The 104,129-nt window shown below is 47.3% G+C and overlaps 2 protein-coding genes across 2 annotated transcripts; one reads left to right on the plus strand and one right to left on the minus strand.

The window, feature by feature from the left end:
• Nucleotides 1-591: 591 nt before the first annotated feature.
• kdm2bb (lysine (K)-specific demethylase 2Bb) lies at nucleotides 592-30,430 on the plus strand. Its single transcript, XM_084442674.1, is given in 22 exon segments — nucleotides 592-728; nucleotides 1,334-1,478; nucleotides 1,567-1,645; nucleotides 1,762-1,808; nucleotides 2,393-2,571; nucleotides 2,733-2,839; nucleotides 7,837-7,930; nucleotides 8,264-8,417; nucleotides 8,778-8,893; nucleotides 10,601-10,727; nucleotides 11,285-11,411; nucleotides 11,413-11,713; nucleotides 11,806-11,892; nucleotides 21,698-21,943; nucleotides 23,102-23,245; nucleotides 23,570-23,656; nucleotides 23,864-24,193; nucleotides 24,317-25,389; nucleotides 25,954-26,117; nucleotides 26,912-27,073; nucleotides 27,595-27,813; nucleotides 28,555-30,430. Coding segments are annotated over 22 exon segments (4,203 nt in total). The 5' UTR covers nucleotides 592-695; the 3' UTR covers nucleotides 28,737-30,430.
• A 3,114-nt stretch (nucleotides 30,431-33,544) lies between these two features.
• rnf34b (ring finger protein 34b) lies at nucleotides 33,545-53,083 on the minus strand (the record flags this gene model as incomplete). Its single annotated transcript, XM_084442675.1, has 8 exons — nucleotides 52,850-53,083; nucleotides 49,161-49,412; nucleotides 48,789-48,998; nucleotides 35,392-35,454; nucleotides 35,030-35,231; nucleotides 34,889-34,918; nucleotides 34,528-34,587; nucleotides 33,545-33,729 (listed from the first exon to the last, which is right to left on the minus strand). The coding sequence occupies exons 1-8, from the start codon at nucleotides 53,069-53,071 to the stop codon at nucleotides 33,545-33,547; spliced, it is 1,224 nt and encodes a 407-aa protein (XP_084298801.1). The 5' UTR covers nucleotides 53,072-53,083.
• Between the last annotated feature and the right edge of the window lie 51,046 nt (nucleotides 53,084-104,129).

Raw genomic sequence — 104,129 nt, forward strand, 5'->3', positions numbered from 1 at the left:
ACATTCTCTTTGGTAATCATGGGTACCAGATGTAGTCCTAGACCTGCCATCTTTGTGTCCTCCACAGGTGTATCAAGTGGTCTAATTGGCTCTAGTGCATAGAATCCTATGCAATCAGACAAATTGACACACCTGTGTAGGGCACAAATATGTCAGATCTTGGACTACATTTGCTGCTGCCCACTGAGGTTCTGACCGATCACTACATGGGTGCAGCAAACATGTCCATGGTAACAGCGAGCTCCACCAATCAGATACGTTGCTGTTACACTTTAGGAGTGTGGGTAGTGTAGTATTTTTCTTTGACATTGCAAACAAAACATGTTTTTCTTAAAACAAGGTTGATATAATACGTAGTTGTGGTTTCTACAGGAGCATATACCACCGTTTCACAAATGGAGCGCTCGTGGTAACTCTAGATGGTTACAACACGATCAAAATCCTCGATTCAGAACATGAATGGGATTTTCACTTCCAGAACCTCACTGCTGGTTGGTTGCGCTCTATTTCTAGCGTTGAAAATGACGCATGACGTTGTTCAACAATGTTTTGATTCTCTGGTGGTGACGTAATTCAGCAAATGGTTCCTACTTTGTTTTGACTCGGAGCTGAAAGTGATAGCTAGCGAGTTCATCCGAATTTGATCTACTCACAACATGAAGGGCTAAAAGGATACGCCAGGCGAGGCTCAGATCATGGAAGCGAGTGCTGAACCTGGGCGCAGGCTGGTGTGTAGCATCGTGATCCTCTGTTCTTCCAACGCCTGGGCCAGAGAACGGCTTAGCTATAGCCCGCATTTCACTGTTCCACTCAGAAAGTGTGCTGTTAGCTAGTGGCTAAATTATCTATTTACACATGATTCAGTTACATTCATGGCATATCCTGTGTGCTTACATGGAACCAAGGGAGGCCACATTTAGCTAACATTAGCTACGTTTCCAGCTGGAACATGCCCACGTTATTGTTGAGTCTATTATGAGATAGCTACATTCGCTATAATAATAATTATGATTATTATTTTAACCCATTTGCTTACTAACAAGTTAAGCCTACGTGCATATGATCAGTGCTGATCACTAATTAATAAATTAATTTACATGCTGATATCAGAAGATCTAGTAGGAGCCAGCTTACTCTTGTGCGCAGGTTAGTGCTAGCTAGCTTTAGCCATGTGTAGCACATGCGTCTCTGTTTTGCCTTCTCTCCTTTTTTGAGAAGCTGCATTCACGTTAGAATAAGAAGTAGCCTAATTCAATGACATTCTTTTGTTTTTGTTATTTTGAAGTATTGAAAAGCTAATCAAACATGCAAACGTTTGTTTTGAATTCCTTAGCGCCCCATTTGCCGGATGATGTATGATGAAGATGAGGATTTGTCTGACGTGGAGGAAATTGCCAATATCAGGGGCTTCAGTGTGGAGGACAAACTCGTTAGTGATGTATACAATGCAAATTTCGTCCACTTGATGGACGGCAAAGGTAGGCCTGCATCTACTTCCAGAAGGGTTTGCAAATTATGAATAATCTTTGCAGAAGTAAATACATTTTCATCATCTTTGCCTTACAGATTTCACTTATGAGTATGTTCAGAGAGAGGCACTAAAGGTCCCCCTAATTTTCAAAATCAAAGATGGCCTGGGGATCAGGTGAGAGTAATGCTTGTTGTTTAAGCAGTATGCTTTCATGCCTGAATCTTGAGTGATGTTTATTGGATGGTGTTCAGTACATTTTCCATTTCTGAATTGTATTTTCAAAAATGTAGAATGCCAGATCCAGAGTTCACCGTCAGTGAGATTAAAGGTCTGGTTGGTAAGTATGGTGAACACTTTTATTCCTTAGTTTTGTGTGCAGTGCTGTGAGTGAGAGTGAAGAAGTGTGGGTGCAGAGGGGAACTTTAAAGCCTTTCATGTTTGGTTTTTTTTTCTAGTCTGGGTCCAGACCTTCAAATCCGCCCACTCCACCAGAGTTGACTGATTCTTGATCTCAACAGTGTAATGAGTTGACAGTTCTGCCTGATATCAAAGTTTTCTTATGATGGATCAAAGATCAGACGACTAACTTTTATTTTCTTACATTTCGTCGATATTTTAGAGCACACTGTCTTGGCCACTTTCCTGTTTAACCTGGATCAAGTGCGGTGCTACCGTGATAAGTCTACAGATTGTGTGTGTGTGTGTGTGTGTGTGTGTGTGTGTGTGGTGGGTGGGGGGGTTTAGCTACCCCATCTGGTGGTAACAGTGGAGAACAGCCTGTGTTTAGAGAGCTCTCCTGATGGCCAACCCAGTGAGGGGGCACGCTTCTTATTCTTATATGGAGTGTGACCATAACTAATAATGAGGCCATAACTCTTTGTACTCTTGGTCACCGTTTGTCTTCTGCGTGCGTGTTTGCAGGCAGCCGTCGTTCTGTCGACGTGATGGACGTCAGCACTCAGAAAGGCTCTGAAATGAGCATGGCACAGTTTGTGCGGTACTACGAGATGCCTGAAGAGGAACGGGACAAACTTTTCAACGTTATCAGCCTGGAGTTCAGCCACACCAAGCTGGAGAACCTCATCAAGAGACCCACGGTGGTGAGATGACAACACTGCTCTCTGCTGCTGAGGATGATGATGATGAGGAGGAGGAGGAGGAGGGGCAGGGAGGGCAGGTGGTCTGTCAGGTGGGGTAATCACAAAAAAAGGTCCTATGTTCTCTCGCTGGGCTGTGACGTTAACCGTCATCTCTTTCCTAGGTGGATCTGGTGGACTGGGTGGACAACATGTGGCCATCTAATCTGAAACGCAGACAAACGGAGGCAACCAACGTCATCTCAGAGATGAAGTACCCCAAAGTGCAGCGGTATGTCCTCTAATATTTCATGCGTTGAACCTTTTTTCCCGTGCAGTGTCATCATATTTCTTTGGGCTTAGCTGGTGCTAGTTGCTTGAGTGTGAATCACAAACCAAATGTTTCAGCTTTACCAAGAGTAAATATCATTCCTCTTCCTCTTTTTGAAGTATTTCAGCCCTCTGTACCTCCCTCTCTTCCTCTCTCCCTCTCTTCCTCTCTCCCTCTCTTCCTCTCTCTCTCCGCCTCTCCCTCCCTCTCTCCCTCCCTCTCTTCCTCCCTTTCTCTCTCTCCCTCTCTCTCCCTCCCTCTTCCTCTCTCTCTCTCTCTCTCCCTCTCTCTCTCTCTCTCTCTCTCCCTCTCTCTCCCCCCCTCCTCTCTCTCTCTCTCCCTCTCTCTCTCCCTCTCTCTCTTCCTCCCTCTCTCTCTCTCTCTCTCTCTCTCTCTCTCTCTCTCTCCCTCCCCCCCCCCGCTGTGCTGCATACTGCTGCTGTCGTCCACTTCTTAGGATGGCTCCAGGTGGTTGCTAGGCACCGGGGCCTTTTCACAGAGGCACTGACCGCTTAGAACCTCCTCAGCCAATCAGCTGCCAGCATAGAGGAATAGCCAGCACTCTAGAACCAATTGTGTCCTCCCTTTCACCCTCCCTCTCCCTCTGTATCCTCACTCTATCCCTCTCTGTTTCTCTCTGCTCCTCTCTAGTTCACTCTCAGTAACGATAGTGGAATCATCTGTGGTGTGTTCCATAGAGGCAGGGTGGTAAAAGAGACAGTACCAGCACGCTGGTCCCGAGCCAGCCGGTCCTCAGAGAGAGAGAGAGAGAGAGAGGAGTAGCTCTCTCCTAGTGAGCAGCACGCTGGTCCTGAACCAGCCGGTCCTCAGAGAGAGAGAGAGAGAGAGGAGTAGCTCTCTCCTAGTGAGCAACACGCTGGTCCTGAGCCAGCCGGTCCTCAGAGAGAGAGAGAGAGAGGAGTAGCTCTCTCCTAGTGAGCAGCACGCTGGTCCTGAGCCAGCCGGTCCTCAGAGAGAGAGAAAGGAGTAGCTCTCTCCTAGTGAGCAGCACGCTGGTCCTGAGCCAGCCGGTCCTCAGAGAGAGAGAGGAGTAGCTCTCTCCTAGTGAGCAGCACGCTGGTCCTGAGTCAGCCGGTCCTCAGAGAGAGAGAGAGGAGTAGCTCTCTCCTAGTGAGCAGCACGCTGGTCCTGAGTCAGCCGGTCCTCAGAGAGAGAGAGAGAGAGAGGAGTAGCTCTCTCCTAGTGAGCAGCACGCTGGTCCTGAGTCAGCCGGTCCTCAGAGAGAGAGAGAGAGGAGTAGCTCTCTCCTAGTGAGCAGCACGCTGGTCCTGAACCAGCCGGTCCTCAGAGAGAGAGAGAGGAGTAGCTCTCTCCTAGTGAGCAGCACGCTGGTCCTGAGTCAGCCGGTCCTCAGAGAGAGAGAGAGGAGTAGCACTCTCCTAGTGAGCAGCACGCTGGTCCTGAGTCAGCCGGTCCTCAGAGAGAGAGAGAGGAGTAGCTCTCTCCTAGTGAGCAGCACGCTGGTCCCAAGTCAGCCGGTCCTCAGAGAGAGAGAGAGGAGTAGCTCTCTCCTAGTGAGAAGCACGCTGGTCCTGGCCAGCCGGTCCTCAGAGAGAGAGAGGAGTAGCTCTCTCCTAGTGAGCAGCACGCTGGTCCTGAGCCAGCCGGTCCTCAGAGAGAGAGAGAGAGAGAGAGAGGAGTAGCTCTCTCCTAGTGAGCAGCACGCTGGTCCTGAGCCAGCCGGTCCTCAGAGAGAAAGAGGAGTAGCGGTCGGGTTTGTCTCCGTCTCTCACTGACTGAAGCTGCTGGGGTTTAGATGTTGGTGGTGGTGTTAGTGTGAGTGTGAGTTAGTGTGAGTTAGTGTGAGTGTGAGTTAGTGTGAGAGTGAGTTAGTGTGAGGGGTGTTTGCAGGAGGACGCAGGGCTCCTTGCCCAGGGTGTGCTGACCATGTCCAGAGGAAAGCTCCGTAGGTTAAGTGCTATTTATCCGCTAGGAACCAGGGGCCTGGTTTATCACAACCCTCCCTGGGTCTCATCAGGTTCTCATCAGGTTCTCATCAGGTTCTCATCAGGTTCTCATCAGGTTCTCATCAGGTCTCATAAGGTCTCATCAGGTTCTCATCAGGTCTCATCAGGTCTCTCCCAGGATGTGGTTATACTCTCTCTCTGAGTCAGGTCTCTCCCAGGGTGTGGTTATACTCTCTCTCTGAGTAAGGTCTCTCCCAGGGTGTGGTTATACTCTCTCTCTGAGTAAGGTCTCTCCCAGGGTGTGGTTATACTCTCTCTCTCTGAGTCAGGTCTCTCCCAGGGTGTGGTTATACTCTCTCTGAGTCAGGTCTCTCCCAGGGTGTGGTTATACTCTCTCTGAGTCAGGTCTCTCCCAGGGTGTGGTTATACTCTATCTGAGTCAGGTCTCTCCCAGGGTGTGGTTATACAATCTCTGAGTCAGGTCTCTCCCAGGGTGTGGTTATACTCTCTCTCTGAGTCAGGTCTCTCCCAGGGTGTGGTTATACTCTCTCTGAGTCAGGTCTCTCCCAGGGTGTGGTTATACTCTCTCTGAGTCAGGTCTCTCCCAGGGTGTGGTTATACAATCTCTCTGAGTCAGGTCTCTCCCAGGGTGTGGTTATACAATCTCTCTGAGTCAGGTCTCTCCCAGGGTGTGGTTATACTCTCTCTGAGTCAGGTCTCTCCCAGGGTGTGGTTATACTCTCTCTGAGTCAGGTCTCTCCCAGGGTGTGGTTATACTCTCTCTGAGTCAGGTCTCTCCCAGGGTGTGGTTATACTCTCTCTGAGTCAGGTCTCTCCCAGGGTGTGGTTATACTCTCTGAGTCAGGTCTCTCCCAGGGTGTGGTTATACTCTCTCTGAGTCAGGTCTCTCCCAGGGTGTGGTTATACTCTCTCTGAGTGTAAGCATTTCTGCTGTGCTTGCAGTTTCCAGCATTACCTCAGTCAAGGTCATCCTGCGGTCTGGCTGTGGTCAGCCCTCTTTCAGGTTGGTCAGGGTCAGAGGGGGGGAGCAGAGGTCAGCCCTCTCAGGTTGGTCAGAGAGGGGGAGCAGCGGTCAGCCCTCTTTCAGGTTGGTCAGGGTCAGAGGGGGGGAGCAGAGGTCAGCCCTCTCAGGTTGGTCAGAGAGGGGGAGCAGCGGTCAGCCCTCTCTCAGGTTGGTCAGGGTCAGAGAGGGGGAGCAGCGGTCAGCCCTCTCTCAGGTTGGTCAGGGTCAGAGAGGGGGAGCAGCGGTCAGTCCTCTCTCAGGTTGGTCAGGGTCAGAGAGGGGGAGCAGCGGTCAGTCCTCTCTCAGGTTGGTCAGGGTCAGAGAGGGGGAGCAGCGGTCAGTCCTCTCAGGTTGGTCAGAGAAAGGGAGCAGCGGTCAGCCCTCTCTCAGGTTGGTCAGGGTTAGAGAGGGGGAGCAGCGGTCAGCCCTCTCTCAGGTTGGTCAGAGGGGGGGGAGCAGAGGTCAGTCCTCTCTCTCTCAGGTGGGTCAGAGGGGGAGCAGTGGTCAGCCCTCTCTCAGGTTGGTCAGGGTCAGAGGGGGGGAGCAGAGGTCAGCCCTCTCTCGTTGGTTAGAGAGGGAGCAGCGGTCAGCCCTCTCTCAGGTTGGTCAGAGGGGGAGCAGCGGTCAGCCCTCTCTCAGGTTGGTCAGGGTCAGAGGGGGGGAGCAGAGGTCAGCCCTCTCTCGTTGGTTAGAGAGGGAGCAGCGGTCAGCCCTCTCTCAGGTTGGTCAGAGGGGGAGCAGCGGTCAGCCCTCTCTCAGGTTGGTCAGGGTCAGAGGGGGGGAGCAGAGGTCAGCCCTCTCTCAGGTTGGTTAGAGAGGGAGCAGCGGTCAGCCATCTCTCAGGTTGATCAGAGAGGGGGAGCAGCGGTCAGCCCTCTCTCAGGTTGGTCAGGGTAAGAGAGGGGGAGCAGCGGTCAGCCCTCTCTCAGGTTGGTCAGAGGGGGGGAGCAGAGGTCAGCCCTCTCTCTCTCAGGTTGGTCAGAGGGGGAGCAGTGGTCAGCCCTCTCAGGTTGGTCAGAGGGTTAGGGTTAGGGTTAGAGCAGACGGTCCACTGGGGACCAGTACTCTCACTGATTGCTATTCAGCAGCAGCAACTTGAAAACTACAACTTGGCGCCTTGACTTCTGTGACTAGACTGAACTGAAGGCAGTGTGCTAGCCCAGGTTAACTGAAGGCAGTGTGCTAGCCTAGGTTAACTACCTGTACCTGGAACAGACAACCAAGAGAACGGATGGATCTGTGTTCCATATTTCCACTCTGTGGCTTGTAATGATAGTCGGCTCCTTCTCCTCCACTCAGATCTGAGGCTTGCTCACGTTCTCTGAATAGCCTTTAGCTGCTGCTCTTCTCAGTCCACCCATCTATCGGAATTACAGAGGGATTTCTGTCCCACCGAGCCCTCGTCACTCCTCAGTTCATCTCCAGAGGGGAGGTGTGGTGTGTGAGGTATTCTGTGAGGTATTCTGTGGCGTTGTGAGGTATTCTGTCGGCCCATTCTGTGGGAACTACAGTAGAAGAGTGTTGACGGGACATTTCAACCAGATCCTGTAGCTGTTTCAAAAGGGTTGAGTTGCCTTTCTTTGATGAATAGATCACAAGGACATTCCTCTGGAAAATAGCTTCCATATTTAGTCCCAGAGCTGCACAGTAGATGTACTGAAACATCCAGACAGCATTCAGGCTGGGTCAGGACAGGAAGAGGTCGGGGTCAGGACAGGAAGAGGGCGGGGTCAGGACAGGAAGAGGGCGGGGTCAGGACTGGAAGAGGGCGGGGTCAGGACAGGAGGAGCACAGGAAACCACTGACCCAGGCTGGGTCAGGACAGGAGGAGCACAGGAAACCACTGACCCACTTGCATCACTCTCAATAACTCCATGCTTGTTTCTTCCAAATTAGATGTATAATGCGCTTTAGCCGACCATGTCTGCTGTCACAGGGATGACTTGGTCTCTGGCGTCGTTCATAACTACTCGTCTCCTCTGACCACCCCTCTCCCTCCGACCCAGGTACTGTCTGATGAGTGTGAAGGGCTGCTACACTGACTTCCACATTGACTTTGGGGGAACGTCAGTGTGGTACCACGTGTTCAAGGGAGGGAAGGTGAGTTGAGTGCTCTAATCATGGCTCTACTCTTTTCTCCTGAGCCTGGTATCAATGTCAGGCTTCTTTAGATGTGCTTCAGACATGATGGTCCCTTGGTTGTTAGGGGATAGTTGCCGTGTCAGCAGTGATCATAGCATTACTGCCGGGGTGTTCAGGGGTCACATTATTCTAACTTTCACAGGTCAATAAAGAGCATATAGAAACTGATGGAGGAGGATATTTTAGGCCTAAGTGATGAGTGAATCTAATTCATGAATGGTAGGACCCTAGGCTGTTGTTGTAGTAAAGCGAGCCCCTCCGAGCCCCTCTCCATACCTGTGTGCCCCCCAGGTGTTCTGGCTGGTGCCCCCCACCCCTCACAACCTGGCGCTGTACGAGGACTGGGTTCTGTCCGGCAAGCAGAGCGACGTGTTCCTGGGAGACCGAGCTGACGGGTGCCAGAGGGTGGAGCTCAAACAGGGAAACACCTTCTTCATCCCCTCAGGTGAGCGATCATCCCAGCTCCGTTACTGCTGGCTCACTAGCCCTCACCCCCACCCTCACCCATCCTCACCCTCACCCCCACCCCCACCCTCAACCTAACCCCCCCTCACCCACACCTCACCACCCCACACCCTCACCCCCACCCTCACCCTTACCCCCCCCCCCCCCCCCCCCCCCTCAAGCACACCTCACCACCCCACACCCTCACCCTAACCCTACAACCAGGCACATCCACTAGAGCACGTCTTACATGGCCCATTTTTCCTGGGTTGAGCCGGTCCTGTTCTGTTCTGGGTTGAGGCGGTCCTGTTCTGTTCTGGGTTGAGCCGGTCCTGTTCTGTTCTGCTGTGGTCCGTTCCAGGCTGGATCCACGCCGTCTACACCCCCGAGGACACGCTGGTGTTTGGAGGAAACATCCTGCACAGCTTCAACATCCCCATGCAGCTCTCCATCTACGAGATAGAGAACAGGACCAAGGTAGGTCACCCTAACCTAACCTAACCTAACCCCAACCTAACCCCAACCTAACCTTAACCTAACCCTCCATCTACGAGATAGAGAACAGGACCAAGGTAGGTCACCCTAACCCAACCCTAACCTAACCCCAACCTAACCATAACCTAACCCCAACCTAACCATAACCCTAACCCTCCATCTACGAGATAGAGAACAGGACCAAGGTAGGTAACCCTAACCTAACCATACCTCAACCTAAACCCAACTGCCCAAAGCTCTGGCCTGGATCATCTGATGCAACCCTAACACTAACTGAACCCCCCCATTCTCCTCATGGTTGTCTCCCCTCCCTGAAGGATCCAGAGTGGATAATGTTGGTGTTTAGAGAAAGGGTTTAAAGAGCTGAGAGTGCATTTGCAGTCATTTGCATTCACGCGTGGAATTGAGAAACAGACTTTATGCAAATTTGAGAGTGAGGTTTCTGTGAGCCGAAGCGCTGCTTTTATTAAAAAGTCCATCCATATTCGTGTGGAAAGACCAGTTCTAAGCCAGTTTAAATAGAGGCCTTCCTCTACGTGCTACATAACTGGAGTTATGGACGATGTTGTGTGTTTGTCAGACTGAGACTGAACATCGCAGGGAAAGTGACTGAACATCGCAGGGAAAGTGACTGAACATCGCAGGGAAAGTGACTGAACATCGCAGGGAAAGTGACTGAACATCGCAGGGAAAGTGACTGAACATCGCAGGGAAAGTGACTGAACATCGCAGGGAAAGTGACTGAACATCGCAGGGACAGTGACTGAACATCGCAGGGAAAGTGTGTAAAGGCGCCTGCTTTGTTTGTCTCCTCTTTTCACACATGCACCCGGTGTGTGTGTGTGTGTGTGTGTGTGTGTTGTGTGTCTGTGTGTGTGTGTGTGTGAACCTGTGTGACCTCCATGGAGGACAGTGCTGTGTGCGGTCAGTAGGAGAGGGTTAGCTGTGTGTGGTCAGTAGGAGAGGGTTAGCTGTGTGTGGTCAGTAGGAGAGGGTTAGCTGTGTGTGGTCAGTAGGAGAGGGTTAGCTGTGTGTGGTCAGTACGAGAGGGTTAGAGGAGAATAAACCAGTCAGCGGGACGTGATGATTATCCAACATCTGATCTGAGATCAGCTCCTCCTCCTGTCCCTCATGGGAACCCTAACCCTGCTCTGAGAGGAGGTGTGATGGGTAATAATGGCGCCTCAGAGACCAAGTCAGAAGACTGGTGAGCAGGATTTCCCCCGTGTTTTGTCCAGTAACAAGGTCAAGGTAATCATTGTAATGGAATGGATGAGGGTACGACGCTCTCATGTGGGATGAGTAGCCGTACTGCACCATGCTGGCTCCTTCAGAAAGAACGGCTTGACCAGCAGATCTGTGTACTGGGCTCCATGGGGGTGGCTGTGTGTGTGTGCGTGTGCGTGTGCGTGTGCGTGTGCGTGTGCGTGTGCGTGTGCGTGTGCGTGTGCGTGTGCGTGCGTGTGCGTGCGTGCGTGCGTGTGTGCGTGCGTGTGTGCGTGCGTGCGTGTGTGCGTGTGTGCGTGCGGTGTGTGTGTACCTCTAGACAGAAACTATGCTAGAAGCTCCAGAGGAGAGGGTGATCACCCTGAGTGCTGATCTGTGTGAAATCAGAGGGATGAGTATAAATCTAGCCGTGTGTTTCCGGGGGGAGAGAGGCGGTCATCATGCTCCTGTTCGCCGTTTCAGGTTCACTCCAAGTTCCGCTACCCGTTCTACCACGAGATGTGCTGGTACGTCCTGGAGAGCTACGTCCACTGCCTGACCAGACGCTCCCACCTGGCGCCAGAGTTCCGCAGAGAGTCTCCGCTAACGGGTGAGCCAGCACCACGTCATGACCTGTCTAACTGACCCCTCCCTGGTCTAACTGACCCCTGCCTGGTCTAACTGACCCCTCCCTGATCTAACTGACCCCTCCCTGATCTAACTGACCCCTGCCTGGTCTAACTGACCACTCCCTGGTCTAACTGACCCCTGCCTGGTGAGGCCTCTCTAACTGACCCCTGCCTGGTGTGGCCTCTAACTGACCCCTGCCTGGTCTAACTGACCCCTGCCTGGTCTAACTGACCCCTGCCTGGTCTAACTTACCCCTGCCTGGTCTAACTTACCCCTGCCTGGTCTAACTGACCCCTGCCTGGTGTCTTCCTGAGTGCTCCACAGGGAGCCTGGCGCTCGTGTCGTAATTACCGCTCAGACGTCGGCTACAGCTCTAATGTGCTGAGAGTCAATGATGCCTCTGACCTCCATTTAATGAGTAGCTCAGGCGTGCGGTCATGACAGGGCCTGATGGTGATAGAAGGACTGCTAATGTCCCTGAGGGCAGCAGACTTGACCAGCCAGCGTCCCCTCTGTCTCCTGTCCTCCCCGTCTTAGGCCTGGAGACGAAGCTCGGCTCAGGAAGCCCCTCCTCCGACTCCCGGAGTCAGGACATGGACGAGGACTGGTGCCCGGGCGAGACCCAGGCCCGGGGGGGGGGGGGGGTCAGAGACGGGCCCCCCGCCCGGCCAGGATGACCCCGGCTCTCCGGTCAGCAGGAGGTTCAGCCCCCAGCCCCTCAGAGCTGCAGCCCTGTCCCACGACTCCGAGGACAGCTGCGTCCCCTCGTCCACGCGTCCCCCAGACCTCCCCAGGACGCCGCCGGGCTCCCCCGGCTCCGAGGCGCTGAGGACATGGACCCACCTAACCGGGTTTGAGCTGAAGGGCCTCAAGGCCCTGGTGGAGAAGCTGGAGTCCCTTCCTGAGAACAAGAAGTGTGTCCCAGAGGGCATAGAGGACCCCCAGGCCCTGCTGGAGGACATGAAGGTAGGTACCACCACCCCATCTGACCCAACACAGGGTCCCTAACTGGCCTGATCCTGCAGAACCGCTCCTCTCAACTCTCTCTTCCCTTCCAGGTGGTTCTGAAGGAACACGCAGATGATGACCCCAAAATGGCGGTGACCGGTGTGCCCGTGGTGTGCTGGCCCAGGAAACGCGTCAAGGTGAGACCTGGAGGATGATGGACCCACGGCTGCTGGGATCCGTCCAACAGATGGGGCTGGGAAAGAGAGAGACGCCTGAGAGAGAGGATGTTAAATGACTGCAACAGGTCCTATTGTGTATCTCTCTCTTCCTTAGGCAACTGTCTCTCTCTCTCCTCTCTCTCCTCTCTCTCCTCCCTTTCATCTCTTTCCTCTCCTCGTTCTCGTCTATCGCTCAGCTCCCTCCGTCCCTCCACTGGAGCTGCTTGTTTGCATAATTGTGATTTAGCAGACTGCTGCAGCGCCGGCAAATGAGCCAGATGATGAGATTCTCCCCTCTTCCTCTCCTCCGGGTCACAACTGGGGATCCTCCCCTCTTCCTCCTCTCCGGATCGCAGCTGGGGGTCCTCCCCTCTTCTTCCTATCCTCCAGGTCACAGCTGGGGGTCCTTCCCTCTTCTTCCTCTCCTCCGGGTCACAACTAGGGGTCCTCCCCTCTTCCTCCTCTCCTCCGGATCACAGCTGGGGGTCCTCCCCTCTTCTTCCTCTCCTCCAGGTCACAGCTGGGGGTCCTTCCCTCTTCTTCCTCTCCTCCGGGTCACAGCTGGGGGTCCTTCCCTCTTCTTCCTCTCCTCCAGGTCACAGCTGGGGGTCCTTCCCTCTTCTTCCTCTCCTCCGGGTCACAACTAGGGGTCCTCCCCTCTTCCTCCTCTCCTCCGGATCACAGCTGGGGGTCCTCCCCTCTTCTTCCTCTCCTCCAGGTCACAGCTGGGGTCCTTCCCTCTTCTTCCTCTCCTCCGGGTCACAACTGGGGGTCCTCCCCTCTTCCTCCTCTCCTCCGGATCACAGCTGGGGGTCCTCCCCTCTTCTTCCTCTCCTCCGGGTCACAACTGGGGGTCCTCCCCTCTTCCTCCTCTCTCACAGCTGGATGTCCTCCAGTGTGTCAAGATCGTTGGATCGTTAACGTCGAACCGAGCGCTACTGCTCAGTGTCTGCTACTGACCCTTCTAGCAATGAACCTCTTTACCTGGATTATCTCCTCATCAGTTCCCACAAGGCTGCTGTTGTTAATAGTGAAATGTTCAGCCCACTTGAATCCGACCCAGAGAACGGGCTGGTATTGTTTATTTAACATGTCCTGTATTCTGGATGGAGAGGCAGTGGACACTGATACCTCAGGTGGGTCAAGTGGTCATTTTGTAATAATGATACCTCAGGTGGGTCAAGTGGTAATTTTGTAATAATCACGTGTGTGCGTGCGTGTGTGCGTGCGTGCGCGTGTGTGTGTGTTGCCTGAAACACTATACTGGGATGCTCTGATGACCTACAATGCAGCTGGAAGTGCAGCTGAGGGCAGAGCAATGGAAGCCAGAGAAACGCAGTGGATGCTGAGCAAAGGCAGGAAAGCAACAGACCAGAATAATCTCCTGCAGAGCAGCGGCTGAGACAGTAGCAGCGGCGCTCCTTTTGTGTTTGATTTTAGGAGTGGAAATGAGGACTCTTAAACGCCCCCCCCCGCCCAGCTGCCCTCTATGGGGCCCCCCCCCCTGCCCTCTCTGGGCCCCCCCCCTGGGCTCTCTGGGGCCCCTCCATGCCCTCTCTGGGGCCCCGCCCTGCCCTCTCTGGGGCCACTCCCTGCCCTCTCTGGGGCCCCGCCCTGGGCTCTTATTGTGATGAAACGCCATCAGTCCCTCGATTGGCTGTTCCGGCCCCCTGCTCCTCTTCTCATGAATATCCCCGCTCTGTTTTCTGCATTCTTCCTCTCCTCACTGGAGGGAGATAACCCCCCCCCCCCCACTACATATGGTAATACGTGATTAGCATGTTGGCTCCCTATTGGCTCCCTGGCTTCCCTGTGCTGGCCCCTTCCAGAGCTCGCTGGTCCATATTCATGAGGCAGCTGCTCTGCTGTGCTGTGTTGCTTCTGGCTGTAGAGGAGGCAGAGAGCAGGGAGGAGGCAGAGAGCAGGGAGGAGGCAGAGAGCAGGGAGGAGGCAGAGAGCAGGGAGGAGGCAGAGAGCAGGGAGGAGGCAGAGAGCAGGGAGGAGGAGAGAGCAGGGCAGAGCAGGAGGAGGGCAGACAGCAGCAGCAGCGGTGGTAGTAGGAGCAGCAGCAGAAGGGAGGAGGAGGCTGAGGCTGCAGCCATGTCGGTTAGCGGGGAGCTGAGCGTGTGAAGAGCAGCCATGGCCATGTCGCTGAGCGCTGACGATGAGGACTACGACTCGGAGGCTGAGCAGGTTAGAGCAGCACCCCCCCCCAGGCCAGCGGAGGAATGTCGGCGTCAGCCCAGAGAGGCTGGGGAAATGGAACCACCTGGAGAGAACGGCTCTGGGTCTCGTTTTCTCCTTTTTCTCGTTCTCTCCGTTCTGCTCTGTTGTTGTTTTTCTTGTGAGGTGGAGTAGCAGGCTGAGCCTGAGGGCTCTTCACACAGATACACTACCTGCAGGATACTTACTGGTTGTTGCAGAACCAAGGACATGAGAATGAATGACAGGTTATAATAACATGTTATATACTCTATACACAGATAGATAGATAGATAGATAGATATTGATTTATAAATATTGATTTAGACTATGATCTCCACATTTGTCTGCTAGAATGTGTAGAAAGTGTGAATGAGCGGGGCATGTTGGAGGAGGGGGGTTCAGAGGAGGTTGTGTGGCCGGGCTGGCAGAGAGGAACATGTTTGTTTATAAGCGCTGCACGCAGAACCAGACCCCCACCTCTTTAACACACTGGATACAGAGGTGTTATGACAACATTGGACTGCTGATTTCTGCAGAACCAGGCCTGAGACGGGAGACGTTCTCTTCCTCCCTGTTATTGCTGGTGATGTAAATGGTCTCTTTGTTCGTGATGTTCCCGTCTGATAGCAGGGCTGTTTGTTTGCTTACGAGGCTGATATCCCTGCCTGATCACACTGGCCTGGCTACTGGGGTTCACTTCCTGTCTGCTGTGATTGGCTGGTGTTTAGCTGTTCTTGAACCCAGTCAGGGTGCTCTGTTCCACATGTGAACAACTTGTCCTTTATTTGTGTGAAAGGGATATATTTCACACGCTGCTAAATCCCTACCACCATGAATATCAGCTGTATTATATGTGATTTAGCCAGTTCTGTGGTGATAAGTGTTTGTAGTTGGTTCTCTGCTGGGAGGACCTGATGTCTCATCCCTGTCCTTCCAGCACAGCGTATCAGTTGTGTTCTTGTGTATCGTAGTCTTCCTCATCCTCATCACGCTGACCTTCATCACAGCGCAGTGGGGTCTGAGACTGTGTGGATGTGTTGTCCAGTAGGACAGTGTTGTCCAGTAGGACAGTGTTGTCCAGTAGGACAGTGTTGTCCAGTAGGACTGTGTTGTCCAGTAGGACTGTACCTGCTCCCCTTCTACACCCCCCAGAGGAGGCAGCGCTGCTGAGACAAGATGACAGCTGGACTAGTCCTGCTTTAGCACACCTCACCTCCACACTGGACTAGTCCTGCTTTAACACACCTCACCTCCACACTGGACTAGTCCTGCTTTAACACATGGCCTATTTAGTTTGTCACTTCATGGAGATATGTCACTCCAGGGTGATAAATAGAGCGGTCAGTTAAGATTGTGGGACCAGAGTCTCACTTCATCATCCCCACAGGGAGGACCAGAGCGACGCAGAGGGCTGCCCAGAACCTCCTCTCCCTGGCTGGCCCTGTGGTCTCTGAGGTCAGCCTCTGATGGCCACTGAAGGGCCGGCAGCCTGTCATATGAGATACATGGAACCTGTTAACCAGATACGGGGAAATGAGCAGAATGTGTCTGGTTGTTGCTGTTAGTGACATATGGAAGTGTTCCACTGATCACGTAGCAGGACTATTTTTTTTTTTGCTTCGTCTCTGTAGTTGACCCCGCCTGGCTCTGTCCAGACCCCCAGTCTGTAATCCCAAAATAGACCCCCAGAATCCACCTCAGATTAACATGCCCCCAATATCCCTCTAATCCTGTCTGCCGCCTGCATCTCCCATCAGCCCTCTTGTCTCCCCGCCTCATCCATCTCTACAATAACCACACTGCTCTCATCCATAGATAACCACACTGCCCTCTTCCATCTCTACAATAACCACACTGCTCTCATCCATCTATAACCACACTGCCCTCATCCATCTCTACAGTAACCACACTGCTCTCATCCATCTATAACCACACTGCCCTCATCCATCTACATAACCACACTTCCCTCATCCATCTATAACCACACTGCCCTCATCTATCTCTACGATAACCACACTGCTCTCATCCATCTATAACTACACTGCCCTCATCCATCTCTACAGTAACCACACTGCCCTCATCCATCTCTACAATAACCACACTGCCCTCATCCATCTCTACAATAACCACACTGCCCTCATCCATCTATAACCACACTGCCTTCATCCATCTACAATAACCACACTGCCCTCATCCATCTCTACAATAACCACACTTCCCTCATCCATCTATAACCACACTTCCCTCATCCATCTATAACCACACTGCCTTCATCCATCTACAATAACCACACTGTCCTCATCCATCTCTACAGTAACCTCACTGCCCTAATCCATCTCTACAATAACCACACTGCCCTCATCCACTGCCCTCATCCATCTCTGATGGATGAAGGCAGTGTGGTGATTGTAGAGATGGATAAGGACAGTGTGGTTATTGTAGAGATGGATGAGAGCAGTGTGGTTATTGTAGAGATGGATGAGGGCAGTGTGGTTATTGTGGAGATGGATGAAGGCAGTGTGGTTATTGTAGAGATGGATGAGGGCAGTGTGGTTATTGTGGAAATGGATGAGTGCAGTGTGGTTATTGTAGAGATGGATGAGAGCAGTGTGGTTATTGTAGAGATGGATGAGAGCAGTGTGGTTATTCTAGATGGATGAGAGCAGTGTGGTTATTGTAGGTATGGATGAGGGCAGTGTGGTTATTGTGGAGATGGATATTGTGGAGATGGATGAATGCAGTGTGGTGATTGTAGAGATGGCTGAGGGCAGTGTGGTTATTGTAGAGATGGATGAGGGCAGTGTGGTTATTGTAGAGATGGATGAGGGCAGTGTAGTTATTATAGAGATGGATGAGAGCAGTGTGGTTATTGTAGAGATGGATGAGGGCAGTGGATGAGGGCAGTGTGGTTATTGTAGAGGTGGATGAGGGCAGTGGATGAGAGCAGTGTGGTTATTGTAGAGATGGATGAGGGCAGTGTGGTTATAGATGGATGAGGGAAGTGTGGATATTTTGGAGATGGATGAGGGCAGTGTGGTTATTGTAGAGATGGATGAGGGCAGTGTGGTTACTGTAGAGATGGACAAGGGCAGTGTGGTTATAGATGGATGAGAGCAGTGTGGTTATTGTAGGGATGGATGAGAGCAGTGTGGTTATTGTAGGGATGGATGAGGGCAGTGTGGTTATAACCACACTGCCCTCATCCATCCCTACAATAACCACACTGCTCTCATCCATCTATAACCACACTGCCCTTGTCCATCTCTACAGTAACCACACTGCCCTCATCCATCTCTACAATAACCACACTGCCCTCATCCATCTCCAAAATATCCACACTTCCCTCATCCATCTATAACCACACTGCCCTCATCCATCTCTACAATAACCACACTGCCCTTGTCCATCTCTACAATAACCACACTGCCTTCATCCATCTCCACAATATCTTTCTCCACAATAACCACACTGCCCTCATCCATCTATACAATAACCTCACTGCTCTCATCCATCTACAATAACCACACTGCTCTCATCCATCTACAATAACCACACTGCTCTCATCCTCTACAATAACCACACTGCTCTCATCCATACCTACAATAACCACACTGCCCTCATCCATACCTACAATAACCACACTGCCCTCATCCATACCTACATTATTGTAGAGATGGATGATAGCATTGTGGTTATTGTGGAGATGGATGAGGGCAGTGTGGTTAGTGGAGATGGATGAGTGCAGTGTGGTTATTGTAGAGATGGATAAGGGCAGTGTGGTTATTGTAGAGATGGATAAGGGCAGTGTGGTGATTGTAGAGCTGGATGAGGGCAGTGTGGTTATTGTAGAGATGGTTGAGAGCAGTGTGGTTATTGTGGAGATGGATGAGGGCAGTGTGGTTATTGTAGAGATGGATGAGGGCAGTGTAGTTATTATAGAGATGGATGAGAGCAGTGTGGTTATTGTAGAGATGGATGAGGGCAGTGGATGAGGGCAGTGTGGTTATAGTAGAGATGGATGAGGGCAGTGGATGAGAGCAGTACGGTTATTGTAGAGATGGGTGAAAGCAGTGTGGTTATTGTAGAGATGGATGAGGGCAGTGTGGTTATAGATGGATGAGGGAAGTGTGGATATTTTGGAGATGGATGAGGGCAGTGTGGTTATTGTAGAGATGGATGAGGGCAGTGTGGTTACTGTAGAGATGGACAAGGGCAGTGTGGTTATAGATGGATGAGCAGTGTGGTTATTGTAGGGATGGATGAGGGCAGTGTGGTTATTTTGGAGATGGATGAGAGTAGTGTGATTATTGTAGATCCATCTCTACAATAACCACACTGCTCTCACCCATCTCTACCATAACCACACTGCTCTCATCCATCTCTACAATAACCACACTGCTCTCATCCATACCTACAATAACCACACTGCCCTCATCCATACCTACAATAACCACACTGCCCTCATCCATACCTACAATAACCACACTGCCCTCATCCATCTCTAAAATAACCACACTGCCCTCATCCATCTCCAAAATATCCACACTTCCCTCACCATCTATAACCAAACTGCCCTCATCCATCTCTACAATAACCACACTGATTTCACCCATCTCTACAATAACCACACTGCTCTCATCCACTGCCCTCATCCATCTCTACAATAACCACACTGCCCTCATCCATTTCCACAATAACCACACTGCCCTCATCCATCTCTACAATAACCACACTGCTCTCATCCATCTCTACAATAACCACACTGCTCTCATCCATCTACAATAACCACACTGCTCCCATCCATCTCCACTAACCACACTGCCCTCATCCATCTCTACAATAACCACACTGCTCTCATCCATCTCTACCATAACCACACTGCCCTCATCCATCTCTACAATAACCACACTGCCTTCATCCATCTCCACAATATCCATCTCCACAATAACCACACTGCCCTCATCCACTGCCCTCATCCATCTCTACAATAACCACACTGCTCTCATCCATCTCTACAATAACCGCACTGCTCTCATCCATCTCTACAATAACCACACTGCTCTCATCCTCTACAATAACCACACTGCTCTCATCCATACCTACAATAACCCCACTGCCCTCATCCATACCTACAATAACCACACTGCCCTTGTCCATCTCTACAGTAACCACACTGTCCTCATCCATCTCTACAATAACCACACTGCTCTCATCCATCTATAACCACACTTCCCTCAACCATCTATAACCACACTGCCTTCATCCATCTACAATAATCACACTACTCTCATCCATCTCCAAAATAACCACACTGCCCTCATCCATCTCTACAATAACCACACTGCCTTCATCCATCTCTACAATAACCACACTGCCTTCATCCATCTCCACAATAACCACACTGCCCTCATCCACTGCCCTCATCCATCTCTACAATAATCACACTGCTCTCATCCATCTCCAAAATAACTACACTACCCTCATCCATCTATAATAACCACACTGCTCTCATCCATTTCTACAATAACCACACTTCCCTCATCCATCTCCAAAATAACCACACTACCCTCATCCATCTATAATAACCACACTGCCCTCATCCATTTCTACAATAACCACACTGCCCTCATCCATTTCTACAATAACCACACTGTGCCCTCATCCATCTCTAGAATAGCCACACTGCCCTCATCCATCTCTACAATAACCACACTGCCCTCATCCATCTCTACAATAATCACACTGCCCTCATCCATCCCTACAATAACCACACTGCTCTTTTTTCCTACCCAGAGATGTGTTGATCAGATTGATCTCAAGTTCAAGTCGGTTCATTTGTCATATGTACAGGGCACAGTAGAATACATGCTGTCCTCTGGTTTGTGGAACATTAGCCCAGTGTTTTATGTCAGCTCTAATTGGTTCCATGCGTGTGTGTGTGTGTGTGTGCGTGTGCGTGTGCGTGTGCGTGTGCGCGTGCGCGTGTGCGTGTGCGTGTGCGTGTGCGCGTGCGCGCGTGCGTGCGTGTGAGAGAGAGAGGGGAATAGCAGGACTGGGTGCGCTGTTGCTATGCTGATGTTGGAGGAATCTGCTCTGCTGGTGTGGCTGCAGGACTCTGCTGCTCTTCTTTAGGCAGGTTCATAAATTCCTCTGATTTAATGGTGATCACACGTTTTGTAAAATCTCCAAACTGTTTTTCTAACTTGATGGAGAACTTAATGACGTAACCATTCCGTTGAAGGAACACGTTAAGAACCGGTCCTCATCCCGGCCGTTATTGTTGGTTTAGTGGTTCTACCCTAACAGAACCTGTTCCTCCTGTTGGTGCAGATGTGAGCGCGGGGAGAACTGCAGCTCTGTGGACACGGTGCTGCAGGATTCAACGCTGCAACCAGAATGTTGCTTCTCCACGTACAGTAGGACACAACACAGTAGGACACACAACACAGTAGGACACACAACACAGTAGGACACATAACACAGTAGGACACATCACGTACAGTAGGATGCATCTCGTACAGTAGCACGCATCACGTACAGTAGGACACAGCATGAGAGGAAACTCTCTCTCTGTGCTCTGAATAGCAAAGCTGCTCAGCGTCCGTCTGAATCACCACCAGATCGCTGGAATGCAAAACATGACCGGCACAGTGATGCCATGGAAACAACTGGGGAGCGTCACCTCAGTGAAGTACAGCTTGCTACTGTTGAATGCACAGTCCTCTTCAAACACGCACAGAGCTGTCTGCAATCACTGCGCAGAATCCCTTTGATGTAGAATTTGAATTAGGCTGTTATCTGCAGAGATGAGTTTACCTTAGATGACGGTGTGTGTGTTTTCAGAACAGCCCTGCTTTAGCGGCCATGTATAATGTGTATGTTCCTGTTTCTGTACAAGTACAGTGCATCTCGATCAGCTACTGTGTGTGTTTGTGTGTGTTTGGCGCATGACTGCACATGGACATTGTTTCAGCATGTGGCTGTGAGCCAAAAATAACAGAGCTAAATAAACTGTCAGGAGGAAATAGACTCTAATGGAAAGTGCTCAACTTCAAAGAAGTCCCTCCTTCACCATCTCTCACTGCCACTCCAGTTAGATTTTACAGCACATTTCAACTTGTGCCCTTTGTCTACTACATTAAACCATCTAAAGTGGTTAATTTTTGGACATATGCAATACGTGTTGCTAGGGAAACATCACCCTCTCTTCAGCTTTTAGGATGTTTTAAGTGCAAATGATTTGTGTTGGTTCCCACTGGAGGGCAGTTCTGTTCCCGTTTTCAGTTTTGTACTGAGAAGGGGGATGACCTGACCTGGCATTCATGGCTAGTTTGATCTATCTGGGCAGCATTGGTGTGTCGTACGTCACTTCAAAACAATGTCTTCAGCTTGATGTTTTCTATTGTAGACACCAACGTGGCCCTCGAATCGTCAAAACCGATTCATCGGTCGACTGGGGATAACAACAACAAACAGCAGAGCCCTAAGAGGCTGAAGCACCGACTTCCTGTCCACCTGACCTCACTTCCTCCCTGGCCTTACACTACCAGACACCTGACTCCTCCCTGTTTTTCCTCAGCAGCGGCCTCCCAACCGGCCCAAACCCAGGATGGCGGCGTCCCCAGCAGTGGTGGCGGGGGCGGCGGCGGTCAAGCTGTCGGCCAGCCGGAGCACGTCGGGCGCCCGCCGGAGGAGGACGCGCTGCAGGAAGTGCGAAGCATGTCTGCGCACCGAATGCGGCGAGTGTCACTTCTGCAAAGACATGAAGAAGTTTGGAGGACCGGGACGCATGAAGCAGTCCTGCATTATGAGGCAGTGCATCGCGGTAGGTCTCCTGTAAGGAAAAAAGCACAGAACGAATCAGAACCCGACCTCACTGTCAGAACCCGACCTCACTGTCCACTAAACATACTGTAGGCTAGAGGAAGCTACCCTGCACACTGCAGATGTTAAGGGTACGTTGCTCATTTCCCTCCATAAATCACCAGTGTTGCAGTGCAGTGGAAAGCCTTTTCACTCTGAACCCAGAGTTGTGGTGCTGATGTGGATGTGTTGTGATGCTGATGTGGGTGTGTTGTGGTGCTGATGTGGGTGTGTTGTGCAGCTGATGTGGGTGTGTTGTGGTGCTGATGTGGGTGTGTTGTGGTGCTGATGTGGGTGTGTTGTGGTGCTGATGTGGGTGTGTTGTGGAGCTTATGTGGGTGTGTTGTGGGGCTGATGTGGATGTGTTGTGGTGCTGATGTGGGTGTGTTGTGCAGCTGATGTGGGTGTGTTGTGGAGCTGATGTGGGTGTGTTGTGGGGCTGATGTGGGTGTGTTGTGGTGCTGATGTGGGTGGTGTTAAGGAAAAAACCTTGAGTTGGTTTAGTTTAGATTTCAAAGAACACGCTGAGTGGTCGATCAAGCTGGGTTTAAACAAAGGCAATAGTTTTATTCTGTTACGATTCTGCAGAGTCGGACTCTAGCACAGGAAGTGAATCCGGGCAGAGTGAGTCAGATGTGGACGAGGTCGATAGGTTATACAGTGAAAAAGGAAGTGACATAGTTTCAGGATGAAGAGGACAGGGAAGTGATGTCACACAGGAATAATTTGTAGTTTTAACAGACTGATCTATGAGAACGAACTACAAAGTTAGAACAACAGTCAAGTAGGAAAACAACACTTTGGTGAGACTTGAATTTCATTCACAGTGTGTTGTGTGGTGTGTTGTGGAGCTGATGTGGGTGTGTTGTGGAGCTGATGTGGGTGTGTTGTGGTGCTGATGTGGGTGTGTTGTGGAGCTGATGTGGGTGTGTTGTGGAGCTGATGTGGGTGTGTTGTGCAGCTGATGTGGGTGTGTTGTGGAGCTGATGTGGGTGTGTTGTGGTGCTGATATGGGTGTGTTGTGGTGCTGATATGGGTGTGTTGTGGTGCTGATGTGGGTGTGTTTTGGAGCTGATGTGGGTGTTTTGTGGAGCTGATGTGGGTGTGTTGTTGCCCTCAGCCGGTGCTGCCTCACACGGCGGTGTGTCTGGTCTGTGGGGAGGCGGGGAAGGAGGACACCGTGGAGGACGAGGACAACAAGTTCAACCTCATGCTCATGGAGTGCTCCATTTGCAATGAGATCGTCCATCCGGCCTGCCTCAAGGTAAATGTCTTCATACAGAACAGAGGCTGTTCCAGGGCTGCGTCTTTGTCTGGCGCTCTGGCTCTCTGTCCTGCCTCCACACTCTCTCTCTCTCTCTCTCTCTCTTTCTCTCTCTGTCCTGTGTCCTCTGCTCTCTCTCTCTCTGTCCTGCCTCCTCTCTCTCTCTCTCTCTGTCTCTGTCTCTGTCTCTCTCTCTCTCTCTCCCTCTGTCCTGCCTCCTCTGCTCTCTCTCTCGCTCTCTCTCCTGCGTCCTCTGCTCTCTCTCTCTCTTTCTCTCTCTATCCTGTCTCCTCTGCTCTCTCTCACTCCTCTGCTCTCTCTCAGGTGAAAGACTCTGGCGGAGTTGTGAACGACGAGTTGCCGAACTGCTGGGAGTGTCCGAAGTGCAACCATGCAGGGAAAACCGGGAAAGTAAGCATCTACCTGGGTGTCCTTTCACAGAGTAGAACACACTTCATAACAGAGGGTCATGTAAAGCTGGGATATCTGGACTCTGTATTGTCAGAGTTATCAGCGAGCCCATGTAGATGTTTTGAAGGCAGTAGTTTGGAACGATGATGGTGTCCCAAAACCAAAAGGCAAAAGGTATAAAGTTGTCTCTCCTTTTCTCACCTTTTGGCCGTCAAGCAAAAAAGAGGACCAGGGTTCAAATACGCGTCCAACCTCCCGGGGTCTCTGCTCAAGGAACCACGCTTGACCCGGGACATAAAGGAGGAACCAGACCCGCCCAGCGTGCCAACAACAGCAGTTGTGACCACGGCGATGGCTGTGAAGAGGAAGCTAGAACGAGAGGACACCCCCAAAAGGAAGCTGGAGGAGCCTCCAAAGAAACGCCCCCCCATGCTGTCTCTGGATGGTATGGCCCGGCCCAGGCTAGAAGACAACCCCCTGAGGAAGAAGAGGAAGCTGTTTGACATCAACGATGAACCCGTCGCTTTCAAGAAGAAGGTAGGAAATGGGAATCGCAAGCAAGAACCTGTTTCGTCCTTTTATCATCAACATTTAACACATTTGACTGGAATATGAACTTTTCGACCCTGTTATTGAATGTTTTCTATTTTCCCCTCACAGAAGAAACCTTCAAAGCCTGATGATCCCTTAACTCCCAAGCTGCTGCGGTCGATCAAGACCGAGAATGATGAGGAAGAAGAGCAGGAGGACCATGAGGAGGAGGACAGATATCCTCTGAAGAGGGCAGCCGTCAAGGAGAAGCTAGAGGAGGAGGATGAGGAGGAGGAGGAAGAGGAGGAGGAGGATGAGGAAGAGGTACAGCAGGGGAAAGACAGAGGTGTAGAGGATAAAGCCAAGACTGTGCTTAGTCCACTACTGAGGACATCGGCAGCCAGAGAGAGTGACCAATCATCTTCCAGCTCTCCTCGTGCAGGTCCCAGCAGTGAGCCGGGCGACGCCCAGAGCCCCGCCCAGCTGAAGGCCCAGCAGCACCGCCGCCGCCTCCCCAACAAGGAGCTGAGCAAGGAGCTGAGCAAAGAACTCAACCTGGAGATCCAGAAGACAGAGGACTGTCTGGCCAACCAGAACCGCAGACCTAGGACTGAGGACAGCCCGGCCAATCGCAGTCGAAGACCAATGAAGACAGAGGACTCTTCGGCCAATCAGAATCGCAGACCACTGAAAATGGAGGACTCGACCACTAATCACAACCGCAGGTTACTTAAGACTGAGGACGGCTCATCCAATCAAAACCGCCGACCGCTGAAGACAGAGGACAGCCTGGCCAATCAGAACCATAGGCCCGTGAAAGCGGAGCCTGAGAGTGAAGGGGAGGAGCCCAAACCCAGGCGGCCTCTCAACAACGGCAGCAGTGACCTTGGAGACTGGCTCCACCCTCAGGGGCAGGAGGTGAACGGGACGCCCCGAGACCTCTCGCCCCTGGGATGGAACCGGAGCCCCCCCATCGTGCCCCTCTGCGCCCGCCCCCCTCCCTGCAGGTCCCCACCCAAGTGTATCCAGATGGAGCGGCACGTGATCCGGCCCCCCCCCATCAGCCCGCCCCCCGACCGGCTGTCCCTGGACGACGGACAGACCCACGTGATGCGCAGGGAGGTGTGGATGACGGTGTTCAGTCACCTGACGCACAGAGACCTGTGTGTCTGCATGCGCGTCTGCAAGACCTGGAACAGGTGGTGAGTATAAAGCCCCAAACGCACTGGAAGAGTCAGTTGACGCGCTTCATTTGACTCACCTCATTTGACGCTCCTATGGCGCACTGCAGGCGTCAGCTTTGATAGGGAGCTGATTTAATTTAGATTGATTTGTCCCCATTTGACGCTCCAAAATGTAAACAAGTTGGGAGTAGAAGCGTCAAGGCAGTTTGACTCGCCTCAAAACGCTTTTGGTGCGTGATCGGCCATTTAAAACAATTGGTGTACTTCAAAACGCTAGCGTCAGACTCTTCCAGTGCGTCTGGGACTTGACGTGGGCGGTTCTCAGACGTGGGCGGTTCTCATGGGGCCTCTGACGTCATGATGAGTCCTGATAGGATACAGAGTAGCCGTGTGCTCTACTTCTGGTGCTACTAGCCTTGCAGTGAAACTGAAAAACCCTCAGAGCTTTCGTCCTCCTAGTTCCAAGGCTAAAGTTCAAAGGCTATCGGCCTTCCCTCCTGCCACCATTCTGGATTTTATGGCCGTGTGCTGGTGTTGTGGTCGCGCTGTAAGTCTGACCCCTGACCCCTGCCCCTCCCTCAGGTGCTGTGACAAGCGGCTGTGGAAGCGGATCGATCTGAACCGATGCAAGTCCATCACGCCGCTGATGCTGAGCGGGATCATCCGGCGCCAGCCCGTAACGCTGGACATCAGCTGGACCAACGTCTCCAAGAAACAGCTCAGCTGGCTCATCAATAGACTGCCAGGTAGGAACACTGGCCCCGGTCTTGCCCCGGTCTGGCCCCGGTCTGGCCCCGGTCTGGCTCCGGTCTGGCCCCGGTCTGGCACCACGACCTGTCTCAGTCCTCCCATGAGCGGAATAGATGATGGAGGCATGTGCTTTGCACACAACCCATAATCCATAACCCATACCAGCTCTGCCTTCTAAAGATCCAACCCATAATCCATAACCCCTACCAGCACTGCCTTCTAAAGACCCAACCCATAATCCATAACCCATACCAGCTCTGCCTTCTAAAGACCCAACCCATAATCCATAACCCCTCCCAGCATTGCCTTCTAAAGTGTGTCTGTTATGTGTTGGTGTTGATGAGGACATTTATAATAGAGCTGGATCTGGTTATTAGATTTGGTAATTAAATAAAATAAATTGGAATATGTAACTTTGTCATATAGCTGAGCATGTTGATATAGAGCTGGGGACGATTACTAGGGGTTCCCGATGTTTCAGATAATTATCTTAGTTACTGATCCGTCTCCTCCCAGGGTCATGTGGTGACTGTAATTACATTTGCATAGTTAATGTTTTTGTTTGTTTATTTTCCACCCTTGGGTTAACTTATTAACTGTAAAACCGAGTCGGCCCGGCACCAGATGACACTAAGGCAGGTAGTTTTAAAGCTGTTGTAGGCCTGGCCTGCTCAGAGGGCGGAGCCCCAGAGCTGCGGTCCTTGGGTTGGTTGGTTGGTTGGTTGGTCAGCTGGCTGGGTGGAAGGGTCAGCTGGCTGGGTGGAGGGTTTTCAGCGTGTTTTTGCTGCAGGTCTGCGGGTGCTGCTGCTGTCGGGCTGCTCCTGGGTGGCCGTGTCGGCCCTCTGCACCTCCAGCTGCCCTCTGCTCCGCACCCTGGACGTCCAGTGGGTGGAGGGGCTCAAAGACGCCCAGATGAGGGACCTGCTCTCACCGCCCACGGACAACAGACCAGGTACTCAGCCCCGCCCACACGGCCCCGCCCCCCCAGCCCCGCCCACCTGTACTTTTCCTTTTAGTGTTTGTGGATCTCTGGACTAGAATAATTCACTTTATTAGATTAATCAGATCATTTTAATTCACCCTATTTGATCAATCAGATCATTTTAATTCACCCTATTAGATTAATCAGATCATTTTAATTCACCCTATTAGATTAATCAGATCATTTTAATTCACCCTATTAGATCGATCAGATCGTTTTATTTCACCCTATTAGATTAATCTGATTTTAATTCAACCTTTATTGATAAGTCTCATTTAGATAAAAAAAAATCTCTTTTGAAAGGGTGACCTGTCCAAAGCAGCACAGCAGTTCTACAATGAATTTTGACGGAGACAATCATCCACACAACACACAACCCTGTTAACTACAACACACAACCCTGTTAACTACAACACACAACCCTGTTAACTACAACACACAACCCTGTTAACTACAACAGACTCCTAACAAACGTGACGTAATGCCCTCAGGTCAGCTGGACAACAGGAGCAAGCTGCGTAACGTGGTGGACCTGCGTCTGGCGGGCCTGGACATCACCGACGCCTCCCTGCGCCTGCTGATGCGCTACATGCCGCTGTTGTCCAGACTGGACCTCAGCTACTGCAACCACGTCACCGACCAGTCGGTCAACATCCTCACCGCGGCGGGCAGCACCACGCGGGACTCGCTCACAGACGTCAGCCTATCAGGTAGGACGGCGCCGCCCGCCTGCTCACACGCCTCACTTCCCCGTACCTGATGACACCCGCACGTCAGGTGACCGAGCACCGCCAACCACCTCCCTGCCACTTAGTCATTTAAAAAAAATAAAAAAAATAAAAGCCAATCATGCAGCTGTCATTTCCTGCTTCACAGCAGAGCTGTCCACTTCCTGGTCAATGCATCAGCGCACAGAGGGTCAGGGTTTTAATGAATAACAAGCTGTGACCACAGGAAGGTCTGCTTCCCAGGCACTGGTACAGCAGGGCCACAGACGGCTCCACTACAAGGATAATTGTATCTATTTATGTTCCACTGTCGGGGGGAAAATAGAATTTAAAAATAGATTTGACAGTGAATCACCAAGAGTGCAGCTACACAACAGAGTGCATAAATAATGCGCCCTCGTGGTTCTCCTCTCCCAGAGAGCAGTGCTATTAGCGCTGGGATCAATACCAGCCGGGGGCCTGTAATGGAAGATGCTCTATGGCTAGCAGACGGATGAGGCCAGGGCACTCCCCTTGTCATGTCATTCACCTAGCCAGCCAATAGAAGCAGTGCTGAGGGCAGCCATCGCCTAGTGACAAAGCGCATTAAAGGATATATCATATAGTCTGAATGATCGATAAAACCAAGTGTGAAGTGGCTTGCTTGGTGGTGAGTTTCTCTGAGCTGCCGCGTTGGAACCTAACCGTCTCTCTCTTCTTCTGCTCCCTTCCTTCCTTCTGCAGTGTGCAACAGAGTCACAGACCAATCTCTGACCTACTTCAAACGCTGTGGGAGCATCTGTCATATCGACCTGCGCTACTGCAAGCAGGTGACCAAGGAGGGCTGTGAACAGTTCATAGCGGAGATGTCGGTGAGCGTGCAGTTTGGACTGGTGGAGGAGAAACTGCTTCAGAAGATCAGCTAGTTGACAGCAGCGGACTGTGACTCCTGACTCTGTCCAGATATAGAACCACTGAGTGTGGGTTTCACCAGGTGTGGAGATGGTAGATGAAGTGGACACGGTTGACAGGAAGTGGACACGGTTGACAGGAAGTGGACACGGTTGCTGTGAAGCGGTTTGTGTCATCGTGGAACTCACATGCTGCTAAAGTGAGAATTTTTCTCCAAAACAATATTTCTAACCTGTGAGGCTGGGAGGGCTAGCCTGTAAGGCTGGTAGGGTTAACCTGTGAGGCTGGTGGGGCTAGGGCTAGCCTGTGAGGCTAACCTGTGAGGCTGGTCAGGGCTAACCTGTGAGGCTGGCAGGGCACCCGGCTTTACGGGAAATTAGACAAAGCATGTTTCTGTATATTTAAAAAAATATATATTAATCTTTTCATTTTAAGTTATTGATTTTTACTTCTTCAAATGTGCTGTGTATGTACACAGTGCTCATGGTTGTGTTGCTCTACCTGTTCCTTGTTCTAATGCAATGTTTATGTATTATACTGAAGTATTTTTGTATCAGAAAGTGTTTCATACGTTTATGTGCAGCATTGAATGCACTGATGTACAGTCCCCTTTAAATACTCAGTCTGGGTCGCTATTACGCTTCGTACTGTTCAGATGCAAGTGATCTCTGAAGATTTATGCCCACAGGACCAGTAGCTTGTGTACGTAAGCGCATTTCATATTTAATTTATTTGTGGTGATAGATTTGAAGTTTGTATTTGTACACAGGTGCTTACTGCTTTCCATAGGACTATGTACTGTAGAACTCATTCCACTTCAGTTTCTTAAAGGGGACCTATTATGAAAAAAACTTTCAGTGCTCGTGCACATGCATTTGGGTTTCTGAAGGGCCTACTAACACACACTTTGAAAGATAACCCAGTCATTTTTCAGTCACTCTGAAAACAAGTTAACCAGCCATTCCGAAATGCTGTTGTTCTGAGACAGAGTGGGAGGGAGCAGCAGCTCATTTGCATTTAAAGCTACAGAAACGGCCCGTCCAGAACAGGACTGGAACAGAGGCGTATAGAGGCTAGAATGATTCATCTGAGTGGTATGTTCAGCAAAAATATCCAGACATATCGGACCCCAGAGACCTATATTAACTTGTTGAAAAGGTGCATAATAGGGGCCCTTTAATATCCAGAAAATACTATTTGCACAGTTTGACATTAGTAGATATTGTATTTTTCCTACAATGTCCATCATGCCAGAGGAGGAGTTCATATTTCTACAGCATACTGAAATCAGGTCTCGGATGATGTCAGTGTTGTTCAGTTCTTTACAGTAGGATTCTCCTGACTGCATGCAGCAAAGAAAGACTGTGCTTCACATGGTAACTATAGGAATTACATAGTACACACACACACGATAAATGTAGTTAACGACCCGGTTGTTATTATGCCATTATTTCCCAGTGTAATATACAGAAAAAGACATTATGTGACTTGACAGACGGAGTCATAATGTATCAAACATTTAATCTCAGTCACAATGTACTGTTTGAACATGTTAGTTCTAGTGAGTGACTGGTTTCGTTGTATATAGTACTGTACAGTATAAGTTAACTTATGAGGAATAACTAAAACTAACTTTTAGTCTCAATATTAAGCTCTACATTTGGACATTTATTTCCTGGCTAGTTCTTAACTTAAAGTTTTAAGCATTCTGTGCAATATGTAAACAATATGTTCATATGTTGGGATATCTATGATTTTTTTTTTTACTGAAATAAATATGTTGACAGTTATTTAGATGGGTTGCTGTTGATTCTGAATATAAATATGGGTTTCATCAATTACTATGAAACTACGTAGTTCTACATATAGTAGCAACATTTTAGTCACATAACTGTTGTTTAACCACAAGACGAGCATTTGCTCAGTATTCCCATGAATAAGCGATCAATATCAGATGTACAGGTAAGCAACTCGCCACAGACGAGGTGGAAATCCCAGGCGCTTAAAGAGCAGGATTTTGGCCTATTGGTTTAATGCACCGTATTTTATTAAATCTAGTAAATCATTTTCTTTTAATTAAATAAAAAGTTAAACATTCCAAAATACAAAGATCCAGGATTCCACTGAGTGCTCATAAACTCATCCTACTTTGATATAGCTGCTCACAAGTGACATCTTTTAAGAAATAGCAGCATTGTTTGCAGCATTAGCAGCATTTTAGCAGCAGTGTTTGCTACTGTGCGTGATGTATGGATATCTGTTCTGTTTTGATCCATAGCAGGTAAGGACAAGGAATGCTTCAAAGAAAAATTAGGATGCAACTTTAATTGTGAGATGTCACACGATCAGAAAGCTCTCTTTTGATTGGTTGAGACGCATCTGACCAAATTAAGGGCAATTACATTCTGAAATTGCATTTTTGACCTCTAAATTAAATCTTCCGAAGCAAATGGAAAAATATACATTTATCATTATCAATAACTTATGTCAGTAAACAATATTAGCTATATCATATGCAATTATTTACAGCAATAAGCATTTCCTCTAGATTAACAGGCATAATTGGATACTTTGTAAATAGACAATTGAACAAACTGGCTTTCATGAGAGAAAACATTTGTTCTTGAGTTCAACCGATGGAACTTAAAAATGGTTTTGAAAATGTTGTTTCCTTAAAATGTACATATCAAAAGACACATCCCACAACATGATAAAAAGATATGTGAACATTAAAGCTCCAAGCAGAGGAATTAGCACCTGATACCTACATCATAAAAGTGTAACACACAGTGAATGGACAACGCAAGCAGACAGAACCCCTGGGAAAACAATGATATTATATTGCTTGTGTTAAATAGCTGAAACACAACCAGTTCTGACTGATTTCAATAAAAGATCCACAAATACAGATTAAAACCAGAAACGCAGGATTAGACTGTGATGGATGGGCCCCGAGCCAGTCTGGTAGGTTGCCATGGGAGACGGCATGCGGCAGATAAGCCTTGTTTAAGACAAACAAGATCTAAACATGTTTGACGGTCTCTCGCATATCTGACCTCATACAGCAGTGCATGATGGGACAGTTCTCTAGTTCAGGTTTAGTTTATTTCCAGGTCCTTCCTATGGAGTGGGACTGCCTGCTATCCAACCAGTCATTAGGGTTTATGGACATGGTCCATGGATGCTGCTCATATCTGGAATGCTTGCTCTGTCGAGGAGTGGCACACGCCAGCATCTAACTAAATAATGCCACGTCTCTGTATGTCTGTCTCTGGCACGATTATCTTGAGAACCAGGCACTGTATGAAGTTAACATTCAGCAGGTGTTGTGCTCAGGACCCCAGGACATGCAGTGTTTGGCCAGGTAGAAAACACTCCAATCCAGTGCCACGCTCAACCCATAAACCAAGCTGCAGCTGGCATGCTACCGGAACTAGCTACAGATAAATGCTTAAGATGCCTTTAGGATTCTAACTTACTGCAGGAATAAGAAAAGGTCTAAATACCTAACCAACAGAATGTTTGATATGCATAAGAGCCTAATGTGGTAGTTGTTATGCCGTTTGTCCTTCCACTGGATTACAAATGGGGCGTAGGTTTAAGGGGAAGATGGAAGCTAAGATAGCTAGCTCCAGAGCTTGAAGATAGGACTATGCTCTACAGTTAGCAAATGCTACTGAGAAAAAAAAGTATACCACCATCATAGAACCACATGTGATGGCAGGGGCCTTCGGGAATGAACCATTTACAGTTTGGTTTAGTTGACTGTAGGCTATAATACATTGTGGCGCTAGCAATTAGTTCTCATATCTGCCTCAAGTCTCTTAAAGGGGCCATGCCATCAAAAATAAATTTTCATGTACTCCATTACACTTGCAACTCACCCTATTACACTAAGGATTAGCTTAATATATAATTATTTTTTATACTTGCACCTCACCCCATTGCTAAGGATTAGCTTATTAGCGTAAGACAACCTCTCTTCTGCAGAATGTGCACAGCCTTGAATGGGTGCGTGCACTAGTGACAATAATCAGATATTTCTTGCTGCACAAGTTGAACCACATTTTTTAAACGGGACCTCAGTGTTGCTCAGGAATGAAGCATGGCACCTTATACACCCTTCTATCGCGTGTGTGTGTCCAATATTTTTAATAGAACACATGCAAACTGGTAGTTTCCTGGACAGTTAGTTCACCATCACTCACACATAAACATATCTTTATTTTCTTCTAATATTGCATTAAGACCAGAGGGAAATACAGCCTGGAGCGGCGTGAGTGTGTAAACCCGTTGACTCTAACATGGGATATCATCCTCTTACTACTCACAGCTTCTCACCATAAAACATCACGCGCAACCCATGCTCTTCAAGTATCCATAGGACCCCCGCCATGGTTTATAAGAATGCTACAAAGTGAAATGAACATCTGTATTAAAAAAACCAAAGCAGAGAGACAGAATCCCTGTGCCACCAGGTAGGTGAGAGGAGCCGGGGTCAGAGCTGGGGTTAGTTCAGGACAGGTGGGGCAGCTGGGGTTAGTTCAGGACAGGTGGGGCAGCTGGAGTTAGTTCAGGGCAGGTGGGGCAGCTGGGGTTAGTTCAGGACAGGTGGGGCAGCTGGAGTTAGTTCAGGTCATGAGGGGCAGCTTGGTCTGAACTCTGGGACTGGTGGACCAGTAGGGTTAGGGTTAGTCTGCTGCAGCATGAGGACTTGAGGACGTGCACAGCCACAGCCCCCTCATAGTCGCTGCTTCTTCCCAGCATGTGCACGTTTTCCAAAGCTTCAGTCTTCCACGCACGTGCACGCCCTGGGGCAAAGTTAGGACTTGAAAACGTGCACGGCCCGCACAACGTACTGCCTGCAGATCGGGCACTCGCTCATCCTCTTCCCGCATTTGGTACAGGTGACCATGTGACCGCACTCCAGCAGTACGCAGTCGATGACGGCGTCCATGCAGATGCGACACAGGTTGTCGTCCGAGGCCAGCTGAGACCGCACCCCGTCTGGAGAGAAGAGGAAGAGCAGGGTCAAGGCAAGGCAGATTTATTTGTAGAGCATAAAAACTGAACGCTGCTTCTCCATGTTTTGTTTTAACTCTGGGGACAGAAACCAGGCCTGTGCCAGATGACCTGAGGGGTCTGGATGGTTCATAACGTAGCAGCAGATCAGAAATATATTTTGGCCCTAAACCATTCAGTGCTTATAAACCAACAGCAGTATTTAAGTCAATTCTTTGACAGACAGGAAGCCAGTGTAAGGACCTCAGAACTGGAGTGATGTGAAGGAGAGATCTACGGGCGCATTCAGAGAACATCAGTGCATGACGGACGGTAGTACCTACAGCAGCGAGTCGGCTTAACGCAGTTTAGGTCTCTCTCCAGAGCAGCACTTACAGTAGCAGTATTAAGACTGATTCATTCTTTACTGCAGCCCTTTCTATTAGCAAAGGTGTCTCCCAGACTCATGCTAGTAAATGTAATCATATCTGAGGAGGACATAATCCTATCAAAAGAATATGATCGGCCATGAAGAGGGAAAAGCTCTTAGTGACCACATCAGTGACAGGATAAGAGACCATGAGCTGATATTATAGATGAGAGGAACAGACAAGCAATGTGGAAAACATAATGGAGTTAAATGGGGACATGTGATTTGATATGAGAGATCAAGTGGGTAAATGGACTGCAGCTTCATGCATACATGACTCCGAAGACAAGAGTCCTAGTGTAGCCAACGCTGAGCAGTTCATGGATTCTAAGATGGTGGAGGCACACATACCTGTAGACAACAGTCAGTCTTACCTCCAACAACAGTCTTACCTCCAACTCCACCATTGTAGATAGGCGGGGGATACGACACAACTTTATTTACAATAAGGGGCACAAACATCAACAGTGTTATTGAATCAGAACAGTCTGTGTGAAGCCAAACATTCTAGTTCACAAACTGTAACACTTCACATCAACTATAATACAAGATTGAGCTGAGCCAATTCCCCAAGATAGCCCATTTTGACTTAAAGGCTTTTCTCACTTTTCTCAAGGAAATGCACACACAAGGACATGCAGAGACAATTTGCATACAAAAGGAGAAGTCTTGGTATTCATGTTCTTTATCAGGCTATACTTTATGCAAAATGTACCCAAATGTGTTCAGTCCTACCTGCAGTTATGCTGTTGCTGACATTTTCCACTGGAAGAAAAAAGCCACCAAGTCTTTACTGATCAAGCAAAACTTGAGAGCATTGAGCAAGATTTCTTAGAAAGAAGTTAGAAGTTGTGTCATAATATCGGGCTTGCTTACAGGACTTCCTGTTGTGCTCATTCTCCCTGTAGAGCCGGTGGACTCTCTCGATGAGCTCCCACTTCTCACAACAGCCAGAGTAGTTGACAAAGTTCCTGGCCAGGATCTCTTTGAGCTGGCGGACAGACAGGTTCTCAATGTCCCCCTCGTTGTCTAGGTCAGAGAGAGAGGCTCGGATCCTCCTCTGGGTGGCAGGACTGACCTGCAGATGAGACAGCACACAGGAAACACTTCACATGAAGGCGAACAACACTGAGTACCTGAGCACTGAGCACCAAGACAGCTTTGAAGACAGGGAGTAAGGATGCCCTTCAGGAGACACAGGAGCAGGCAGAGAGAGGTCACAGGTCAGGTGTTCTCACCTCAAGGATGTGTTCACTGGGTTCCAGGTTCATAAGGGACACAGATGGAGCCTCTCCGGGTTCCTGAGCACAAGAGGATCACATTGAGCTCAGTTATTTATTCATGGCTAGAATGGATATTCATGTCATCTGGGGAAGTTCATAAATATTATGTTTGCAAAAGCAATACAGACAATCTCCTCTCTACTTCTCCCACTAGAACCCACTGACAATGAGCATTCATTCCCAGAACAAGACGTTCCTGGATCACCATTCCGTTCAACCAATGCTCTGACATCATTAGTGTGGTGCTCCTGTGCTTCTTTAGAAGCTGTTTTACAAACTGCATTTAGCACAGTAAAACTGAACAAAATCCTTAACCGTATGTCTTTAAGTCGTTAACATTTAAGTCTAAGATACCTAGAGCTGTATGAACTACTCCAGGTAGCGAGTTAGCATGCAAACTAGTAGGCTATGTAAGTTTGCCAATAAACTAGAACATTAAGGGTTAAATATGATTATAAGAACCCCTATTTTGCTTTGGTCAGCATAATTCATCATTACAATGAACCAAAGCATTTCTGCCGCTCTCTCCTCTTGCTCTCTCCTCATCCATCTCTTGGAGTTCCAGTGTATTCTGGCTCAAACCTGTGTGATAGTAAAATAACTGATCTAGTCAAAAGGATTTACCAAGATTCGTTCAAAAGGTTAAGTCTGGTTTATTGTGAAAAGCATACGAGCGCAAGGACTTCCTGAAAACGCAACAAGGGTGGTTTAGTCAGCGAAGTGCCCGTTTGGTCTTCTGCTGTGGCTTATATGCAGTCAAAACACAGGTAAGGTCCTTCCAGGATGTGATTGGCTACTGCATTGTACATCATATGAAATGGCAGGCGTGGCCAAGAGTACAGACATGTGACATGAGAAAAAGGGCGGCAATTGGGGACAAAGGATGGTTATTCTATTGTAGACAGATGGCCTTCTGGAAGCCATTTTGTATGTTAGCACAGCTATGTGAATATTTGGGGGAGGTGATGAATTACAAAAGGAGTGAGAGGACAAAGGTTTAAGGTGTTTGGATGTAAATTCCTGAACAATCCCCCATTTGTGCCTGAACAGGTACACAAAAATAAAATATAAAATCCAAACACAAAGTGTAAACATTCAGCTATGCTATACATGTGGAAAGGAAATAATCTCTCCACTAGGTGGAGCAAAAAAAAAAAGATTATTTTCTTTCCACGTGCAAAATCACGCACCAAAACCCCTTGTTTCAGAAATATGACAGGAAAACAAGGTAAAAAAGATGACATGATTATATACTATTTATAGTCTAAAAGTGGACAACCATTCACCAAAAAACCTTGATTTAAAGTTTGAACAAGGCAAAAAGATAAATGGTTACCAGTGTAAGAAGGGCAAAAAACCTCTTGGTCAATTTAGAGGAAAAACCCAAACTTATTTATCAACTCATGTTTCAACCATTGTAACTCTTGTAACCAAATATGATATTTTTTCAAGATAATTTCAAAGTTCATTCACTCTTGTTGTGAATAATCGCATGTAATTTCCTCTGGATCATAGCTTCCATGTTTGCGTCTCTGAATGTTTAATGTAGGTTCCAGTGTGTGCGGTTAGAGGTGCAGTCATTGCTGTTGAGATTGTCCACGTTGTCATACCACAACCACGAGAAGGAGGTGACCGGCAAGGTCAGTCTCCGATTGCTCATCAGAGGAGAGGAGAGTGTGGCGGTGACTGTCAAGGTCACTCTCCGATTGCTCATCAGAGGAGAGGACAGTGTGGCGGTGACTGTCAAGGTCACTCTCCGATTGCTCTCGAGATCTCTGGTTCGGCTGCATGGACCGTCCTCTCAGCTACTTTTGACAGCTATTCCACACAGGCCAGAATGTCCTGGTGCTGATTGTTCCATCTTTGACGGGTAGGTTCATCCCGCAACATCTACTTCTCTTCCATGTTTTCTGGCCTGTTCTCAGGCTGCTCATCTGCTCCTGGTAGTCTGTCTTCCCATTGGGCAGGTCTGCATAGAGCGGTCAGCCAGCGAGCTCTCGGAAGGTGAGGAGGGGGTCCCTGTCCTGGTTCAGCAGGGTGAAGGTGCGCAGCCAGGGCGCCAGCAGCACGTACAGGCTCTTGAACTGAACCCGGTCCACACGGTACTGCTCCACGTAGGGCCGGCCCGGGTCGTGCTGCTGGAGGGCCACCTCGGCGCTCCCGCTCCCCCAGTACAGGCTGATGAAGTGCTCCGTCTGTGGATCCACAGATGAGAGAGACAAACAGAGACAAAACAGAAGAGAAAAAAGGAGAGTCCTCTGGTCTGGTTTCCCTGTTCCCCTTTGAGTCCTCTGGTCTGGTCTCCCTGTTCCCCTCTTTGGTCAGGAACGGTTATCAGCAGTCTGTTGGGAGATACTCAGAAACATGGTTAAGTGCAAGCTCCTGCTTTGGGGAAAAATTGTTATTCAGTCAGGAAAACTTAAACAGGGTGTCTGTTCAAGTGTCATTAGAGCCAGTCGGCTCTAAACTATGTAGTTTGTCAGTGGGGAATCTAGCTTTTGTAATCTTGGATCTAGGCTCTGCAGTAGCCTACAGTGACATCAGGGGCAGTGTAAGAATGACTTTAACACGCCCAGTCCCCAGTCATGATCAAGGCAATTGGATTTGGCTCTAGAATTTCTCTCGCGATTTTATGAAATAAAATAAACACATTCTCGTCTCAACAAAATAACACCCCTTAAGGGTAGAAACAAATTTCCTGAAGTCAGGATAAAACAGAGATGGGGAAAAAAAATGCATTACTCAAATGAAATGACACTAAAATGAACTGGCTTCATTTACAATTAAGAAAAACATCAATTATCAATTAATCAAAAAATCCATCAAAGCTTCATTTGTATAGCTAAAATTTGTATATCTAAAACTTCCCTCTTCTGCATTTGAGGACAGAGTATTTGGGCACCGCCCGCTTCGGACAAAATGGTCTCTTCCCTATGTCATACTTATCTGTCGCTCCCAGTGAGTCGGTGACATGGCGTTGGCTCTGCATCCCACGAACCACAGATCGCCCATCTGTAGGGAAACAGGCCGGTAACCCCCATCTCCACCTCCGGTCCTGTGCCCGTCTCCTGGTTCGGCATTCACCCATCACTGCCGGAACGACAGATGTCTGTAAAAACACTCAGGAAAAACACTCAGGCCCGATGAATGTGCCTCAAACTATAAACATGAGATATTTAACATAAACATTAAAATATATAATTGGGTTAGGAGATGCTGTATTCAGGTTAAGACACTGGCAAACATTATCTATCCCCCCCACTATCATGTACAAACCTTACGTCCTCAGCTACATCTGTCTCGTCCTGTTTATTTACCTTAAAAAAATGGGTCTATATTGGCTAGATAAAATCTACCTTGTGGGTTGTTCAAGGGAACTCCAGCAGGTGGCGCTGGACCCCAGGTCTGAGAATTCTCCATTTCTTTTATCTTGCGGTAGCTGTGACACTGTGCCATCCAGTGACCATACTGACCACAATGGTAACATGAATCGTCTCTGTCTTCACTTCGATTATACCTTTTTCCTCGCCTAACCCTACCAGAACGCTTCCCATTGTTTCTCTGTCGCCCCTCTGGTCGTTGTTGGTTGGGAGCAGACGGAAAAACAGAGTTGGGAGGCGGGGCGGCAGCTACAACAGCGAGTGAACCAGTCATAGTTTGGGAAAGAGGTGTGAGCTCTGAGTGCCGAGTCGGCGTGATAGAGTTCAAAACGGAATGACTAGGAGGGGGGAGGGACTCTGAATATTCATCTCTCTGATTAACTTCCTCAGCTACCTGTCTTTCTGACTTGAAAAAACACTCGTGTGCGACTATTTCCCACTTCCTGAATGCATTCCAATCTATCGCATTTCCAGGCTCCCTTCCTAACCTAGTCATCTCAAACGCCTGTAACTGAGCCCTAACAGTCGCTAACTCACTAATCTTGAGTGTACCGGACAGGGGGAAATCAGAATGTCTCGCCCAGATCAAATACTGTACACAAGCATCATCCCAAAACCTTTGCGCAACAATCTTAGCTGGCCCAGACAGCGAACTAGTATTGGTATTCATAATTAACACAATACCCTACAGCCTATAATTCAAAACTAACAGTGAAAAGAAAAGTATAGTTAAACACAGGCGGGAAATAAACAAAGACAATTTCGAAAGAAACAAAGACACATTAAACCGCTAAATAACTCACCCAGTCAACTGGTCCTTTGTTCTCTGGCTCGATGGCGGATCACCGGGAGAGCGGAGTGGTGTTTTCCTGCGTCTCCCAGACAACCAGCTAGCCTACTGGAAATCTAGCAGTTACGAATTTAACAGTCTAAAAAGTGTACAAAATACTTACAATACTTTACCTGGATCAATGGCGCGCTTAACAAACAATACAAGGCAAGAGCCGAGGCTCAAACAGTAAAACAGCAGACTAACAATCCCGTGCACATACAAGACAGAGCCAAAACTCCAACAGTAAAACAGCAGACTAACACGGGGACGCAAAACAAAGAACAACCAAAGATGACGAAAAGAGGACAAACACACGACTACACGACAAGCATGCCTGGCTGCACCAGCCACTTAGTCAAAGCTAAACTTAGTTTAGGTTTACTAAACCACCCGGGATCAAAGGGACAAACGCTTCTACCAGAAACGCGGGTCGGACTAACATACCAAAACCACTCCCGTAGCTACCTTCGTTGAGAAAACACACAACGGCTCTGCGGTTTTAATTCCACCCGCGACCGGCCAAAGGGAAATACGTTCTGTGCCAACTCTTTGGCGTATTAACTCAAAAACCCGTTCTAAGCTGCAACCGATAAACAACCTGAATTGTACATCAACTACAGGGGTACAAATTCACGAGACCAAAACTCACACTTCTTCTGAACGGCATATACCCTCGTAACGAAACAAGGACGAAATCAAAGGACAATATAATATATAAATATATCTATTGCTGTTCACATCTCCTTGGATAGTTACTTACTTATAAAATACCCACGCCGGGGTTTCTGTTTTCAATAATCTAGACCAACACAATCTGAACCAAAACCATGGCAAATAACAAGCATAAAAGGATTCGTTTTTCAACGTACCGTGAGTCTAGCCGAGTGGAACCAACGGCGGACTTCTCCGAACCAGTGCAATAGCGCAAAGAGAGAAGCTTTCCAGAGCGGCTACCGCTCCGCACGTCTGCGTCCTTTGGTTCCACCCCAGGCGAACCCCACGGCAGTCGATCCCGTCCCGAGTCGCCAACTGTGATAGTAAAATAACTGATCTAGTCAAAAGGATTTACCAAGATTCGTTCAAAAGGTTAAGTCTGGTTTATTGTGAAAAGCATACGAGCGCAAGGACTTCCTGAAAACGCAACAAGGGTGGTTTAGTCAGCGAAGTGCCCGTTTGGTCTTCTGCTGTGGCTTATATGCAGTCAAAACACAGGTAAGGTCCTTCCAGGATGTGATTGGCTACTGCATTGTACATCATATGAAATGGCAGGCATGGCCAAGAGTACAGACATGTGACATGAGAAAAAGGGCGGCAATTGGGGACAAAGGATGGTTATTCTATTGTAGACAGATGGCCTTCTGGAAGCCATTTTGTATGTTAGCACAGCTATGTGAATATTTGAGGGAGGTGATGAATTACAAAAGGAGTGAGAGGACAAAGGTTTAAGGTGTTTGGATGTAAATTCCTGAACACCTGTAGCCAATGCCGTCACTCATCCTCATAATTTCAAAATCCTCATCATCGTCATTATAATAATCCATCATCCACGATCTTTGTGCAAATACTGTAGATGTTTGCTGCAGGTAAACAAACCCAGACTGCTAGCACTATCAAGCGAGCTAATAAATTTGCAGTTTGAAAAGGTATGAGGTAGTGCGGTCGCAAAATAGTTCATGAGGGACAACACATTAAAATAAATGGAATTTCTGTATTTTTTACCACCTCCGACATGTTTGCCTTTTTTGTGGTTACAAACCTACAGCAGTCCAACTCTGCTCCTACTGGCTTTCTTTCTACAGTGTGTATTTATCCCAGCAACAACCTATTACAGCCCAACTTGACGCTCAGCTGAAAGCTAAACAACGGCACAGACATGACATGCTCGTTAGGGAAATAACCTCTATCACTTATCTAATGGGTCAGGGCATAGCATTAGATGGCAACGATCGAAAGAGCACCAATCTGTACAAGTTGCTGGAATTACGAGCGCAGGATTGTCCTGAAATTTACCAGTGGTTAGGAGACAGAAACTACATGAGCCATGACATAATCAATGAACTGATGAACCTAGTTCCTCGTTCTGTACTATCAGAGGTTATTTCACCTATTGGTGGGGAGTTCTATGCAATACTAGCAGACCAGACCAGAGACATTTCAAATAAAGAGCAGCTAGTGGTTCTATTTCGCTGGGTTGATGACAACTATGAACCTCGCAAGGATTTCATTGGTTTGTTGGACTTTCCTCAGGCTGACGCTTCGACCATTCTCACAGCAATAAACAACATTCTCATCCTCTTTGACCAGTATGTGCCGTGGACAGGGATACGACGGGGCTGCTAGTAGGTCTGGTCATTTGAATGGACTTGCAGCAGGCTTTAAACTACACAATCCTGCAGCCATTCATGTGCATTGCTTTGTGCACTGCGGAATTAATTTATGTTTGCAAGACCCTTGGGAAAAAGTGTAAAATAATCAGATGCGTTTGTGAAGAGATGGTACATATTGTGAAGCAGTCCCCCAAACAGAACCACAAGATCCAAGCCCTAAAAGATGAAATGGCCCTGGGCAATAATAATCTACACTCTGTCCCACGAGACGGACGGTGCGCACAGCTGCAGTGAAATCTGTGACAACTATGCTGTACTTTGCTCTTTGATGACTGAAATAAATGAAGAATCACACACAGGCTGGAAGGAAAGCTGGAGGCATTTTGACAGCTCTTGACAAATTCAGCCCATTTTTTGGTCTTCACCTCGCGTTGATGTGTTTTGCTCCTGCCGAGCAGCTGTCTAGGACTCTCCAGACTGTAAACTCCTCATTACAGGATGCGCAGAGAGCCCTGGGTTTTACGCGAAGCTTCATCCAAAAAAAGGTCAGATCACGCATTCAATGAGTTTTACAAGAAAGCGGTTGAAGATTCGCAAGATCTCACAGACCCTCCCGTGTTGCCCAGGCAACAGAAACGCCATGCAATCTGGATGCTGGAGGAGAGCCAGAACACCCAGTTCATAGCCCAGTGGACTAGTACAAGAGAATAGCACTGTTACTGAGTTAGTACAACAGAATAGCACTATTACTGAGTTAGTACAGGAGAATAGCACTATTACTGAGTTAGTACAGGAGAATAGCATTATTACTGAGTTAGTACAGGAGAATAGCACTATTACTGAGTTAGTACAGGAGCATAGCACTATTACTGAGTTAGTACAGGAGAATAGCATTATTACTGAGTTAGTACAGGAGAATAGCACTCTATTACTGAGTTAGTACAGGAGAATAGCACTATTACTGAGATAGTACAGGAGAATAGCATTATTACTGAGTTTCATAATAACGTAGGCCTCTTAGCTGTGGGGGCGCTGTGTGTGCGTGTGTATGTGTGTGTGTGGGGGGGGGGGGGGGGGGGGGGGTGAGGGGGGGTTGAGGGCTTGCATGGGCCCAACCAATCTGCAATGCGTTCCGCGGCCCATGCACGTAAGAAACACATTTTTGAAGAGTTATCAGTTTTATTCTCTGTGATGAAGAGAGGCACATGGAATAAGTACATTTAAGTTTTAAAAACTGTTTTGCCATTCAAAGTGAATTTTGAAAAAGTCAAACTTTCAAACTTTTTGAACAAGTTTAAAAAAATCACTCTCTGCTTTCAACACCATCTTCCTGTCCACACTGGAGTACAAGCTCTCTTAAGACAGTGGAGATGGTTATGGACTTCAGGAAGAAATCCCCCCACCCTCCCCATCACCCTGTATGGCTCTCCGGTCGCCACTGTGGACTTCCTCTTCCTGGGCATCGCCATTCCCGGGGACCTGCCATTGGGAACTAAACACCAGCTCCCTCGTGAAGAAGGCACAGCAGAGGATGTGCTTCCTGAGGCAGCCAAAGAAATTCAGACTACCTAAGACAATCATGATACTCTTCTACACCTCCATCATTGAGTCCATCCTCACCTCCTCCATCACCCTGGTACTCCACCGCTACAGCCAAGGACAGGGCCAGACTGCAGCACGTCATCTGATCCGCTGAGAAGGTGATCGGCTGCAGCCTGCCCTCCCTCCTGGTCCTGCACCAATCCAGGACCCTGAAGCGGGGCAGGAAGATGGCGGCCGACCCCTCCCACCCCGGACATAATCTCTTCATGCCCCTCCCCTCAGGCAGGGGGCTGCGGTCCATCAGGTCCATAAAGTACAGGCTGGATATGCACACAGCCACTTCTCTTTAATGTCTAAGGAGAACATTTGGATTTGTGGCGCATTGCAATGCATTAACTCAGCCCTTTCTGTGAGGAGGAGGAGACATGAAACAGAATGATCACCAGAGAACTCCGGGCCGCCGCACAGAAAGCAATTAGCTAATGGCTGCAGGCAGTGCTTGGCGTGTTACATCACAGGGTCTATATTGCCTGCCTGCATGTTTACAATCCATCCTATTCAACATACCGGGCCAGTCAAACGCAGCCTCCCAGAATGCACCTGTGTTAATAATTGAATAATGCATTAATGGACCTGGTGGTGCTAGCCCTCCCCGCCCTGATGTCACGCTCCATATTCATCTATCTCCATCCATCTCTATCTGCAAATATTTCTATATTAATCTATCTCTAACTTCTATCTCTAACTTCTATCTCCATCCATCTCCAGTTGAAGCTGCCACTAAGGCCACTTAGGGAGTCCTTTACAGACCACAGCTACACAGAGCCTTGAGCTGCTTGTCTGACTCTTAAGTCTTTATGTCACAACAGGAGGCAAATCTTCAAATCTTCCAAAATCACAGTCCCAGGGACAGATCTGAGTGGGCTGTTTCTTCCTTCCACTGGTTACAGGGGTGGGGGGTGGGTGGAGTTATAAACCAACCTGTGTGTGTGTGTGTGTGAGAGAGAGAGAGAGAGTTATATAATGGACTCAGCATAACAGATCTAAAAAAAGGCAAAGAGCTTAAGCCCTGGCTGCTGCTGTCTGCTCCTCGGGCCCCTGGCCCCCCTCTCTCTCTCTCTCACTCTCACTCACACTCACACTCACACTCACACTCACACTCACACTCACACTCACACTCACACTCACACTCACACTCACACACAAACACACACACACACACACACACACACACACACACTGTAAGCGCAGCTGTTTCCTGCCATCACGTGGGCTGTGCAGGGCTCTCTGAAGTCATGTGGACCATAGTGAGGCTGAGCAGAGAGGATCACATCCTGGGAGGAGCTCTTCATTCATCCAGGACCGTTCCCATCACAGCTTCGCTCCAGAGCCCTGGTCTCCTGTCTCACTGGACAACTACAGAGCCCTGGTCTCCTGTCTCACTGGACAACTACAGAGCCCTGGTCCCCTGTCTCACTGGACAACTACAGAGCCCTGGTCTCCTGTCTCACTGGACAACTACAGAGCCCTGGTCCCCTGTCTCACTGGACAACTACAGAGCCCTGGTCCCCTGTCTCACTGGACAACTACAGAGCCCTGGTCCCCTGTCTCACTGGACAACTACAGAGCCCTGGTCCCCTGTCTCACTGGACAACTACAGAGCCCTGGTCTCCTGTCTCACTGGAGATCTACAGAGGGCAGAGCCCTGGTCTCCTGTCTCACTGGAGATCTACAGAGGAAAGAGCCCTGGTCCCCTATCTCACTGGAGAACTACAGAGGACATAGCCCTGGTCCCCTGTCTCACTGGAGATCTACAGAGGACAGAGCCCTGGTCTCCTGTCTCACTGGACAACTACAGAGGACAGAGCCCTGGTCTCCTGTCTCACTGGAGAACTACAGAGGACATAGCCCTGGTCTCCTGTCTCACTGGACAACTACAGAGGACAGAGCGCTGGTCTCCTGTCTCACTGGACAACTACAGAGGACAGAGCCCTGGTCTCCTGTCTCACTGGAGAACTACAGAGGACAGAGCGCTGGTCTCCTGTCTCACTGGACAACTACAGTATAGAACTGCATGTGATCACTAAAATGCTTACGAGTCCTAAAAGATGCATATCTTAGCCTATGTATAGAGAGATAGATGTCTTCTGCATATTATGTAATTAAACATACTAACTCATTTTACGGCCCCTATATTTCTATAAATCCATACACTACTGTGACAGATTTTTTGGATTTTATGTCCAGAAATATCAATCATCTCCCCTTCTTATAATAGATGATAGTATTAATTTACTTTTATAAACGGACTGCACTTATATAGCGCTTGTCCACATTAGCGGCACTCAAAGCACACATTCACACATCAATGGCGGCAGCTGCCATGCAAGGTGCTAACCTGCTCATTGGGAGCAATTTGGGGTTAGGTGTCTTGCTCAAGGACACTTCGACATGTGGACAGTCAGAGCTGGGATTCAAACCGCTGACCCTTCGATCACTGAACGACCCGCTCTACCAACTGAGCTACAGCCGCCCCGGCTACAGCTGTATGTTTGTGTGTGTGTGTGCATGTGTGTGTGTGTGTGCATGTGTGTGTGTGTGTGTGTGTGCATGTGTGTATGTGTGTGTGTGTGCATGTGTGTGTGTGTGCATGTGTGTGTGTGTGTGCATGTTGTAACGGTCTGTTCCTCAAACGTGATTGGTTGGGCGCCAGCCAGGGCAGGGGAACCCTGGCAATATTTATAGTTTGTCTGAGTCCCAGGCTATTACACAGGATGCATGTATGTACTTCACATGAACCCTCAGCAAGCTTATAAAGAATAACACAAACACAATGGCACACGTTTCATACATATATTCGGACCCACACCCGGCAACAACTGAAACACAATCCAACTCCCACCAGCAGGGGCAATGTCCCAGAAGTCCAACAGTGCAAACAATGTCCCAAGATTCCAACAGTGCAAACAATGTCCCAAGATTCCACCAGCAGGTGGCACCACCCCCAAGTCCTTGAATATCGCACCACACGGAAGTCCTTTATCCAGTCCACTCTGGCGTGGTAAACAACAGTAGAATAGTCACAGTTCAAAACAGCGCAATTCGTGGGTCCATCCGTTCACCCACGCACAAACACCCTGAGTATTCCACAGTTGCGGCAGAGATCAATCCCGGCCCAAAACGGCAAATCATACAATCAGAGCCACCGCACAAAGAAAATAAACGGATCAAACTCACTTAAGTTTACGCTGCGGATGACGTCACCCCCCCTTTTTCCCTCGAATGCGGAAGACCGGAGGAGCCGGCAACGGCCCGTGTCTCCCCCCTCGAAATCCACCGAAGGAATAAACAGTGATCCTCCAAAATAGTATTCCACTGAGGTATGTGGAACATAAACCTTCCGTAGGCTTCCTCCCGTTCACGAGGCTACAATCCACCGCGCAATCGACTGGGGTTCCGGGTTAGGACTCTCGCTCGTCAGACGAAGGTAAGGCTCTGTGCACACCCTTTGCGCTACCATACGACTGACTCCATCTTTCAATTTCCCGGCTAGCTATACCTACTTCCCATTGGTAGGAGGCGGACACCGGACTAACAGGTATACATATTCATGAGCCCAAACGGGAACGTGCTCCATGAGTGGGAACGGGCAGAGCGCGTTACAATGTGTGTATGTGTGTGTGTGTGCATGTGTGTGTGGGCGTGTGTGTGTGTGCATGTGTGTGTGTGTGTGTGCAGGTGTGTGTGTGTGTGTGTGGGCGTGTCCATCCCTACCTGGCTGGGGGTTCCTGAGCTGTCGCTCCGGCTGGGCGCGTCTCCCTGAGAGGCGGAGCCTAACGACTGCTCGGAGGCGGAGCGCGTGGCGGAGGGGGGCGAGGCGTGTAGCGAATGGGGGAGCGAGCGAAGACTGTCTGTGTCATCGGCCCCCTCTTCCTACAGAGAGAGAACTACAGAGGACAGAGCCCTGGTCTCCTGTCTCACTGGAGAACTACAGAGGACATAGCCCTGGTCCCCTGTCTCACTGGAGAACTACAGAGGACATAGCCCTGGTCCCCTGTCTCACTGGAGAACTACAGAGGACATAGCCCTGGTCCCCTGTCTCACTGGAGATCTACAGAGGACAGAGCCCTGGTCTCCTGTCTCACTGGACAACTACAGAGGACAGAGCGCTGGTCTCCTGTCTCACTGGAGAACTACAGAGGACATAGCCCTGGTCCCCTGTCTCACTGGAGATCTACAGAGGACAGAGCCCTGGTCCCCTGTCTCACTGGACAACTACAGAGGACAGAGCGCTGGTCTCCTGTCTCACTGGACAACTACAGAGGACAGAGCCCTGGTCTCCTGTCTCACTGGAGAACTACAGAGGACATAGCTCTGGTCTCCTGTCTCACTGGACAACTACAGAGGACAGAGCGCTGGTCTCCTGTCTCACTGGACAACTACAGAGGACAGAGCCCTGGTCTCCTGTCTCACTGGAGAACTACAGAGGACAGAGCGCTGGTCTCCTGTCTCACTGGACAACTACAGAGGACAGAGCCCTGGTCTCCTGTCTCACTGGAGAACTACAGAAGACAGAGCGCTGGTCTCCTGTCTCACTGGACAACTACAGTATAGAACTGCATGTGATCACTAAAAAGCTTACGAGTCCTAAAAGATGCATATCTTAGCCTATGTATAGAGAGATAGATGTCTTCTGCATATTATGTAATTAAACATACTAACTCATTTTACGGCCCCTATATTTCTATAAATCCATACCCTACTGTGACAGATTTTTTGGGATTTTATGTCCAGAAATATCAATCATCTCCCCTTCTTATAATAGATGATAGTATTAATTTGCTTTTATATAAGGAGGACAGATTTCAGAGGAGCAGCGGACATGGTGTTTATGGTAAATGGTAAACGGACTGCACTTATATAGCGCTTGTCCACATTAGCGGCACTCAAAGCACACATTCACACACCAATGGCAGCAGCTGCCATGCAAGGTGCTAACCTGCTCATTGGGAGCAATTTGGGGTTAGGTGTCTTGCTCAAGGACACTTCGACATGTGGACAGTCAGAGCTGGGATTCGAACCGCTGACCCTTCGATCACTGAACGACCCGCTCTACCAACTGAGCTACAGCCGCCCCGGCTACAGCTGTATGTTTGTGTGTGTGTGTGTGCGTGTGTGTGTGTGTGTGCATGTGTGTGTGTGTGTGTGCATGTGTGTGTGGGCGTGTGTGTGTGTGTGCATGTGTGTGTGTGTGGGCGTGTCCATCCCTACCTGGCTGGGGGTTCCTGAGCTGTCGCTCCGGCTGAGCGCGTCTCCCTGAGAGGCGGAGCCTAACGACTGCTCGGAGGCGGAGCGCGTGGCGGAGGGCGGCGAGGCGTGTAGCGAATGGGGGAGCGAGCGAAGACTGTCTGTGTCATCGGCCCCCTCTTCCTCCTCCTGCTCCTCCTCTTCCTCCTCCTCCTCCTCACCCTCCTCCAGCGGTCTGGGGGGGTCCAGGCTGCCCTGGTGAACCGGTCTGGGGGGGTCCAGACTGCCCTGGTGAACTGGTCTGGGGGGGTCCAGGCTGCCCTGGTGAACCGGTCTGGGGGGGTCCAGACTGCCCTGGTGAACTGGTCTGGGGGGGTCCAGACTGCCCTGGTGAACCGGTCTGGGGGGGTCCAGACTGCCCTGGTGAACCAGCACCAGGTCCACCAGGTCGTCCTTCTCCCTGCAGGTGTCCGTGGGGATGTTGCGCAGCAGCAGGTACTGGCGCAGGTCCTTGACCCGCAGCTGCATGAGCTGCGCTCTCTGGAAGGAGGTTCCGCGCAGGAGGTGGCAGGTGGCGCAGCTGCGCAGGTTCTCCTGCAGAACCGAGCACAGGGCGCAGAAACTCTTCTTACAGTCGGAGCAAATGTGCTGTGGGCGAGAGGGGAGAGAGAGACAACGTGTGAGAGAGAGAGAGAGAGAGAGAGAGAGAGAGACAACGTGTGTGAGCGAGAGAGAGAGAGAGAGAGAGGGAGAGAGAGAGGAAGAGAGAGAGAGGGAGAGAAAGGGAGAGGGAGGGAGAGAGAGAGAGAGATAGAGAGAGAGAGAGAAAGAGAGAGAAAAATAGAGAGAGGTAGAATTGTAACTTGCTCTGTGATTGGTTTTTGTGATAGTACTAGTAACAGCAGATGAGACGCTCACGGATGGTTGAAAGGTTGAAACTAACGATGAACACAGCAGAGCAGCTCCTCGTTTGGGTCTGAAGGTGAGTGAAAGGTTGACCCCTAACGATGAACAAACACAGCAGATGCAGCTTCTCGTTTGGGTCTGAAGATAAGTGACCATCATCATGTGTGTGAATGTCAACCCTCACTCTTAAAAGTGTTCATTGATTTACATACAGTTCAAAGGTTACAGGGATGAATCAGGAGTGTATCCACCAGTGTTGGGCAGTAACGCGTTACTAGTAACGCGCTACAGTAATAATATTACTTTTTCCAGTAACGAGGGGTGTAGCGAGTTACTAATCAAATTTCAGTAATAATATTACAGTTACTTGCCCCCAGAAAGCTCGCTACTGCATTACTTTTGTCATAGGCCTGCTCTGTTTATTTATTTTCGTTTTACAAAGGGTGAAATAAAGTTTTGATTTCAGATTGAAGAACGTTCCGCTCATATCACGTCCCGTCACATTATAACCAGGCAAGCAGCGAGCGAGCGGAGCTATTTGAACATGACAACGTTAACATTCCATGGCTGGAAATACGCACACTATTTCGATTTCCTGGAACTGAAAGACAACAAGAATGTTGTCAAGTGTAAACTGTGTGTAAGTTCTACTAAGACTCTTTCTTGTGCCAGAAACACCACCTCAAATCTCCTGAAACATTTGCTACGCCAACACAGCAACATGAAGTTGGTGGAAAGAGAACCGGACCGTGATGAGCACGCTGCAAAAGGTAGTCAATATGGAAAGTAATATATTACATAAGTAACTAGTTACTTTTGGCTGGGAGTAATAAGTAAAGTAACGATATTACTTTTAAAAAGGGTAATGAGTAATAAGTAATATATTACATTTTTTGAGTAACGAGCCCAACACTGGTATCCACTAACAGCTACAGGTGGATCTGCACTTCTCTGGGAAACACGCGGGAAACTCACCTGCTGTCATTCTGATTACAAGGGAAGTTTATGTATTTAAGAATTGAGGCTTCCTGATTTTGTGAACAAATCTCTATGACAAGAGAGATGATCCCATCTCTGATTTTCAGACTGTTTTGTTTATTAATTACAGTAAATAATAGTGATCTATCAGACAAAAGCTTTCCAACACTTGACTCATTACCTGTTAATTAATGGGATCACCTTAAAGGAGTAGTAAAGGGAAAAATCATGTTTAGCCCTGTTTTAAGGTTACTTATGATCATATACAATGGTCAAGATCAAAACGTTGACAAAACTAGCACTTTTGAGAAAGTCTGATAATTGCTCTACCACCGTTTAGGTCATACAATGGATATGGGTGGGCACCTTGAAAAATCATTCAAAAACATGTTAAACTCTCGATTTCAAAGACAAGAAGCTCACCGAGGGGCTAATTGGTGTCCATTGGTGTTCTGACATCAAATTCGCCGCAAAGTATGAATCCTGTAGGGTTTTATTGATCATTTTATGAAATCCATTGACTTGTATTGACGCAACCGTTGTAGATGTGTAGATCAATCCGCAGAGGGGATTCAGGAAGCGGAACTACTTACGGTAGCTATTGTTATTGTTTATGTTGCTAGGCTACCTAGTTTGCGGAAGTTTACACACGTATGTGCTGCGACTAAATAGTTCTATGCTAAATATTTTAAAAAGCCTTTCCAGATTAACTAGAATCTTACTTTATGGCAAATTATATGTCAGAACGCCAACTAACACCTAGGTGAGTTTCTTGTCTTTGAAAGTGAGTGTTTAACATGTTTTTTGAATGATTTTTCAAGGTGCCCACCCACATCCATTTCCATTGTATGACCAAAACGGTGGTAGAGCAATTATCAGACTTTCTCAAAAGTGCTAGTTTTGTCAAGTTTTTGATCTGGACCATTGTATATGATCATAAGTAACCTTAAAACAGGGCTAAACATGATTTTTTCCTTTACTACTCCTTTAAGCATTTCAGTACATGGAGCCCATGTATTGTACATATGATAATACAATGAAAATAAAGATCTTTGAATCCTTGAATCCCGGATCCCATCATAAATGACATTGTGATATTCCAGTCAGAGAGAGTGACAGAGGAAGGCCAGAGGGAACACTGTCCAGTTCCTGGTCATCTCCGGCCCATCTCTGGTCCCTGAGGCAGCGCAGAGGAAGCAGCTGAAAGGGGGCTCTGGACCCGGCAGATCCAGGCAAGTCGGCCATTCTAAGGCATTCATTAGTTTCCCAGCAGGCATTGCTTCCACACACCAGCTTAGATATGCTCCATTAGACGGCCCCTTAGTCTGAGCAGACCCCCTGGGGTGGCCTCAAGAGTATGGAAACAGGTGAGAGACCATACTCAGATAGACAGACAGACGGACGGACGGACGGACGGACGGACGGACGGACAGATAGATAGATAACTCTAAGCCCATGGCGACTGGTCAGGACAGTCCAGGATAGGGACCCCCTTTCATCACCACAAACATTAGACCACTTTGGTTGTCCAATCATCTTGTGTCAATACGTCATTGTCCAAATGGTATATACAGTATGTGTGTTATCCATCATTGCAGGAGTTGACTGAGGTAACCTGGGATGAAGTGTTGTTGGATGGTTTGTCAGGTGAAGGTTAAAGGGCACAGTCATGCTTGTTTCAGTTGATAGTATTTGGATTAAAAACTTAAAGGTAACACTTTACAATAAGGGTACATTAGTAAGCATTAGTTAATGCATTAAGTATTAAGTAACAGTTAACTAATGTTTCTATTAACCATTTACTAATGTTATTTATGTTAACTAAGGTTAACTCACCTAACCCTAACCCTAACCTTAACTAAGGTATTAATTAACATTAGTAACCTAATCTAACCCTAAATAAGCATTAGTTAACAGTTAACTAATGTTTTTTGTGACCCTTATTGTAAAGTGTGACCAACCTAAATGAGTGTGTCGGCGTTTTTAAAATCCCCGTCAGTAGCTGCTTTGCTCAGAAACACGGAACTGCGGAAATCGCATAAAACCCTCAAAGAGCCGTTGACCACTGAACAAGCGTGACTGCCCCTTTAAGAGCGTACCCAATGCTGTCAGTTATCTGATCAAACACTTGACTCTTGTCAATCTTCCTCATCATCATCATCATAATCAACATCATCATCATCCCCATCATCATGGCTTACCTTGCGTCTGAAGACGGAGAAGGCCAGTCCACAGGCTTTGCAGAGCTGCCCGGCGCTGCCGGAGCTGGTGGGGGGGTAGGTGGAGTACCCAGCGCTGGGGGCGAAGCGGAAGGGCCCCGCCCCCGCCCCAAACCCCGCCCCCGCCCCGAACCCCGGTGGCTGGGCGCGCACCCTCCCCGTGCCCATCACCTCGTTCAGCAGGCCGCAGCATGACGCCCACATGGACGACGCCCCCGCCTGCACACACACACACACACACGCATACACACACACACACACACACAAAACAGGGGGGAGGTTTACTGTATGCTGAGTTCGTCACCTTGGTAACTTGGTAAATGGTAAATGGACTGCACTTATATAGTGCTTTTCCACCTTAGCGGCACTCAAAGCGCTTTACAATGGCCTCTCATTCACCCATTCACACACACATTCACACACCAATGGCGGTAGCTGCCATGCAAGGTGTCTTGCTCAAGGGCACTTCGACATATGGACAGTCGGAACTGGGATTCGAACCACTGACCCTTCGATCATTGAACGACCCGCTCTACCAACTGAGCTACAGCCGCCCCTACAACTTTTAGTAGACAGACGAATGAGAGGACGAAAAGCAGACGGACTTGACATGAGCAGAATCATACAGTAGTTAGCAACCACATTATCAGGGACATTGTGTGTCTTGGAAACCAAATTGGAAGCCAAATTAAGATTTTAGACTAAACCAAATGAAGGTGAAAAGACTATGAGACTACACCAAATTAAGGCAAAGACTAAATTAAGAGTTTTCCTGCTGTTGGCAGAGTTCAGTGGCATCTCTGACTTCTCCCTCCATTAGTCCTTCATGACTGAATCCCACAAGGCCTCTGTCAGCCTCTGTGTCGGCCTCTGTGTTAGCCTCTGTGTGTTGGCCTCTGTGTGTTGGCCTCTGTGTGTTGGCCTCTGTGTGTTGGCCTCTGTGTGTTGGCCTCTGTGTGTTGGCCTCTGTGTGTTGGCCTCTGTGTGTTGGCCTCTGCAGTCTCGCTGCCCTGTTAGCTTTGCTTGTGTAGCTCCTCTACCTTCCTCTGAAAGGCCTGGAGTACAAAACCCTCACCAGCACTGGCGATTCCACAAACACACTCACCAGCACTGGCCCTTTCACAAACACACTCACCAGCACTGGCCCTTTCAGAAACACACTCACCAGCACTGGCCCTTTCAGAAACACACTCACCAGCACTGGCCCTTTCAGAAACACACTCACCAGCACTGGCCCTTTCACAAACACACTCACCAGCACTGGCCCTTTCAGAAACACACTCACCAGCACTGGCCCTTTCACAAACATGACGCACAGCACCATTTCTGGTGGGGCTGAATAATTCCCCCTGTGCAACTCAAAAAGGTCCGGTCACTCAACAGATTCTGCACAGTGACACAGAGATGGAGGGCATTGGGAGTACGTTTGACATCAGAGATGTTGCATAAACAAGCATTGATCTGCAGCCTTTAACTCGGTCCAAACAGGATGTTGAGTTTTTCTGCAGATCATCTCATTTAGGAGGAGCACTGCATGGTTGAACGCAGGAAACGGCAGTAAACCAGCTGAAGACATGAAGGCAGAGTGCTGACCGTGCAGAATGCTCCAGAACTCTTTGTTTCTCTGTATGAACTGGTGTTGTGACATCTTGATCCTTTACAAAGAGAGAAGCAGCAGTGGATCAGATCACGCACGGCCCATGACCTGTGACCCATGACCCACGGCCCATGACCTGTTAGACCTGTTAGACCTGTTAGAGCGCGTGACTGACAGATCGTGCGGTCACTAACGAGGAGGGAGGCCACTGTGACGGGCCCGCCGATCCATGTTTGCTGACCGAAAGACTGTCCAGAGCCTGAGAGCAGATATGCCGTGATATCCTTGGAGAATACTGATGAGGGGAGCGGAGACAGGAGGAGGCGGTGAGGAGAATATGTCTTCTGTTCCCGGGTCGGAGGGAATCAATAGGCTGACATGAGCAGACAGTCTGGTCCCTGGGACTCCCTGGCAGCCCGCGCTCAACAAAAGGAGCTCAGTGTGGATTTCACCAGCGCTCTGCTCTCAGTCTCATCTACTACAGTCTTGCCTCTCCTACAAGCTGTGACCTGAGCCTCCGCGGTGACACCAGCCCTGTGATCTCAGACTGAACCCCTTCCCTTGAGTAGGGAAACTACCGCAATATTGTAAGAATTAGCAACCCAGTTTTAAACCGACATTATGCCGTTAGATTTGAAAGCCAGAATTGTTTCTAGGACATTTTGAGCTACAAATTAAGCTACATTGTTATTACCAGCCTTTGGCTGGTTTCATGAGCTCGCGAGATCCGGATGGTCTCACGAGGCACAGTAAGGGATGGTCTCACAGTAAGGGATGGTCTCACGAGGCACAGTAAGGGATGGTCTCACAGTAAGGGGTGGTCTCACGAGGCACAGTAAGGGATGGTCTCACAGTAAGGGATGGTCTCACGAGGCACAGTAAGGGAGCCCATTCCACTAGCTGGTCAGCATAAAATATGCTGGCCAATTGGAAGTAGAGAAAAGCGTGCAGCATTTGTTTTATTGTAATGTTATCAACATCACTTTTCACGTCTCTCAGGTTCCATGTCTCTCAAGTTCCATGTCTCTCAGGTTCTACGTCTCTCAGGTTCTACGTCTCTCAGGTTCCATGTCTCTCAGGTTCCATGTCTCTCAGGTTCCATGTCTCTCAGGTTCTACGTCTCTCAGGTTCTACGTCTCTCAGGTTCCATGTCTCTAAGGTTCCATGTCTCTCAGGTTCTACGTCTCTCAGGTTCCATGTCTCTCAGGTTCTACGTCTCTCAGGTTCCATGTCTCTCCGGTTCTACGTCTCTCAGGTTTTACGTCTCTCAGGTTCCATGTCTCTCAGGTTCCATGTCTCTCAGGTTCTACGTCTCTCCCTCTGTTCTCATCGTCATCTCTCTCCCTCTCCTCATCCTCCTCACTGTCACACCATCATCTGCCCTGCTGCTTCAGAAGGTCCTGTGGTCATCTGCCCTGGTTTGACTTCTGCCCTGGTTTGACTTCTGCCCTGGTTTGACTTCTACCCTGGTTTGAGTTCTGCCCTGGTTTGAGTTCTGCCCTGGTTTGAGTTCTGCCCTGGTTTGAGTTCTGGTTTGAGTTCTGATATTTTGGCAGCATCTGCCTGAAGGGCCTGTTTTTTTCCATTTCTCCTCACCTCCCTTGCGTTTTGACTTATCAATTTAGAAATTTGCAAGGCAAGGCAAGTTTATTTGTACAACACATTTCAGCAAAAGGCAATTCAAAGTGCTTTACATGAGACATTAAAAGCATCAAGACAAAGTGCAAGAAACACATAAAAGGTCATATGAAATGAAATGCAAAAAAAGGACATTTAAAACAAAATGCAGGAAAAATAAAATACAGGAATAAAAGTTACAGTGCAGTGTACGAATGAATAATTATTTGATTTAATAAAAAGCAGCGGCAAGTCTTCAGTCTTGATTTTTAAAAACTGAGAGTTGCAGCAGACCTGCAGTTTTCTGGAAGTTTGTTCCAGATATGTGGAGCATAAAAACTGAACGCTGCTTCTCCATGTTTTGTTTTAATTCTGGGGACAGAAAGCAGGCCTGTGCCAGACGACCTGAGAGGTCTGGATTGCAGACTTCTTAAGGTGACCAGAAGCAGGCCTACCGACTTCAAGCGTTTTAACCATGAATACTTTATTTGGGTTATCGTTATGATTAGTGTTAGGAATTGATAGGGCACTCAATGTGATTGGGCCCAGGGGGAGGGGCTTAAAGATTTGACTGGGCCCAGGGGGAGGGGTTTAAAGATGTGATTGGGCCCAGGGGAAGAGGTTCAAAGATGTGATTGGGCCCAGGGGGAGGGGCTTAAAGATGTGACTGGGCCCAGGGGGAGGGGTTTAAAGATGTGACTGGGCCCAGGGGGAGGGTTTTAAAGATGTGACTGGGCCCAGGGGGAGGGGTTTAAAGATGTGACTGGGCCCAGGGGGAGGGGTTTAAAGATGTGACTGGGCCCAGGGGGAGGGGTTTAAAGATGTGACTGGGCCAGCCCAGTGTCAATGAAACTGTCAATTACAGTATGAACAAAAACAGTGGGCCAGATAAAAAGGCATGTTGGCCCACTGGGAAAGTACCTGGGCTGAGTTTCCCAGAGGCATCGCTACGTTCATCGTAAGCTATGGCGTTCATCATAGCGCTACGATGCCTCTGGGAAACTCAGCCCTGGTCTGTGAGATGGCCAGTAGCCTACAGTAAACCAGTGTTGTCCAGTTACATTTGGACAGTTAGATTCTTATGTTTACTGGTGTATTTGCAATTTTAACTGCAAGTCCAGCCCAGCTCCCTTTCAACACAGACTCCTCCATCCCTGCTCAAACCATGACTCCTCTATCCCTGCTCAAACCATGACTCCTCTATCCCTGCTCAAACCATGACTCCTCCATCCCTGCTCAAACCATGACTCTATCCCTGCTCAAACCATGACTCCTTTATCCCTGCTCAAACCATGACTCCTCTATCCCTGCTCAAACCATGACTCCTCCATCCCTGCTCAAACCATGACTCTATCCCTGCTCAAACCATGACTCCTCTATCCCTGCTCAAACCATGACTCCTCTATCCCTGCTCAAACCATGACTCCTCTATCACTGCTCAAACCATGACTCCTCTATCCCTGCTCAAACCATGACTCCTCTATCCCTGCTCAAACCATGACTCTATCCCTGCTCAAACCATGACTCCTTTATCCCTGCTCAAACCATGACTCCTCCATCCCTGCTCAAACCATGACTCTATCCCTGCTCAAACCATGACTCCTCTATCCCTGCTCAAACCATGACTCCTCTATCCCTGCTCAAACCATGACTCCTCTATCACTGCTCAAACCATGACTCCTCTATCCCTGCTCAAACCATGACTCCTCTATCCCTGCTCAAACCATGACTCTATCCCTGCTCAAACCATGACTCCTCTATCCCTGCTCAAACCAGGACTCCTCTATCCCTGCTCAAACCACGACTCTATCCCTGCTCAAACCATGACTCCTCTGTTCCTGCTCAAACCATGACTCCTCTATCCCTGCTCAAACCATGACTCCTCTATCCCTGCTCAAACCATGACTCCTCTATCACTGCTCAAACCATGACTCCTCTATCCCTGCTCAAACCATGACTCCTCTATCCCTGCTCAAACCAGGACTCCTCTATCCCTGCTCAAACCACGACTCTATCCCTGCTCAAACCATGACTCCTCTGTTCCTGCTCAAACCATGACTCCTCTATCCCTGCTCAAACCATGACTCCTCCATCCCTGCTCAAACCATGACTCTATCCCTGCTCAAACCATGACTCCTCTATCCCTGCTCAAACCATGACTCACGTCACGTGACCTCACGTCCGTAAGGCATCTTCATCTGGAGCAGGAGAGGAGCTGGCCCACTGTGGGGCTTCCTCCTGAGGGCTGATACTCACAGGGATGTTACTCACAGGGATGTTACTCAGAGGGCTGTTACTCACAGGGATGTTACTCAGAGGGCTGTTACTCACAGGGATGTTACTCAGAGGGATGTTACTCGGAGGGATGTTACTCGGAGGGATGTTACTCGGAGGGATGGTACTCGGAGGGATGTTACTCGGAGGGATGTTACTCAGAGGGCTGTTACTCAGAGGGATGTTACTCAGAGGGCTGTTACTCAGAGGGCTGTTACTCAGAGGGCTGTTACTCAGAGGGCTGTTACTCAGAGGGCTGTTACTCAGAGGGCTGTTACTCAGAGAGATGTTACTCGGAGGGCTGTTACTCAGAGGGCTGTTACTCAGAGGGCTGTTACTCAGAGGGATGTTACTCAGAGGGATGTTACTCGGAGGGCTGGTACTCAGAGGGCTGTTACTCAGAGGGATGTTACTCAGAGGGCTGTTACTCAGAGGGCTGTTACTCCTACCTGCTCAACTCTCTCCTGATAGATTCACCAGGGGGAGAAATAGCAGTCAAGCCACGGAATCACTCCTATCTGGCCTGACAAGATCCTGCAAACAAGGGCAGCAGTGAGTGTTCAGAGCAGCTCTGCTTCCCTCCAGGTCCTAATGCATCATCATGAGGCTTCACTCTCACTCTGGTTTGGTCCTTTAAGTTTTTATTCTCACTTTCAGTCTGATCATGCAGGCTGTTGACAATTCCTCCCTGTTCCTCTTCAATCACGGGTGTCTCACTCTTAACTCCACGCTCACAGGTGCTAGCGTTATCTGAGACATCTCAGGACACTCTTAACTCCCAGGACACTCTTAACTCCACGCTCACAGGTGCTAGCGTTATCTCAGACATCTCAGCACACTCTTAACTCCACGCTCACAGGTGCTAGCGTTATCTCAGACATCTCAGGACACTCTTAACTCCACGCTCACAGGTGCTAGCGTTATCTCAGACATCTCAGGACACTCTTAACTCCACGCTCACAGGTGCTAGCGTTATCTCAGACATCTCAGGACACTCTTAACTCCACGCTCACAGGTGCTAGCGTTATCTCAGACATCTCAGGACACTCTTAACTCCACGCTCACAGGTGCTAGCGTTATCTCAGACATCTCAGGACACTCTTAACTCCACGCTCACAGGTGCTAGTGTTATCTCAGACATCTCAGGACACTCTTAACTCCACGCTCACAGGTGCTAGCGTTATCTCAGACATCTCAGGACACTCTTAACTCCACGCTCACAGGTGCTTGCGTTATCTCAGACATCTCAGGACACTCTTAACTCCACGCTCACAGGTGCTAGCGTTATCTCAGACTCAGGGTTCTGTGATTCTGCTGGTGCTCTGGGACCTACTGTAACAGCAGTGTGCTTCCTTCTCCATGTCTCTGAACTCGGACTCTTAACACCCTTGAGGCAGTAAGACCCTTTTGGCTTAACGCCAGTTTGTAGCCTGAACATTGCTGAAGGGAGATGTAGGGTTGAGCTGGATATAGTTCTTCCCTGTTCAACTGGGAGAAAAGCCTTCAATCTAAAATCTGATAGGAGAAATGAAAGTAAGAATAATAAACATTCATGTCTTCAGACATTCATCATTCCCTGTCATAAATCAAAGAGCATGGGACTGTAACAGGTGTTCCGATGGGAAAACATTTCTGGTGTATATGAAGTACTAAACACTCGGCATAAAATACTCTCTACGTCCATTCAACACACATGAATTACATATCCCATAATATTCAATTCTTCAAAATCTTTCTCCCTGCTTTCCCTCCCCTCTCTCTCCTCCTCTCCCTCCCCTCTCTCTCCTCCTTTCCTCCCCCTCTCTCCTCCTTTCCTCCCCCTCTCTCCTCCTCTCCCTCCCCTCTCTCTCCTCCTCTCCCTCCCCTCTCTCTCCTCCTTTTCTTCCCCTCTCTCCTCCTTTCCTCCCCCTCTCTCTCCTCCTCTCCCTCCCCTCTCTCTCCTCCTTTCCTCCCCCTCTCTCTCCTCCTCTCCCTCCCCTCCTCTCCTCCCCCTCTTTCCTCCCCCTCTCTCTCCTCCTCTCCTCCCCCTCTCTCTCCTCCTCTCCCCATCTCTCTCCTGAGCAAAGCTTCCCTGGCGTCCAGCGATGATGTCATTGACTTAGCGAGATGTGCAGTCAGTTGGCTGATGGCACCAGACTTCCTCCCCATTGAGATCAGGAAGTCTGATTGACAGGAAACTCTGTTCCCTGCTCTACCAGGGCTGTTCCTGCTCTACCAGGGCTGTTCCCTGCTCTACCAGGGCTGTTCCTGCTCTACCAGGGCTGTTCTAGCTCTACCAGGGCTGTTCCCTGCTCTACCAGGGCTGTTCCTGCTCTACCAGGGCTGTTCCCTGCTCTACCAGGGCTGTTCCCTGCTCTACCAGGGCTGTTCCTGCTCTACCAGGGCTGTTCCTGCTCTACCAGGGCTGTTCCCTGCTCTACCAGGGCTGTTCCTGCTCTACCAGGGCTGTTCCTGCTCTACCAGGGCTGTTCCCGCAGTAAGACTCTCAGAGCACATCTAGAATCATGAAGAACACAGCGTGCGTTCACTCAGACATGGAATTAATTCACAAAAGATAGCTTTTCACACTTTACTCAGAGGGGTTGGATAAGGACAGACAGCTAATAATAACTTTGTTTTGTGTGTGTGTGTGTGTGTGTGTGTGTGTGTGTGTGTGTGTGTGTGTGTGTGTGTGTGTGTGTGTGTGTGTGTGTGTGTGGCAGCAATAAATCCTAAGCATGTCTGTTGAAGAGATGATCCTGTGTTATTAAAATCTGACTGCCATATTTAATAACACCAGCCACAGGACCGATACAGAACCTTCTATGTTTGTATCACATTTCATACAGTGGCTCCTAATCTTGGATTTCAAAAATCTATTTTTCAATCCTCCAGTACAAACAAAACAAGACAAACAAGCCAACAGCAGCACACACCACTGTGATACAGTTTGATGGAGGTATACCTGCCCCTGAAACTGAAGATACTGTAGCAAACACATCTAAATTAATACATTTGCAGCTGCAAAAAATAACTCAAAGCTAACAAATCTACAGTGGCATGTCCAGTTTTTGGACAGGGCTGGAAGATCATGTCCATTAGCTGAATGTTCTGATGGGGGACACTTGGTATAAGGATGGAGATTCAGATGCACAATGAACTATCTATCTATGGTCAGAGGGTCAGTAATTCTAAGAGATGTTTCTATTTGAGAATCATGTGCATGATTTCTATGGTGATATTCCATTCCTCATGGAATGAAAAGCTGCTTTTCTCTTATTAATCTTAAACCAGATTAATCAATACAATGACAGTAATTTTAGGACACAGGGATGTTTCATCAAATAAACAGATTACTGTGCCTTTAACCCCCACTGGGACTGATATGGGTTTTATGAGCACATTCCTCTTCAAAGACAAGAATTAAGATCCACTCTGGACACTTTTTGCAGGTGACAATAACTCCTAAGCCCAGTTTTAGTTTACTTACATTCCATGGCCTCGTCTGCTGTATCCTCTCAAATGGTGTAAACTAAACCACTTCACTAAAAGGATTAGGTATAAGGAAATGTGGGCAATCATCATCATCGTCATCATCATCTTCACCATTATCATCATCATCTTCATCATCATCCTCATCAGTGCTGTGCAAGTAGGTAAGCATTAATTAACGTGCAGTAATGTAAGGATTAGGTCGTATGGGTACAGGTGGCCTAACTGTCTCGAACCAGACGTACCAAATTATTATCACTCTGACTGCAGCCTGTACTGATTTTATTGGAAGAGATTAGCGTTTCGCGACGAAGGGGCTCTGAACTGTGGTCCAAGCAAGTACATTAAGACCCAGGCATCAAACTGACGGCCACGGGAATGAACACCATACAATTAATAATGTTCATTCATTTACATCTACACCATTATACTAGCGCTAATCCACGCACTTAAATCTGTCCCTTGAAATTATTATCAAATTATCAGCGACAACAATGTAGCATAGGCTATATATCCTATTCCAATTTAAAACTGTCAGTTGCTTGGTTTTAGCCTTCTCCCCTTTTTTTCATTATCGCATTGTATTGAAAGTTAATCTGGAGAAAAGGCGAGCAGATTGAGCAAACCATCATAATACAGAGAGAGTGTAATTGCATACCTTCATTACGATTCCCGACTGTGGAATTTGCCAAGTAATATCAGAATGATGACCATTGCAAGGGCACAAGGAATAACACCATTACGTCCTCGCTCTCCCCAGTTCCCTGTGTATTTGTAGAATAAGCATAACGTAATGGCGAAACCGGCCTCGACCAATCATGACAGAGGTACCGTTATCTTTAGAAGCCAATCCGCTTCACAATTACAGCATAGTGGGCGTTCTGCGCCTTGCGTGCACACGCATGCATTGATAGCCGGGTGGGATTTTGCTGAGGCTCTTATGGAATTCTGTTAGCGAATGTAACAGAATGTTATTTCTATGACTATGAGGCTTTTTATTGCCAGTAATGCAAAGTGTAATTTGACAACATTGCTTCGGGGGGCAGTAGTGGGCATGGCTATCATTCTATTGGTTCGTTTTCAGTCAATTATGAAGCTCATTATTGCTTGTGACAAACCACCCGTGGCATATACACACCTACACGTACAGTAAGTAGCCTGATGCCCTTGACAGCGAGGATAATGCTACAGGCACGCGCTTCTGTTTGCAGACCTCGGGAACTGAAGGCCCTCTAGTGGCACCGCCGGTATAACTGGCCGACCTGTAGCCTATTTTGCTCTGCCTATTCAGTATGCTGTTACATGTTACTCATTGAGTCCACTGGAACTGTTGATAATACCACCTTAACTACACAAATTATGCAATTCTAGTGTTGTGTTTGTCAATACTCTTAAGGTAATGAGTAGATGTGTTTGGCCTATATTTAAGTACTGGCCTATGTATGTATGTATGTATGTATGTATGTATGTATGTATGTATGTATGTATGTGTGTGTGTGTGTGTGTATGTATGTATGTATGTATGTATGTATGTGTGTGTGTGTGTGTGTATGTGTGTGTGTGTGAGTATGTATGTATGTATGTGTGTGTGTGTGTATGTATGTATGTATGAATGAGTGTGGGTGTGTGTGTGTGTATGTATGTATGTATGTATGTATGTACATACAGTGTGTGTATCCAGTTTATAAAACAGGTACAGTGAAATGAAAGAAACTGTTCTCTCCTACCTCCAGCTTATGGTCAAGCCCCACCCCCACACTCTGCTACCTCGGGGCGATTAGTTGCCCCGTCACTCCCATATTTTGCTGCAAGCTCAAAACTCACCTCTTCAAGAAGTACTACCACGATCCTCCCTCTTAAGCACCTATTGTTATTTTTTGTTTACTACTCAACAACAACAAACATGTTTATTTGTCACGCAGTGAGAGGTGGCACATCGGCAGATTTGGGATGTTTGGTTTGACTTTTCCCGCTTGTGGCAATTTGATTGAACAACTATCGGGCGCACCTGACCTGTCTTACTGCGGTCAAGCCAGCCTTCAATTCGGAAATACAAGTCATGTGGGCCACAGCCAATTCCCCTTTGCTCAAACATTAGCGTCATTACGGTAAATCGTTTTTTCTCTTGGAAGGACTTATCACCGTCGCATTCACCGACAAGTAGTGAAGTCAAATAACGATGGTTTGATTAAAGAAGTGAAAGGCGGTTGTGGTGGGCATTTCAAAATAAAGGACCTCTAAATTGTCATAACTATATTTCCTTAATATTCAGATTAGAAATAAAAGGAAATCGCCCATAATACCGCACCTACTCCAATCCAGAGAGCTAGCAGACCACCCCTGGCTCTGGGTATATCCCAGTGATTTTCAGGACATTCTGATGTGGCATTTCAAAATAAAGGCTCTCTAAACTGTTCTATACAACCTACTGTTTCCTGCAATTTCAGGTTAGGATTAAAAGGAGACCGCCCATAATGCATCAACACTTCCACTTCACAGTACTAGTAGACCACCTCAGGGTGTCACCCAGTGATTGTCAGGACATTCTGATGTGGCATTTCAAAATAAAGGCCCTCTAAACTGTCCTATACGACCTACTGTTTCCTGCAATTTCAGATTAGGATTAAAAGGAGACCGCCCATAATGCATCAACACTTCCACTTCAGAGTACTAGTAGACCGCTCAGGGTGTCACGCAGTGATCTTCAGGACATTCTGATGTGGCATTTCAAAATAAAGGCCCTCTAAACTGTCCTATACGACCTACTGTTTCCTGCAATTTCAGATTAGGATTAAAAGGAGACCGCCCATAATGCATTAACACTTCCACTTCAGAGTATTAGTAGACCACCTCAGGGTGTCACCCAGTGATCTTGAGGACATTCTGATGTGGCATTTCAAAATAAAGGCCCTCTAAACTGTCCTATACGACCTACTGTTTCCTGCAAATTAGGATTAAAAAGAGGCCGCCCATAATGCATCAAAACTTCCACTTCACAGTACTAGAAGACCACCTCAGGGTGTCACCCAGTGATTTTCAGGACATTCTGATGTGGCATTTAAAAATAAAGGCCCTCTAAACTGTGCTATATGACCTACTGTTTCCTGCAATTTCAGATGATTAAAAGGAGACCGCCCATAATGCCTCAACACTTCCATGTCAGAGTACTAGAAGACCACCTCAGGGTGTCACCCAGTGATTTTCAGGACATTCTGATGTGGCATTTAAAAATAATTGCCCTCTAAACTGTCCTATACGACCTACTGTTTCCTGCAATTTCAGATTAGGATTAAAAGGAGACCGCCCATAATGCATCAACACTTCCACTTCAGAGTACTAGTAGACCACCTCAGGGTGTCACCCAGTGATCTTCAGGACATTCTGATGTGGCATTTCAAAATAAAGGCCCTCCAAACTGTCCTATACAACCTACTGTTTCCTGCAAATTCATATTAGGATTAAAAGGAGACCGCCCGTAATGCATCAACACTTCCACATCAGAGTACTAGTAGACCACCTCAGGGTGTCACCCAGTGATTTTCAGGACATTCTGATGTGGCATTTAAAAATAAAGGCCCTCTAAACTGTGCTATATGACCTACTGTTTTCTGCAATTTAAAATTAGGATTAAAAGGAGACCACCCATAATGCCCCAACACTTCCACTTCTGAGTACTAGTAGACCACCTCAGGGTGTCACCCAGTGATCTTCAGGACATTCTGATGTGGCATTTCAAAATAAAGGCCCTCTAAACTGTGCTATATGAACTATTGTTTCCTGCAATTTCAGATGATTAAAAGGAGACCGCCCATAATGCCTCAACACTTCCATGTCAGAGTACTAGTAGACCACCTCAAGGTGTCACCCAGTGATTTTCACGACATTTTGATGTGGCATTTCAAAATAAAAGCCCTCTAAACTGTCTTAAACAACCTACTGTTTCCTGCAATTTCAGATTAGGATTAAAAGGAGACCGCCCATAATGCATCAACACTTCCACTTCACAGTACTAGTAGACCACCTCAGGGTATCATCCAGTGATTTTCAGGACATTCTGATGTGGCATTTCAAAATAAAGGCCCTCTAAACTGTCCTATACGACCTTCTGTTTCCTGCAATTTCAGATTAGGATTAAAAGGAGACCGCCCATAATGCATCAACACTTCCATGTCAGAGTACTAGTAGACCACCTCAAGGTGTCACACAGTTATTTCCAGGACATTCTGATGTGGCATTACAAAATAAAGGCCCTCTAAACTGTCCTATATGACCTACTGTTTCCTCCAATTTCAGATTTGGATTACAAGGAGACCGCCCATAATGCATCAACACTTCCACTTTACCGTACTAGTAGACCACCTGAGGGTGTCACCCAGTGATTTTCAGGACATTCTGATGTGGCATTTCAAAATAAAGGCTCTCTTAACTGTCCTATACAACCTACTGTTTCCTGCAATTTCAGATTAGGATTAAAGGGAGACCGCCCATAATGCATCAACACTTCCACTTCACAATACTAGTAGACCACCTCAGGGTGTCACCCAGTGATATTCAGGACATTCTGATGTGGCATTTAAAAATAAAGGCCCTCTAAACTGTGCTATTTGACCTACTGTTTTCTGCAATTTAAAATTAGGATTAAAAGGAGACCACCCATAATGCCTCAACACTTCCACTTCCGAGTACTAGTAGACCACCTTGCGGTGTCACCCAGTGATTTTCAGGACATTCTGATGTGACATTTAAAAATAAAGGCCCTCTAAACTGTGCTATACGACCTACTCTTTCCTGAAATTTCAGATTAGGATTAAAAAGAGACCGCCCATAATGCATCAACACTTCCACTTCACAGTACTAGTAGACCACCTCAGGGTGTCACCCAGTGACTTTCAGGACATTCTGATGTGGCCTTTCAAAATAAAGGCCCTCTAGACTGTGCTATATGACCTACTGTTTCCTGCAATTTCAGATGAGGATTAAAAGGAGACCGCCCATAATGCCTCAACACTTCCATGTCAGAGTACTAGTAGACCACCTCAAGGTGTCACACAGTTATTTCCAGGACATTCTGATGTGGCATTACAAAATAAAGGCCCTCTTAACTGTCCTATATGACCTACTGTATCCTCCAATTTCAGATTTGGATTACAAGGAGACCGCCCATAATGCATCAACACTTCCACTTCACAGTACTAGTAGACCACCTGAGGGTGTCACCCAGTGATTTTCAGGACATTCTGATATGGCATTTCAAAATAAAGGCCCTCTAAACTGTCCTATACGACCTACTGTTTCCTGCAATTTCAGATTAGGATTAAAAGGAGACCGCCCATAATGCATCAACACTTCCACTTCAGAGTACTAGTAGACCACCTCAGGGTGTCACCCAGTGATCTTCAGGACATTCTGATGTGGCATTTCAAAATAAAGGCCCTCCAAACTGTCCTATACAACCTACTGTTTCCTGCAAATTCATATTAGGATTAAAAGGAGACCGCCCGTAATGCATCAACACTTCCACATCAGAGTACTAGTAGACCACCTCAGGGTGTCACCCAGTGATTTTCAGGACATTCTGATGTGGCATTTAAAAATAAAGGCCCTCTAAACTGTGCTATATGACCTACTGTTTTCTGCAATTTAAAATTAGGATTAAAAGGAGACCACCCATAATGCCCCAACACTTCCACTTCTGAGTACTAGTAGACCACCTCAGGGTGTCACCCAGTGATCTTCAGGACATTCTGATGTGGCATTTCAAAATAAAGGCCCTCTAAACTGTGCTATATGAACTATTGTTTCCTGCAATTTCAGATGATTAAAAGGAGACCGCCCATAATGCCTCAACACTTCCATGTCAGAGTACTAGTAGACCACCTCAAGGTGTCACCCAGTGATTTTCACGACATTTTGATGTGGCATTTCAAAATAAAAGCCCTCTAAACTGTCTTAAACAACCTACTGTTTCCTGCAATTTCAGATTAGGATTAAAAGGAGACCGCCCATAATGCATCAACACTTCCACTTCACAGTACTAGTAGACCACCTCAGGGTATCACCCAGTGATTTTCAGGACATTCTGATGTGGCATTTCAAAATAAAGGCCCTCTAAACTGTCCTATACGACCTACTGTTTCCTGCAATTTCAGATTAGGATTAAAAGGAGACCGCCCATAATGCATCAACACTTCCATGTCAGAGTACTAGTAGACCACCTCAAGGTGTCACACAGTTATTTCCAGGACATTCTGATGTGGCATTACAAAATAAAGGCCCTCTAAACTGTCCTATATGACCTACTATTTCCTCCAATTTCAGATTTGGATTACAAGGAGACCGCCCATAATGCATCAACACTTCCACTTCACCGTACTAGTAGACCACCTGAGGGTGTCACCCAGTGATTTTCAGGACATTCTGATATGGCATTTCAAAATAAAGGCTCTCTTAACTGTCCTATACAACCTACTGTTTCCTGCAATTTCAGATTAGGATTAAAGGGAGACCACCCATAATGCATCAACACTTCCACTTCACAATACTAGTAGACCACCTCAGGGTGTCACCCAGTGATATTCAGGACATTCTGATGTGGCATTTAAAAATAAAGGCCCTCTAAACTGTGCTATTTGACCTACTGTTTTCTGCAATTTAAAATTAGGATTAAAAGGAGACCACCCATAATGCCTCAACACTTCCACTTCCGAGTACTAGTAGACCACCTCGCGGTGTCACCCAGTGATTTTCAGGACATTCTGATGTGACATTTAAAAATAAAGGCCCTCTAAACTGTGCTATACGACCTACTCTTTCCTGAAATTTCAGATTAGGATTAAAAAGAGACCGCCCATAATGCATCAACACTTCCACTTCACAGTACTAGTAGACCACCTCAGGGTGTCACCCAGTGACTTTCAGGACATTCTGATGTGGCCTTTCAAAATAAAGGCCCTCTAGACTGTGCTATATGACCTACTGTTTCCTGCAATTTCAGATGAGGATTAAAAGGAGACCGCCCATAATGCCTCAACACTTCCATGTCAGAGTACTAGTAGACCACCTCAAGGTGTCACACAGTTATTTCCAGGACATTCTGATGTGGCATTACAAAATAAAGGCCCTCTTAACTGTCCTATATGACCTACTGTATCCTCCAATTTCAGATTTGGATTACAAGGAGACCGCCCATAATGCATCAACACTTCCACTTCACAGTACTAGTAGACCACCTGAGGGTGTCACCCAGTGATTTTCAGGACATTCTGATGCAGGATCTCAAAATAAAAGCCTTTTAAAGTGTCAAAAACTGCTTAAATCAGGGTTAAATCAGGATCAAAAGAAAAACACCCATAATGCAACAGCAAAGGCATAATGCCTTTAAATTTGCCCACTCTTTGTATACTTTTTGTTATGTTATTAGGTTGTGATAACTTGTTAACTTGTGATATTCCCACTATTTCTTTCTTTCTTTCTTTCTTTCTTTCTTTCTTTCTTTCTTTCTTTCTTTCTTTCTTTCTTTCTTTCTTTCTTTCTTTCTTATTATTCTCATAAGTGTTTTGGCCCTTAAAGGAGAATGCACAGCGTGCTGGAGCAATGCTTGCATGCTGTGCGCATGCGTGCTGGAGCAAGTGGGGAAGCTATTTCGTTTCTAAAGACGTTTCTAAAGATCATATTACAGAGGCATGTGAAAAACCACAACAAGCCCTCGCTCTATGTAAGCACAACTAGCGATTCATAAAGACAGATTGATGAAAACAACCGTTTCGCAGCAGAAAATAGTTTTTTTAGAAGCTGCATTCTCGGTGCCCCGTCCGCCGCCATTACATGGATATACTTGGCTCGCGCTGGATTTTAAATTTCTTCTACAGGCCTCCGAATTACACCAAAGTTATCTCGGTGAGTGAAACGTCTTATAATATGTCGTAAATAAGGTCCAGGTTGTCAAAAACGAGCATTCTCCTTTAACTACTTCTTCATACTTTGTGCTAGAAACTTCATTCAAACTTTAAAATGTTCGTCCTTAGCTGTTTCCCGGATGTATTCAGATTTTTTTGATTTTTTTTAAATAGTTTTTTAGTAATTTAACTTTTAATAGTAATTTTTGTGCCATGAAACTGCTGGTGGAATGTTCCGTATCATTATGTTTTTAGAGTGGTGGCAGCTGTTGCTTTGAAAATATTCATACATTTTGTAAACTGCTGGCACTCCTACAGTTTTTAAAGCTCACACACATATTATACATCAAAACGTTCACACAACTGTGCTGATTCGTACAATGTAAGTATATAAGCTGTGTGACTTACCGTTTTTGAGATATGACAATTTGTTCGGCAACTGCGCTCCCCATTGAAACATATGGTGCCACACTCACTTTTGAGCTGCTAATTTTGCATTTTTACCCTTTTTCTAACTTGTTGCCATGGTGTCAATATATAAGCTGTAACATTTATAGTTTTTGCGATAGAGCTGTCTGATGCGGACCATGTCTAGGATCAGCGTGTCAGTTGGGATTAGAGTGGTCGCAGCTGTTGCTTTTTTGAATTTGTGTGAATGTGCAGCCTCTCTTAAAGGTACAGGCACTCTTTTATAACTAATGTGGTAGCACAGAACTCAGCCAAAGTGGAATAGAGACACATGATCTTCACTCCACAGAACCCACTTTTCAGCCCCTGAGTGGGCTAGAGACACACAGTCTTTAATGGTGGATGCATGGAAATTGCCCGGAGGTCACTGTACTGTCCCCGACTAGCTGTGACCCAAGGGGGCGGAGCCTAACCAGTATGCCACTATCCACGCCACGGGCCCCACAACTCAGACCCTGAGTGGGCTAGAGACACACGGTTTTCACCGGTGGAGTCAGGTAGGTGGCCCGGAGAGGGGTACACTGTCCCCGACTGGCTCTGACCTGAGGGGGCGGAGTCTCGCCACCACACCACGGACCCCCCCTGAGTGGCCTAGAGATGCACGGTCTTCGCCGGTGGGTGCATGGAGATTGGCCGGTCTGCAGTAGTACTAGCAGTAGCTGTTACATACAACTGCAGCAGGTAGCCCACCTCACATTTTCTCCAGGAAATGTACTTTCTAGTTTATTTTACTAGAAACTAGAAGACTACACAGTGGTGGTAGGCCCGTCTCGGTATGAATCATAAAGTTTCACGAGATTCTGATGTGCCATTTCAAAATAAAAGCCTTCTAAATTCTAAAAAACTGCTTTATTTTCAAGATAAAATCAGGATTAAAAGAAAACTACCGGGTTCTATACTACACAGTGGTAGTAGGCCTCGTCCCAGTCTGACTCATGAAGGTTCACGAGATTCTGATGTTCATCCATCCATCTTCATCCGCTTATCCGGGGTCGGGTTGCGGAGGCAGCAGCTCCAGCAGGGGGCCCCAGACATCCCTTTCCCTAGCAGCATCAACCAGCTCCGCCTGGGGAATCTTTAGCCACTCACAGGCCAGTGCGGAGATGTAGTCCCGCCACCTAGTCCTGGGTCTACCCTGTGGCCTCCTCCCAGCTGGACACGCCTGGAACACCTCCCTATTGAGGCACCCAGGAGGCATCCTCACTAGATGCCCGAACCACCTCAACTGGCTCCTTTCGATGCAAAGGAGCAGCGGTTCTACTCCGAGTCTCTCCCGGATGACTGAATTTCTCACCCAATCTCTCAGGGAGAACCCAGCCACCCTCCGGAGAAAACTAATTTCGGCCGCTTGTATCCGTGATCTCGTTCTTTCAGTCATGACCCATCCTTCATGACCATAGGTGAGGGTGGGGACGAAGATAGACCGGTAGATCGAGAGCTTTGCCTTTTGGCTCAGCTCTCTTTTCGTCACAACAGTGCGGTAAAGCAACTGCAGAACCGCACCAGCTGCTCCGATTCTCCGGCCAAATTCCCTCTCCATGGTTCCCTCACTCGTGAACAAGACCCCCAGATACTTGAACTCCTTCACTTGGGGTAAGGACTCAATTCCTACTCGGAGCGGACAGGCCTCCGGTTTCCTGCTGAGAACCATGGCCTCAGATTTAGAGGTGCTGATTCTCATCCCAGCCACTTCACACTCAGTTGCGAACCTATCCAGAGAGTGCTGGAGGTCGCAGGCAGATGATGCCATCAGGACCACATCATCTGCAAATAGCAGCGACGCGATCCCCAGCTCTCTGAACTGCAAACCCACCTCCCCACGGCTACGCCTCGATAGCCTGTCCATGAAAATCACAAACAGGATTGGTGACAAAGCGCAGCCCTGGCAGAGGCCAACCCACACCGGAGAGGAAGACAACTTACTGCCGAGGACCCGGACACAGTTCTCGCTCTGGGTGTACAGGGATTGGATAGCCCTAAGTAGGGACCCACTCACCCCATACTCCCGCATAACCCTCCACAAGACCTCTCGAGGGACCCAGTCGTAAGCCTTCTCCAAGTCCACAAAACACATGTAGACAGGTTGGGCAAACTCCCAAGCCCCCTCCAAGATCCTCGCGAGGGTGAAGAGCTGGTCGGTGGTTCCACGACCAGGACGAAATCCGCATTGTTCCTCTTCGAACTGAGGTTCGACTATCGGCCGGACCCTCCTTTCCAGCACCTTGGAGTACACTTTCCCTGGGAGGCTGAGTAATGCGATGCCTCTATAATTGGCACACACCCTCTGGTCCCCTTTTTTGAATATTGGGACCACCACCCCAGTCTGCCACTCCTTTGGCACTGACCCAGACTTCCACGCAATGTTAAAGAGGCATGTCAACCAAGACAGCCCCTCAACACCCAGCGCCTTCAGCATTTCTGGACGGATCTCATCAGTGCCTGGGGCTTTGCCACTGTAGAGTTTGACTACCTCAGTGACCTCCTCCAAGGTAATTGATGACCCCCCATCATCTTCCGGCTCTGCCTCGATTGTAGAGGGTGGATTAGTCGGGTTCAGGAGTTCCGCAAAGTCCTCCTTCCTTTGAACACCGACCACTCATGATCAATGTCCCCAACCTCCACAGGGATGCCTGAGAAGCTCAGCCGGAGGTGGCAGTTGAAATCTCTCCGGACAGGCTCTTCCTCCAGACTTTCCCAGTTCACCCTCACTACACGCTTGGGTTTTGCAGGTCTGTCCAGAAGCTTCCCCTGCCATCGAAACCAGCTCACCACTAGATGCTGATCAGTGGACAGCTTTGCCCCTCTCTTTACCCGAGTGTCCAAAACACATGGCCTCAGATCAGATGATACGATAACGAAATCGATCATCGACCTACGGCCTAAGGTGTTATGATGCCAGGTGTACTTGTGGGCATCCTTGTGTTCGAACATGGTGTTTGTTATGGACAAACCGTGACTAGCACAGAAGTCCAACTACAAAACACCACTCGGGTTCAGATCGTGGTGGCCATGCCTCCCAATCACGCCCCTCCAAGTTTCTCCATCATTGCCCATGTGTGCATTGAAGGCCCCCAATAGGACAGTGGAGTCCCCTGAGGAGCCCCAAATAGGACTCCACTTACTGTAGGGTCTGCAGGAAGGCCGAGTACTCTGAACTACTGTTAGGTGCATAAGCACAAACCACAGTCAGAGTCCCCCCCCACAGTCCTAAGGCGCAGGGAGGCGACCCTCTCGTCCACTGGGGTGAACTCTAGCACAGAGGCGCTCAGCTGGGGGCTAGCTAGTATAGCCACACCTGCCTTACGCCTCATACCGTGAGCAACTCCGGAGAAGAACAGGGTCCAACCCCTATCCAGGAGTTTGGTTCCGGCATCTGTGCTGTGCGTGGAGGATAGCCCTACCAGGTGTAATTGGTATCGCTCCACCTCCCTCACAAATAATGCAACTGGTTCTATACTACACAGTGGTATTAGGCTTCCTCTCGATCAAACTCATTTCAAAATAAAAGCCTTCTAAAGTCTAAAAAACTGCTTACATCAGGATTAAAAGAAAACCTACCCATAATGCAACGGGTTCTATACTACACAGTGGTAGTATACACCTTCACTGTCTGACTTATGGAGTTTCACAAGATACTGATGTGCCATTTCAAAATAAAAGCTGTTTAAAGTGTAAAAAACTGCTTAAATCAGGATAAAATCTGGATTCTTTTTTAGAATTTAGAAGGCTTTTATTTTGAAATGGCACATCAGAATCTCATGCCACTTCATGATTCAGACCGAGAGGGGGCTTACTACCACTGTGTAGTATAGAACCTGTTGCATTATGGTTAGTTTTCTTTTAATCCTGATGTAATCAGGGATTACATCAGGATGCCATCAGTGAGGTGGTCTACTAGTACTGTGAAGTGGAAGTTTTGATGCATTATGGGCGGTCTCCCTTTAATCCTAATCTGAAATTGCAGGAAACAGTAGGTCATATAGGACAGTTTAGAGGTCCTTTATTTTGAAATGCCACATCAGAATGTCATATAAATCACAGGGTGACACCCTGAGGTGGTCTATTAGTACTGTGAAGTGGAAGTGTTGATGCATTATGGGCGGTCTCCCTTTAATCCTAATCTGAAATTGCAGGAAACAGTAGGTTGTATAGGACAGTTTAGAGAGCCTTTATTTTGAAATGCCAAATCAGAATGTCCTGAAAATCACTGGGTGACACCCTGAGGTGGTCTACTAGTACTGTGAAGTGGAAGTGTTGATGCATTATGGGCGGTCTCCCTTTAATCCTAATCTGAAATTGCAAGAAACAGTAGGTCATATAGGACAGTTAAGAGGTCCTTTATTTTGAAATGCCACATCAGAATGTCCTGAACATCACTGGGTGACACCCTGAGATGGTCTACTAGTACTGTGAAGTGATGTAAGCTGTTTTTTTAGAAGGCTTTTATTTTGAAATGGCACATCAGAATCTCGTTAAACTTCATGAGTCAGACCGAGAGGAAGCCTAATACCACTGTGTAGTATAGAACCAGTTGCATTATGGGTAGTTTTTTTAAATCCTGATTTAAGCAATTTTGGGCATTTTAAAAGGCTTTTATTTTGGAATGGCAAATCAGAATCTCGTGAAACTCCGTGAGTCAGACCCAGAGGAAGCCTACTACTACTGAGTAGTATAAAAATCCATTGCATTATGGGTATTTCTCTTTGAATCCGGAATTAACCCTGATTTAAGCAGTTTGACACTTTAAAATGCTTTTATTTTGAAATGCCTCATCAGAATGTCCTGAACATCACTGGGTGACACCCTGAGATGGTCTACTAGTACTGTGAAGTGGAGGTTTTGATGCATTATGGGCGGTCTCCCTTTAATCCTAATTTGAAATTGCAGGAAACAGTAGGTCATATAGGACAGTTTAGAGGTCCTTTATTTTGAAATGCCACATCAGAATGTCATATAAATCACAGGGTGACACCCTGAGGTGGTCTACTAGTACTGTGAAGTGGAAGTTTTGATGCATTATGGGCGGTCTCCCTTTAATCCTAATCTGAAATTGCAGGAAACAGTAGGTTGTATAGGACAGTTTAGAGGTCCTTTATTTTGAAATGCCACATCAGAATGTCATATAAATCACAGGGTGACACCCTGAAGTGGTCTACTAGTACTGTGAAGCGGAAGTGTTGATGAATTATGGGCGGTCTCCCTTTAATCCTAATCTGAATTTGCAGGAAACAGTAGGTCATATAGGACAGTTAAGAGGTCCTTTATTTTGAAATGCCACATCAGAATGTCCTGAACATCACTGGGTGACACCCTGAGATGGTCTACTAGTACTGTGAAGTGGAAGTTTTGATGCATTATGGGCGGTCTCCCTTTAATCCTAATCTGAAATTGCAGGAAACATAAGGTCATATAGGACAGTTTAGAGGTCCTTTATTTTAAAATGCCACATCAGAATGTCATATAAATCCCAGGGTGACACCCTGAGGTGGTCTACTAGTACTGTGAAGTGGAAGTTTTGATGCATTATGGGCGGTCTCCCTTTAATCCTAATCTGAAATTGCAGGAAACAGTAGGTCATATAGGACAGTTTAGAGGTCCTTTATTTTGAAATGCCACATCAGAATGTCATATAAATCACAGGGTGACACCCTGAGGTGGTCTATTAGTACTGTGAAGTGGAAGTGTTGATGCATTATGGGCGGTCTCCCTTTAATCCTAATCTGAAATTGCAGGAAACAGTAGGTTGTATAGGACAGTTTAGAGAGCCTTTATTTTGAAATGCCACATCAGAATGTCCTGAAAATCACTGGGTGACACCCTGAGGTGGTCTACTAGTACTGTGAAGTGGAAGTTTTGATGCATTATGGGCGGTCTCCCTTTAATCCTAATCTGAAATTGCAGGAAACAGTAGATCATATAGGACAGTTTAGAGGTCCTTTATTTTGAAATGCCACATCAGAATGTCCTGAACATCACTGGGTGACACCCTGAGATGGTCTACTAGTACGGTGAAGTGGAAGTTTTGATGCATTATGGGCGGTCTCCCTTTAATCCTAATCTGAAATTGCAGGAAACAGTAGGTCATATAGGACAGTTTAGAGGTCCTTTATTTTGAAATGCCACATCAGAATGTCATATAAATCACAGGGTGACACCCTGAGGTGGTCTACTAGTACTGTGAAGTGGAAGTTTTGATGCATTATGGGCGGTCTCCCTTTAATCCTAATCTGAAATTGCAGGAAACAGTAGGTTGTATAGGACAGTTTAGAGGTCCTTTATTTTGAAATGCCACATCAGAATGTCATATAAATCACAGGGTGACACCCTGAGGTGGTCTATTAGTACTCTGAAGTGGAAGTGTTGATGCATTATGGGCGGTCTCCCTTTAATCCTAATCTGAAATTGCAGGAAACAGTAGGTTGTATAGGACAGTTTAGAGAGCCTTTATTTTGAAATGCCACATCAGAATGTCCTGAAAATCACTGGGTGACACCCTGAGGTGGTCTACTAGTACTGTGAAGTGGAAGTGTTGATGCATTATGGGCGGTCTCCCTTTAATCCTAATCTGAAATTGCAGGAAACAGTAGGTCATATACGACAGTTTAGAGGTCCTTTATTTTGAAATGCCACATCAGAATGTCATATAAATCACAGGGTGACACCCTGAGGTGGTCTACTAGTACTGTGAAGTGGAAGTGTTGATGCATTATGGGCGGTCTCCTTTTAATCCTTATTTATGTCCTGAGAATCACTGGGATATACCCAGAGCCAGGGGTGGTCTGCTAGCTCTCTGGATTGGAGTAGGTGCGGCATTATGGGCGATTTCCTTTTATTTCCAATCTGAACATTAAGGAAATATAGTTATGACAATTTAGAGGTCCTTTATTTTGAAATGCCACACCACAACCGCCTTTCACTTCTTTAATCAAACCATAGTTATTTGACTTCACTACTTGTCGGTGAATGCGACGGTGATAAGTCCTTACAAGAGAAAAAACGATGTACCGTAATGACGCTAATGTTTGCGCAAAGGGGAATTGGCTGTGGCCCACATGACTTGTATTTCCAAATTGAAGGCTGGCTTGACAGCAGTCCTGTCTTGGTGATACAGGAGCAGGGGTCAGCCCATATTTAGAGCTACGCTACGTGCTAGTTAGTATCAGCTGTATGCTAGACCTGGTTATGCGCCCAGCTGATGTCTGGTCAGGAAAACAACAGAAGGAAAATGGATTGAAACCAACACTCCACTTCTCACATCCTGTACTGATCTATAAATACTATCATACTGTATTTGCGGCACTGAGATTTCAAACAAAGCTTTTCAAGAATACATATGATGTTGTGAGTTGTGTAACCGAATGAATCGTGAGTCCTCGTATACTGTAGTAAACTCTCATGGAGTCAGTCCCAGGTAGTACGTCCCTATTGGCACCACTGTCAGCGCATCCGCCTCGCAAACATAAGAGCTTGTAAGAACATGGGTTCGAATCCCACCCTAGGCATGCCAAAACCTACTGTTACAGTGGTGCCCGTGACCCTGATGCCCAGTGGAGTGAGTTTAGAGGGGTTGCATTATGGGCGGTCTCCCTTTAATCCTAATCTGAAATTGCAGGAAACAGTAGGTTGTATAGGACAGTTTAGAGAGCCTTTATTTTGAAATGCCACATCAGAATGTCCTGAAAATCACTGGGTGACACCCTGAGGTGGTCTACTAGTACTGTGAAGTGGAAGTGTTGATGCATTATGGGCGGTCTCCCTTTAATCCTAATCTGAAATTGCAGGAAACAGTAGATCATATAGGACAGTTTAGAGGTCCTTTATTTTGAAATGCCACATCAGAATGTCCTGAACATCACTGGGTGACACCCTGAGATGGTCTACTAGTACGGTGAAGTGGAAGTTTTGATGCATTATGGGCGGTCTCCCTTTAATCCTAATCTGAAATTGCAGGAAACAGTAGGTCATATAGGACAGTTTAGAGGTCCTTTATTTTGAAATGCCACATCAATGTCATATAAATCACAGGGTGACACCCTGAGGTGGTCTATTAGTACTGTGAAGTGGAAGTGTTGATGCATTATGGGCGGTCTCCCTTTAATCCTAATCTGAAATTGCAGGAAACAGTAGGTCATATAGGACAGTTTAGAGGTCCTTTATTTTGAAATGCCACATCAGAATGTCCTGAACATCACTGGGTGACACCCTGAGATGGTCTACTAGTACGGTGAAGTGGAAGTTTTGATGCATTATGGGCGGTCTCCCTTTAATCCTAATCTGAAATTGCAGGAAACAGTAGGTCATATAGGACAGTTTAGAGGTCCTTTATTTTGAAATGCCACATCAGAATGTCATATAAATCACAGGGTGACACCCTGAGGTGGTCTATTAGTACTGTGAAGTGGAAGTGTTGATGCATTATGGGCGGTCTCCCTTTAATCCTAATCTGAAATTGCAGGAAACAGTAGGTCATATAGGACAGTTTAGAGGTCCTTTATTTTGAAATGCCACATCAGAATGTCATATAAATCACAGGGTGACACCCTGAGGTGGTCTATTAGTACTCTGAAGTGGAAGTGTTGATGCATTATGGGCGGTCTCCCTTTAATCCTAATCTGAAATTGCAGGAAACAGTAGGTTGTATAGGACAGTTTAGAGAGCCTTTATTTTGAAATGCCACATCAGAATGTCCTGAAAATCACTGGGTGACACCCTGAGATGGTCTACTAGTACTGTGAAGTGGAAGTGTTGATGCATTATGGGCGGTCTCCCTTTAATCCTAATCTGAAATTGCAGGAAACAGTAGGTCATATAGGACAGTTTAGAGGTCCTTTATTTTGAAATGCCACATCAGAATGTCCTGAACATCACTGGGTGACACCCTGAGATGGTCTACTAGTACTGTGAAGTGGACGTTTTGATGCATTATGGGCGGTCTCCCTTTAATCCTAATCTGAAATTGCAGGAAACAGTAGGTCATATAGGACAGTTTAGAGGTCCTTTATTTTGAAATGCCACATCAGAATGTCATATAAATCACAGGGTGACACCCTGAGGTGGTCTATTAGTACTGTGAAGTGGAAGTGTTGATGCATTATGGGCGGTCTCCTTTTAATCCTTATTTGCAGGAAACAGTAGGTTGTATAGGACAGTTTAGAGAGCCTTTATTTTGAAATGCCACATCAGAATGTCATATAAATCACAGGCTGACACCCTGAGATGGTCTACTAGTACTGTGAAGTGGAAGTGTTGATGCATTATGGGCGGTCTCCTTTTAATCCTAACCTGAAATTGCAGGAAACAGTAGGTTGTATAGAACAGTTTAGAGAGCCTTTATTTTGAAATGCCACATCAGAATGTCCTGAGAATCACTGGGATATACCCAGAGCCAGGGGTGGTCTGCTAGCTCTCTGGATAGGAGTAGGTGCGGCATTATGGGCGATTTCCTTTTATTTCCAATCTGAACATTAAGGAAATATAGTTATGACAATTTAGAGGTCCTTTATTTTGAAATGCCACACCACAACCGCCTTTCACTTCTTTAATCAAACCATAGTTATTTGACTTCACTACTTGTCGGTGAATGCGACGGTGATAAGTCCTTACAAGAGAAAAAACGATGTACCGTAATGACGCTAATGTTTGCGCAAAGGGGAATTGGCTGTGGCCCACATGACTTGTATTTCCAAATTGAAGGCTGGCTTGACAGCAGTCCTGTCTTGGTGATACAGGAGCAGGGGTCAGCCCATATTTAGAGCTACGCTACGTGCTAGTTAGTATCAGCTGTATGCTAGACCTGGTTATGCGCCCAGCTGATGTCTGGTCAGGAAAACAACAGAAGGAAAATGGATTGAAACCAACACTCCACTTCTCACATCCTGTACTGATCTATAAATACTATTATACTGTATTTGCGGCACTGAGATTTCAAACAAAGCTTTTCAAGAATACATATGATGTTGTGAGTTGTGTAACCGAATGAATCGTGAGTCCTCGTATACTGTAGTAAACTCTCATGGAGTCAGTCCCAGGTAGTACGTCCCTATTGGCACCACTGTCAGCGCATCCGCCTCGCAAACATAAGAGCTTGTAAGAACATGGGTTCGAATCCCACCCTAGGCATGCCAAAACCTACTGTTACAGTGGTGCCCGTGACCCTGATGCCCAGTGGAGTGAGTTTAGAGGGGTGAGTGTAACCAAGTGAATTGTGAGTCCTCATAACCCCTCGTGGAGTGCGTCTGAGGTAGTGGTGGCGAGCAGCTGGTAAACTCACTCCTCAAGCTCAACGTTCCTCCAAGAGGGGCATGGTGAAACATATGTACATGTGACTAGGGTCAGAGCATGAACCTGGGTTTGATGACAGGACCCAGAAGGAGGCGTGAGGCATTCAGCAGGAGGGACTCACATCCTAAAGGAGTCTGAACTTCAGCTGGTTACTAAGGCTGCGTTCACACAGCAGACCGCTAACAGAGCGAGCCGCTCCGTGTTGCCCCTGGCGACGCCCTGCACTGCCCAACGACAGAACAAGCGAATCAACAAGTGAACAAGTGAATCAACAAGGTAACAAGTGAATCAACAGAACACTTCCTCTGCACCAATGTTCACGGCTCTCTTGGGACCACATCTCTATTGGTCAGCCTCAGTTGGAGTGACAGCTGTATCTCGTGGGCAGGATCATAACTCTATTGACCAATGGCCAGTCTCGATCGGATTCAAAGGGGCGGGGAGGAGAGGGATGCAGGGAGAGTGTCTGGTCAGAGTGTTCAGGCGTAGCTCTATGTGTCCAGAGTGTTCAGGCGTAGCTCTATGTGGTCGAGTGGTCAGGCGTAACTCTATGTGGTCAGAGTGAACAGGTGTAGCTCTATGTGATCAGAGTGTTCAGGTGTAGCTCTATGTGGTCAGAGTGTTCAGGCGTAGCTCTCTGTGGTCAGAGTGAACAGGCGTAGCTCTATGTGGTCAGAGTGTTCAGGCGTAGCTCTATGTGATCAGAGTGAACAGGCGTAGCTCTATGTGTTCAGAGTGTTCAGGCGTAGCTCTATGTGGTCAGTGTTCAGGTGTAGCTCTATGTGGTCAGAGTGTTCAGGCGTAGCTCTATGTGGTCAGAGTGAACAGGCGTAGCTCTATGTGATCAGAGTGTTCAGGCGTAGCTCTATGTGATCAGAGTGACCAGGCGTAGCTCTATGTGGTCAGAGTGTTCAGGCGTAGCTCTATGTGTTCAGAGTGTTCAGGCGTAGCTCTATGTGGTCAGAGTGTTCAGGTGTAGCTCTATGTGGTCAGAGTGTTCAGGCGTAGCTCTATGTGATCAGAGTGTTCAGGCATAGCTCTATGTGATCCTACTGAATATATCCTGGGGTGAGAATGTCAGATGTAATAAATACACATTTCCCTACTTTTTCCTATTACTGGACAGGGGTCAGGGGTCAGTGAAGTACTACCTACCAATACCTCCCTACCTCATAGCGTGCTCATCATGTGCTCATCTCATAGTGCTGGTATAACTGGTTCAATCATTGTAGTGGATAATGGGTAGTTTGTACCTCGGAAGAGGTATTAACTAGATATGAGAGTATTTAACCCAACCGTTAGTTATAAAAGAGGGTTATCAATATCTGAAACTTTGTATTTAACTGTGTTAACTTGGGGCACCATCCTGCCAACACAGGCAAAAGAAAATCGTGAAAATAACTTTAAATCAGTCTCATTCTGATGAAAGTGGTTCTTGTCTTAGGTGAAAAGGGAAAACAGTTGAATGTCTTGTCAGGGTTTTATTAAAGACTACAAAATAAGCATCTAATCACTACTGCATGAATGAATAAAACACATACTTGAATAGCTACACAGCATCAAAAACAAAGAACAAATAAATGGGTGACAGAACCAAATGAATATTTTGAATTGAGTTTGGGATTCTTCCCAGGCTGGGATCAGTTCCTCCCAGACTGGACATCTGTACTGGGATCAGTTCCTCCCAGACTGGACATACTGTACTGGGATCAGTTCCTCCCAGACTGGGATCAGTTCCTCCCAGACAGGACATACTGGGATCAGTTCCTCCCAGACTGGACAGGCTGGGATCAGTTCCTCCCAGACAGGACATACTGGGATCAGTTCCTCCCAGACTGGACAGACTGGGATCAGTTCCTCTCAGACAGGACATACTGGGATCAGTTCCTCCCAGACTGGACAGACTGGGATCAGCTAACTAACAGAAGCAGAACCTTGGGGAACGAATATCACCATGTTAGTTGCATTATACATTCAGAATCTTCTCATGCCAATGAATACAGAGGGTGATGTAGTAACGTTACTGTTCGATTGTGGCTTCCATTTTGAACAAGGCTCTTTATGGATGCTTGTGTTCTTCACCAGTCCTTTGTGTGGAGAGAAGGTCTCATAGCCAGTATATTTCTTCAGGTAGCTTGTGTAGTAGTGGATGTCAAATAGCTGTTGATGTACGTAGGCTAATGGACATAATTTGGTGACCTAGCTGGCAACCCCAATGGACCTTGTGTTAGCTTGTGTTGATACAACACTTTGTTGTTAAATGTTTTCGGGTAAACCAATATATCAAATTTTAGCTTGTTAACAATGCAACAAATTACTGATGATTCTGATTATAACCTGTTAAAATCTAAGTTTTAAATGAGGAGATGGCGATCGCATTCACTTCAATGACGGCCGACCCTGCGCTCATGGCAACAGTATTAAATAACGATCAGAAAATGCAAAGGCCCTAAAGCCTGTATATGTTCAGCAGGGCTGCAGAGAATAATTACTGAAGCTTACATCACCAACACCCACTCTAATCCCCCCAGGGGAAACACAGCAGCTCTGCCACAGTCACACTCTCCGGCCACTGGGACACTGACACCAGCGTCGACTCAACCACAGGGTCCAGGTGCAAACCAGGGACCTACACCCCTGCAGAATAATACTGTACAACGTACCCCACGGTCTACTGTACTAAAACATGGCTTAGCCTCTCGCCTCGGTCCAGCAGCCAGAGACTTATCTGGCCTGCCAGAGACAGGGTTTCCACCTAATCACATTATATGTTATAGCGGGAAGCCAACATAGTCCAGTGTCGCAGAATCCCCTTCAGAGATAAACATTTCTATTTGATTACAGGCTTGTAGCAGACAAGGTGAATGTGATCATATGTCATCAGACATTTTAATGTTTGGGAGGCTTGAAGGTGCAGAAAGGACTATAATCCACTCCTACTCCTTCAGCCCTAAAATATTACCTCTGTTACTGGCATGGCCCTGGGCCCAAACTGAACACTGAATCTAGCCCTATACTGGTCGTAGAGTCGGTTGTGTCTGTTTTTGCTGATGGGCCAGGGTTGTGCCTGGAGAAGACCACGCTAGCCGAAACATTGTACTTTAATAAACCACTTTGGGAGCTTTTGAAACAGTGTGCAGACCTCTCTTCTTTCTCCACCATCAGACTTGGGATTGTGTGATTCTCAGTCTGTGCGTTTGTTAGCTCAGCTTGTGTTGTCTCAGCTCGTGTTGACACCACAAGAGGGCAGTCTTGTTCCTGTATTCTCACTTGTTCCTGTATTCTCACTCGTCTCTATAGGGAGCCAAAGCGTAAAACTATGCCCTCTACTGGTTGTGTTCGCACCCGCCCTATCCTTAGCATGGCAGAAAATGTTGAAATAATTATAAATCGATATCAACTTTTGGATAGATAAAGCAATAAACTACTAACTATATCAAATTAGGCTTCATCACAATAACGTCTGATTTGATTCTCAAAGGTACTTTTTATTCATTTTACGTTATTATATGTAGTTATTTTACAGCGAACTATGTACAGTATCTGGGTAGCATACTCTGCCGTGTTTTGAACACTTCAATGTAGAGTGCAGCTGACCAGAGTGCTATTGGTGTGCTTCATAAACATGAGTCAATTGCTCTTGAATTAGGCTAGGCTAGAGCACATTGCGAGATTCTGGAGAAGGGTATCTCTGCAGGCCCGGAGACTACGAGGGGGCGGGTCAACTGTCAATCAATTTTTACTTTGGCCAATCAGAGGCTGACAATCGTCTTGTCAATCAAAAACTAATTTAGCTTGAAGCGGTTGTCAATCACTTTTTATTTGGCGAATCGCCTTTCTCTTAGGAGAAGGGGTGTGAGACGCAAAGCTAATTTGTGTCAGCTGCAGAGGAGGACGATCAAGCGAACAAGTTTTGACGTCTTTCGAGGTAAGGGAAATTGACACAAGTGCATAACAATACGCAGTTATTTTAACATATTTTCAATTAGTTTGAACATTGACAGCGTCTAAATGCTCACATTTAAGAACGTAGACGAAGATGCTGAGATGCCTAACGTTAGCTAAATAGCTAAGTTAGTGTACTGAACTTCTCACCCGATCTCTCAGGGAGACCCCAGCCACCCTCCCGAGAAAACTCATTTCGGCCGCTTGTATCCGTGATCTCGTTCTTTCGGTCATGACCCATCCTTCATGACCATAGGTGAGGGCGGGGACGAAGATAGACCGGTAGATCGAGAGCTTTGCCTTTTGGCTCAGCTCTCTTTTCGTCACAACAGTGCGGTAAAGCGACTGCAGAACCGCACCAGCTGCTCCGATTCTCCGGCCAAACTCCCTCTCCATGGTTCCCTCACTCGTGAACAAGACCCCCAGATACTTGAACTCCTTCACTTGGGGTAAGGACTCATTTCCTACTCGGAGCGGACAGGCCACCGGTTTCCTGCTGAGAACCATGGCCTCAGATTTAGAAGTGCTTATTCTCATCCCAGCCGCTTCACACTCAGTTGCGAACCTATCCAGAGAGTGCTGGAGGTCGCAGGCAGATGATGCCATCAGGACCACATCATCTGCAAAAAGCAGTGACGTGAGCCCCAGCTCACCGAACTGCAAACCCCCCTCCCCACGGCTACGCCTCGATATCCTGTCCATGAAAATCACAAACAGGATTGGTGACAAAGCGCAGCCCTGGCGGAGGCCAAACCCCACCGGAAAGGAAGACGACTTACTGCCGAGGACCCGGACACAGCTCTCGCTCTGGATGTACAGGGATTGGAGGCCCTAAGTAGGGACCCCCTCACCCCATACTCCCGCATAACCCTCCACAAGACCTCTCGAGGGACCCGGTCGTAAGCCTTCTCCAAGTCCACAAAACACATGTAGACAGGTTGGGCAAACTCCCAAGCCCCCTCCATGATCCTTGCGAGAGTGAAGAGCTGGTCGGTAGTTCCACGACCAGGACGAAATCCGCATTGTTCCTCTTCGATCTGAGGTTCGACTATCGGCCGGACCCTCCTTTCCAGCACCTTGGAGTAAACTTTCCCTGGGAGGCTGAGTAATGTGATGCCTCTATAATTCGCACAGACCCTCTGGTCCCCTTTTTTGAATATTGGGACCACCACCCCAGTCTGCCACTCTGGCACTGACCCAGACTTCCACGCAATGTTAAAGAGGCGTGTCAACCAAGACAGCCCCTCTACATCCAGCGCCTTCAGTATTTCTGGACGGATCTCATCAGTCCCTGGGGCTCTGCCACTGTGGAGTTGTTTGACTACCTCAGTGACCTCCTCCAAGGAAATTGACGACTCCCCATCATCTTCCGGCTCTGCCTCGATCGTAGAGGGTGGATTAGTCGGGTTCAGGAGTTCCTCAAAGTGCTCCTTCCAACGCTCAACAACCTCCTCAGTTGAGGTAAGCAGTGTCCCCTCCTTGCTGTATACAGCTTGGATGGTCCCCCGCTTTCCCTTCCTGAGGTGTCTGATGGTCTTCCAGAAACACTTTGGTGCCGACCGAAAGTCCTTCTCCATGGTTTCTCCGAACTCCTCCCACACCCGCTGCTTTGCCTTGGTCACGGCCGCAGCCGCAGCCCTCCGGGCCAGTCGATACCCTGCAACTGCTTCTGGGGTCTCCCGGGCTAACATATCCCGGAAGGCCTCCTTCTTCAGTCGGACGGCTTCCCTGACCACCGCTGTCCACCACGGTGTCCGAGGGTTACCGCCCCTTGAGGTACCTATGGCCCTCAGGCCACAGCTCCCAGCCGCAGCTTCAGCAATAGAGGCTTTGAACACCGACCACTCATGCTCGATGTCCCCAACCTCCACAGGGATGCCTGAGAAGCTCCGCCGGAGGTGGCAATTGAAATCTCCCCCGACAGGTTCTTCCTCCAGACGTTCCCAGTTCACCCTCACTACACGCTTGGGTTTTCCAGGTCTGTCCAGAAGCTTCCCCCGCCGTCGAAACCAGCTCACCACCAGATGGTGATCAGTGGACAGCTCTGCCCCTCTCTTTACCCGAGTGTCCAAAACACATGGCCTCAGATCAGATGATACGATAACGAAATCGATCATCGACCTTCGCCCTCAGGTGTTCTGATGCCAGATGTACTTGTGGGCATCCTTGTGTTCGAACATGGTGTTTGTTCAAACTGTGACTAGCACAGAAGTCCAACAACAAAACACCACTCGGGTTCAGATCGTGGTGGCCATGCCTCCCAATCACGCCCCTCCAAGTTTCTCCATCATTGCCTATGTGTGCATTGAAGTCCCCCAGTAGGACAGTGGAGTCCCCTGCAGGAGCCCCCAATAGGACTCCACTCAGGGTCTGCAGGAAGGCCGAGTACTCTGAACTGCTGTTCGGTGCATAAGCACAAACCACAGTCAGAGTCCCCCCCCCCCACAGTCCTAAGGCGCAGGGAGGCGACCCTCTCGTCCACTGGGGTGAACTCCAGCACAGAGGCGCTCAGCTGGGGGCTAGCTAGTATAGCCACACCTGCCTTACGCCTCATACCGTGAGCAACTCCGGAGAAGAACAGAGTCCAACCCCTATCCAGGAGTTTGGTTCCGGCGCCGGTGCTGTGCGTGGAGGTTAGCCCCACCAGGTGTAATTGGTATCGCTCCACCTCCCTCACAAGCTCCGGCTCCTTCCCCCCCAGCGAGGTCACGTTCCATGCCCCCAGAGCCAGCCTTTGTGATGTTAGCCAAAGAGACACTACATTAAGTTAGATCCTGGCAAGTTTAAAAAATAATGTGGATGGATGGATGGATGGGTGGGTGTGTGGATGGGGGTGTGTGTGTTTATAGCTTATGTTTATGTTTTGTTAATTTGTGGACCGGAGATGAAAATGGACACCACAGTGGAGGAGAGGTGATGGGAGGAGACCAACATGGACACCACAGTGGAGGAGAGGTGATGGGAGGAGACCAACATGGACAAAAGACAGGAGGAGAGGTGACAGGAGGAGACCAACATGGACACCACAGTGGAAGAGAGGTGACAGGAGGAGACCAACATGGAAAAGAGAGTGGGGGAGAGGTGACAGAAGGAGACCAGCATGGACATCAGAGTGGAAGAGGCCAGGCTGGGAGAGAGGTGACAGGAGGAGCTAGTCTCATGTTTCTAATAGATGAAGATAGAGGTGTGTTCTCATCAACATTCACTTAAGTTGTGTCCTCTCTGGATGACCTCCACTGCTCTCAGTTAAAGATATTAATCCAATATGATGTGTGTTGTTTATAGATCTAGCCTCTTAATTTTGCTCTCAAAGTGCACCAGATTGAAGCACCACAATTAAATGACCTCGGTATTACAAAAATCTTGCGTACGGCCCTGGTCCTCAATGTTTCAGAGGGCAGTTGATAACCTCCTTCTAAGCAAGGAGCAGGTGTTCATAACTCTGTCTGCATCACTACACTGAGGTGACATTTTGGTTGTACTGTCTGATCACAACACTAACAGTTCTAATTTTTAACCTATCTGTCTACATATCTATCTATCTATCTGTCTGTCTGTCTGTCTGTCTCTCTCTTTCATTGTCTGCCCCTGTTTTATTATTGTATCCGGGGCTTCACGTTTGGTGATGGGACCTCAGTGGGTGAGAACAGACATGCAGAATAGACATAAAGATCTAGGCATGGGCAACATCTTTCCATCCATTTAAAAATAAATATGTATTATTTTATGCCAACCTACATTCAGTCTAGCCCTAACCCTAACCTTTTAGAGTGCAGGTGTAAGTGCAAGTGTCGGCCAGCTGTGTCATGTGTGTGTGTCTCCATTCTCAGCATCAGTACATCCAGTTTGATAGTTCACCTGGGCCAGCAGACTAAGCAGAGCCTCGACCCAAACAAGGTGTCCTGACTGTCAGCCCAGTGTTTCAGTGTGGTCTACAAGCTATTCAATAAAACCTGGAGAAAATGAGATGTATCTTGTCTTTACACTTACAGCACACATGCTGCACAAATGATGACCTTAATTGTATGACACTTGTTTTGTAAAATGCACAAGGGTATCTCTAACTTGGCTAGACTGTGGATGTGGTGACTAGTCCAGGCCAGTCAGCATGGTATAAGCTGCATAGAGTTGAGCGGAAGCTGAAACGCTTGTTCCTTGGCTAGGACCAGGGCAGCTTGCCAGCAGGGTCCGGCCTGTGCCAGGAGGTCAGTATTAGAACCCCCTTAGGCGGGCTGTATGTAGGTTTTCAAACGTATATTTGTGGTATAGAAAGGTAGAACTTGCTTGGTTGGTTATGCAAGTGTGTGTGTGTGTGTGTGTGTGTGTGTGAGGTACTGTTGATTTTCCTCCACACTCCTCTCTCAGCCATATGTTTCCCCTATGTGGATCTGAAAACAGTGATAGGGAATAAATTAGGTTGCTAAGAGAACTGCTAGTCACCAGAAGCATTCAAGAACATAACCCGTGCTGGAATACTAGTGTATGAACAAATCAATACAAGTAGAGCAAATCTACTGACAGGCTGGCTGAATGACTGGAAGACTGACTTGGAACCTCCACTGAGGACATCCCAGTCCTGGCTATGGATCAGTAGTGATGCTCCCCTGCCCCTGGGCTAGTGTAGACCATTGCTAGCCTCTACCCACAAGCCTCCATTACATTGATCATAGGCCTACTAAGAGAATACCAAGGGGAGTCATGGTAATGCTTTTATCAGGGAGGTTGATGAATTACGTCTTTCAAGCTACATGATTTGCATAAAAAAATATAATCTCTCTCACACAGTCATGTAATCCAGTCAATCTAACTCCATAACAAATTGCATTAGGCCTACGTAACTAGCAAGCTAACTAGTGTAGTATATTTTTATACTGTATTACATCAATACATTTGTATTACTCTCATGTAGTAATCAATTTATTAAGAATAATGAATACACTTCACTTTAGGTAGAACTGTGTTATTATAAGTAGTTTAACAGGTTAGTGACAACATATGTTCTGTCCTAAAGTAAACATTCCTTTGTCCCTGAGTCAATAAAGATAACACCTTTGAAGTCAGTTAGCTTACAGTTGTAACATGATCCCAGGAAGCCCCGTGTCCGAGGAAGGGGGGCAAGAGCTCAGCTGATACAAAGAACAGTTGACACCTTGACCATTCTGAACTTAGTTGAACCATTTGTGACCATGTTTATATTCCTTGTATGCAAATTTGTTTGTCATGTGATATTTGGCCTGAAGCCAGGACATATAAGCTGGCCACCTCGTGAAAGAACCTTAGTATTGCCGAAGATTTGACCCTGTTAGGCGTGCTCAATAAATTGATGATTCGACGATTTTGGCCTCCTTGAAGTTCTGTTTCACAAGAAGAAGATGCATCCAAAATACACTACATTACCAAACGAAGTCAATGTAGACAGCTAGCTAACTAGCTAGCGTCATTTCCACCATGCCCCTTCTCCTAAGAGAAAGGCGATTCGCCAAATTAAAAAGTGATTGACAACCGTTTCATTGACAAGACGATTGTCAGTCTCTGATTGGCCAAAGTAGAAATTGATTGACAGTTGACCCGCCCCCTCGAAGTCTCCGGGCCTGCAGAGATGTACCATGGAGGTATAATTATGGAGACGGTATTGAAAATGGCTGCCTATTCATTTCAATGAAAGTTGCTCACCGGCGCATGAAGCCATTTGACGTAGTGGCCAAAGCTCTGTATTGCAAGTCACGTGACGGCATGCGGCCCAAGAACCTTATTTCCCATGGTTTGTGGATTATGATAGATAGGGCTAGAAAAGGTAAACAATTTTTTTCTGGGTATCATTCAGCATCAGAGACCAATCTAATCAATATAAACTTTTAATTCAATTGTTTTTTTTGGTTTTTGAAGCCACCAATACCTGTATCAAGCCCATTTAAAACATGTGTGAACGAGCCTCGGGGACGCTGGGCGCGCGTTCATGAGTCCTGCGAACGGCGGAAAACACTTCACCATAGGAAGACCCGCCCTACTCTGCCTCTGATTGGATAGGAAGTCATATGTAATGACGTCGGCTAACATTTGCTATGCTTTTAGCAATGAAGCTCCTATGATCATGCTAATCATAGATATGAACGTATGTCTATGATGCAAATTATCATGACATGTGGTTACTTTAGGACATCGTTGGAAAAGATCTAGAGGGTAAGTGGGTCAATGTTGAATAACTTAGCTAACATTATCTAATGTTACATTTCTTTATATTAACGTCAACTATATTGATAGGCTAGGTAGCTATGCTAACGGTAGCTAATGCTAACGGCTTAGGGTTAACTTTAGTTAACGTTAGTTAATGCTAACGTTACGTTCGGAGGTTTCAGAAGTATTTCAATTTTAACAATGTTGAGCATGTGTAACCGATGTGATCTTGCGTTGTGTTTGAATGATTGAACAAGTCCAAATTGCTGTTTACTGGCATTTATTCTCACTCAGGTCCGGGATTCTGATGACAGACGAGACATACAAAATGGGCGATCACACTCGCAGTCTGTCATACAATCACCATGGTGCGCACACTGTCAAGCAAATAAATGAACATTAGCTCACAAGCCATGGCGATAACTAGCTAGGTTAAACAGTTAGCTTCTGGGCTAAATAGGTCAGGGTACAATGTGGCAATTCGTTTTTTCTTTAGAATGAAAAAACGAAAAAAGTTTTTTTTGGCCCATAATCCTGTTGTTTCATTCCAAATGGAGAAATGAAAACCCACATCCCAGCAAGGTCAGGGTATCATCGTATAATTCCTTATTCCATTATAATTTCAAAACGAATAAACGGTAAATCGACCATAATTCTGTTTTTTTGTGTCTAAACCAATAATGGAAACACCTCTTCCAAAATGGCCTTTTTTTGGTTCTCGGCTCGTTCCTTTTATCATTATTCCTTTTGGGACTGAAGAATGTGCCCACAGTTGTCTAAATAGCCTACGTGGGTAAACTCTGAGTAAAGAAGTGGGTATATGTTACAGTTTTTACATTAGTGTTGTTTAAAGAAGGGAGTAGGCCTATACTGTGGATAAAGAAGTGGATAGACCCCATGAAGACCCTCCACTACACCACTGTTGTTTACCATATCTGCCAGAGCTGGTATCGATACTGTGTCGGTCTGTCATCTGTTACTATCATGGCTGCAAAATGTCCTCAAACTGATATGAGGAAATTAACTTGATAAGTCGCGCTGTCATCCTCCCCAGATACCTGTGTGTGAAATGGACTAGTGACACAGTGACATGTAGCGATGACACTATATGTAGTTTTACTTCAATGCGTGCTGTACTTATGTATGGATGTTTTTATGTATGTAATTATAGGTGCCTCAGCATCCTGAATATGTGACAAAAATATCCCCATAAAACACAATAAATGCTGTCCGTTTTGTTATTTTGAGTGATATAACACAACTCTCAGCTTGTGCAAGTTGAGAGGTTTGCCCATACCATGATCCCTCAGTGAAATAAGAGTTATGACCAAATTCAATCATCTTTGTAGGCATTAACAGTCAATCTTGGAATTCACAGTGAAATGTAGCTGCAGGCTCCGTGATGTGCTATTATGGATATACATACCCGCTGTGTTATGTACATGCTATAGCTTTGAATAAATAATCCCGGGGGTGAGATATTAGTATATACAATACTGTTATCTGCATTTACATGTGTGGTGATGTCATATACACTACTGTAGATATTCTGACACACTAGATATAGTGGCACTGTATACATTAGTTGAACTCATCCAGGTGCCGGCTGGCTTGTGGGAAGAAGCTCTTCCTGAGTCTGTGTTTGCCATATGTGTGCGGTACCTTTTCCCTGACCAAAGAAGAGAGAACAGTCCATTGCCTGGGTGGCTGGGATCCTTCAGGATTCTGTTGGCCTCGGTCTTGCACCTTCAAGTGTAGATGTCCTCAAGGTGGGGGAGTGGCCCCCTAAGGTACATTCAGTTGACCACACCACTCTCTGCAGGGCTTTGTGATCCTGTGTGCTGCTGCTCCAGACTGATAAATGTAGACTATATTTTATCATCAGTACATTGATAATGTGGTCTGCCCTACAGTAGGTGCTAAAAGCTACCTAGACAACTACTGTAGGTTATTGCTGGTGGAACATGTCACACAAACTAGTTCAGGAGGGTTAAACTTCCTAAGTCAGACAAATCAGATCTTAAAGACAGATCTAAAATCAGGATTGGCTCTTCCTAATAACAATCCACACAGGTGCATGTATGATTGACCCAAGATATGTAGGAGCATGGAAGGATCATCACCCTACTGGTGCCTATGCTAGTGAGCTCAAGTAGATTAGTTCAAGGTCAAGATGTAGGCTAGGGGTTATTCATGGTGGATAGGGTCTATCAGAAGGAGCTCGCATCATCCTGGGTTCTTGGGGTCTATCTTAAAGACTAGGGGTCATCCTTGCTGGCAGGGTTTGGAGTTACGCCTACCCTGCCTGCAGCAGCGGGATCATGAACGCCTCAAACAGGAGAACAGTTAGCTGGAGGAGCCTCTTTGCCCCAAGAAGTAGATCATGTCTGCATCTCGACTATCCCATATTAAATGCATTCACCAAAGAACCCTGGGTATAAAGGATTCATTTAATAAAGTTGAAATTTAAAAGCAAGGCTTTGGTTTTGTGGTGGCGATGGGCTTGTTTAAAATTCCAAGATTGACTGTTAATGCCCACAAAGATGATTGAATTTGGTCATAACTCTTATTTCACTGAGGGCAAACCTCTCAACTTGCACAAGCATTTATTGTGTTTCATGGGGATATTTCTGTTACATATTCAGGATGCTGAGGCACCTATACTCACATAAAAACATCCATACATAAGTACAGCACGCATTGAAGTAAAACTACATATAGTGTCATCGCTACATGTCACTGTGTCACTGGTCCATTTCACACACAGGTGTCTGGGGAGGATGACAGCGCGACTTATCAAGTTAATTTCCTCATATCAGTTTGAGGACATTTTGCAGCCATGATAGTAACAGATGACAGACCGACACAGTATCGATACCAGCTCTGGCAGATATGGTAAACAACAGTGGTGTAGTGGACAGTCTTCATGGGGTCTATCCACTTCTTTATCCACAGTAAAGGCCTATTCCCTTCTTTGAACACCACTAATGTAAAAACTGTAACATATACCCACTTCTTTACTCAGAGTTTACCCACGTAGACTTAGTCACCACTACACCCCTGCTAAACAGGGACTTCTGCTGGTCATCTTAGTAAACTGACCAGCGCGGCAACAGCACTTGCTATTTCCAGGCTATTAATTCACACTTTAACTAAATAAAATGTGTAAATTGTGTAAATTAAACCCATCCATATATATATAAATACGCTACTTGCGTGTTAATTAAATCTTGAAAGATGGCCATTCAATGCAATGGACTTTTATTTTGTAATGTTTGAACACGTTTTTTCGCTTCCCGTGACGCTAGACTGGGCCACGTGACCACGTGACTTATATGACGCCTCAGATGGCGTGCACCATAAGAGGCACCCACGGTAGTTGGGCTAACGTTACTGGCGCACACCTGTGAGATTTTTCGTCTTTTCGTCTGTCTTTCGGCTAGCTAACGTGTAGGGTTGCTTTGGAGCAGGGGTGTCAAACTCTGGCCCGCGGGCCAGATTTGGCCCGCAGTGTAATTATATTTGGCCCGCAAGGCAATACCAAATGACTACTAAAGCTGGCCCGCCAGTATTATACAGCGCATTCACCGCTAATACTACAAATCCCATAATGCTCTGCTGTTGTTTTGGCGCGTCAATCAAGACAGGACCCAGAAACGCCCTCTCTTCTGTGACAGTAGTCATAGCAATCTCATACTACAACTGTAACCGTGTTACCCCTTCTTAAAAATGGCGAAAAGAAAGGCAGAAAACAGAAGCTTTACGTTATGTAACGTCTCACTGTGATAGAGACACCTGTGTTGACCTAGCCGGCCGCTGTGTTTGCTCTGTTCCTGTTCATTCAATCCTGTCTGCCTTCTTGCCGGCCTGTCTGCCTGTCTGCCTGGCTGTCTGTCTGTCTGCCTGGCTGTAGGACAGTCAGGGTTTTACAAGCTTCTCTACTGAGCAGATGGAGCACCAACACTTGTGTCTGAGGGCGTATTCACATATGTTAGTGCACACCATTGATGCGCACCAAAAGCGAAAGTGATAAGTGCATATTCAATGTTAAAGCAAAACTTGTTTGGGTCCATATTAAAATTTTCATTTGTTCAATGTTGGCCCGCGACTTTGTTCAAGTTTTAAATTTTGGCCCACTGTGTATTTGAGTTTGACACCCCTGCTTTGGAGGTTCCCACCTTCCTGTTGTTGCAATGTTCCTTTTGCGTTTGTTAACTTGATCACCAGTGTAGGCCTATCCTCCTAATACTACTTACACTGTGTGCAGCATAGGCTATATTACTGTTCAAGGTAGACCACAGAATGTTATTAACTGTAGGGGAGGACCAGGACGAATGAAACACTTTTTGGTTTGATCAGATTTACACAGAAATGAATAAAGATGGAGATTAAATGTTTTGATGACAAACAACTTGTACATGTCCTTTACTAACCTATTAGTTGTAAGTTTCGTTCTGTGGTGTAACAGTTCAATTCAAGACGGCCGAGAACAGAAGATGTGCATTGTTCCTTTTGTCCCTGCCGTGCGGGGCGAGTGAAACAGATGAGTGGGACGAGTGAAACAGTGAGATTGTTTTGCTTATTGTGTTGCAATGCCTCGCGGCTTGTAGGCTAATTATCTTAACTTTCAACACATGTATAATTAGACACAATTTAATGTTTCCATTAATGCAATTGATGCTATGTATTCGAAAACCATGGGCAAAATGTCAAGCGCCTCTCGTTCTAAGCGCACGAGCCCTCTCCCACCACCCGGCTGCGCAGAGGTTTTGCATACGGTTGGACTTTGCTAGATTTACCGCAAGGTCAGGAATTGTAAGCATTTCCCGGTTAATGTGCACAATCCCCGACCTTGCGGGATATGTGAGAAATACTAACCAATTTCTCACATCTCCCGCAAGGTCAGGGAATGTGCACATTACCCGGGAGATGTGAGAAACGCACATGTTTCTCCTACATTCCCCGCGAGGTCGGGGAATGTGCGCAATAACCGGGAAAAGATCACATTCCCCGTTTTCTCACATTGACCGTAACATACACACTTGGAGGGATTCTGTAGGCCGAGAGCTACAGCTAACAATAACAGCGTAGCATTGCAGTGCGTCACTGCTATCGGTACCGTTTCGGTAACCCTATCGGTAACGATATGTGTGTGAAAGGAAAGATTAGAATTTATATAGCTAATAATAGGTGCTGTTGCTATCTATCCTAGGCTACACATGAGGCTTGGTTGACTACCTAATCAATTAATTTGTGAGGGCAGGGGTTGTGTTGACGACCAACACTCACTGCTACGCCACTGTTATTCTTAGCTTTAGCTAGCAATATTTTCTTTACGAGTGACTTTTGAATATTATGCAGGTGGTTGATGGTGATAACCATAAAATATGTCAACGGAGCAATATGTTTATGTCGGAGGTGGCCAAAAGTGGCCTACATAAACCCCATTCATTAAAATGCGTTATCCACCACTTACCCACTTACAGAACTGCCATGTGTATGTCCGACAGTATCTGTTGCTAAACAGCACTTAAACAAGGAAGTTAATTCATTGTTCATAAAACCATAAGGCAGAATTGGAGTGCCTAAGCGGAAGCAGAAAGAGAAAACCCCCATGGGACCTTAATTCGCCTTATTCGCCTGGCAGCCATATTGGTCAGTCTGGAGTGCGGATGCGGAAGTGCCCGTTGACTTCAATGTTAAAAGTTCGCTGTAAGAACACCACTTCAAGAACCGAAATAGTCCAGGGGCCTCATTTATCAAAGAGCGTGTAAATTCAGGTGTAAAAGAGGGCATACGACGAAAACGCGGAAAATGCGAAATGTCGCGTACGACGAGAATATTTACACGCTTTTCGGATCTATCAAAAATGTCGTACACGCTGCTGCGCCAATTCCTCCACGAAAAATCCGACGGTGGCGTAGAAGAGAGCGGACGCGCACGCGCCCCGTGTTCCGCCCTCGCCACGCCCAAATCAAACCATATATGGTCAAAACTATGACAGCGCACAACGTGGATACCCGGAAGGAACAGACATAATATAGCGTGGAGCATAGGAAAGACAAATACGTTTATGGAAAAATGCGGAAAGAAGAGAAACTTTTCGGAGACGGAGGTGCATGTGCTTGGTGAGGTCCACGCGAGGAAAGAAAATCATCTTCGGAAGGTAAGCTATTTGTACGAGCCTACATTTGTCTGATTGCTCCTACAGTTTAGGTAGCCTACTGTACATTTCGTGCATCCTGTATGTGGCGTAGGCTACACGGACATTCTGTATTATGTGGCTGTGAGGAAAGCAAACATTCCACACATTCTGTGGTAGGCTATGATTGATTTAGGACCAAAAACAGGGAACGATAACACAGATGACCACTTCATAATGTTAGACCACATTAAACATTTTCCCCTCTGGGAAATTAAGACTCTCATCTAAATCACCCGGTAAATCACACTTAAGCATTTATTTGGCTGCCAACAGAAAAACATATCAATTGAATATGGCTACACAATGAAATGTTTAATGCATAATCAAGTTAACAGACAAACTCAAAGAAAATGACTGAAATTGTTTCTCCAGACTCTGACGTGGGGTGGGACTCAGAGGAGGGGGAGTCTGCAGTGGTCCTTGACCTGACGGTCGTGCCCCCGCCGGTTGCAGCCTTTACATCCAGCGCCACGACCTCCAGTGCCTCCACCTCCAGCGCACCGGCCTCCACCTCCAGTGCCATCTCCAGCGCCTCCGTCTCCGTCTCCACCGCCCACGCCTCCACCTCCGGCTGCCAGCGTCCCTGCCTCAAGGGTCCCTGAGGGCTGGGCTTCCTCTCAGACGTTGTGCTGGAGGCTCATGACCCTAGAGGCCCAGAGGGACATGGCAGAAGGGATTGGGGCAGTTGTGGGGCAGTTGTGCAGCAGTTGGTGGAGGTCACCACACTACACCACCAGAGCCAACAGGACATCCTCACTGCACTTCATTCCCTCACACATGCTGTCACGGACCTCACACTGTCACTCACTACCACACTCACGGACCTCACACAGTCACTCACTACCACACTCAAGGACCTCACACAGTCACTCACTACCACACTCACGGACCTCACACATTCACTCACAAACGCACTCACACACCTCACACAGTCACCCACCAACAGACAATAAAATGGTAGAAATGTGAACCTTACTTGTTTGTGTCTTCATAGCTGGCGCATGACCTCAGTGTGGGCCCTTTGGCCCCGCTGGTAAACCTCATGACGGGGAGGGGGCTGAGGGCTTGGGTCCTCATTTAGTGGTGGGGTCTTGACTGGTTCTCATTCTTATCAGCTTTGAATATACATCTTGGCAAACATAACAGAATGATGTACAAGGAGGGGACAGATACCTAGTGAAAGTACTATTGGTTGCTAGTAAAAAGACAATAATGAGGGCTTGGTATAAGGTGGAACCCCCAACCAAGGAGCAGTGGTGGGTGTTGTGGAGGAGATTTATGAGATTTATTTATGCATTGAGGATGCAGGAAGGAAAGTTTGAAGGGAGATGGGAAAAATGGATGGATTATAGAAGGAAGTGTGATGATACCACTAATATTAAAATTGTCATATTTGAGTAAGAAAATAAAGCTGCATGGATGGAAGTACCCATAAGCTGTTATTGTAAGTTTTTATGTTTTATTGTATTGTCGTTGTATGGATGGAAAATGCTAATAAAGATTAAAGTAAAAAAGACAAAGAATATGTATCTTGGCTATGCACACACCAACAAGCCAGCCGTCACGCGCAGCGCCTGCCTCCAGTCTAGCCCCTACCCTGCTGTGCGCCAGGGTGAATGAGTCATGCGTGGAGCCAGGCCACCGTGCCACTACACTTGTGATGAGCATGTCGGCGTCACATATGATTTGGGTATTTATAGTGTGCACATTTTTGCGATTCACATAGACGTATTCATTCACTGATGGTGCCCTTATGTGGGTGCAGTCGCCATCGCCGTCACCTCTTTGGAGTTCTATCTCGGCCAGTAGGCCGAGTAGCGCCGGATTCATTTAGGCTCGCATTACGCACAGGAGGACTGTCATTTATATGCTTACCAAACAGCAAACAGGTCCACATGATCACATATTAATGACAATCTAATTGGTCAATTATTGCCGTTTGATGGAGTGCCTGCATTAGGTGTGTGACATATAGCGCGGAAAGGTTTGGGACAGCGCATAGGTTCAGTTTGGGGAACAAATCCATATCGGACCATTAATGAGCCGGTTAGAGGACACGTCTATTCTTGCATTGCGATATATGTTGGTGCTGAATTGGGCTATTAGCCTACATGATTGTGCGTTCATGAACTGTCGCTCTTATTCTCTCCATCAAACATTGTAATTCACCGACGCACCACCTGCGTCGCCAGTTCCCCCTGTGTTCAAAAAGGGTGTAGAAAACCGTGTAAATCGGTACGGCTACTTGAGAGGTGTCCTACAAAAGCGCGTAGAAAGGCGACTAAATTTTCGCCCTTTCGGCTTGATAGATCGCGCTGTGTTTTCGCCTGAAATCGCGGAAAAGACCGTGTAAAAGAAGGCGTACCTCAATGATAAATGAGGCCCCAGGCTGAATACACTATCGGGGTTACAAACTCATCATTACCAGACTCTGATTGTTTTTCACTGCCGTTGTTCTCGCGTTTGGAAATACATGGAGGTGAATGAGCCATATAGCCGTCAGCTGCATTCACTCCGATGTATTTCCAAACGCGAAAACAACGGCAGTGGTGTTGTGATGTTGTGGTGGTTGGTGTTGTGGTGTTGGTGGTGTTGTGTTGTAGGTGGTGGTTTGTGTTGTGGTAGTTTATGTTGTGGTAGTGGTGGTTTGTGTTGTGGTGGTGGTTTGTGTTGTGGTGTTGGTGGTGTTGTGTTGCGGTGTTGGTGGTGGTTGGTGTTGTGGTGTGGTGTTGGTGGTGGTTTGTGGTGTTGTGCTGGTGGTGGTTTGTGGTGTGGTGGTGTTGGTGTTGTGGTGTTGGTGGTGATTTGTGTTGTTGTATTGTGGCAGATAAGCTGCTCTACAAGCAGCGGTAGGAAACTCATGTACACTGTAGAAATTAGACTGTGGACATCTATTATTTATTAATACGCTAATCAATTCCATTAATCAGCTATGCAGCTACAGTAGTGATAGAGAAAACATATTGATATAAAAATGAGGACATGAGAAAGGGCACATTTCCACACTTATTCTAATGAAATTGTGTTGATGAAGAGCATAAATGAGATAAACAAGACGAGGTCAAAACCTATTATGGATGGACCGTGTATGGGTGTGCAAAATGGTCGACAATTTGCATAAATAAGCTTCATCCGGCCAACCAATAGTGTCAGTCGTTGCAATGTTGCCATCCAGCCAAAAAGTACCTATGGTGCAATACATTCTGTTTGCCACAGGGGGGCACAGTATGGTCATGTTAGGAATAGTCTCGCGGGCCAGACGAGTCGACTTCCGGTCTGGATTGTCTACTTAAGCTGAATCCCAAATCGCGCACTTAGGCGAAAGTGCAGAGCACTCGCGGCCTTGTGGCCTTACATGCGCGTTCCCGCTAAGTCCACAAGGGCTCAGGGTAGTTCCAAAACGGAATTGCTAGGTCCACAAGTGCGCCACGCCGCCAGTTTGCGCACTGTAACCGCACTTACCGAAAGTCCGCAATTTCACGGACTTAGGAGCAGAAAATACCCACAGCCCACCGCGTCTCATGTGACACAGTGCTTGAGTGCATCCGAGTCATGATCCGAGTGCATCACACATAAATGATGACATTTGCAGATAACACTACATTTATCTTGAAATCCACATGCTGCAAACATATCCCACCCAACCTAATTTTTTAATAATTATTAAATTAAAACAGACGTCAATCGGTCAATTTGCAGAGCTGAAGGGAGCGTCAGAGCAGCCTCTGCATCTGAGGAACGCGGCAGCCAATGAAAACGAAGTGGGAGGGGCATTGAGCGAAACTGGGAGTGCTGTCCATGGAGGTATAATATAACTGGAGACGGCATTGAAAATGGCTGCCTATTCATTTCAATGAAAGTTGCTCACCGGCGCATGAAGCCATTTGACGTAGTGGCCAAAGCCCGGTATTGCAAGTCACGTCACGGCATGCGGCCCAAGAACCTTATTTCCCATGGTTTGTGGATGATGATAGATAGGGCTAGAATAGGAAAACAAAATTTTTCTCGGTATCATTCAGCATCAGAGACCAATCTAATCAATATAAACTTTTAATTCAATGGGGTTTTGTTTGTTTTTGAAGCCACCAATACCTGTAACGAGCCCATTTGAAACATGTGCTGTGCACGAGCCTCGGGGACGCTGGTCGCGCGTTCGTGAGTCCTGCGAGCTCGGCGGAAAACACGTCACCATAGGAAGACCCGCCCTACTCTGCCTCTGATTGGATAGGAAGTCATGTAATGACGTCGGCTAACATGCTATGCATTTAGCAATGAAGCTGCTATGATGATGCTAATCATAGATATGAACGTATGTCTATGATGCAAATGATCATGACATGTGGTTACTTTAGGACATCGTTGGAAAAGATCTAGAGGGTAAGTGGGTCAATGTTGAATAACTTAGCTAACATTATCTAATGTTACATTTCTTTATATTAACATCAACTATATTGATAGGCTAGGGAGCTATGCTAACGGTAGCTAATGCTAACGGCTTAGGGTTAACGTTAGTTAATGCTAACGTTCGGAGGTCTCATGTATTTCAATTTTAACATAATGTTGAGCATGATCAATGTGACATTGTTCATACATTGATTACAGTCTGTAATCTTGTCTGGCATTATTTAGCTATAATGGGCTGATGCTACTATAGCATTTGCCACATTATACATCAAATTAATCAAGCATAGTTAGTGTTATTACCTGAAGGCATTATTACCATTGCAAGTAAGCATGCCATGTATATGCCATGCCTGGAAATCAAATTAATAGTGTAATTCTTCCCCATCATAGCTCATTGTACACTGATATAATCATTCTCCTTGCCTTTGCTAATACTCATCTCTTTTATCAAACTTTGTGCTAGGAAAGAAATCTGGCTGTGATTCGGCGCTAGTGCTCATCCAGGCTGTTGTCATCTCCCGCCTGGACTCCTGCAACTCCCTACTTGCTGCCATCCTGCAACGTTGGCCATCAGACTCCTGGAGAAAGCTGCTGCTGACCTGGTGTTCAACGGCCCCATGCTCTTCCACAAAACTTCCCTACTCCGTTCTCTGCACTGGCTCCCTGCGCTGTCCCATCCAGTTTAGGACTGTGGTGCAAGTCTACAGGGCAAATGAACAGCTCCCTCCGACCTCCAGGCTGTGGTCAAGCTCTGCTGCCTTGAGGTGATTGGTTCCCCAGTTGCTCCAAGCCCCCCTACGGCAGATTGGCGTGGCCATGGCTTTTTTCTGTCCTGGCCTCACAGTGGTGGGAACTGTCCACTGATGTCAGTACAGCAGAGTCGCTGCCCATCTTTCGCCGCATGCTGAAAATTCACCTGTTCAAGATGTGCCCTGGACCCTTCCTTTTAACACCTATTTTATTTGTTCTTGTACTTTGTCTTTAGCAACAGGTTAAGCTCTTAGACGCTTGTTTAGAAAGGAGATGCACTTATGAGTTCTAGCGAGCAGTGGTACTGTAGTGAAGCTGCAGTGTCACTAATGAAAGACTAATGGGGTGCACCTGAACTGGGCCGCTGACAGAGGCTCTGATCACCCTCGGCTGGACTTGATTGCTGAGGGGTGGACTAAGAAAGCAGAGCCAGTCGGGCAGTCTGGGGAGCGGAGCTTCATGTCCCTCAGGGCAACTAGTCTGACGAAGCAATTGTTAACTTGCACTCACGGGAGAGGATAACATGCCTGTCTAGCCCAGCTTAAACTATGCGCCCATGTACCAGTGTGCCGACTCAGGGTGATATCTAGTGTGTTTGCAATTGAGTGTGCCTGCCTATACAGGGTGATCCAGTGTGGACTTGATTGATGTTGCACATGGGCGATTGGAACTAAACTAACCTTGCGTTGCATTTGTCTTTCTCTCTCTGGCTCTATCGTGTCCACTCTGCTGGCGCTGATGGATGGGTTGGACAGTCAAGGGGAGCCAGTGGTCCAGTTCCTGTTCATGCTTGGTTGTTGCCTACTCACCTTCCCATCTCCTGCATCACCTGCCACCTGTCTCCGCTCTGCCCAGCTGCACCTCATCCCTCATTACTCTTAGCATTAATACCAGTCAATTTCCCTTGGTTCTCTGTAAGATCATCCAGTCATCTACCAAGTCTGCTCAGCTCTTCTGTCTGCCATATTTTAAGTTGTTTATTGAAATTGAGTTAAAGTAGTTTGTATGGGTCAAGCATCCTCCAGTTTGTATGACTCAAGATCTGTTTACTGCCATGTATATGGTTCACACATACTAGAAATTTGACTAGGGTTAAGGCATACACTGGTGACATGTTTTTAATTGTTTTGTGATCACTGTCTTTGTGATATTTTCTGATGACCAAGCCTTTGATCTAAGCAGAGCCTTAGCACATTATGGAGGAACCATGTCCCTTTCTTTTACCGATCCCTGAAAGCAAGACCTGTGAATGTCGTGAACAGTGTGGTGGCCACATTTGTTGGGAATTTGGGTGGAAATAGTGTTGAACATCATTGCATAGTTTGACTGCCATTTCATACCAACATTAAGAGAAAGTGGAGAAGTAGGCTATACCTAGAAAATACTATAGGTGTGCAATTCGTTTGTACAGTCTGGTAGTTAAATGGTTAAAAATGGGCAAGCAATAACATTGGAGGGAAATGTATACTGACACTGATGATTGTTTCAGAAATGGTCTGAGACAAAATAATGAAATGTTATACATCAGTATTGTGAAACACTGAACATATTTTAATGACTGACAAGGAGAGAGGAAACAGTACAAGTTAATCAATAATAACTAGGCTCACTATGAACAGTGTGTATTATTGGCTCTGTTCTGACATCAGTGCACAGTTCATTCCACCACTGTGAGGCCAGGACAGAAAAGAGCCATGGCCGTTACAATCTGCCGTAGGGGGGCTTGGAGCAACTGGGGAACAAATCACCTCAAGGCAGCAGAGCTTGACCACAGCCTGGAGGTCGGAGGGAGCTGTTCATTTGCCCTGTAGGCTTGCACCACAGTCCTAAACTGGATGGGACAGCGCAGGGAGCCAGTGCTGAGAACGGAGTAGGGAAGTTTTGTGGAAGAGCATGGGGCTGTTGAACACCAGGTCAGCAGCAGCTTTCTCCAGGAGTCTGATGGCCAACGCTGCAGGATGGCAGCAAGTAGGGAGTTGCGGGAGATGACAACAGCCTGGATGAGCACTAGCGCCGAATCACAGCCAGATTTCTTTCCTAGCACAAAGTTTGATAAAAGAGATGAGTATTAGCAAAGGCAAGGAGAATGATTATATCAGTGTACAATGAGCTATGATGGGGAAGAATTACACTATTAATTTGATTTCCAGGCATGGCATATACATGGCATGCTTACTTGCA

This window comes from Borostomias antarcticus (assembly GCF_949987555.1).
Source record: "Borostomias antarcticus genome assembly, chromosome: 8".
Lineage (NCBI taxonomy): Eukaryota > Metazoa > Chordata > Actinopteri > Stomiiformes > Stomiidae > Borostomias > Borostomias antarcticus.